The 143,544-nt window shown below is 50.5% G+C and overlaps 1 protein-coding gene across 1 annotated transcript; it reads right to left on the bottom strand.

Moving 5' to 3' along the window:
- Positions 1-21,171: 21,171 nt before the first annotated feature.
- RBM19 (RNA binding motif protein 19) lies at positions 21,172-90,634 on the bottom strand. The gene is made up of 25 exons (XM_030501671.2): positions 90,476-90,634; positions 89,005-89,187; positions 88,351-88,482; positions 88,070-88,108; positions 87,280-87,487; positions 85,915-86,189; positions 85,338-85,412; positions 84,985-85,063; positions 84,191-84,259; positions 83,130-83,330; positions 81,759-81,889; positions 81,253-81,374; positions 80,662-80,758; positions 80,098-80,208; positions 79,346-79,546; positions 78,753-78,870; positions 77,448-77,584; positions 76,149-76,209; positions 74,639-74,718; positions 73,537-73,592; positions 71,913-72,029; positions 44,874-44,979; positions 37,844-37,964; positions 30,526-30,639; positions 21,172-21,539 (listed from the first exon to the last, which is right to left on the bottom strand). The coding sequence occupies exons 1-24, from the start codon at positions 90,509-90,511 to the stop codon at positions 30,548-30,550; spliced, it is 2,847 nt and encodes a 948-aa protein (XP_030357531.1). The 5' UTR covers positions 90,512-90,634; the 3' UTR covers positions 21,172-21,539; positions 30,526-30,547.
- Positions 90,635-143,544: the final 52,910 nt, after the last annotated feature.

Raw genomic sequence — 143,544 nt, forward strand, 5'->3', positions numbered from 1 at the left:
TTGGACAGCAAACCCTCCTCATCCTCCTGCAGCAGGGATGGAGGGCTAGCGGGAATGACGGACCCCCAAAACGCTGGAATGGGAATATTTTGGGTAACAAAATCCTCCCTCCATGGCTGGTTCATCACCCTTGGGGAAGGCGGTGGCATGGGGACCCATTCCCCCCTGGCCCCCCGCCGCCCCCCGGCTGCTCTCCCTGCGGAGCATCCCTCGGCTGGGAACAGCTGTCGGAGAGCTGAGAGCTAATGGCTGCCTGGAGAGCAGTTAGTGGATAATTAATATTTGCAGCACAGAGCTGTGATTGCTCTACATCTTCCTGCTGACAGCAGTGCGGGGAGGGAGCCCAAGCCTGGGGCTCAGAGCCCAGAGAGCATTAGGGAGCTCAACTGGACCCATCACCCCGAATACTTGATCCTTAGCCACGCATAGGAGAGAGATTATGCACCCATGGGTGCATGAAAAGGGTGTCAAGGGTGTGTTGGTGAGGCAACCTGTCTTGGTCCTTCCATCCCATGGCAGCACCCAAGCAACTTGCCCCTTGGTGAGCTTCATGGCTGTGAAAATGCTCTTCTTCTTCATTCACTGATTTTTTTGTCTTTGCAGAAAGGACAAAATATAGAATCCCAGCCTGGTTTGGGTTAACAGGGACCTTAAAGCTCATCCAGTTCCAGCCCCCTGCCACGGGCAGGGACACCTTCCACTAGAGCAGGTTGCTCCAAGCCCCTGTGTCCAACCTGGCCTTGAACACTGCCAGGGCTGGGGCAGCCACAGCTTCTCTGGGCACCCTGTGCCAGCGCCTCAGCACCCTCACAGGGAAGAATATATATAAGTGCCTCTGAGCTCCTTTGCAAAACAAAATCAGCTCTTTCCTTTCCCTGCCCTGGAGGGGGTGGGCAGGATGGGGATGCTCTGTGCACCCAAAAGCCTCTGTCTCTGGGCAGCCCCATCCCACCCCCATAAGGGATGAGCAGCCTGACCACTGAGCCCTTAAACCTGGGAAAATAAGGCAGAAAGGCAACAGAAGGAATAAAAGCCTCCAAGCAGCAGGCAGGGGCTCTGTTATCCTGCTTTATTAGCCTTGTTTTCCTAAGGTTTTTTTGGCGAGGAGCAAATCCAGGCGTCTCTGGCTGCGAGCGGGTTTGCTGCAGCTCGCGGCATGCAGTTAATTCCCTGAACTGTTTAATTTAACAGCCTCCGAGCGTGCAGACATAACACTGGCACTTGGCTCTTCCGAGAGCAGCCTCGGGACCCAGGCAATGAAGGGAAAGTGCAAACACAGTACTTGGGAGAGGCTCCAATCCTGCTCCATTCCCGCTCCATCCGCCGGGAGTGGGTCCTGGGGCTGTAAAACCCCAGCCCGGGGTGGTGAAGCAAGACGAAGTGAGCCTTGGAGGGTGCTTGGTGAGGAGCATCCCCTTCGGGTGGGCCTTTCGCTGGCTCTTTTCAGGGGTTGGAGGGTAAAGGCAGCCAGTGCTCCATCCCCATCCCGTGCCTGCATCCCTTCTGAAATCATGGAATCATAGAATATCTGAAGTTGGACCCATAAAGACAATAGAATGGCATTGGATTTGATGCTCTGAGATCACCATCAACAGCTTTGCACGGATGTCTCCGTGCCTCAGTTTCCCCATTGCTGTGGCACAGTAGCGTTGCTTCTCAGATGGCTAAAAATTGCTAATATTCAGAGATGAGCACCAAGGAAAAGCTTGTCCCTGCAGGGTATGGGTCGCTTTTTCCATAGGGATAGTTGCTGCTCAGGGACTGCCCAAGGTGGGGGCACAGTGGTAATTAATGATGGCTAATTGCAGTCTCATGGCTCTCTACAGTGTCAGTGGTGGGAAGCAAACCCACTGAGGCAGAGGGTGTGATGTGCTGAGGAAAAGGAGCCTTATTCTTTCCTCTGCCACCGCCTGCACATGTGGCCTTGGCCATGTCCCTTCATCCAGTCCTTCCCGGCTTCCAGGACAGGCTGGATGTTACAGGCTCCATGTATTGCTGCTGCTAAATATGAAATTATCACCTCCCTCCCACTTTGTAACTGCTTCTTGGACACCCCATGTCAAGATATTTAACCTCCTCCCTGCCTCCATCACCACTTGTGGAAAAAAAGGACCATTTTCCAAATGAGTATTTCCCAGTAAATTTCCTAAAGTCTAGAAATTTCCTGCCAACATTCCCTATTGATAAAACAACCCCCCAAACCCAGGAATTTGGCAGGCAAGAAAAATCCCTGGTTTTAGTGCAAGCACTGAAATACCCCCCCGGAGCTGGCACAGCCACACAGGGGCTGTCTCCAAGAGCACGTGGGGCTGTGTCCTCAAGGACAAACGGCAGCAACCTCAGCAAATGCTCCACCACTGATTTATTGGTGGGGAGGATTGCCTGGGGGGGCCCAAGCAGAGGGATGCTGCTGTGTGTCCCTGTGCCCTTCCACTTGCTGGCTTTTGGGGCTGGGGATGGCAGAGCTGTCATGAGTTGGGCAGGTCTCAACATCGCCCAGAAGCTGCTGCACCATCAGGTAGGAGAACGAATTAGAACAAGCAGAGGATGAACCTGGAGGGGATGAAGGGCAGTGCAGCAGCTCCTCAGTAGAGCATTCCCCCTCCTTGCATGAGGATCTGGGGGTTGCGTCTCCTTGTTGGACACAGGCACAAAGAGCCGCAGTGGCTCCAGTGGCTGGAAAGATGAAGGGGAATGTGGGAAGCCTTTTAAACCCTGGTCTCAGCCCTGGAAGAGGGAAAGAAAACCCTTGCACTGGGATTTTGGGGTTAGGGCAGCACCCTCCATTATGCTAACACCCTGCTGATGTGTTAGGATGCATAGAGTCATAGAATGGTCTGGGTTGGAAGGGACCTTAAAGCTCATCCAGTTCCAACCCCTTGCCATGGGCAGGGACACCTTCCACTAGAGCAGGCTGCAGCAGGACAATGTGATGCTGCAGGACAGCATGATGCTTCAGGAGAACATCCGACATGGTCTCACCTCTGGACCCATCCCAAGCCTTTCCTTTCCACTTGCCCATGAGGCAGGATGTAAACGGGGGCTCTGGGTGCCCCCCAGCCCCCAGCTCCTTACCCAGGGACCCCTGAGCCTTCCCATGGCCCAAGCTGGGGCTGAACAAGTGGCACATCAGGCTGCTGGTGCCATCGCTCCCTGGATTAAAGAAGCCTATAAATAGCGGGGTGGCTGCGAGGGGCTGCTCTGCTCCCACTTGATCCCCCCGCCTCTGGTATTATCCGTCCAATTTCCAGCGCAAACCCCGGAGTGCCTGGGCTTGCACACGCGGGAGTTCACACCTAGAGAACAGAGCCTTATCTCAGCGCTGTGTGCAGGACAAGGCTGTTTTACTCCTCCCTCCATAACCCTCTTAGACTTAATCCTGTCTTTAATGCCGCTTGGAACGGGGCTTTGAACGGCTGTGCAGCCTAACTGGCTCTGACCTCTCCGGCTGCTCTCTCATGCCCATTTGGAGAACTCCGACTTTCAAAGAGATAACAGAAGCCCGGCAAATCCTCGCTGGGAAGCTAAAGCGATTGTCACACTTTAGGGGAAGTTTACTCAGAAAGCAAACTTAGAACAGCTTCCTGGCCCCGGCGGGGGGGTCCCTGTGCTGGGAGGGTATGGGGGGACACACCAAGCGGCTTTGGGTGGTGCTGGTCCCTGTTTTAGTCTTGTTCATGAGGCCTTGGAATGAAGCGGGTGAGGGATGTTATTGCCTTCACCAGGGTGGGATGCAGGATGGGTGCTCCTGGCTCTCTGGACCTGTCTGTGATGCTCTTCCTTCCCACAAAGCAGCACTCATCCCCAATATAACACAGCAGTGAGCTTCAAAACACGCCACTATCACCCCCATTGCTAAGAGCACCCTATCCTTCGCTGCTCTCTTCCAAACTGCAGGGCAGGAGCAGCATCCCCAGTGCCCATCCCAGGGTAAACCCCCTCCCTTCAGCCCCATGAGGTCCCTGGCAGCCCCGGGAATCGACACCTTTCTGTTCCGCTTTAAATTAATCAAATCCAGAGTCCCTCTATTAATACTGTGGTGGGAATTAAAATCATGCAACGCATTAAAGATGTAATTTAAAATTAATAACTCATAATTATTTATCATGGCGTATCAGCGGGGCTATGAATTTTCCCTTCTCACCCAGCATTCATTTCCTTCCCTTCCCTCCTTCTTGAGCCTCTAATAGCTGCCGGACCATTATGAATATCTGCAAGTGATTTTTTTGGGAGATGCTTAAGATATAACATGTTTAATTCTTTCTTTATTTCCCCCACAATGTATTTCCTCGGGTGGATGGGAGGAAAACGGCTTCACTGTGCTGAAGAGAAGGTGGATGCTGAGCCTGGGGTGCTGCTAAGGGTTGAAATGAGGGTGCAGGTTTTGCCATGTGCTGATGGCTTTGGAGGAGCCTTTGCATCCAGCCGTGCTCAGCCACGGTGGCTGTGGAAAGCCTGGGAAAGGCCTCAGGAATGAGGGTTTTCCATCTCCACCCTGCTTTGGACAAGTGTGGGATCTCCGGGAGCTTGCTGCTGCCCTTCCCCGCCAGTGCTCTGGGGGTAAGCATAATGAAGTGCAAGATGGATTCATCCCTGATGGCCATTCTCCACCATGCCAAAGGGGGAAACTCGGCCATTTTATAGGGAAAACATGGAGAAAGCAGCAGCGAAATCGAGGTGGGAGGAAGAGAGCGAAGCCCAGTGTCCCTCCCAACACCACACAGGTCCTGCACTCCCCTGCCTCCATCAGTGAGCAGGGAATCACATCCCAAATAGCGGCTGGGGAAAGCTCACAGGAGGGGAAAGGGAAAAAGAGGCAGGAGCAGCTCTGTCCCTTTAAAAATAAATAAATAGATAAAGAGTGAAAAAATGCAATAAGTATATGCAAATGTGTTGAGCTGAACATCGCTGTCTGTGAAACAGATGAGGGAGAAAGTGCTTGAAGCTAGAGAGGAATGAGGCAGCCAGTGCTGACCTCGGGGTTAATAATTTTTACTTCTCCATCTCATTCCCTCCATAAAAAAACATACAAGGAGAGGAGAGAGGGAAGAGGCGGCTCAGGAGGGAAGGGCTGGGATTGGGGAGCTGCATCCAGGGGAGCCGGTCAGCACCCATGGATGGAGCTGATGCGGCGCAGGGCTGAGCCCTGGTGCTGAGCGAGTGGTTTGCAGGAGGCATCACACCAGGAGGTGCAAAGCCCATCAGAGATGCAGGTTCCAGCTCTCCTCTGGGTGAGGGTGGCCATCGGGAGTGAAACATCCCATTAAATACTCCGAATGTTGTGACTGTAGCAAAGCCGCTGCGTCCCACGTGGCTCGGTTTGGCAGATGTGGGTGGCAATGGAGGGGAAATGTTGCAGCATCCCCTCAATGCCATGCCAAAAGCTCTGCTGGGAAAGGTTTCTTTCCCCTCAAACCAACAGTTCTTGATGGAAACCCCAAATTCCCACCAGCTTCAGCATCCTGCATCCCGCAGCGCCTGCTGGACTCATGTGCTGCACCCAAAGGTGACCTCAAATGTGGATGCACTAAAGAGGATAAAGCCCTGCTGTATTTATGCGTGTAAATATTCCTTAGCCCCCACCAGTATTCCCTAAACAACCAGTTCGGCTGTTGTCTAAATGAAGCCTTAAATTTTGCTATGGTGCATGGAAAGCCAAGGCTGTAGCACCCAAGAGGGTGCTGCCATGTTTGCTGACCTGCAACTGGCTTTGCCCATTAACCAAAACAACATCCCTTGTTTCTTTCCAACCCAGGCTTGTTTTTAGCTACAAAACTCCTAAAACTCCTCCCTGGGTGCAGGTGGATTCCCCATATGACTATTTCTAAGCTTGGCTGGTGTGCAGGGGTGTCCAGCAATCATTGCGTCTCCAAGTGTTCGGAAGTACACACTCATTATAATTCCTTTTCCCTTGTTACATAGGACCCTACTCCTCACATAATGAACTGAAGGAAATGCCCTTTCATACCCCGGATAACCCCAAAACCTCACCTGCTTTTTCAGATGGGGGTGGAAGTCCCAGCAAAGGAGACCCCAAACACATCTCCCCCTTTTGCATTCTGATGCAGACCCTGCGAGAGGGGAGGCTGTGGGGTGCTCTGGGTCTTGCTGCCTTTTGTGGGTCCTCCCAAAGCTCCAGTCATTGGGATGGTGAAGCCCACACATACCAGCAGCAGGGCCAGAGCCTTGAGATGATGCTTGGCTCTCACTTGGCTGTCCCTTGTCTCTGTGACCCCTCATCAGCCTTGTCACACCCAGCTCTCCTTGCCTGCCTGCTGAAGGCAGCAACCTTGCTGCAACCCAGCAGCTTGCACAAGCCTGCATCCCTGCTTGCATCCCTCCCATGCAAGCCTGCATCCCACCCTGCATCCCTCACATGGAAGCCTGCATCCTACCCCTTATCCCTCCTTGCATCCCTCCCATGCAAGCCTGCATCCCACCCTGCATCTCTCCCCTGCAAGCCTGCATCCCAACCTGCGTCCCACCCTGCATCCCTCCCATGGAAGCCTGCATCCTACACCTCATCCCTCCTTGCCTCCCTCCCATGCAAGCCTGCATCCCAACTTGCATCCCTCACATGGAAGCCTGCATCCTACCCTGCATCCCTCCCTGCATCCCTCCCATGCAAGCCTGCATCTCGCCCTGCATCCCCTCCCCAGGCACCCTCACCTCACCATTTTGCATCCTCCCCAACCTCAGCCTGACGCAGCCCACTCCCCCTATGCCCGACTCCCTTCCCACTTGGCTGATCCTGTGACCCCGCGACCATCACCGCGGTGTCGCGCCGGCGATGCTCGAGGCTGTGCCGAGGAAGTGCCTCCTTTCCCCCCCCATGCTCGGGCGCTAAATGGAAGCGGCAGATCGATCCCGAGTGTGCCAAACTGACACGGAGGCTCATTAGGGGTTAGTTTTCATCCTCCTGCTCCCTGGCAGCCTTCACATTATCCCATAAAATTTATTTACTATTTCATGAATACATAAGCAGCAGGCAAACGCCGGCTTTTTATATATTTACACTGTATATATTTCACGGGAGAGTTATGTATGTCTCTGAGGCAGAGTGGAGGGAGCGAGAGGGGAAGCAGGAGCAGAAGGAGAAAGCAGCTGTGAGGGAAGGAGGAAAGAAAACCATGGGGGAAGGATGGGGATGGAGCATGCTCCGCTGCTGGCGCATGGTGGCATGAAGCAGGAAGCAGCTCAGAGCATCCCTCACCCCAGCCCATGGACCTGCCTGGAAGCCCCCCTGGAGCTGGGGCGACCAGGATTTGGGGTGCAGGGAAGGTGAGCTGAGAGGTGAGGACTCTGCTGTGGTTGTGTGACGCTGCTGTACCCTTGGATACCCCCCAGCCCCAAAACCCCATTTACTCCAGCAGCGGAGTGGGACTGTGCTTATGTCTGTGTGCGATGGGGCTGGAGCATCACCCCGCAGTGACTCCCAAACTGACCTCAAGGCCACGGTGAGGGGCTCATGATGCCTGCACCAGGATCCATCACATGAAAGGAGAGGGTGGGATCCCCCAGCCTGTGGCACCAGGGATGGGCACACATCCATCCTGATCTGCAGTGAGGCAGCGCTGGATGGATGGGCTGGAGTTCACTTCAACATCTGGCTCCTGCTCTCTGCTAAACACATTCCATATCCAGGAATCACTTCATTCTGAGTGTATCAAAGTCTGGTGGCTGTGGAGTCGATCATGGTTTGGGTTTTGGGGCAAGGGGGAGAAGGGAGAAACAGGAGACAGAGGACTTTATCCATAAAGCTTTGCCTTGGCAATACTATATATTCCTTTAAAACCTAGCTGTGGTGCTGCTGTTAACCCCACAAATCACAAGAGGATCGATTTCAATCTCATATGTTTTTTCCCCTCATTTGCTCCCCGACCTAGTTGATTCTGTGATTCTATGTTCAGCCTGGCCAGAGGAGGAACATTTGACACCCTCCCCGTGTGGGTCAGGGCAGGTTGGCTCCATGAAACTCAGCTACTGGGATGCTCCCAATGCCAGTGCTGCCAAAAACCAGTTCAGAGAGGGGGAAATAACCTTTGTTTTTCCCTGAAGTTGGTCAATTTAACTTCTGAGGAATAAACTTGGAGGAGCCTGACTGCATTCATTGCTCTTCCTAAGCCAGCTATAATATGTGGGTTTGGGTTTATACGGCACAAGGAAAGCCCAGGGCCACAGCGGCGTCTGTGTGTCAGCACCCATCACACCCCAGGGATGGATTCAAGCTGCAAACTCCATCCCGTCTCCCTGAAGCACATACCATCACCCCTACAGCCCAGCCAGGAGCTGCATTTCAGGGCCACAAGGTGCTCCCACAATGAGTACAGATCTTGCCCCGGTTCCCATCCTGCCACCTTCATTCCAGCAGGATGGGATGTGGTGGACTTAAAGCCAAAGAGAGGAAAACACTGGGAGCACAACGCAATACGTGGGATCTGCACACACCCTTTCCTGGGGCTCAATCCCAGACTGGTTTGTGTTGGAAGGGACCTTAAAGCTCATCCAGCCACGGGCAGGGACACCTTCCACTAGAGCAGGTTGCTCCAAGCCCCTGTGTCCAACCTGGCCTTGAACACTGCCAGGGCTGGGGCAGCCACAGCTTCTCTGGGAAAAGTCTGTGCCAGCGCCTCAGCACTCTCACAGGGAAGAGCTTCTGCCTCAGAGCTCATCTCAATCTCCCCTCTGGCAGGTTAAAGCCATTCCCCCTTGGCCTGTCCCTACAGGCCCTTGTCCAAAGCCCCTCTCCAGGTTTCCTGTAGCCCCTTTAGGCACTGGAGCTGCTCAAAGGTCTCCCCTTCAGGAGCCTTCTCTTCTCCAGGCTGCCCCAGCCCAGCTCTCTCAGCCTGGCTCCAGAGCAGAGCTGCTCCAGCCCTCGCAGCATCTCCATGACCCTTCTCTGGACAACATTCAGTTTAATTCCCCTTTTTGATGAGCAGAAGAGCCAGCTCGTCCATCATCAGGAGTGGTGGCCACCCACCCCCAGCAGAAGTGGTCCTGTAGTATTGCTTACAGTTGTATCTGGTGAAGACATCAAAGGATCTTCTCCCTCCACACAACTACTTGCCACCCTCAAAGCTACAGGAGCACCTTCTAAGGCCTTCCCACATCCATCAAATTTGGTTGATGGTGGGCCAATGGGCTCAGAAGAGGATGTTGGGAAGGGGACAGACCCATCCCTTGGGAACCCAGCTAGAGAAGAGCAATGATCCTCATTTCCAGAGTGAATGTAAGGGGAATAAAAAAAAAGAAAAAACAGGTAAAAAGAAAGCAGCTTGATGGTGTTCATTTTAACTGTTCAGCCACTTGTAGCCTGATGCCATTAGAGAAAATAAATAGACAAGAGCCACTCGAATGGTATGTGCAAAGAGGAGATGGGAACAGAGACAAAACAAGTGCTGGAAGACAGAAGGAGGCACTATGGCTTTGAAGGAAAGCAAAGAGCCAGAGCGATGCTGCTGCTGCTGCTGCCTCAGCTCCTTGCCAGCCCCAAGCTCCCACAAAACTCCCTCTAAAAGGCTGGGTGGGATGAACCCCCTCACACGCTGCCTCTGCCCAACCTCCATCCACTGGGGCCCTGCATGGACATGTCACCCCTGTCACCTTCAGGCAGGGAGGGAGGGATCAGGGCTGGATCCTGCTGCTATCAGAGCATCCCTGAGCTCCTGGCACTTGATGCTGGTGCCAATGATGGACGAGGGGGTTTGACACAGCCGGCACCATCCCTGCAAACACCGCTCAATACCTCCCAGAGCACAGCTATTTATACACCGTGATAGATGCTGCTATCAAGGGGGAGGGCTGTGACTCCTGCACCCCCTCCCTGTGCTGGGAACCGGTGTAAATTTGGCCAAACAGCTTCACTAACCTCTGCTTTATGATCCCCAGGCTTCCGCGAGCCCTGTGCTGTGCCATGACCTCAGTCTCCGTGCATAGGGAAAAGCAGGGGGGAGATGCTAAGGGGTATTCCTCACCTGGGAATTTTAAAGCAGTAGCAAAGCGCAGCTATCACAACATACCTTACATGGATGGGGTGGGTTTTGGAGGTTTCCTATTCTCCTTGGCACAACCCAGCAGCCAAACGCCCCTGTGCCACCCATCAACGTCCCCATTTCCTGCAGCAGGATCAGTGCCTGGTGATCCTCCTGCAAGCACTGCTTATGAAATCACTGGTTCCAACTCCTTATGCCAATACCAGGTATGGGGCTTCCCGCACCCCCAGTCTTACACCTCCTCACACACACAGCAGGACCCGGGAGCTCTGCTGCAGAGGCAGCAGTAACACGGAGCCATCTCCTGGTTTCCCATGGAGAAATGAAGGTATTTCTTCCCTCAAGCTGCGAGACGACTGCACGAATGGGTTTTCTTTGTGAGACACCCACTTTCTCCCTCCTCCCCACCCTGTATCACCCTTCCACCTACCGACAGCAGCCCTGGGTCAATCACCATTACACTCTGATACTACGCAATGCTCTTCAACCACCAACTAGCCCAAACCTGGGCTCCCACACTGAATATTCATGAGTGAGGGGGAGATGGAGCAAAAGGCTGGGCCAGCAGCTGTGTGAGAAGGGGAGATAGAACAGGAGAAAAGGGAGGGATGGAGAGGAATTGCAGGGAGGATGCAGCACCAGAGGGTCAGAGCAAGCAGCACAAGGTGAGGGTGGAGAAAGCCCCATCTGAATGGAGAAGCACTGAGGCTGCTGCTGCTGGCAAGGGGTGATGGAAAAGGACTGGCCCCATCTGGTCCCCGTGTCACGCTGTCCCTCCTCCCGGTGCTCTCTGGCAGGCATGTGCTCCTGACAGGCTGCAGAGCTATTGATGCCATTTGCTTCTGCCCTGGAGGCTTTTTGGTGATGGAAGATGCCTCTGTTAATACAAGGGAAAGCAGCAAATGTCTGGAGATGTTAAAGAGAGGGTTCAGGAGATTGATTCGGCCACTGTCGCTTTGCGGCTGGGGGTGTGGAAAGGGTTAAGCACAGGTTTGCTTTGGGAAATGGGCATCCACATGGCAACAGAATTGGATCAGCTGGATGTGAAGCCACTCTGCTTGGTCCCCGACTGTCCCAGGCATCCCAGTGTCCGGCATTGCCTCCTCCTGCCATCACTCATCTCTGTGCCGCTGCTCACCGGAGCCATGGCTGTGAGGAAGGAACAAAGGGGGAAGATGGTTGTTCCTCCTCCTAGAGACGTCACGGGTGAGAAGGAGCAAAGCCGTGGCAGGAGGTCAACAGGGTTTGGGGATGCAAACCTGAGCAGAGATGCTCCAGGGAGAAGCAGCCTCTGCCAGCCACTGGCTCCAGCAGCAGCATCAGCTCCTGGCTCCCTGCACCTTGATCACAGCCCCCTTGGACCCCTCATCTCAAGCAAACCCTCTCCTGGAACATCCCCATCAGCCTCCAGTGGTGCTTCCTCTACCACCAGCAGCTCTTGGGTCCTATCCCAGTGCTTGTGCTGGATTTGGCCCTGCAGTGTCTAAGCAGAGGGGTTCAAGATACAAGCTTCCAAAACACCGTGATGCCAGGAAAAGTTACACCAGCATCACCTCTCAGCCCTCCGTGACAGTTGCCATGGATCAGCTTCTCCTAAGGCCAAACCATCACACCCAGCAGCTCCCTTCCCCAGAATCAAGAGGTTTGTATTAAGAACCAAGCTGCCAATGTCCTCGGTTCCACACAGGGTTATTTTCCCTTTGGGAATGCCCTCTCCACAGCCAGCCCAGCCTTAGCAAATACTCCAAACACCAGCTGAGCTGCAAAGGCAGCTTTCCCCCTCACCATGCCCATGTTGAAGGAGGAAGGGAGCAGAAGGAGGTGATGGAGCTGCCTCTCCCCATCCTCATCCCCAGCCTGAGGTGGCCTTTCCCATGGAGGGATGCACCAGACGTGGGTGGGCATTTTAAACATCAAACTGAAGACCTAAAAGGAAAGAAAAGCAACATTTCCAGGAATGCTGAAGTGGCTCCTATGACACCGCTGCTGGAACAGGAACATTTGCCAGAAATACTTGGTCTTTCATCAGACACAGCAATATATTTAGTTTTATGTCTCTTCTGTATCTATCTTTATTACCCAGAGCCACTTCAGCTCAGAAACCTGCTCTGCCAGGGGGATCCAGGGGGATCAGGGGCTGGTGCAGGGACAGGGTGAGCCCTGCAAGCAAAGTGCTGCAAGAGAACAACAGCAAAAAGCTGTATTTCAAGTTACTCAAAGCTTGGCGGTGGATCCATTGGAGGAGATGTTTAATTCTCTTCTGATTCAAACCAAATCCAGTTACTTTTTCCTCCTGGACCCATCTAAATGGTTAATCCATTTCCGTCAAGGGCATTCCCAGGGAGAGCTGGTGGCTTGCAAGGTGAGCATTAGGGACCAGGAAGACACCTTTCTGGGGGATTCTGTCATCAGTTCCTATAGGCACATCATAGCTGCATTTTGGGCAATACACAACCAAGGGCTTTACCCTTCAGCTACCAAAACCGCTTCTGACACTTGCCATGCCATTCCCTGGGACATGGGTTGAAGTCTTTTCTCCATTAGGGCATGGACCTGGGCTCCACCAGCATATGGGGGCACTGATGAACAGAGATCAGCCTTCATCTCCCCATTTAGGGGTATCACGTACCATGGGGAGGACAGGAAGGGTATCCCCAGGTCCATGAGCTCCTGCCCATCACATTCTCGCCATGAGGCAGGCTGAGGGACAGGAGAGCTCGGGCCATGCTGTTTGTGATGTGCCACTGCAGCTCCAATGGAACTGGAGGCTGGAAATCCTGCACTTCAAGTGTGTTCATGAAGGAGGCTGATGCTGCAGGAGGAACTGTCTAAAGCAGCCTGGAGGTGCTCCACGAGGGCATGAGACCATATGCAAGTCAGTGACTCTCCCTTGTCGATCCCCTTCTCTCCGACCCAGTGGGTTTCACAGCATAGGATGGGATGGAGAGCAGGAGATGTGCATGAAAACAGGGAGACACCATGTCCCTTGGCTGGGGGCACAGCCCTGCTCCAGCAACCCACAGCTGCAGGAGCCGGAGGGTGCAGAAGAGCATCTCTGTGTCACACGGCACCTATCCCTGGCCTGTGCTGGCCACCACATCCAGCACCAGGGCAGGGCAAAGCAAAATGCCTTCTGTGATATTTGGGACGGGCTGGGGCCAAAGCAACTGCATCAGCACTGACAGAAGGGGCAGGAGAAGTCACCATCATGAGGCACTCCTGATTGAAATCCCCTTATTAACTGAGTCCCATTCAGCTGCAGGGCAAACTGCCTGTGATTAACCCTTATCCACTGCGGCTTGATTTGGAGGGAGGGAAGAAGGGGGGAGATGTTTCCAAACACCATTGAGAGGAATCTCAAGATCTAAGTGTCATGTTGTTTCCCTGCAGGGATTGATGGGTGACTCTTGCCCTTGCATGGAGGAGGGAACAGCTTTCCATGCAGTGCATCACAAGCAGGTACAGTGCAGTTAGGATTGCCATGCCACCAAGGCAGCTGAGCACTAGCAGCTCAGGACACAAGTGAGGCAGCAGGGTAAGTTATCAGTGACAAAAGGCACTTGTCCCCAAAGTGGGGAGCTGACCTGGGCACTGCAGCTATAGGAGAGCATCAAGAGGGAACCTGTGATGGGAACCTGCAGTGGTTTGAGCTGTCCCTGCATCCTTCAAGCTGCAGAACTGCTGAGAAGTGTCATCTCCTCTCCTGGATCCCTTGTGCCTGGTCCTGCTCCTGGTGAGGGAATACCCAGGTTGCCCATCCAGCACTGGGCAGCACACAGCCAACTACAGAAGGGGAACAGGGATGCACAAAGCATTCCTGAGCCTGCAGAGCGCTGGGATGGTCCCCAACAGGAGAGGCAGGGCCTGAGCATCCCCCACCACCACCATCATGGACCCAAACCCTTGGACTGAGCACTCAGACCAGAGACAGAGGTTTCCCTGCCTGTCCCGATGCTCCTGCTCTGGATGGAGGCACTGACTGCCAAGTGAGCCTCTGGACCCCCATTTTGCAGCCAGCCCCTATTAAAACACACAGAGCACATCCCCAGGCCCCACAAGCCTCCCAGGGCTGGACATCAGCAAAGCCCATCCCAGAGCCCTGCACATCTCCACTGGGGCAATGCAATAGGATGACCAGCCTGCTGGGTGCCCACTGCCAGTCAGAGCTACCCCATCACTTTGGTTAATCCCCGTCTATCCCAGTGCTGGTTTCAAAAGCACCACATTGGTCTCCATCCTCAGCATCCTCAGGTCAGCCCATTGAAGCCAGCAAAGCCCCAGCAAATAAAAGGTGGGTACTGGGCTCCCCAAAACCACTTTGGTGCTGCCCAACCACTTCCAGGCTGGGTTTGGAGCCCTGCAGCAGCTCTAAGCCAGCGTGAAGAGGGTGACACCTTCCCACAGACCTGCCCCTGACAAGCCCATTCCTGTAACGTGTTTGCACTTCCAGCATGTGCCAATTAAAGGGGTGTCACTGCCAGCACCCAGCTGGGGTGCAGAGCTGGCTCCAACCCAGTGAGGAACAGCATCGCTCTGCCCTTGGGTACTCAGGAAAGCAAACAGGGATCTTGCTTCAGCTTCCAAACCCCATTTCATTCGCAGATGTAGAGCTATGGAAGGTGAGGGGGGACTCGAGCTGACCAGGGTTCCTGTGGTCCTGGTCCATCCAACTGAGCTACACAGGCTCTGTAGCCGTACACAAGCAAAGGACCAGTGATTTTGCTGCTGGCAAAGGAGCTGCTTGTTTAAGGAGCACCTCAACATCACTCTGACTACAATGGTCACCAAATAAACCAGGGAACCCAACAATGTGCAGTGCCACAGACACAGCAGATGTTCAGCAGTGATTTTACAGTCAGTGAGACCTACCAAAACCACCCGGAGATGTCAAGGAGCATCTTCCAGCCACAAAGCTGAGCCCTGAGCATCCCTCACCCCAGCTAACACCACTAAGAAGCCTGCAGATCTCAAACCCGATTCACTCTGCAACACTTTTCTTCCTACCCAGCTCATCCTGCAGGGTAGGAAGCATTCAGAACCCACCTGAGGTGAAAGCCCATGAGGAGATGGAAAACCTACACCAAAGCTTGGACCTTACATGAAATACCCATGACCTCTTTGGTTGAATTCTTCACCCAAACCAATGGGCAACTGTGGTTTGATTTACAAGGGTGATCACAACCATGAAATAAAACCTGGAGTTAGAATATTCATGACCAAGCCACACTCTAAGTGGTCAGGAAAGGTTTGTTGAATACATTCGAAGAATTAATACATAGGAGAACACTGCAATTCCCTCTTTGCTCGTCCACAAACACAGAGAAGATAAATTCATTAGATTAATATTTGTTGAGACTTATTAGTTTAGCTCTAATTTCAGGATCAGATGGTATGTTCTGGAAGCTGAGAAGCAAGCTCTAAAGATTCATTGAGCCTAAAACATGGCATTAAAGAGCAATTGAAATCCTTGCCAAGAACAAAGTCCATGCTAGTTGATGCTCTTAACACCATTCTCCCACCGACTGGGACATCAGCCTCTTTCCTTACTCACTCAGGGCTCAGACTTGGGGATATTAAAGCAAATAAGTGGCTTCTTCAGCTGACTCAATGGTGGGATGCTCAGTGCATCAGACAGTACTGGATCCCTCCCCAAGCGCATGGCAAAGCACCTCCATGCTCAGCTGATGGAGCCATTCCCCAGCTTCTGCCACTCTACAGCACTTGAACTAGCGGATGGAATTCAAGAAGTCCCCACCAGTGCAACCAAGCCATCTCCTGTGGGTAGACAGTGAGAACAAGGCAGCAAAATTGCCTTCTCCAAGGAGACAGCCTTCCTGAAACAGGGTCACCTCCCAGTTTTGATGGTGGCCTCTCTGAATGACACTCGTGAGACCTCAGAAGAAGGTCCAGATGATTTAACATCATCATCTGATTGAATTGAGCAAGACTGGGCTCATCTGAGTGGTGTTCTCAGCATCTGAGAACCAGAGTGAACCACAACCCCTTTGCACCAGAAGGCTGCAGCAAAGCAAAGACCTTGCACCCAAGTTGGGACTTCCCTGCATTTCATTACCACCACTCATCCAATGAGCCCAGGAACTGCAGTTTTGACATGATAGGAACATGAACCATGGCTGCTGATCCCATCTCAATCTCCGTTGCTCCATGCGTGAAGTCCTCCAAGCCCCTGGAGCCAGGAAAACATACTCCATCACAAGGAAGACTTTGTGCAGCAAAGATGACTTCACTGCGTGCATCAAGGAGCTGGGAAGAGCAAGAAATACCCACTGTAGAGTTGTCCAGTGAGATCCCTGCCCCAAACAGCTCCTCTAAACAGGGCTGGATGGTGGAGAGCTTAACTGGGCCATGGTCTGCAAGAGGTGGGGAGAACCTGGACCCATCCCTGAAGGCAACCTGGGAATGACACTCCACTTGGAGCTAATAACACGCTTCATTCCCTGCTCCATAAGAAAACTTTTTAGGGAGGCACAATTGATTCTCAAGTGCTATTATCTCAATTAGAGCACTGAAAAAGCCGAGGGCCATGTTCTCAGCTGGTAGAAGCCATGGGAAGACCTCAGTGGCTCCACACCAGCTCAGGGGGAAAGAAAACCCCTTCAGGTGATGCTGTTGAGATACCAGCTCCCTCCCCAGGGCTCGCATGAGGCATCTTCCTCCCACACCGTGTTTGCTTTGGCCTCAAGCTCCCCCTTCTCCTGGCTGGGCAGGTCAGAGCCCTCAGCAGTGGGGAGGGCAGGAGCATCACCCCGAGGGGTGAGCCCTCATCCCATCTCCGCGCTGCTCAGGGCTGATGTGCGCCCAGGCAGCTGGCGGGGGGTGACCCCCGCGGGTCCCCGCGCTGACAAAAGGCCTCTCTGCTCTCCGCCTAAATGATTTAAATTCTAATCAAACATCATTTATAGCACATCTCGGAGCCATCTCCCGGGAGCTGGTCCCACGTGAGCCGTTGCCAGGGCAACCGGGGGGTCTCATTTCAGAAATGTCAGATTGCATTATTGTCTTCACACTTCTCTGATAACCCGGTGTCTCTCCTGCTACCACCACCACCACCAACCCCCCCTTCCCAGTCATCCCCCTCCCCTCCTGGTTTACCATCCCGCTCCCAGGAGGAAATCGCTGGCTCCGGTTCATTCCCATCCTTCCCGTTGGGCTCTGCTGCCTGGTCTGTGTTGGGTTATTTGGGACAGAGAGGAAAAGGAGGGCTTGGTTTGTGTGGACTGTGGTGGTGTGGAAGGAGAGATGCTGCCATCATCTCCCCCTCTGCATCCTCTGGTGGTACCCGGCATGCCAGGTTGCCACTGGGATGTATAGTGTTGTCATCCAAAACATAAAGGGACAAGGGTGGACAGAGTTCAGAGCAAGCTTGTGTGTCTGCCCAGGTGAGCCCCACTCTCCTGCAGCCTTCACAGGGGATCTTCCCTCCCAAAGCACCTCCCAGCACATCTGAAGCAGATTGTCCTGCACCCACAGCTTCTACTGCCAGGGCTTCACAGCCAGCCCCATGGCAAAGGTGGGCACTGTGGCCCATAGACACCTTCTGGAGCATGGCTGTGCTCCACAGTGCTCCCCTTGGAGATCATCACCTTGATGGTGGCAACTCAAAGCCATCGTCCTGTGCTGTGAGAGCTGCCCTTGGGTCAGTTGGAAAACAAGCAGCATGTAAAAGAAGAGCACTTTAGCACATGGAAACTTCTGGTGATGATCCTGGGCAAGTTCTTCCAACCAACCTTGCTTCTAGCAGAGCTATGGAGCCCAGGTCAACACTTGCTTCATTACTGCCTTGTAAAATAACATACGACAACCACTTGGCCATGATCTACAAACTATCCAGGGCAGAACCCCCTGCCCCTTGCACAGCACCATGTGGGAGCAGGCTGAAGCAGCTGGACATCATCAAATCATCCAACAATTTTCACTAAGGTCACAACCACACTGAGCCAAGCTCCTGTATGACAGAGTCAGGTAAAGTAACCACCAACAGACAAGGAGAACAGTCACCAGAAAGAGAGCACTGACATCTAGCATGAGCTGGATCACACAAAGCTCTCTGCCCCATCCCTCCCCAACTCAGTACCTTCTCCTTGGTATGGTGGTCCCTCCACTTGCTCTTGTTGCTGCCATCACAACCAGGACATACTGCTTCTCCTTGGAACAACTGAACTCAACCCCAGGAGCCTATATAAGCTCCAGTTCCCCTCATTCCCTCATCTCCTGAAGGCATCTCCAACTCATCGCAGCCAGCTCTGCTGCTTTGACCTCCTACAAGCTGTGTCTACCCTCAAGGTCCACCTCCACCTGCCCTGAGGTCCTTCCCTCCAGCTCCCAAAGGATGGTGCATTGACACCATGGTTGGCTGATGAACCTTCAGCGGATCCCGCGCAGCTCCAGCACAGCTATAGTTGCCATATGCCAGCAAGGATTGTCCATGGAGCTGCTGGGAATAATGTCCTGGGGGAAACCAGTCCTGTTTCCAGGACTGGGAAACAGGAGCCAGTGATGGTCCATGACCCTGGGGCAAAATTGGGGTGCTTTATGATCACTCTGCTGCAATTTAGGGGTGCTGGGGGGATAAGCTGTGCCCAGGGTTGGATTTCAGGCTGTTTCCTGATATGAGGGCACACACTGTGCCTGCCTGTCTCACACCACCCCAACACTCCTAATTCCCTTCTAACCCCATTTCCCTACATCCCACCCAAAGGCGATGGAGGTGGCCCCAAGGAGCCGGTGCCATCCCAGGTGCTGGCATGAGCCCTCTGTGCTGTCCCACATCCCTCCCTCCATCCATCTGGAGGGCTCCTCGGCTGTCTGATAAACCCCTAATGAACCTCCCAACACCGCCTCTTCCCAAAGAACAAACCAGCCCTGGCCCAGGCGGTTAATATTGAACTGAATAAGGGCCATAAATATGGAAAATGGGACTTTTAATTAAATAAGCAGCTTTTAAAAGGGCCCTTGGGCCAAGGAGACTTTTGTTTAAATATGATTGATTTGACATGTCCTTTCCCTCCCGCTTTCCCTCGTGCTCTCCCTCTCCTGCTCAGTGCAGGGATGGGAAGCAGGTTGGTGCAGTGTGGTCCTGCTGTAGGACCCACTGCCCCAAACCCTGGCTGTAGCCTCCAGGACACAGGTTTGGGAGTGCTGGAGCGCTTGGGGGGACACCCAGGGCAGGGTCAGCCCTTCAGTTCATTGCAACTCATCTGATTTGAAGCTCTAAATCAGAGCAGGAGGTTTCCCCTAGCCGCCTTTACCCATCCCAGCAGGATGTGGCCTCTCCCATCCACACAACTATGTGTTTTCCACGATGTAGCATCCCTCACAGAAGTAATGGAGGGGAAACTGAGGCAGGGAGAAGGGAATGACCTGCCAGGTCAGCAGCACAGGCAGGGGAAGGGACTTCACCCAGTGCATCAGTGCTTCATCCCCCCACATTTCAGCACACACAGATGCTTTGGCTGCAAACGTGCACTAAAACCACATCTTAATGGCTTTGCTGTTCTTTGGCATTTGGGTGTTACTCGCTGTAGCAAGCGGCACTAATTGCTTCTTACTCACCCGGGCGTTGCAGTGCGATGGGAGCAAGGGGTTTATGGAATGCCATGGGCTGCTGGTGGCACCAGGACCTTTCCAGGCCTGTGAAGACCCTGAGGATGTGTTGGGATGCAGGTGGCCCTGCCTCAACACATCATGTCCCCCCCTGGAGCATCTCCAGGCTATCAGACTCTATAAGGAACAGGAGTGGGGTGAAGTAATGGGAGGCTGATGGTCAGAAATTATTGGGAAAAGGTGGAAGACTGGGAAAAGGACCAAAGAGGATCATCACTACATCACCATATACACCAGGACTGTGCCCACACCTGCAGGAGAGGATGCAGCATCCATTCCCTGCTTGAACAGGGTGCAGAGAAGCTGGAAAAGGAACTGAGAGCAAGAAGGGATGTCCCCAAAACTGAATGGCTTTGGGCTGAGGGACAGCTGCAGACCAGAAGAGGCAGCCCAGAAGGGCTGGAAGCTGGTCCCAACCTGGGGAACACTGCAGCAAGGGATGCTCTCAGCTGCCTCCTTCTCTGTATTTCCCACTCCTGGTTTCTCCCATCCATCCCGTTGATGCTACACGCCTTGGGAGCTCCCTTTGCTCAGTGCAGCCATGGCAGGTCTCAGCTCAGAGCACACAGGTCATTATCTCCACAACCAACTTGGGAGAAGCAAAGTATTCCCTAGACCTGGACCTGTTGCTTTGATGGGATTTCATGAGTGAAGATGTGGAGATGGCAGGATAAAAAAAGAGAACACTGACTTGGAAAAGAGCAGGTTAGACTTTGCATCATATCTCAGTGTCCTCAGGCATCAAAATGCCCAGCCACGAGGTGCCCAGAAGGATGGTGTCCTCAGTGTGGAGTCAGACTCTGCTGCTGGTGGGACCTTCCACTAGACCAGGTTGCTCCAAGCCCCAAAGGACATCGCTCCTCCGAGTCCCGCTGGTCCCTACGGATGCTGCGGATGCTGATGCTTAGGGGTCGCAAGAAATCCCACCCCAAGCCCCAGGCCGGACAAACCGAAGTGCTCAGCCCCAACAGCCTCAGCAGCATTTTTGTGTATTCAGGCTCAAATTAAGCTCCCATGAGCAAAACAAGTGACACAGAAGTGAGGGATGCATCACCTCAGGAGGTCTGATACCACAACGGGGCTGCTCTTGGGGCCAGGAGGCAAAAGGCAGTGCTGGCCACGGCAGTGCAGAGATTTCTTTTCTTTTAAAGGGATGTGGTTCTCCAAACGGGAAAAAAAAGGGGAAAAAAAAGGGCCAGTGTTTGCAGCCAACACGTGTAATCTGTTGCAGCCCTTGTCAGACAAAACAGTTTTGCCGTAAGACAGCGATTCCCAGAGGGGAAAGGGGCGAAGTGAAAATACTTTATCAGCTGCGTACATATGTAAAGCGGTACCCTGGTTGCAAAGCAAAGCCTCTTTCCCTTTGAAAAGCTGGGAAGGGAGAGCCGGGAGGCGATTTGCCTGAGAGTGGGGACAGGAATGACACAAGCACAAAGCGGAATGCGGCAAAGCCCAGGCCTCCCTCCTAAACCAGGCTTATCTCCCCATCAGAGCAAAGAAACTGCCTCGCTGTGGGGACTATGTGTTAAACAAACAAATCCAAACAAACCTGAGATGTGGCTCTGGTTGGGAAACTTAAAATACACCCGAGGTTTTTAATGTACAGAAATATCATTGAATTGAGCTGTTAAGAGCAGGTTGCACCAGAGTCCCTGGGGTCAGCAGGGAATGTGTCCATCGCCCCATGTTGGGTGGTTTCTGAGATGAGGGGAGTCACATCCCTGCTTTGATTTAAGCAGTGATCCTCAGGCAGGAGCCGCCAGCTCTGAATTCAAGGTCTGTTTAAAAGGCTGGGAATACCAAGACCTGGACACATGGCATAAATCATCCCGTGGGTTCATTGGAGTGGACGCTGCCGGCAACAAGTGTGCTGGCTGCTGGGTCTCCAGTGGAGGCTTCTCCATCCATCCATCAGCGAGAGACCTAGAAAATGGAAGTATAAAATGAATGTCATGTAGCAGCTCCCTGTCACCATCAGTGAGACACAGAGTGGGACAGCCTGCTGCTGCCAGCCTGGGGGGGACACAAAGTGCCTGGCTCCATCCCGGGCACAGCCAGTGGGATGGAGAGCACAGGGAAGGGATGAGATGCGGGGTGCTTCCCATGAATGCGGATGCACAGGGGCAGGAGGGAGGTAAGAAACAGGATGGGGGGAGGAAGGGGAGAAAGGAAAGGAGAAGAAAGGGAAGGAGCAGAGGCGGTGGGGGGGAGAAGGAAGGAGCAGGCGCGCGTGTGCCCATCTGGGCGATGCATCACATTGAAATTGTCCTGCATTAAAAATTCACCAGCCAGTGAATTTCCAAGGGATTTGTAGTAATTAGATGACAAAATGCTGGCAAATCTCAGGCTTGCCAAAGATGTTACTCAGGGGTCAAAGACTCGACACTTTTGGCTGGGTAATTTGTAAGTGTCAATCACACTCAGTCATCAGAGAGAAAGGAGAGATCTAAGGGCTGAATCCTAACGAAGTCCAAGGCTCCTGCCTGCTCCTGCCTGTGTTGCCTCTACCACCCCCACTGTGGCCACCCTCAGCTCCAGGCACACTGGCCAAAGCACAGAGTGGGGTGAGGGGTTCTTGGTTATTTTAATCTTAATAATAATAAACTCCCCCCATTTTCCATTTTTCAAGTCCAATTTCTGGAGGGAGAGGTGCCTGCTCTGGTTTGCAGCTGCCTGGGGATGATGTGCCTGTCCTGTTTATCACAGACTGGATTGGGATGGAAGAGACCTTAAAGCTCATCCAGTTCCAACCCCCTGCCACAGGCAGGGACACCTTCCACTAGAGCAGGTTGCTCCAAGCCCCTGTGTCCAACCTGGCCTTGAACACTGCCAGGGATGGGGCATATCCCAGGGACGGGGTCTATGTTCCTGCTGGGGGATGTAGGATAGAAAGTTGCAAGCCCTGAATCACTTCTGACTCCTGGTTAAAACTGCTCCTCGGACAGTCCATCCTTCTATTTCCCAGGGCTTGCTTAGCCCAGGCTGACACATGGAGCTGGGTTTGCCTGAAAATGAAACTAAACCAGCTCCTGCCTGCAATCTGCCTGTTTCTGCCTCTCTGTCAGGTCTTACAGAGCCTTTGCAGCCATCAGCATCACCACATGGGTTGTTTGTGCCTGTCACCAAGTCTCCAGCATGGGGCTTACTTTGCCAAGGTCTGGCTGGAGGGATAAGGCTGAGGTTAAGCCTGGGCTTTGCTGCCAAGGGACCCCCAGAGGCAGGGTATGGCTCCATGGAGATCTCGTGTATAGCTGGGACTGAGATCTCTCATGGTGCTTTGGGTGAAGCTTATTTTGCATTTTGTGGTCTGATTTCTAAGCTGATGAAGTAGAAAACCTTTGGGCTGATCAGAAGGCAGCACCCAAGCACTTCTCCAGCCCCATCAGCAGGACAACTGCTAACATGGGCTACACCTAACTCTGGAAAGATTTTAGGCCACCAACACTGGGAGAGGCAGGAGCATGATTTCCTCTCCATCTCTCACGTCTTACAAAGCTGTCCTCATTACACCTGCTAAATCCCACCCCCAGTTTTGGGCTGTGAGGAATGGTTTAAGCTGTAGGGAAGGGATGGAGTGATGTAGGGGTCCTCCAGCCACCAGCTCTACAGTGCTGCAGCCGCTGGGGCATCAAGAGCATCCCTCATACCCCAAGATAAAACACTGCATACCCCAAAACCACTTCCCAACACACTTAAATAAGCCAAGTCACAGAGGAGGGGAAAGAAGTCACATTTGTTTGCTCCATGCTACCCAGTGTGCTACATTTTGTGAGCATCCTCAATCCTCAATCCAGGGAGAGGTGAGCAAGGGGAGCAGAAGGGCAGGAGGAAAATTGCCTTTGGCCAGAGTTACTGTGGTTGCTTTCAAATCCACTGCAGTTCTTTGCTGTAGGACAGGTACCTCAGCCAAGCAGCAGCACGGTGCTCTCCAACCGTTGTGCTGCTCTATATAAAGGAGCTGAGGGGACTGCAGAAGTGGCTGTAGGTTTCTCCTCAATTTAAAAGTCATTTAGCAGCTGCAGAACACTGCCTGCCAACCTCGCAGGAGCATCCTTCCTTCGGCTGCTCATCACCTGCACTCTGAGCTTCTATTCTGTGTATTTAAATAGCCCGAGATCTGCAGGGGTGCTTTGCCGTCGTTTTCTTAATCTTAACTTTATCTAACATGATCTTAAAATGCTGTTAGAGGAACATTTGTCTGGTGTCTGGCACTTGGGAGCCGTTCCCTGTGAGCATGGGCAGCACCTCATCCCGGTCAGAGCCTGCTGCTGGTAGACGAAGACCAACAGCCCACCTCACACTCACAGGCTGGGCACGCTCATGCCCATCAGCATGGTCCCAGGGCTGGAAGAGAGCTTAGTGTTCAAGGCCGGGTTGGACAGAGCTTGGAGCAATCTGCTCTAGTGGAAGGTGTCCCTGCCCGTGCAGGGGGTTGGAACTGGATGAGCTTTAAGGTCCCTTCCAACCCAAACCAGGCTGGGATTCAGTGATTCTAATTACAGGCTGTGGAACATAGGATCCATGCTCCTGCAGGTCCAAGCCTGGCCACTGCTGCCCCACAGTGGGATGTTGTCCCTTCTCTGGGTCCCCCCCATTGCTGCTCTCTCCTGGCACCGCTTTCCATATCCCACTGATTCAGGTCACACCATGCACACACCCAGCGCCTGTTCATATTCTCTCTGCCTCTCTTCCCGGCTCCAGTTTGGGGTGAAAGCCTCCCTTATTAGCCAATTTGGATACCTATTTACTGTGAATTACTGAGCCTGATTATTATTCATGAATGGTTAAGTCTGAAATCTCAAGCCCTGCCATGCGATTTCTCTCCTTCTCCAATGCATATATTTAGGGAAAACAGGAGGCAGCATCTCAGTCACACCCAGCCACGCTCCAGAGAAAGGAAAGCTGCACGCTTCTTCCTCAGTCTCCTGGTGTATTTCCCAGGGAAGAAGGTGGTGGTGGAAGCTGGAATGTAGTGATGGTGCTGAACGCTGGTCATGGTGTGACTTGGGGTACCGGTATCAGACACATTACGATATTAAGGAGAAGCTCGTGCTTCCCAAATCTCCAGCCAGCATCCCAGCCAACCATCCCTGGGGGTGGCTGCAGCCTGGGATGATGGCAGTTTGTTGCTGTCCCCTTCCATGGTGGGATTATCCAGATCAGGAGTCATCTTGGCTGTGATGGAGCCTGGCTGATCCACGGCCATTGGATGGCAACTCATCCAACCCCTTAGACACAGTGAGACTATTTTAATGCTGGCTGCAGGGAAGGGAAAGGAGGTTTCTGTGTGAGACAGGGAAACGACGGGGCAGCAGCAGCAGCAGCATCCCTTGGCCAATCCTCCAGCAAAGGAGAAGCAAATGGGGTTTGCAATTGCAAAGGGCTGGTGGAAGGAGGCAGGGAGACAATTGGGAGCTGAAGAAAAGCCAAGCCCTGAGTGCCAGTTAAAACAGGAGTTTGCTCAGTAGGGAGCCTGGCTGCTCTGGAAGGGATGTGGGAATGGGCATGGAGCATGGCTGCTTCCCCTGTGCTGTGCTGATGGGGAAACTGAGGCAGCAAGGGAAGGTCTTTGTCTGCCTTTGCGCTGTTTCTTCCATCTCCAGGGAGCAGCCACCAAGGCCCTGGGGTATTTTTTCAAGCTGAAACCCTTCCTGTGTGTTTCCTGCTGCAGCTTGCTCAGGAAGACAACTTCCAGGATGCACAGAAACTGCAATTCCCACCTCTTGTGAGACAACGAGCAAAGCTGGTAGAGATGCTGAGCAGAAGGGAATGGCTACCAATGCCAAAGGCAGACAGAAAGGTTTCATATCCCAGAGCTCCCCTGCATGGAACCAGGCTGGAAAGCTGCAGGCATTATGCAGGGGGATGCGAGCAATTCCTGCAGCCCTTGCCAAGGGCTGGTGAGTGGCATCTACAGTGCTTGCTGTGAAGAGATAGGCTTGGCCCTTCAGTGCTTCCCAGAGCCTCGCTCCATGGGGCACACCTGGGAGGAAGACTACAATGGCACAATGGGAATAAAGGGATGAGAAGAGCTGAAAATCATGATCCAGTAGGCAGGATCAGTGCAATGGTGATGGAAAGAAACCACCCACAGCTGGGCAGAGGAATATTGTAAGAAGCAGCAGTTCAAGCCCATGGCTCACAAAGTGGGATGCGACCTTCCTGTCCACGGCTGCACCGAGTCCTGGGCTGAGTCCCATGGGACAGTGAGAAAAACCAGCACAGATCCTGGCCTAGTTTTCCAAAGGCCATGAGTCATTTTGAGCAACCAAAGAGGGCACCGTAGCACAGCCTGGCTCTGGGAGCAGTGGGAAGCATCACTCAGCAGAGACACCCAGAAGCAGGAGAACTCAAAGTGCCCAGCAAAACCAGAGCCCAAGGGATACCCATGGGATATCCTCTCCGCATGGAGTTGCTGGCTGTCCCCTTAAGTAGATAACAGCCCACACAGGCCTCTGGCAACAGGCAGCAATAAAGTAAAGCTAGTTTTACATTAAAACCCGTTAACCCTCTAATTCAGTAAAAAGGCTCCATTTGAACAATATCCTAATCCAATTCCAGAGCTGGCCCCGGGGAGGGGGATACAGCGGGTGCCTGGGGAACAGTCACAGCCGCTGCAGCTCCCACCACCACCCAGCTCAGCGGGGTCTCACCCTGGGTGAAGCCATCACAACCCTCTGGGGCAGGGGGCTTCACCCTGGGGCCTGCAGACCCCATGGGGACCCTGGAGCAGACGCCAGGGCTTGCAGGAGACAGGACTGAGTGTGAACCACTGGTTTCAGCTCTCTGATGGGGACAGCATGTGCTGAGCCGGAGCCCAGAGAGACTCCCCTGAGCCCCGGAGCCTGAAATAACCCATCCAGCCCCCAGGACAGCCAGAACTCCAGCTCTGGACCTGGGTAATGACCAGGGGCAGAAGCTTGGAGCGGGCTGCCCATCCCCTCTGCCGTCAACACAACCTGGATACAATGCACCCACCCCAAAAAGGACACCAGAGCAGATGAGCATTGCACCCTACAAGTGCCTAGGGCACACCGGGGTGCACGAGGGGTGACACCAGCCCTGTGGTGTGAGAGCCAGCACAAAGGGGACCAGGGCTGCAGCTCATCGTAGCCCAATTACAACCATTAGTGTGCAGTCATTTGTTACAGATACAACCTCTCTGATTTAAAAGAAACTATTATCACCCCTGAACACAACTCAGCGCATTGCAATGGTGTTCAGCTGGAGAAGCACTGCCAAGGTTAAGGACCAGTGGGAGGCTATTTCCCAGGTTTAACTACATGGACAGTTTAGAGTTTGCATTATTTTATCATTAGGATTGTTTCAGATGAGGGGGGAAAGAAAGAAAGAAAAGGCAGTGGGGAGTGATGGATTTCCTGCGGGCCTACTTAGGCCTCCATTTGAATGCAGGGTAATTAGCAGGTATTATGCTCATTTGCAGAAGATTCCCCTTAAACCCACTGTAATTTTAGGGGTGCATGTGTGGGATTCTCAATCCATAACAAAGAAGTCGAGTCTTTGCTTGTGGAGTAAGGAATTAACTCCAACTGTTCTCCAGAGCTGCAATCAGCACTTCCATAATTAATGTATGGGCATCTCTCTCTATATATCTGTATACACCCAGCTCACACACACACACACATCAAACAGATTTCCTTGATACCACATTGCCTGAAATATTCACCAATGTCAAACTGCTCCACAAGATAAGTATCATTAAGGGAAAAAGAAAATCTTCATTATGTTTGAAGGTACGGGGCGGGGGGAAAATACCCCCTCATGGATGTTTTCCAGCCTGTTTCCAGCCTGGGAAATAAACTGTTTTAAGACGTATCAAAGGGTTAAATTAATTTTCATTAAAATTTAGATTTGAGAAGGCTCCCTCTCTTCTTCGCTCCCTCCTCCCCCTTTGAACGTTTGACTGGCAACCATTTCATATTTCAATCTCGGCAGAACAAATTGAATTAGCTGTTGAAACCAAACTCTGCTCTGTTCTCTAAAGCCTACATGCTCTGCTTGCGCTAATCCTTTTCGGCGCCGCTGCAGACCTCAGAGACACTCAGCAAGAAACCTGCCCCGCCACAAAAGACAATGAAGGGAGAGAGGGGGGGAAAAAACCCCACAACAGGAAAAAACCCCCAGGAAAATCCAAGCCCAACCTGCAACGCTGCAAAGCTTTGCGTGAACCGGGTGATATAAAGGCCTGGAAGGGCCCTGCTTGGCTCCTCCATCCTCTGTGAGGGCTGTTGGCTGCATTGATCCTTGGTCCTTCACCCCTGGGATGCTCAAGCCCCGTTTCCCAGTGGTGATCCCCCAACAGGACCATCGATGGATCCTGGCACTGCTGCCCACTGCACTGGCACAGATGGCAAAGGGAGTGGGGGAGCTGCAGAGGGAGAGGGGATGGGAATGCCACTCACCAACATGGAGCGTAAAGAAGAGAAACCCAAACTTGTCACTTTTTCAGCTGGCACAGACACCCCCTTTGACAGCGATACCCCTGCCTCAGTTTACCCACCCGCTGCAGGGCAGGGCGATGCGCTGGAGCTGCCATAAGTGTTGTACACCACAGAGGGGGCACCCCTGAATCATGGGGGTCTGGCCCCTGAGCCAGCAGCAGGAAAATCTGGTGATGGGGACTGGGAATCTGCTCGGAGGCTGCAGCATGGTTTGGGGAACCAGCACGGGGTGTTAGAGCTCTGGGTGCTGCGCAGGAGCCCTCAGGCTCCTCCTGGGGACTGCACAAAGAGCTGGGGAGCCTTGAGCCCACCAGTGCTGAGCCCCAGGTCCTGTGGGAGGACTGGTTATGGGAGGCTTGCAGAAGAGCTCGGACAGGACACATTTGTAAGGACAGGGCTTGCCTGGTCTCTGAGCAACACTGCGTGCCCTGTCCCTGCTGCGCTGCTCCATCCCTCCCTAGCTCCATCTCTATCCCTCCCCAGCTCCATCTCTATTCCTTCCCCAGCTCCATCCTAGGGCTGCCTGTTGGAGGTGGTGTTAACAGCACGTCCACCTAGAGGCATCCTTAAATCAGAGCTGCTCCAAGGGAACAAATGTTATCTGGAAGCCCCGGCACTTACTGCAGACACACTGCATGAAGCAGGCAGTTATTTAATCCAACTTGGATTATTCCTGTGGTCACGTAAGCACCTTCCCTTTCATCAGGAGGGCCCTGGCGCTGTGCTCGTGCCCGGTGCTTGCGGCAGCCCAGGAAGGCAGATGTATTAGCAGGGTTATTGGTGGGCTCCGGGCACAGATGCGTTCGCTATTGAGGCAGCCAGCAGTGTTGTGGGTTGAACAAAAGTCTGGTAATAAGTAAGGTTATGAGCATCCCACTGGTAGGTGTATTGAGAACCGCCTCGCAGCAATAGGCAGATATTGCTGAGAGGAAAACAGCCTCGCCAGCAGTAATGTGCATCACACACACAAACACACGCCAGCGAGCGCGGGGCAGCTTCCCAGGGCTGGTAGAGAGAACACCCCCAACACCATGGGCTCATGTGCAGCACCCCAAAAACCAGGTGCTGGCACCTGGATGAGATTTAGGAACTGGTGTCATTTCTGTGGCTGTAAAAGCGGGAGCCAGAACATGGCAAATCATTCCCTTAGAATCACAGAACGGTTTGGGTTGGAAAGGACCTTACGATCATCCAGTTCCAACCCCCTGCCATGGGCAGGGACACCTCACACTAGACCGTGTCACCCAAGGCTCTGTCATTTACCACTTCTCTGGGCAATCTGTGCCAGTGTCTCACCACCCTCACAGTAAAGAACTTCTTCCTTATACCTAACCTGAACTTCCCCTGTTTCAGTTTAAACCCACCACCCCTTGTCCTATCGCTACAGTCCCTGATGAAGAGATTGTGTTTAGCAAACACACACTGCTGGAGGAAGCACCACAGGGTCTTTCTCCCCAGCACGGAGGAATTGTCACCCCAGCACCTTCAGACACCTCCCTGTGGCAGCACGCCAGCGTGATGCACTTGTCTCTCTCAGCTCTGCATGAGTTTCTCAGCACAGGATGGTGTTTCATCACTGTGGAGGTGGGTGGTGAGTCCTTCAGCGGATGGGAAAAGGGGGGTAGAATGGGGTTCAAAGGGATCTAGGAGCGTCCCTGGTGGTTTTATTGCACTCTTCCAGCTGCTGTGGCTGGTGAACAGGCTTCCTACCAGCAATCCGTGGCCACAAACACACAAAGGAGATCTGTGAGTCTCTCACCATTCCTGAACCACACAGGGGGTCTCAAAAGGAAGCTGGCTGAGCTGCACGGTGTTTGCCCATAGACAGTTATTTCACCCTGGCTCCCCTCCTGCTAACCTCTGCCATCCCGCACTCTCCAGCCCCAAAGATGCTACTCCATGAAGACACACGCCAAGGAGGAGCAATGCCAGCCAGCACTCGAGATGGCATGAACAGACCTTGGGGTGCATGGTGCTATGGATGGAGTGAAGCCATGGAGGCTGCTGGTGCGAGCAGGGGAAAGGCCTTTGCCAAACTACGTCCTTCATGGTGGCAGCTGCAGGTTGGTCTCCAAACAGGAGCTTTATATTTTTGGCTTCCCCAAGCACAGAGAGGGCCAGTTTGCGACTTCACAGCGATTTCTGCTGCAGCAGCAGTTCTGCTGGCTTCCCTTGCAGCAGAGCAAACCACTGGGGAGCACGCACACACAAGCAGTGCATGCACTCACTTCCACACAGAGCCTAAACTGAGCCCAGATCTCGGCTGTACCCCCTGAGACCATGACTATGAGCCTGCAGGGTGAGAGGGAGCAGAGGCAGGATGGGACTCTGGCTCACAGGCTGCTGAGCCTTTGTAATGCCACCTTCTCCTCCTGGCACTGCTGATGCTGCAGCAGCCCATTTTGACCTTTAGGGCCAGCTTTGCCCACCACTGCCCTGGTACCCACCTCACCAGGTGCCAGGCAGCTGCTACATGGCCTCGTCCTTGTTGCTCTCCTCCTCTTCCAGATGCTCCAGGATTTCATTCAAAACCTCCGACTGTTTTCTCTTCTTTGGGGAGTCTGTCCAGGCCCAGGTGGTAGCAAAGGGGATAGAGGAGAAGAAGAAAAGCAAAGATTAAAATCTGGGCTACCTCAAGTCCCCTTCATCCCACTCTCTGGTAAAGCCACTCCACTATCATTTACTTCTCACCAGGCAGGGCACCATGGCTGGAGGTGTGACTCCATACCTACCACCCATGCTTTGCTGGAAGCATCCAAACAGGCTCCTTGGTGATGCCAACCCTTCCCGTTGACCCCAATTCACCCATTTCCTGTCCAAAAGTGACTGTTGTTGGTGGTCAAGACCAAACCTAGACACCATCCTTAGTCCAACAATGCTCTTAGCACACAGACCTACCAACATCCTTGCTGAGACATCTGATTGCTGCCTGGCCCCGCAGACCACCTTGGCTGGCAATGCATGAAGGTGAGAGGCCAGCTCACGCCCGACAACTGGGACAGCGATGTCCCTTCTTTGCTTCTCCTGCCCCACACTAACAGCACTGTCCTGTGACCCTCCCAGCACCATCTGGGCCCCTCACTACAAGAAAGACATTGAGGTGCTGGAGCGGGGCCAGAGAAGGGCACCGGAGCTGGTGCAGGGCCTGGAGCACAAGTGTGACGGGGAACGGCTGAGGGACCTGGGGGGGTTTAGTCTGGAGAAGAGAAGGCTCAGGGGGGACCTTACCGCTCTCTCCAACTGCCTGACAGGAGGATGGAGCCTGGAGGGGGCTGGTCTCTGCTCCCAAGGAACAAGGGATGGGACAAGAGGAAACGGCCTCAAGCTGCACCAGGGGAGGTTTAGATGGAGATGAGGAACAATTCCTTCCCCAGAGGGTGCTCAGGCATTGGAACAGGCTGCCCAGGGCAGTGCTGGAGTCACTGTCCTGGAAGCGTTCACAAACCGTGTAGACCAGGCCCTCAGTGCCATGGGTTAGCAGTGGCCTTGGCAGTGCTGGTGTAAATAGTGGACTTGATGATCTTACAGGTCTTTTCCAACCTAAATGATTCCACGACTCTATGATCACACCCCTGGAACCACTGCGTGTACATCCCTCCCTATGGATGCTACAGCCAGTGGGAGGGCGACAAACCCCCCAGCACCCAAGCGAGCATCCCAACAGCACCAAGGGTGACACCACCATTTGGTCCCTGTGCTGAGGCTGAAGTCGGCTCTGCCTCTTCTTCCTCTCCATAGGGAAGCAGTGCTCTCCCCCTTCTTCCCCCCCAGCCAGCAGCTCTGGCTTGCAAGCAGCACATGGAGAACAGCTGTTTAAATCCTGCTTTCAGACATCAAAAGCCTCGCTGGGTTTCTCAAACAAACAAACATACCATAGGACTAAAGAAAAGGTGTAAAATAAATAAATGGAACAAGCTGTGCATTTTCTTTTAGTATTACAGCTGCTGCGGGAGATAAACAACAAGTAAATGTCACAAAACATCAATACAGAAGAAATTAACCTGACAAAAGCTCACATCCCCCCCCCCTCCACCTCCCCCCTCCAACAATTCCCAACAATTTTGCATTTCTGGAGTTCCCACCTCATGATTTTAGTTTTCAATTAATTCCTTGTCAGAGAGCCAGAACCTGCCTCCCTCCCCTGGGGGCTGCAGGGATGCGGGTGCTGAGCTCCGGGGAGATGAGGCAGACCACAAGGTGCTACCCCGAGAGCCTCTGGTGGCTCTTCCCAGTTCAATCATCCATAGGCACAAGGGACAACCCACTGCCAGTGCAGCAGTTCTCCCTCCCCTTCCCTCTGCCCTCCCAGCTCCATGTCAAGCCTCATGCTCAAGGCTTGGAAATAGCATCACACACGGTCCCAGCTCCCAAATCCACAGCAGGGAAGAGAGTGTCCCCCACTTGACAGCCCTTCAGACCCTGAGAGCCTCCATGGACATGATGATGGGGTTGCACAGTGGAAGGGGTGCTGAATGAGGGAGGATGGATGAGTGCTAAGGGAGCATCCCTCTGCAGTGCGGTGCACCCATGGGACTGGCCCTGCATGGAGATGATGATGGGGTTGTACGGCAGAGGGGGTGCTGGATGGGCGATGCTGGGCGCTAAGGGAGCATCCCTAAACAGTGCGGTGCACCCATGGGACTGGCCCTGCATGGAGATGATGATGGGGTTGTACGGCAGAGGGGGTGCTGGATGGGGGATGCTGGGTGCTAAGGGAGCATCCCTAAGCAGTGCGGTGCACCCATGGGACCGTGGCACAGACAAGAGGCTGGCAGGGCAAAGGGCCCCCACCACATGCTCGAAATTCACCAGCTCAGCCGCAGCACTGCCTGGGGAGCACTGGGAGAATCCCCCCATCTTCCTAATAAAGAGGAAAAGGGGGAAAAGCCCAACGCAGGAGGGTGGGGAAGCAAATTGCTTCGACTTCCGTTGTGCTGCTCCAAGCTGGTTAAGGTTTGCCCGCTAAGGATCCAATTTGCTTCCTTTAAACAAAAGGCAAAGCCGGCGGGGGTGGGCCGGGAGGGGGATTACCACGGGATTAGAACGTGGCAGGGTTGTGGATGCCATGCTAATCCTGCAGGGTTTGGCTCTCCGGCTACAGCATGTGTTTGCATTAGTTACAGATGCTCTCTGAGAGAAAAAGAAAGCTATAATAAAAGAAGAAAGGAGAAAAAAGGAAGCCCAAAATGCTGGGAGGTGAGGCTGTAATGCAGCCGAGAGGTAAAAGGAGCAGTTGGGGGTCTGTGGCTCAAAAGGAGGGACAACCTGGATAAGGGGATGGGGATGAGGAAGATTCTTCACACCCCACCAGGGAGTGCCCGATTGGAGCCTGCCCTCCCCTGCAAACCCTCTGCTTCCAGCAAACAACTAAATAACCAGGGGTGAGCTGCAGCGGGGCTCTCTGGAAACGCTCTCACCACTGAAATACAAGTGCCCCCTCCTCACACATCCTCTCATTCACCCGCTCCGCAGCCTCCACATCCCCTCTTTCCACCCCATCCTTCCTATTAAAACAACCAAACCAAACCCACAAGTCATTCCTTCCCCTTCCCGCGTCTCGCACCGAATTCCCCATCTGTCAATTTAATTCTTTGATCGATGAGAAAGAGCAGGAAAAAACGGCCCAGCACAGCTGGTTTCCCAAGTTAGGCCTGGCAGGATCCCGCCAGCCCCGCTGCTGACGCCTGAGTGCAATGTTTGTGAAGCGCAGAGAACACAAGTCAATAGTAATTTAGCTGGATTGGGAGCAAGTACCTTCCCCGCACGGACTGAGGGCTCCCGGGAGACAGGGAGCACGCACACACCGAGGGGATGGCTGCTCTGCTCATACATCTTAGAGAATCATAGAACCACAGCCTGGTTTGGGTTGGAAAGGACTTTAAAACTCATCCAGTTCCAACCCCCTGCCACGGGCAGGGACACCTTCCACTAGACCAGGTTGCTCCAAGCCCCGTCCAACCTGGCCTAAAGCAGGACAAAGGAGAGAGACCTTGCAGCAGCAGGTCCCATAAACTAACAACCTATGGTGGGATGCAATTAGAACTCCAAGAAAGAGTTGTTTGTTTGTTCTAATAACAAACCTGCCTCTGGATGAACAGAAGGTCCACTCAGAAAAGAGCAAAAAGCCTTAAATCTCTTACAGACTGTGCTTGGAGGCAGGAGGTGTAGGGCTGCAGCCCCAGCATCAGTGGTGGGCTGTGGCTCCCTCCTGACAGCATCACTGAAACCATCTCTGGCAGCCAGTGGCCAGTTCTGGGGTCCTCACCATCTCCTGGAACATTACAAAGACTCAGAACAAGCCATAAAGAATGACCTGAAAAACAACATGAAATGGGAAGGATGCCCATTCTGGTTTATTGCATCTATTAGATCTATTGAAAAGATATCTCAGAAGTGACTTGATTGCCATGATGAACACCTGCACAGAGAAAAGATTGAGGAGACCAGACCCCTCTTTAACCTAACAAATAAAGCAGGGTGAGACTTGGGAGCTGGAAGCCAAATCTCTAAAAATGGTGCTGAGAAATAAGGTGCATAATTGTAGCAGGAAGTAGTCAGTGGTAGGACACTTCTAAGCCAAAAATGATGGATGTGACACTGGAGCTGCTGGGTGAGGGGCTCTGGCTGCTGCTACTCAAGACACCAGCCTGGAAGACCAAGGTGGCTCTTTCAAAGCTGCTATGATGGCACTGAGATGGAGCAGGATGAGCTCATGGCTCAAGTCAACCTTGCCATCCAACCCAGGTCACTGCACTGTCCCACTGGACCCAAGTGATAACAACCCCCAAGCTTTACAGCAATCTTCTCACCTCTGGTGTCACTCTGCAGCCTCTCCTACACACAGAGCCACCACATGCTAACCACGGAAACATCTGTGCATCACTGTTGTGCCTGCAGCTAACCAAAAACTTCAGAGAAAAGAGGAAATGGAAGAAGAAAAAGAAGGAACTTTTCAACACAGTCCAATTCCAATTGCATAGAACTTGGGAGAAATGTGTCTGAAAGCCCTGCGAGATGGGCAGGCTCAGTCCTTTATCCTGCTGTAACCCTTTCGCCTCTTCTGCTATGTGCAAAGTCCTTGGTATGCTCTCCAGTTGCTTTTATTCCTGTGGAATAACAAGGAAAAGGGCCAGGAGCAGCAGAAGCCAAGTGTTAGTTACCCTGTACAGATGGCACAGCACTGCCAACACTGCTTGATACAGACAATGCCACCACAGCAAGACCAGCCTCTCCAAACAGGAGCTTGTAGTGTTGGTCTCCATGTCCAAAAGGATCACAGAAGACTTTGAGAGAAAGAAAAAATAGGAGAAGACTCTCCCATTGGATGGCAACGCTCAACCCTGTGAAGAAATTTGAGGCAGGAAATGAGGAATAAGCTGAGTTGGATGGTGGGATACGACCCAGCCCATCCACCACACTATACCTTTTGAAGGTATCTGCCTCTACATCCTGCTTCTCAGATGCTGCTGGCTGGGCTTGGCTTGGGGAGCAACAAGAGGACAGCAGCAACTGTTCTTTTGGTGGCAAAGAACAGCTGAAGACACCAGGGACCTTCGTCTTGACCCTGTTTCCTAAGCCTTGAACATCCCAAATTATCTTTTCTCTCCCATTCCCAGCTTGGTTCTTCCAACCTGAAATAAGGGACCTTTGCAGCCTGCAAAGCGGTGGGAAGACCCTTACAAGTCACTCACAAGTCTCCCACTGAGGTGGGAGAGGAAACTCATTGGTACATCCATGAACAGTATGGGAATGTCTGAGCTGCTCCTGTGTCTTATGGGCAGAGAAGGATAGTTGGGGCTGGAAATGGGTATATATATGGGTATGTATAAATGAAAAAGTGAGCTTGGTTTCTGGTTGACAGAAGACATTCACTGCATCACCAGTGAAACGAGATGTGAGGTCTCAGCCCGGCTCCTCAGTAGGCTGCAGGGGCAGGGAGGACTCAAGGCAGGGTGACAATGCTGTGTGCTCCATCCTCTCCATCCCAGCTCCATGTGGGAAAATCAGCCTCTGGCTACACTGGGGAGGAAACACAAAGGAGCATCCCTACGGGGGCAGAAGGCAGAGTGGTAGCTGCAGCTTTTCCCTCTTTATCACTCCCACAATTGCTTTTTGCACACCCACAGCAAAAGGGACAGGGTGCAGCTCCCTCCCCTCCTCAGGCTGCTGCCCATCCCTGCCAAAACCCCCTTGAAATCAGGAGAGAGCACTTCCCAAAGAAAGAAAATCCCACCATGGAACTCCAGCCTGCCAGTGCAGCGTGGCATGGCAAAGACCTCATCCCAGTGCCCACCAGTGTGCCCCAGACAGGCTTTGTTATGGAGATGTGCTCCTGGCAGATCTCATTCTGCTGCAGGATTAGCTACCAGCAGTTTTGCAGCAGAGGATGTGTGTGTGCACCAGGCAGGGCTGAAGTCATTGGACGTTATTTCTCTCCCCTTGAGACAGGCTGGAGCACAGTGATGACTGCTGCCTTCAAGCACATTTTTAGTCCCTAAAGATGGGGAGTGATAACCTTGCTCCTGGAGTTGCTGCAGCTCCAAGGCTGCATTCCTCCTGGGATGTGCAAATCCTCTCCCAGAGTCTCCACCTTGGTGAAGAAGACCCCAGACAAGGCGGCTGGAGCAAATGCAGACTGGAATCAGGAGCAAGCTGAGCCTGGGGAAGGTGGGAGGTGACAGAACTCACAGGCAGCATCTGCTGCGAGTCTGCAACTACCAGAAAGCCAAGACTGTTTGTTTTCCTCCTAGATTAAGCAGAGTAGAAAGGGGAAAAGGAAATCCTGAGTATAAAATGGGGTACACGAGACATCACATCTGCTACCTTCTGCACATCCATCCCCAAGCTGTGCCCATCCTCCTGCTGCCTCACACATGCCCTCAGCAGCACGGCTCTGCCCCCAGGCTATTACCCACGTCTGGACACTCTTTTTTGGCACCACATTGGAGATCAGCCCATGGATTCCGGCACATCCCACTTTGCTCCACACCTCTCCAGTTGTACCCACTCTCCACCCTTCCACCACCAAACTGCAGCTTCCCAGCCTGTAACAACCAGCGTTGAGCACACCAGTTCACAAACAGGAGGCTGGGTCCCTCTGGAGTCAGGCTCAGTAAATAAGCAGGACTTGCTGCTTGTCCATTCTCAGCCCCACGACTGCCTATGCCAACCCCCAGGACGATGGGCATGTGTGTGCTGGAGAAGGGAGGCTGGGAGGGGATGGAGGAGGAACAACATTGATCCCCAGCTTAGCCCTCCAGCCCAGGGGAGCCCTTCCTACATAAATATTTGCCAAGCAATGCATTTGTGCCTGTCGATGGCTGTCAATAGGAGCCTGCAGTGCTGTTATCTGCCGAGCTGTCATTCTCAGGAACCTGATCCAAACAGCCCTGTCCGTATCTCAACTGATGGCCAAGTTATTTGTCCCTTTTCACCTGCCAGAGCCTGGTCCCCAACTACAGAGCACCCCAGAGTGCAGGTGGATGGAGTGAAAGCATCGTGGCTGGCAGGAGGCATCGAGGTGCCTCTGCACTACCAGCACACAAAGAGTTAATGGGCTCACATCCACACAGAGAGCTGTCAGACAAAGCCATGGCTTGGATGCCTCCTGCTTCCCCCTGCATCCTTAGGCTCCAGCATCTCCCTGCCAGCTCTGGCAAGCTGCTAGTGGCAGGGAAAGGGCTTGCGTGGACCAGCAGCTTGTGCCAGATGGGATGGTGCCAGGCAGGGATGTAGTGACAGGCCAGAAGGATGCTGCTACCTTACCATGGAAATGGTCTGCTGTTTTCCGTCTCAGGGCCTCCACTGTCTCCTCTGTGTCTGCCCACTCCAAGACCAGCCTCCGGCCATACAAGTGTGTGCTGTGGCACAGGGCGTTGAATGCTTTCTGCAGAGTGAAGAGGGAAAAAGAAGATGAGAAGGGAGAAAATAAAAGTAAGCTTATATGAGACAAAGCAAAGATGTCCCTCCCCCTGCCCTGAATCTAAAAGGCCACCAGAGAACATTCTGCTTTGCTCTGATGGGGCAAGGCTTCATCTCCATCAGTGGCTTTGACTCAGTCATTTATCTTCTCCATACTTGTAGCAGAGCAAATACCCACCACCATTCCTGCAGGCTGCTGCTGCTCACCAGGGAGCAGGCTGAAATCCAGCCTAGCAAGCAGCTCAAGGTTGGCTGCAGCCCTGCATCACCCTGGGACCACACCTGAGCTGGGCTGAGGAGACGTGGGGCAGCATAGGTGGGTCAACAGCAAACCAGGGCTGGGATTAAGTCAGGTCATGAGCTCTGCAAACTCGCATCCCTGGAACAAATATGGCAGCTATAGGACCACAGAAACACATCCTGCTGTACATCAGGGATGTGTCCTCCCATTCGGAGCACCAAAGTTGTCCTGGAGAAGCTCACACCACAGAAACACATCCCACTGTCCATCAGGGATGTGTCCTCCCATCCAGAGCTCCAAAGCTGCCCTGGAGAAGCCCAGACCTCTTCTCTGAGCCATTTGTTAAACAGCAATTTTGAACCATTTCTGTGTCCCCAAATAACACACCTCTGGGCAGACGGGCCCTTCCTGCAGGAGGCTTTGGCTGCCCACCACCACTCCTCTGCAGGCAGGACCCTGGTTACAAACCTCAACAAAACCTCCCCCATTTCCAGTGCCAGCACTCAGTAACCTGCATTTTCCCCTCCTTCTGACTCCCTTTCACTCATAGAATTCCAATTGACCATAAAAAAGAGAAACATGGAGCACCAGCTCCTCACTGTGTCCACCATCACCAGCTCCTCTGTGTTGACCCCAGCAGGGTGCTGTGACTCCTTTTTGGGGGGCACATTCCTCTCCTAAGGGCTGCAAGCCTGGCTGGTGCTTTTGCAGCTACAGCTGGGTTCATTTGCCACTGCTGGTGTTTTAACGCCCAACTTCCAATTAGCAGAGCAATGTGTTGGCTTAAATAAGCACTGAAGGGGAGGTGGCAGTGGGGAGTTGTGCTGGCATCAAGAGCCATTGCCAAAGCCTGGCAAACAACTGCAGCTCGAATCACTGGGTCTCATTTGTTAATTTATACTTCTTAAGTTCTCATTTCCCGTAGCACAAAGGAAGAGGAAGGTTGGAAGACAAGCAGAAAGCCCCAGAGACCTCACTGCACTCCACAGCAGGTCATGGAGGAGGGCAATCCATGCTGAACGTGCCCATGCTGAGAGCCCACGTGTGGTGGGCTCTCATCCCCCAAGCCACTTGCTCTGCCATGTCCTCCTCGTTGCGGGATTGCAGTATCTGCTCAGCCCAGTTTGGGATAAGGCATCCTCTTTCGGCAGCAGTGGGAATGGTCATGGAGCAAGAGGGAAGCCAGATGTTGCCATTAAGTTGTACTGCATAAAAGAAACCTGCTGGGAGAGATGCATCTGCCAGCAGCCTGGTGACACGGGCACTTCCCAGCCAAACGCACTCCCAAAATGTGTGCACCCAGGAGAAAACAAAGCCCAGGATGCCAGGGTGAGATCACAGGAGACCCCTTCAGCCGGCTGCTGCTCCGGCCCATGCAGGAAAGGAGGAGAAGCCACATATTTCAGGTGAAAAGCCTGCAGTCCTGTGTCCAGCTCTGGGGCAACAGCACAAGAAGGACGTGGAGCTGTTGGAGCGAGGCCAGAGGAGGCCCCGGAGCTGCTGCGAGGGCTGGAGCAGCTCTGCTCTGGAGCCAGGCTGAGAGAGCTGGGCTGGGGCAGCCTGGAGAAGAGAAGGCTCCTGAAGGGGACACCTTAGAGCAGCTCCAGGGCCTAAAGGGGCTCCAGGAAACCTGGAGAGGGGCTTTGGACAAGGGCCTGTAGGGACAGGCCAAGGGGAATGGCTTTAACATGCCCGAGGGGAGATTGAGATGAGCTCTTAGGCAGAAGCTCTTCCCTGTGAGGGTGGTAAAAGGCTTTAAGATTGTTTTCAAGCCAAACCAGTCTGTGATTCTACAATTAAACATGTGAATGTCACTTCCTTTGGAAACAAGCTAAACCATAAAACTTAGCTCTGTGTCGCTCTGAGAGGAATAAAGACTTTTTCAGGAGTTAAAAGAGAAATCACCAACGATTTAAAAGACAAAAGGATGAAGGGGACAAATGCCATCCCCATGCATCCACACTGCTGGAAATCTTCCAGCAAGAGGAGGAAATTTGCCACTGCTGCTATTCCAAATGAAAAGACAGGTAGGGAAAAAGCACATTTTAATCACGTGAGCAATATGACATGAAGACAAGCAGATTGGCTTCCAAAGACAGCATTGAACGGCCAGAGGTTTGTTCAGCTGTACCTGAACTAGGGATGAAGAGAGGAGTACACCCACTGTCAGGTAACACCAAAAGCTGAAGAGCCCTGGCAAACCTCCTCACAGGTCTCTTCTGCTTTCCAAATGCTTCAGGGGTTGCACGAAAACCCTACAGCCTTCCACCCCTAAGAAACAGGATGCAAGTATGCTTAAAACACGTTGGTTTTGAACCCTCCTGAGTATGATTTGGCAGAGTTTGGTTTGAGCTTAATGTTGTTATCTCAGTGTAGTGGGGTTGTGTCGCTAGCTTGGAGTACAGCTTGGGCAGCGATAGAGCCCAACCAGGGAAAACAGCAGGGAAAAGAGGAGAGAGGCTGGAACAGCAGCTTAAAAATGCTTGTGGGATTCAGAAAGGGGCTTTTAAAATGATGAGGTGGCTGATAAACTCAAATGAAGGCACTGGGACACGACAGACACTGCTCTGGAGCAGAGCCTGCTGCGCCGGGGCGGTGGAGAGGCAGAGATCAAGAGATCGGACCATTGCGCCTGTCACCCCCGGGTGCTACAGCTCCATCCCTAAATGCCATGTTAATTTGGAGGACAGTGCTGCTCCGCCTAGAGATTCCCCCTTGCCCTATTAAATACTCAAGCTGAAGGGCCTCCGGGCTGGAGTCGTTAGAGGGACAAAGGGTCAACAACATTAGGAGCTTGATAAATTTCCCTTCCTCACAAAAGCCAGTCCCAACTGAGGATGCTCTCTGCGATGCCAGCTGCACACGAGGATTTTTCCTTCCATGTGCATGCATTTTTAAAGGTTTGACTGTCTTTCCCGAATGGGCAATTTCTGTTTGGAGACCAGATGCATTTTTATATCAACAGGGGAGAAAAGTGGAAACTTGGCTTCCAGTTAATAGTTCACAAATAAAAACAATCCCCCAGCAATTCTGTCGAGGGAATGTCAGGAAACATGTCAAACGGATAATGCTGCCTTAACGGGATTCATTTGTTATTGCCAGCAGATCAAAGTTCCTCTTCTCATCCCCGAACTTCCATGTACTCCCAGCTAGTGGTCAGCTGGCAGTGGGGATTTAAAACCAAAGGCCAGGTTGGACGGGGCTTGGAGCAACCTGCTCTAGTGGAAGGTGTCCCTGCCCGTGGCGATGGGGTGGAACTGGATGAGCTTTAAGGTCCCTTCCAATCCAACCGTTCTGTGATTCTATGATCAGCAGGCACACAAACCCTCTTTGTTCCTCCCACTGCTGTCTTTGACATGAGTTCTTCCCCATTGCCTGGCTTTGCAGTGTGTGTGTTGTGATCTGTTAAATGCTCAAAACACAGAAGACAGAGGGCTGCTAATTTCACCTGATGGTGGTGTAACGCTCCCAGTTGAGTCCATTCATCACCCTGGGAACCGTCAAATGACCCAAGAGACAGCCCTGGCTGCAGACATCACCAGGGGGAAGCCAGGCTTGAGAATGGGGCTCTGAAGGACGAGCAGTTGATGGGATGAGGAGAAGATGCTCCCACCAGCAGCATCCTGTGCCCTGCCTGAACATCATCTTCCCTAAAACCAAGGCGACTCACTGCTCTCCTTGCGCAGAGCACATGCGGAGGCTGAGGGAACCCGATAGGACAGTTCGGAGCAGGAGCCCCACATCTGTGTCCTGGCTTTGGAAAATCTCCATATACATTCCCACAGCAGCTGTGATTGCTCAGAGAAAAAGACAAACACGAGAGGTCACAAGCTTTAAATGCTCAACAAAGCCCCCCTAACTATTCCATTACAAACCCATCATGTTTTATAAGATGCTTAGAAGCGATTTCCACATTACCACTCTGAGCAACAACATCACTGACAGCCACAGCTATTCAGCTCCGAGGTCTCCAGGCCCACTCCCCTCCTCTCTCATTTCACTAAGCAATAAACTCGGAGCCAATTATGGCCCTGTTTACAATATTCAGGATCCTATTCATCAATACCCAGCGCATCCTCTTGCAGACGGCCAATGGAGTGTACTTGATGTGACACTTGTGAGACAATTAAATCCCTCAAAGAGATGAGGGAGATAAAAAGAAAAGGAGAAGGAAGAAGAGTCGGTTTGCTGGAGAAGAACAACATCCCCCACAGATGCTCTTCCACAGGGCAGCTTGCTCCCTGCATGCTCACCCCTCGTGTGGCTTCCAGGAGCTTTGGGAATGCTGCCTAAAAGCCAGTGCCCTCCCCGTGGTACCCATGATGGATGGACTTCCTACCACTGAGATCTCTATTTGTCCACCACTGCTGGAATCAGCCACTGGGTCACCCCAAGGGGCTGAAGAGGGATGGGAGGGAGACACTGAGCCTCTGCCCTGTTTCCTCCTGAATGCAAGCAGAAAAGCAGGTGCTGTCACATGCACCCCCAAACTGAGCAGCAATAAGGACACATAAGAGGGACGTGGAGCTGCTGGAGCGAGGCCAGAGGAGGCCCCGGAGCTGCTGCGAGGGCTGGAGCAGCTCTGCTCTGGAGCCAGGCTGAGAGAGCTGGGCTGGGGCAGCCTGGAGAAGAGAAGGCTCCTGAAGGGGACACCTTAGAGCAGCTCCAGTGCCTAAAGGGGCTCCAGGAAACCTGGAGAGGGGCTTTGGACAAGGGCCTGTAGGGACAGGCCAAGGGGAATGGCTTTAACCTGCCAGAGGGGAGACTGAGATGAGCTCTGAGGCAGAAGCTCTTCCCTGTGAGGGTGCGGAGGCGCTGGCACAGGGTGCCCAGAGAAGCTGTGGCTGCCCCATCCCTGGCAGTGTTCAAGGCCAGGTTGGACACAGGGGCTTGGAGCAACCTGCTCTAGTGGAAGGTGTCCCTGCCCATGGCAGGGGGTTGGAACTGGATGAGCTTTAAGGTCCCTTCAACCCAAACCAGGCTGGGATTCTATGGTTCGATGATAACCAGCCAGGTCCCTGTATGAATCTTTCCATTTCCTTTAGGAAAAGATTAATCCAAACGCCCAGAAGAAATCCTGAGGGACTCTGGAGTGAAGCAGAGGTTAAAGCAAAGCAGCCCCGAGCTGGAGTTTGAGCAGAGCCATGGGCACATGGAGAGGAACCAGTTCCCAGGGGACCCACTGCACCCCACGCTGCCCAGTGAGCAAGGAAAGGACAAATGCTGAGCAGAAAGAAGTTTGAATTAGGATCAATACAGGACTAACAAAGAAACTCTATGCACTGTGTTATATGGGAGGTCAGACTGGAAGGGATGATCTAATAGTCCCTTGTGATCCTGGATCAATGAATCCTGCCTAAAAACATAAACACAGGCTCTGCTTGCTCCCCCTCCTCTGTCTTTCAGCTCTGCTCATGGTCTGATAAATTCAGAGCCTCAGGGAGTCAGTGGAGCCATGTGGCCCCTTCCCTTCAGCAATAACATCCCTTGGCCTGTGCCCACAACCATTCCCCTTCAAGATACTGTGCAAACTGCCAGGAGCCAGCAGTGGGGATGAAACCTGCAGTGCTCTGGTGCTGGGAGTACCCACACAGCAGCTTCCAGTAGAGATGAGGACCCTTCTCCCATCCAGGGCATGAGAGACCATGCCTGGTCCTGCCTGCTCCTGAACCACTGGCAAAGAGAGAACATCACTATCAGGCTACAACCCTCTTGTTTCTTCTGGAAATATGGAATTTAACCATATAGGAAAGCTCCAAAATAATAACAGACAAGAGCATTTTGAACAGGAATCTATCCGAGCTTAAAATGCTATGGAATATTTAGCAGCAGAAAGTGCATATAGATTGTGAAGACACCAAGATATTGGAACAATTTGCGGGTTTTGCTTAAAGCAAAACGTGCTTTCAACCTTCAGGAGCTCAGTTCTTGGTGCTGAGAAAGGTTGCCTGCTGCTGCCATTTTCCATGTTGCTCTGAAATAACCAGTGCAGACCACTTTGAGAAAGCACCCTTGGCCAACCTGTGACAGCCAAGTCCCCTCTTCGCACCAAGACAAATGACTGTATTACAGAACTTGATCCTTGGTTTTGTGTTCTCTCTGCTTGCCCATCCTTTTGGCCAATTCACAGCCACTGCTTTACTGCACTACCTGAAAAGCACCAGAGGAAGGCTGCTCACAGAGGGCCTCATAACACACAGAGGAACTGATGAACACTGGCGTTGCACAGTCTGCAACAGTGAACAGCCACAACATCCAAAACTCCCCTAAACCCAAGGCAGTAGTGGAGGTGGGACATGTACTCAGGTTTCCTAATGTGTTAACGTTGGTCAAACCCATCCCTTCTCACCTGGCTTCTGACAAACCTCAAAAATAAGCCCCTGCCCTTCTACAGTACAAGAATTTTTAGCCATTTTATCAGTTGCACCAAACTTGTGCCCTTTATGGCTTAGGTTTGGTTTTTGTCATGTAACCCGGAGGTTTTAGCGTCAGGGCAGCTCTGCTGGTGAATGGTAACAGCCTGCCCCAACTCTGGGCTAAGCCTCAGTGGGACAGAGCCTCCAGGCTCCCTTCATCACCTTCTGCCCTGAGACCAGGCTGGGAGAGTGCCAGAAGAGGAAGATCACATCTCACCTTGGCATCCTGCTTGGTGAGGAAATCCACAAAGCCAAAGCCCCGGTGGGATCCTGTTCCTGCCATTTTCTTGGGCAGCCGGACAGTCTTCAGCTCTCCAAAGGTGCTGGGAATTAGAGAGGGAAAAGCAAAGACACTGTGAGATCAAGGGAAGAACCATCAGTTTATCACAAACCACAGTGTTACTGGTTGCAGGCCTTGTTCAGGGCAGCCAAAGAGCATCTCCAGGTTACTGCTGCTCCAATCCACCACCAAACCAGATGTTTTTGCACCTCTGAAGAGTGTACATGACACAGGCATGAGCCAGAGCATGGCCCCATGGGGACCTGTTCTCTTTCCAGAGTAGCTCCTCCATCCCCAGAGCCTGTTGTAGATGGATCCCGCTGCTCCACAGATGCTGGGTATCACTTTTAAGACTGCATTTCCTCACTTTAACACTTGGGTACCTGCATTTCCAGCCACCCAGCCTCTTTCATGGGCTGGAATAAACTGCTTTTACTTAAGCTTCCTGAATGTAGAAAGAGGTGAATTCAGCAGACCCAAGTCCTGCACGACAACCCTCAGATCCAGCAGCATTTCAGACAAGTTTTTGAGTGCCAACATGGTGACAAGTCAAGGAATGGGGAGATAAGGGGGTTTCTGTTTAGCTGGAGGGTATAGGATAGGGCTCAGCCATGACCCAAGTGGACACCTTGTCATGGCACGCCTGTCCCTAGAGGAGCAGCTTGTCACTTGAGCACCAAAGCACCCAACCATCCCACTAGCCTGGACCTTGTCCAAAAAGCCTGAAAAGAGACCCAAAAGAGCCCTCTCCAGTGCCATCCCCTGGAGAAATTCCAGGACAAAGCCGATGCATTCTCTGCATCCGAGCTCCCACTTCCCCTTCTCCTCCCCTCCCCTTCCAGCCATTTATCAAACACATATGCACAAACTGCAGGCAATAAATATTTAATGTGGACCAGGTCTGACTAGATCTGTTATTTTATTTGAAAATCTCCACACACACACACGTGCATACACAAAAGGAACCCAGGATGCAGCAGTGCCAAAGAGCACCTGGGAATAAACACAGTAAAGGCTATAAATGCTCTTGTGAAATGATATAAGCTAAATCCTAGGAGTTAACCTGGTGCACTGACAGCATGACCAGGCATTCATCTCCCCAATTTCCTTAGGCAACGTGGTGTGTAAATGTACCATTATGAAGCTGCAAAATGAATCTGCACGTCTCCTCCTCAGTGCTTTCCCTCCCTCCTGCCCCCTTCGTGCTGGTGTTACACAAACAAACAAACCCAAGTGGAGGGGAGGGAGCAGCCTCCACTGTGAGGATGCTCAGTCCTGGAAGCAGCAGAAGGGTCCTCTCGCATGGGGGTGTGGGCAATGGGGGACCCAGGAGCATTGCGGGTGGCTCCTATAGCTTGCAGCATCCCTGTAGCAGCTTAAATGCCATAGTTGGGTTAAGGGAGAGGTAATGAGAGAGCTCCTGGCCCAAGGAGGTGACCACCTAAAGAGACAGCCCGTGGTGGCATGGGCAGAGGGATGCTTGCTTCAGTCTATGGAAAACATCACAGGCATTGCCTATGGGGAGCAGAGTGTTTGCTAAAAGGGAGGAGGTCTCAGACAACACTTACTCTGTGCACTACAACACCATGTGTCTCCCTTTGACACTGAGAACCAACATGCAGATGGGTGAGGATGGGTAAGAAGGTGCTCATGGGGTCCCAGGGGCAGCCGTGGTGCCCCAGCTTAACCCTGGGCAGAGACAGGAGGAGATGCCTCTTCTTTCCTTCATTCCCAGCTCAGAGATACCCATGCTGGGAGACGTTTGGAGTCAGTGGGGACCTGATCCAGAGCAGGTCTGGCCACCAGCATCTCCCTGAGCAGGCGGCTGTGGGCAGGAAGGACAGCAGTACCCAGCAGCTGCTCCCAGAGGGATGGATCCATCAGGAAGCAGGCAAAGCAGGGGGGTGAGGGAAGCCGAGGGGCACGGCAGAAACAGGGCTGACCCCACCAGGGCTGCCAGTAAAACACCTACCCCCAACTGTGGTGCTAATTAGAAACCACAACACAGCAATTACCAGCCCAGGAGCTGCGAATGAAGTGGAGAGCTCAGGCCTTTAATGTTCCCCTCTCCAGTGCCAGGCAGAGGCTCACACCTCTCTTTTCCAATTATTTCCTCTGGATTTTGGCGGGGGGAGAAAGGCAGTGGAGGAGGGAACCCAATTACCCCCCGCAGCGCCAGGCTCCTGGTACCCAGGGAAGGCAGATGCTGCATGTCTGCTCCCACATCGATGCTGCAGCCTTCCAGCTCTGGGATGGCTGCGCATGGATCGTGCCACGGGCAAAGCCACAGGAGCAAGGATGGCAGAAGGAAAAGGGACACAGGCAAAACCCGAGCAAAATGACAGGGGAGGGAAGAAAGCAGCTTTAATACAGGCTGCTAAACTGCAGCTCGACTGTAAGATCCCACTGAGCTGCTTTAAACCACACACTTCCCAGGAGTGGGGATGGCTGCGGAGGCAGAGGGACTCAAAGCAACTTGGGTGTCACTGCCACCTCTTTCCCCTTCCACAACATGGTCTTAATGGGCATAATCAGCATGAAAATGCAGCAGTGATGGGGATTCTTGAAGCTGATCAGGGATGGGGGTTCTTGGACCCAGCGTCTCTCTCCTTGTCAAACTGGACAGAGATCAGAAAGCGCTGGCACCAAACCCCTCTGCCAGTGAGGAGCACAACACTGTGCCAGCCTTCTGGCCCCAAGCACGATGGTTTACAGGGAAGGCCCTGGATTTAGCATGAGTGTGAAACCCAAGTGGTTTCTGGATTTGTACCCACCAGCATCCAGGTCTTCCCCAAGTGCTCCTGAGCTCCTACACCAGCGCCAGGGCTCAACTCCAGCACAAGCACTGAAGGACCTGGAGGCTGCAGGAACAAAGCCCTTTCCTTTTTGAGACATTGACTTGTCTGCAGAAGACTCTAAGCTCCTTTCTGGTGAGTCCTGCACCCACCAGACCCACATCCTTGGCCTAGGGCTGGATTTCTGGCTGGGCACTCCTGCGGTTCTCAGTGGCACCACACCAGGCTGAGTGTGGTGTTATAAGTGCGGCAAAACCAAATGTCTTGTACAAACAACCTCCCCATGGAAGTGCTCACGATTATTGTAGAATCCCAGCCTGGTTTGTGTTGGAAGGGACCTTAAAGCTCATCCAGTTCCAACCCCCTGCCACGGGCAGGGACACCTTCCACCAGAGCAGGTTGCTCCAAGCTCCTGTGTCCAACCTGGCCTTGAACACTGCCAGGGATGGGGCAGCCACAGCTTCTCTGGGCACCCTGTGCCAGGGCCTCAGCACCCTCACAGGGAAGAGCTTCTGCCTCAGAGCTCATCTCAGTCTGCTTCTTGAAGGGATGTAAACCAGAGAAAGAGGTTTCCTTTACAGAACTTGGCAACCCAAGAGTGCTTCATCAGCTCATAGCTGAGGACACACCAAGATCAAGCACAATGAACATGTCTTTGAGTTTGGGACTTCAACATAACAAGCAGGGCTGGACAGGTCTTGGCTGGTCCCAAGGAGTTTGCAGCTTACCCTGGTCTGGAGGTACCTGTCTCATGAATGAGCACATGCAATCCACTGCCATGGCTGCCTGGGGCAGTGATGGGGTCAGACTGAGGCACTGAGTCAGGGTGGGGAGAGACTTGGAATCAGGGGGCAGAAATTCAAACAGAACCTGATGGGAGAAGAGAAGCACTGAAAAGAGGTGGTGGAGTCAGTAGCAGCAGATGGTGCTGGCACTCAGGTGTCTGGTGATACTGGGGTGAAAGCACAATGGGCTTGGTAGCAGGAGAGCAGTGATGGAAGGGGACGGAGCTGAAGGGTGAGAACTTGTGCGTGGTGCTGGCAGAGGAGGGAAGAAAGTTTCTGAAGACCACCTGTATCCCTGTCCTCATCCGGCTGCTTGGCCATGTTGATGAAGGATGGGCAAGCACCTTCCAAGTGAGCAGTATGTTGTCTACCAAGCTAGAGTGTGCTCTGGTTAAGAGCAATAGAATGTCCTATAATTAGCAGGCAAAGGACTTGCCTCCCAGTTGGCCTGTGCCAGAAGGATATAATTACAATCCCAAGGAGTGATGTTCCTCTGACCTGCAGCCAGCTTGCAGCGTGGAGGAGAAATCTACTTCTCTTCTCTCTGTTCAGCCAGGGAGGCAGAGGGATGGCTACAGCACCACTGGAAGAGCTGCCAAAGCAGCACGAGAGCACCTGATAGCTGGCAATGCCATGTAGAAGTGCTGGACCCCTTGTGGGTGGCAGGGAGGGGATGGCCCTTCTGGCATCTCTGGGAATATCGCATGTTTCTGCTGAGCCTGGGATGCGTGACTTGTTGAAGGAAAGGTCCTCCAAACCCATCCCACACCTCTCCAAGCCCTGATCCCACTTGGAATTTCAAAGGTCAATGATTCTTGCTACTATGTGGGGAAGAAAGGCAGGAAGTGATGCAGCAGCGTATGCATGGCGGGTTGCTGGGGGTATGCACGGCGGGTTGCAAACCTGCTGCCTCCTTGGCAAAGTTCTTGCTCTTTGCTTTTGCCCCCCACCAAAACTGCCTCTATTAATTGTGGTTATGGCAATTAGCACGATTAATGTAACTAATAAACAGTGACAAAGGGGAATGGCTTCAAGCTGAAAGAAGGCAGGTTTAGAATAGACACTATGGGACCACCCCATGCCATTCACTTTTGGATTGTGTGTGACCTTGTTCTCCTGCGCCCCAGGTGCCTCCTCACAGCCTGGCTTAGTGCAAGGGATTTACTAATCCTTGTGTGCTCCCATGCCCAGACTGCAGGTGCTCTGGAGCAATCTTAAGGGGGAATGGCTTCAAGATGAAAGAGGAGAGATTAGATATTAGTGAAAAGCTCCTCATGAAAACCTCTAGCAAGGTTGCCAGCCTTCCTGTGGGTTGCCATCTACTGCCACCACCTCCTCCTCTGCTCTCACTGCCTTCTCATGGAATCATAGAATGGTTTGGGTTGGAAAGGACCTTAAGATCATCTAGTTCCAACGCTCTGCCATGGGCAGAAATACCTCACACTGGACCATGTGCTGCTGACTCCATCCTCCCTGATGACTGCTGGCAGCCCTAGGACAGAGCTCAAGTGAATGAGCCATGCAGCATAACCACTCATCAGGCACGGCTCTGGGCAGGGAACACGAGTCCAAGAGACACAAGTCCTTCCCTTCCCTCGCTGCACCACCTCTTCCCCCGCAGCAGGCTGGAGCCACACAGCAGCCCAGCAGAATTCACTCAATCACTTTGCAATGGTCATCTTAACTGCATTATTTCCACCACCCCCCTTACCCCCAAATAGGACCTTCCTTCCCCCAGCAAATTACATCCCTACCAGCCTCTGCTTCTGCACTGATTTGCTGATTATAAGGGAATGGGGAGGGAAATAATGGTCCTTTTTCTTTCTCCTTCCTTTAGGAAAGACCCTGGCAAATGGTTTTGCCCCTGGGCTGAGCCATGGCCAGTTCCACCCCCTGCATGAGAGAGTTAATGAAATAGGCAGCGGAAGGGCCCTCCCGCCTCCCGCTCCAGGACTTCACTGACTCCAGTACAGCTAATCCCATTACAAGAAAATAACGTGGATAATTCAAGCTAATGAAATCGTTACAAGAATGTGGACAGCCAGGGGTGGACATTCAGAGCCAATTTAACACCCCTTGGTGGTGTTATCCCCAGCACAGGAAATACCTGAAAAGAGGAAGGGAAAGGAAAGAGGGAGGGAAAAAAAAAGAAAGCCCTCCTCTCTTGTTAGCTTAAATCCTGTTAGAGTTAGAGGAATTAATCTGCCACCTATCTCCCCTATTACTGTTATCATCATCATCATCATCATCATCATCATCAGTAACATCTTGGTAACCTCTGAAAATTAGCAAATGAACACACAGGAGGGCAAAGCAAAGGCTCCTGACACCCTCATCCAAGTGCAAACTGCTGCTGCCTCCATGTCTGGTGGAGTGGGGCAGAAGATGATGGGTGGAAGGACTTTACAATACATGAGGTGTCCTGGTGGACCCCCAGACCATGGCTGCATGGATGAAGTGATGCTGGGAAGCAGGTCCCCACCTCAAAGCTGATCCCTCATTCCCGCAGTGGCTCCTTACCTGCACCAGACAATTGTGCTGGATAATCAAATCCCCTTCAAAACCCCCATGAAAAGGCAGTGGTATACAGGAGGAGGACAGCCACGTCTGCATCTTGTTCTTTCCTACATGGATCATCAGTTTTTCCAGCTTCCCCTCTTTGCCTAGGAGCATCGTCTTTGTTTGGAGGCCTCTTGATCTGCTGCTGCAGCAAAACTGGGTTTCACTTGATGCGATTCCTCAGTGCCAGCCTTGTGCTGCCGGGAGAAGTGCTACTGTCCTCTCCCAGTCCTTGGCTGCTCCTTCCTGAGGCCAGTTTTGGGGAACAGACCTGGCCACCCTGCTCAGAGCTTCCCATCTAAAGCCAGGCTCCCCTCTTGGCCACCCTTACCGAGGAAAGCTGGGCAATTCCACCATGAATCATTCTTTTTGGCACTGAGCATTTCCAGGCAGGAGCTGCCAGTCGCACTGCACTTGTGGATGAGGTGGGGAACCTCCTCCACACCACCTAAAAGAAGTGCAGCCCTGTCTGCTTGGGGTCAAATTTGTGGGGAGCCTCAGCACAATAAGATCTCAGAGCTATTGAAGCCTGTGTCCTCAGCTCACGTGGGATCATGAGTGTCCAAAGGCCTCCTGCATATTCAGCTGGACACAGGTGATGCCCACTTGTACTTCTCCTGTGCTGCTGGGTGATGGCAGGACAGTGAAGTGGAGAGACTCCCAAGTCTAAAAGAACTTCCAGGTCTCCCCAGGAGAGAGGGATCTCTCAGAAATGAAGGCTTCTAGAACAGAAGTGCCATTTAACACAGTTCTACGTAAAGGGCCCACAAAAATTGGGAACAGCATTTACAAACCAGGAGGTCCTCCAGGACCAGTCATGACCATCAGATCCTGATGAGGCAGGAGAGAGCATTAAGAGATGTTGCAGTCCAAGAGCTGCTGCTAAAGAAATGGGGAATGAAACAGGGAGCCCAGGCTCCTCTTCAGCTCTGCTTCCGTGTACAGGTGACCTCAGGATTCCACACCTCTCCCATTATTCCAGCTCACTGCCCACAAAACCACGGCTGCTGCCTACCAACCTCACACAAACATACAACCCTTTGATCCATCCATGAAGGTAGAAGAGGGACTCGTGATTTAACCTGTGCAACGTGAATACGAGCATCTTTGGTACAAGAGAGAAAGGAAAAGCCCCACAGCAAAAGCAGCAGAAAAGCTGGAAGTCATAAAAAGACTGGAAAGAAAGCCTGGAAAGACAGAGAAATCACCCAGGTATTTCTCTTTGATAGGAGAACTGAGGCCAGAGAAAGGTGCACAAGCAGCACGTTGGCTGTGGTGATGGGACACGTGGTGTCCAGCCTGGGTGCTCATCCCACGTGGAGAGTCTCTGATGTGTCACGGAGAGGAATTTTCCACCTTTCTGCCACTGCGGCACAAATAACACCTCTCCCTATCCTCAGGCTTTATTTCTGCCAGACACATAGGAAACCTACAGCCTGATTCCCACTGCATCCCCCCAAATGAGGCTGGAAGCAACCAATGCTTTCCACAAGCAGCCCTGCCCATGGCAGGGGAGTGGGACAAGCCCCCTAGGATGTGCCCGGCATGAATGGCCCCATTCCCTGTCTCTGGAATGCTCTCTCACAAACACATCTAATTGCATCCAGACGGCGCTTTCGGCACACCTGCCACAGCAACTGCTTATCTTGCCGACGACTTCAAGAGCATCATCTGCAAAGTTTGCAAGGAAGGGAAGGCAATTAGCATTCCCTGGCTAGGCACAAAGATCCTCCTGCTTTATCTCCACCCTGGCTGCTTGGCAGAGGATCCTTTGGTGCTAATTCCCTCCCGCTGCTCCCTCCACGTCAGCTCCTCCAGTTGGAAATACACAATGGTGTTTGCTCCCAGAAAAGACCCAAAAGCAAAGCAGGGTGGTTGTGAAGGGAGGGAGCAGTGGTGGCCAAACCTGCCTGCACCAGGAGATGCACCAGTTCTCACTACAAGAGAGACACTGAGGTATTGGAGCGGGGCCAGAGAAGGGCACCGGAGCTGGTGCAGGGCCTGGAGCACAAGTGTGATAGGGAACGGCTGAGGGACCTGGGGGGGTTTAGTCTGGAGAAGAGAAGGCTCAGGGGGGACCTTATCGCTCTCTGCAACTGCCTGACAGGAGGATGGAGCCAGGAGGGGGCTGCTCTCTGCTCTCAAGGAACAAGGGATGGGACAAGAGGAAACGGCCTCAAGCTGCACCAGGGGAGGTTTAGATGGAGATGAGGAACAATTCCTTCCCCAAAGGGTGCTCAGGCATTGGAACAGGCTGCCCAGGGCAGTGCTGGAGTCACCGTCCCTGCAAGTGTTCACAAACTGTGTAGACAGGGCTCTCGGTGACATGGGTTAGTGGTGGCCTTGGCAGTGCTGGGGGATGCTGAACTTGATGAGTTTAAAGGTCTTTTCCAACTTGACTCTATGATTCTATGTCTAAAGGCAGCAGGACAGACCTGTGCTTGAAAGAGGAGAGCTTGAGGTCCAGGGCGAGGGGGACCACTGTGATACACATGGTGGAGGATCTTACAAAGTGCATGTTTTATCTCTTTAAGCCTGTCAATGTGGGGAAGAGGCACCGTGCCCGTGGCAGAATAAAGTGATGCTCCGCCACAAGTACACGCCAAGAAAAGAAAATGATCCTGGTAGACACAGTGGCCAGGGCAATGTGGTCTGGGAGCAGAGGGGAGCCTGCAAAGCTCCCATGTCCCCATCCCTATGCCACCTTTCCAGGGTCTTCTCCCCAGTGGCCACGCTGGCCTGGCACATCTGCCCCAGCCCAGCCTCATGGCTTCAGCCTCTTCCCACATCCCTGCTCAGCCTTGGCACCAGGCTGTTCTCACTGAGTTCTCCTCCTTCATCCCCTGGTTCAGGGTCCCTTTGTCCCAGCTAAAGGCTTCACTGGGACTCTTCTCTCTCCTACCTGCAAGTCTTCGCATCTCCTACCCCTATGTGTCAGCTCAGTGCCCAGCTCTCAGCAGGGACCACGAGCTGACTCATGTATCCATGCTGCAGGTTTACATCTCACTGTGGTATCTCCCTGATGTACCCCACATGCTCCCCAGAATAACAGTCTTGATCCAGCACATGGAATCACAGAATGGTTTGAGTTGGAAAAGACCTTAAGACCACCCAGTTCCAACCTCCTGACATGGGCAGGGACGCCTCACACTACACCATGTCACTCAAGGCTCTGCCCAGCCTGCCCTTGAACACTGCCAGGGATGGAGCATTTACCACTTCTTTGGGCAACCTGTGCCAGTTCCTCACCACCCTCACAGTAAAGAACTTCTTCCTTATATCTAACCTGAACTTCCCCTGTTGAAGTTTAAACCTATTACCCCTTATACATGGAGGAAGCCCACGAGATCCACCTAGAACCCAACCCTGGGGAAGCTGGTCCAGCTTTTTGGATTGTCCCTGCTCCCTCCGTCTTCTGCCTGCAGAAAACTAAACAAAGTTCAGCTCTTTTTGGATTTATTAAGTTTTGGCACAGATCTTCCTAAGCTAGTTAATGCTTAATGCATGCACAAACAGTGCCAGCGACTATGCAGACATCTATGTGCTTCTCCTAAGGAGCTGTGAATTCACCTACAAGGCTCCTGCTAACATCAAGCCTTATTCCTTGTGGATGTCTCAGCCAACAACAGCCTCTCTTGGAGCTCATGGTGAAGCAGGATCAGCAACATGACAGCTCTGGCCCTAGACCAACAGGCAGCCACAAGACCTTCCCTCTCCTCACGATCCAAGACCAGAAGCCAGTGGCTGCTTCCCATCGCTTAAACGTCTGCTTTAAAAACATAGCAAAACATTTTACCCCTTCTCCATTTCTTTTCCTTAAGAGTTGCTTCTGAGGGACCTTATCAAAAGCTTCCTGGAATTCCAAGTAAATTAGTCATTAGGCAGGTTTTTAGAACAGTAATTAGGCCACTCCATGCCCCTGATGTATTATTTACCTGAGCAGATATACATAATTAGGCCTCTTCTTTATAACTGGTATTACACACACTAAATTCTACTCCAGTCTATCGTCTAATTACACAATTAGGCTGCATGCTAAACAGAAAGAAAGCAATTCTGAGAACCAAGCAAAAAGAAGGGGAAAAAACACAACAGTCATTATTAGTTTTTAAATCCTCCATCACCAGCACAGCGGCAGGTCTTCAAATTTTAATATCCCTCCACTTCTCACTTCTAAACTGGTGCTGCAGCCAGGTTTGGTTTCTTTAGGTTGCTGCATTTAATGCTACTCTGCAAGGTTTTAATGTTGTGGGAGAGATTCAGTTCCTTAAAGAGATTTGGTTTTAATGAGTAATGTTAAAAGGGGCTTTTCTCTTCCCTGGTCAGCAGAGATTTGCCGTGCAGTGGAACCAGCATCGCATTGTCTTGCAGCCTCCCTTTGCTGCTCCTCCCGAATGATGACTATTGTTCAACAGCTTCCTGCTGGCAGAGGCAGACAGGAACAGTGTGACCAACACAGGAATTTAGCCTGACAGAGCTGGCTCCACACCAAACTGAATGGGGCAAAATGAAACTGGGAATGAGATGCCAACACACAGAAAACCACCCAGCAGCCTCCATGCGCCTTTCAGCCAAGCAGGATGGGCTTGGGTCATCCCCTGATTTATCATAGAATCATTTAGGTTGGAAAATACCTTTAAGATCATCGAGTCCAACTGTAAACCTAGCACTGGCAAGTCCACCACTGAACCATGTCCCTAAGTGTCATCATTGTGTACTTCGAAGAGGGAAATGGGGTAAGAACAAAATAGTCTCCAAAAAAATCAGTATATTAAGAACCTTTTGAGTAAAAAGCTACATTTTGACTAGAGAGGAAAAAAAGCTTTCACAGAAAGATCTTCCCCTAGTTGCTTAACCACTTTTTAAACAAAGAAGCTTCTATATCCACAAAGCTTTTTCATTTCTTATTTTCCCATCTTGCATTTTTAATTGAGCTGGAAAAATGATGTACATCATCATAGATTATAGAATTCCCAAGATCATAGAATGGTTTGGGTTGGAAAGGACCTTAAGATCAGCTAGTTCCAACCCCCTTGAATCTGAAAATCAATGCCAGGCACAAAGCCAACTTTCTCCTGCTCCAACTGCAAAGCAAGATCTCAGCTCTTCTGTAGGTCCCTTCCTACTGTGCCTGCCCACAGGGCATTGCACAAGCAGAGCCATGTCTGTCCTGCCCTTGTTTCCTGGTCCTTGCTGATGGAGCAGTGTGGTTTCGCCTAACCAATGGCTTTTCTTCTTGATGCTACTGTAATTACTGACCATTTTCTGGGCGAGACAAAAGACATTCAAGTATAGTGGAGAAAGGTCCAGCTCTGCCAGGACAACTGACATCTCTTGAGCCTTCCGCAGCCTCCCATCGCACCCACCTCCAAGGAGCACGCCAGGACCAAACCACCCTCCTATGGTGGCTCTTACTGAGATGTACAAACGACCACAGTCATGACCCTTATACCCCAAACCTCATGAAATCTCAATCCTTGCACTGACTTCAATGAGTGCTTCCAATGCTTCCAAAGCCTTTCACAGAGCTTGTGCTCGTAAGCCACAATTCTCCCTGTATGCAGCACCTTGCAGGACCAGGGCTTAGGAGCCACCAAGTCACTGCAGTAATCACCAGCAGGTCAGGATTTCAAAGGAACCCACAGCTCCAACAGAGCCGAGATTTAGGGATTTATCTCCTCTGGGCTCTTTTGAAAACCCTGATCAGAGAGCAGCTCTGGTCAAAAATAAGTTATGCTAAAAATAGTGCTCACAAGAGGGCCTGGTACCAATCTCTGCTCCTCTAGGATTCTTATGAGTCAGCTCGTTTCAAAGACAAGAGGAAATCTGTACAACTAGCAAAGCAGTAAACACACAAGGGAGATTTAGCCATATCTCACAAGCCCCCAGAGGCATCCTAGGACATCCTCTGGAGAAAGCAGCCTTGCAGTTAAGATATCGGCTGCATCAGTCTGTTGAATCTCAGATTCAACTGTAGAACCTCCTGCACTGAGCTGGAAGAGAGTAAATATAGCAGCAATGAGATATTTATAGGCAGCCAGCTATTTTAACACAGCTCTGCTTTAAAGAGAATCCTTATTTAAGTCTTGTCCCTGTAAGGCTGCAGGATGACTTAGAGAAATAACCAGCTTAATTATTTTCATCAGGAGAACAGAGAAACACGTAGGGAAGATCAAATGCATGCAAAAGCATGTGGGAGCTTGAGTGAAGTACTTCTGCTCTGGTGAGTCAAATGCAATGAGGATGGTGAGATCTCCTGAGTGCAGGTTTGTCTCCAAAGAGCCCAGCCTGACCGCAGCTGAAGTCTGCCAGGGAGCACAACAAGAGAAAGCATCAAGAACAGGAGCACATCAGCTCGCTGGGAGCCACCATGTCATCCTGCTGCCCTGATCAGCACAGTCCTCTCCAGAGGCACAACCAACACTAAAACATCAGACTGCCTCATTGTACTGTAAAAGCAATGTGAGCAGAACAGTAATTCTAGATGTACTTATTTGTCATAGAATCCCAGCCTGGTTTGGGTTAACAGGGACCTTAAAGCTCATCCAGTCCCAACCCCCTGCCATGGGCAGGGACACCTTCCACTAGAGCAGGTTGCTCCAAGCCCCTGTGTCCAACCTGGCCTTGAACACTGCCAGGGATGGGGCAGCCACAGCTTCTCTGGGCACCCTGTGCCAGCGCCTCAGCACCCTCACAGGGAAGAGCTTCTGCCTAAGATCCCATCTCAATCTCCCCTCTTTCATGTTAAAGCCATTAATTTACCTCAATATCATTCCAATTAGCCCACCCCATCCCCAGAATTGGAGGAGTGTGTGTTACCCAAGCTATGATGATGGGTAACATCTCTTCTTGCTCCTTGTGTACTCTGTCCTTGGGCCACCCTTTTCCAACTCACACCACCACCACTTGCTAAAGCTCAGTGGTTACTTTATGCAGTGGGACACATCTTCACGTGTCACTGCAAAGGGACAGGGAGCAAGTGCATGGTGCAATTATTATCAGAGCCATCATGGGATTGAGCAATGATGTTTCTCTTCACAGCAGAAAGCTTGTTGCTCTCCACAGCACAGGCTTCCCACCACTGCAGCCAAGACAGATCCTCCCCATGGGGATGGACCTTTTCAGGACACAGAATAAGCCACCACCAGGCACACACCGCCTCCTCCATGGAAAGTGATGTCCCAGAGGTGGGGACATGCCTCCCTGCACTGTCCTTGCCGAGCATCTCGCTGTATCAGTGTGTAGCCATGAACCCTGCTGATGCAGCCTTCCTAACTCAATAAACAGGCCAAGTGTCTGGTTCAGTGCCCCCCATGCCCTGTCCCAGCCCTCCCAACTTAAAGCCTCTCCAATAAACTAAATTAACCCCCCCAACATCACCACACAGCCTGAGCATTCCACAGCTCTGCTCGCCAGTGTGAGAATAATGCAATAGAGAGTTTGAAACAGGGCAGGACAGTTCTAAAGCAGCACCCAACATGCAGGAGAAACAGGGGGTACAGGAGAGGAAGAGAAACCACGTTCTGCTGCATCTACCAGCAGTGCCTGCACCAGCTGACGTGAACAAGCTGGAATGCATGCACAGATGCCAGCAGGAAAGAAGAAAGGCAATGACGCACCTGAAAAGCAACCTGCCAACACCAACTGAGGGCCGAAAGGAACAGAGTTTGCCCCTTTTGGGTAACTGGCTGCCCATCAGGGATACCCAGCTTGCAGCGAGCAGAAGGCAGAGCAGAGACCTCATTTCTCGTTGCTGCAAGGCCAGGGGCTTTCAACACATGCTCATTTTTAGAGGCAAAGCAGCTAGGTCCAGTTCTCCAAGCTGGTACACAAGCTGCCATGCTCATATTGAAGGATGAAATGAGATGGGAGCAGGTAGTGACTCCCCAAGAAGAGATGCTTTGCTTGAATAGAGGCATTTGCCAAGTTACAAGCTTTCCTCTGAGTCTTGCACCAATGTCAAGCAACAGGGCTCAGGAAACCACATCCCACCATCCCCTGTCTGCCTCTGAACAGCCACAACGTGCCACATACCCCCAGAAGCAACATCTCTGCTTCAAGTGGAAGAAGCTGATGTTAAGAAGCTGATGCTAAGAAGCATCACTGTGGGCTGGTCTCATACAGTGTGCCAGATGACAGTCAGCTTTAGTGCAGTACTCTAGCCCTGCAAAAGCAGGTTCAAAGACCTTTCCTACCAGCACTTGCTGCTTGTAAGGTCAGGGCAAAGGTGGGGGAACAGCACCAGGGAGATGCTAATGTCCCCAAGAGATGTGTCTATGCCAGTTCACACATCAGAGGATGGCCTTTTTGGGGAAGAACGGACCTCAGAAAGGAATCAGAGCCACAAAAGCATGAGCAAAGTTGGTTAAAGAGATGGAGTAATGCCTGGATTCAGAGACTCTCTAATGTTTCATAAGCATTAGAAAGCTCTGGGGGTACCAGAGGCTGGTGCTGCTGCTGGCACTGGATTTGAGTCCAGGGCTCTGTGAGCATGAGAGCAACAGGTCCCTTGGGACTCCCCTCCCAAGGTTGATTGCAAAGCTTTTTAGATTCAAATAGCACAGGCCACCAGCTCCCTGCTGTCGGGGGGGAGATCTGTGCCTCTTAATGTGCTCCTTCCTTCTCAGCTCTGCAAACACAGGGAGACCTGAGCTGCTGCTGCTGCATTTTACCAAGCGCTGCAAGAAGCGTGTCCGTAGGGCACACGGTGAGAGAAAAAGGGAGGAGAGGGCCCTTTCAGCCCCAACCCACACAAAACCACAAGAGCACACGTGGAACAAAAAGCTGGGACACCTTCTAGGGATAAGAATAATAAAACCTGCTGGGGACAGAGCAGAATCCGTGCTGCTGGAGAGCCTTAGAGCAGGAGCAAGCTGCAGCCAGGGTGGGCTCCGGAGTGCTGAGCCTGTGTGGGAGCTGTCAGAGCTCCAGCCCTACCTCGTGTGATGGCAAGAAGTCCCTGCAGAGGTGACAGCTCTGGCAGACGCAGTGAGGAAAGAGTTGAAAAGGGAGAGAAACGAGAGAGGAGGCAAAGGCAGAGATTTTTGCAGGCAGCGCTCCTCGCATTGGAACTGGAAAGGGAGGCGACTAGTTAAAGACCAACTTTTAAGCAGCATCCTCGCTGCCCACAGGTAGGGCAGGGCAGGTTGGCAGCTCCCCTCCCTCCCTTCCTTCCTCCCTGCTGCTGCAGACCTAATTTCATGGGGTTTTTGCAGAAGCAGCGGGGTGGAAAATGATCATCGGGAGGCAGTGCGTGGCGAAGGGCCCCCCATTCCCCAGGTCCCCCTGCAAGGTGAGCAGCCCCGGGTTGGGACCACAGCAAGGAACGAGGCTACCAATGAGCTTTCCAAATCACAGCTGTAGTGAAGAAGGGGGGACCCGCTTTCCCACCCCCCCATCCCCGTCACCCTCTTGGATGCTGACAAGAGAGACAGCGCAGTCCTGCGTGACAGCGTGAAATTAATATGATTTGGGGGGAAGTTGGCAGTGAGTAATGAGCATCTGAAATACCTCATCTCCACCTCCTCACCTCCCCCCAGCTCTTTTAACCCTTTGGCTTCTAGTAGGGATCAAAGGGTGGGAGGAGTGAGACACGGGTGAAAGAGAACCAAAGAAGGGTGATGCAGCCCACTGGACAACTGAATTTGCAGGGCACAAATCCATTGCCATCAGGCCCAGCCTGTCAAGATGCTGAGGTCCTGGGCTTGGAAAAGTCATCACTGCTGCCTCGACAAGTGAGGCTCCACAGCGAGATGCCTCCCTAAAGACTAATGGGAGGATGAAGGAGGACCAAGCCTCCTGTCCTGCAAACATCCTCGGGCAAGGATGACCCATGAGGGGCCAGCTTGATGCATACAGACCACTGATGGGCAGCCTCTCTGCTACCAAGCAGGTCTGTAAGCAGCAGAACAAAGGAGGTGGTTTTCCCAGGCTCAGCTTCCCTGGTATCTGCTGATCTAATCTAATGAGAACTTGGTCAGAAAATATATCCCATCTTCAAGGGTGGCTTCTGTGAACTCCTGGATGTCTCTTAAGGGTCAATCCCATATCACCACCTTCCTAAGACAAGCCTCAGGAGCTTCCTCATATACTTAACCGCACTAAGTTCTCAATTGAAGATCTCTTCTCCTTTGCCAGAGGCCTGGAAGCTCAGAATACTGCTGGGGGATAAGGAAAGGGAGGAGAGCAGACAGATGGTCAGACTGATCCTTCCCTTAGCTTGGTTTCTTCAGGAAAAGCGACACACAGGCAGAAGCACAGACAGAATTGCTCATGGTGTCACCAGCTGCAGAAGCCAACACGGTTCAAATGCCTTTGGCAGGAGGTCTGCCCCAGGGGAGGTAAGAGACTGTGCAATGAAAGGTCCTTAATTGCTTCTATATCCCAAGGCTTAAAATCCACTGGTTGAGAAGAGGTAGAAAGGCTTGAGGTTAAAACAAAATAAGAATGCAAACAGAGATGCAAATAAAGGACACAATGTCATCGTGAGGAGAAAACTGTGATTCATTAGAGGCTTGTTCAGGACCATGTCATCAAGCGAGGCTGAGAAATACCCACACGTATATGGTAGTGAAAGACAGCAGTGTCACTGTGCAAGAGCTCTAGTTAAGGAATGCAACAGAGAGAATTTTAAGATGAAGGAAATAATAATATTGACTCCTCCTTAACTTAAAGGCTAAGACACAAGCTCGAAAGTTAACCCACTGTCATTTCAGCCTTGTGAATTCTGCCACCCCCCGGCTGCCAGCCCCCAACATAGCCTCAGTGACCAAGGGACAATTCTGAAAAACAGCAAAAAGTGGCCACAACATCAGGCAATCCCCCCCCACCTTTTTCCTTCCTTTAGATATAAAGTCACAGAATGGTTTGGGTTGGAAAGGACCTTAAGATCATCCAGTTCCAACCCCCTGCCATGGGCAGGGACGCCTCATGCTAGACCATATCGCCCAAGGCTCTGTCCAACCTGGCCTTGAACACTGCCAGGGATAGAGCATTTACCACTTCTTTGGGCAACCTGTGCCAGCACCTCACCACCCTCACAGTAAAGAACTTCTTCCTTATATTTAACCTGAACTTTCCATGCTTCAGTTTGAACCCATCACCCCTTGTCCTATCACTACAGTCCCTGATGAAGAGTCCCTCTTCAGCATCCTTGTAGCCCCCTTCAGATACTGGAAGGCTGCTATAGATGCACACATTCTCTTAGCTATTCAGACAAAAGGAGACCTTGTAATACTAATAGCCACTAACTATTAGGGTTATTTACAGGAGACAGCAGCTCCTACAGGCTTTGGGTTTTGCTTCCTATGGAGAAGCAAAGGCCCACATGTATGCATACATGTGTCAGCACAGAAAAAGAGGCAAAAACCCCAAAGCAAAAGCCCAGAGTCACATCTGAATAAGACATTTCAAGAGCAGCCCGTTCCCCATCTCCTCCCATCTCCCCAAGCCCCTCTCTGCTGATGAGCATCACAGTCTGTGTGTAAAACTAATGAAGTTCTATCAGGAGGTTGGGGTTGGTGCCCTGGTGAGAGATGCTTCAGCAGAAGTTTCAGCCTAGAAACTCCCTTTGTGTGCACTGGACAACTGGACTAAGCAAAAGCAGGCAGCCAAAAACTCCTCAGCAGAGGTTTTGGGTAAGCAGAAAAGGGGACCTGTGGGTATGGAGTATGTGGAGTACAGAAAAGGGGGGGAAATAGAAAAAAAATCAAGTATTTCAATATTCAAGCCAGGGAAAGAGATGGACTGAAATATCTTCCTGCTGTTGGGAAGATGCACCTTTTAAAGCAATTCTGTCAAGATAACACAGAGTTAAACACTTCCTTATCTATGTTAAACACCTTTATGATTCAAACTGGAAAACCAGCACTGAAAACCTATTTCACTCTCCCCCACCCCATGGCTCATTTTGGGTAGGCAAATTAAAGTGGCCAGTTACATTTTTGGCCTCTGAATATCAACCCAACATTGCTGTGTTTGGGTTTCCAGTACAGAAGGAAAAGGACTAAAAACCCCAATAGTTTAATTTATGCTTTTTGAGAAATAAACCAGCAGATCCCTGTATTGTCATCTGCAGCTCCCAGCTCACGAGGCTGGTGCACATACCTGCTGCTCAGAAAAGCACCTGCATTACATAGAATCCCAGCCTGGTTTGGGCTGGAAGGGACCTTAAAGCTCATCCAGTTCCAACCCCCTGCCACGGGCAGGGACACCTTCCACTAGAGCAGGTTGCTCCAAGCCCCTGTGTCCAACCTGGCCTTGAACACTGCCAGGGATGGGGCAGCCACAGCTTCTCTGGGCACCCTGAGCCAGTGCCTCAGCACCCTCACAGGGAACAGTTTACTCCTATTATCTAATCTAAATCTCCCCTCTTTCATCTTGAAGCCATTCCCCCTTGTCATCGCTCCAGAGCACCTGCAGTCTGGGCACGGGAGCACACAAGGATTAGTAAATCCCTTGCACTAAGCTGGGCTGCAGCTGGGGCGCAAGAGAACAAGGTCACACACAATCCATAGGCATGGGATGGGGTGGTCCAGGGGTCCAGCTTAAGGGGAAAGACTTAAATCTTCCAACAGCCCCCAGCAAAGGAGGGAAATGGGGTGATAACAGAGAACAAGGGCAGGAGGAGAGCCAGGTTATACGATGGGGAGACCACAGCAGCCCAACACAACACACAGGACTTGCTGCAAAGACCAGCCCTGAGCATGCTGGAAGACTGCATGGGGGACACCTTGGGCGACATGGCGTGAGGCATCTCTGCCCATGGCAGGAGGTTGGTACTAGATGATCTTAAGGTCCTTTCCAACTCAAACCATTCTATGATTCTATGACACACTGCCAGGGGTGCTGGAGGGAAGGGAAAATGTGACAGTAAGGAATCTCCATCTTCAAATCATGTGGGCAGGCGGTGAGAGGGGCAGAGGTTTACTCCAGAGCAGCACCCTGCAGCCTCCCATGCCAGACATGCTCCTCCTCAGACACTCAGCAGCCCAAAGCACAGACCTGGCATTCCAGTTACAAAGCTGAAATCCAGCAGCAACACAAAGCTCCACATCATCTGCTGGCATCATTGGAAGCTGCCCGCCTTTACATCTCCTGAAGATGTGGCCTTGAACCAGCTCACTGATGCTTCTACCAGAGCATACAGCCTTGCAGGGCTCTGGGCATAGGTTTGCACCAGAAAGTCAGCTTTAAAATGGGAACCAGACATTGTTATCCCTAGGGATAAACCAAAACAGGGCAAAAGTGCTGTCAGCATAGGAATCCACCCCTACGCTGAAGACACCAGAGCCCATACATGCACGTATGTGCTCCAATGCAAACCAGCATCACCATCAAGTGCCTGTGAGCTCAGGGATCTCAGTAGCCTGGAGCAGGAGCTGGGAATGGCTTTGGAGATCTCAAAGGACTGATCACAAAAAAGGACAGGCCACTTTTTGAAACCATCCGTTTCCTGGAGAACACACTATGGGGGACTCCACTCAACACCAAACCAAACTCAAAGGCACCATTAGTGCTGTCCATGCTCAAATGTGTAATGAGATGTGTTCCAGTTCTTGATCCTAAAACTGTTTTTGACAGGTTTCCACCTGAAAGCATGCCTCAGCAAGGTACACACACATTCCACAGTCCTTCCATGTGTTGGCACCAACATCTCAATTCACAGGGAAGCCAGAAAGCTGGGATCCAACACTGACACAGTGCTGGGTGCAGAGCGCCCACCGATGCTAGCTGCTTCCCTGGGATCCTTCTGCTTGTACAACACTCATTTTTGGGCTCCCTCTTCAAGCACAGGCTTGCAAGCACGTTACTCTGGGAAGAGTGATCAAAACCTGCCTGGGTAACACAAGCAAAGAATCCATCAAGGTATCCAGACTGGACGAGCCTTTCTCCTCTCGTCTGCAGATTGCTTCGCTACAGGATTTGGTTCATCTGACTGACTCCACACCAACAAACAACTCAGTTTGCTGGACCACAGGCACCACGCTGTGAAAGACCAAAAGGCTCTTCCCTTGGGAGAAGCAGCCTCCTGGAGACAAGGGGTGATACATTGCTCTGGGGAACATCTCTGTATTCACTGATAAAGGAGCTGAAACTTATTAGCTTTAAACCAGTAACTACACATGGTTAGGACAACAAACATTTAGCTGGTGGGCTGTGCTCATCACTTAAACAGCCACCTCCTTCTCTGAGTCCTTCAGACAGGATCTAGCTGCAGACTCACAGTTGGACCATCATGATAAATTGACTCAAAAATGCAGTTTAATCTGTTCATGGAGCTAACCCAGATGAATAGGGCATGAACCCAACAGTGGTTTCTAACATGAGGAAGGGTTGGTGATCTGCTCCACGTCTTCCCATCAGTACTGCAGCCCAGTGTGCTATACAGCCTAGGTGTGCAATGCCTGCACATCTACAACCCTGCCCTGTCTTCCCCTGCCTCTCAAATAATATTCTCAATATCTTATGGATGTCAATTTAATTTTGGTTTGGTTGTAAAGGGCTGAGAGTATAACAAATAAGAAGTTTTATAGTCCTATGAATCAATATAGTCCTATGATCCTAGGAATCGTGTTTGCAATGCACATGCCCTTACCTAGACTCTGCAGGGTGCTGGGGGAGTTTCCAGTTGTTGAACAGAGGAGAAAGATCTGCACTTTGGCTTTTCACAGGAGGGTGCAGGACACCCCGGGGGACATCACTCCCAGCAAGGAGCTAAGCAAGTGATTCAACCAGGAGGAGACATCTGACCTAGGACAGAGCTGCCAATGCAGTAGGATGGCAGCAGGACCAGGCAAGAGAGAATCATTAAGCCTGTCCCACCATCTCCAGACCAGACCTCCAGCATGGGCTCAACAGCTCCTGAGGCTTCTCCCCAGCAACTCCATCTCCTCCAGCTGCAGTTGTGCAGCCCCAGCAGACCCTTACACCATGACGAGATGCTCACTGGGACTTCTGCAGCTCCCCAGCATTCACAGGCCATCTAACTGCAGGGGCACAGTATGGAGAGAAAAACTTTCAGGAGCTCAGAGGAAGCAGCAATGGATTCTGAAACATTTCTAGCATTAGATGTAAGGGTTTAGAAGGAAAAGCATCACTTGAATGACATCAGACTGCTCAGCAATCAATGCTTACAGCACTGTGCATCCTAGGGCTGTTTGCACTGGATATTCTAATTAATACTGCCTGGCACTTGCTTAACTCACATGTTTACGAAGGGACCAAGTTTTTTTCTCCCCCTCCTCTTGCCTTTCAGTAGCAAAGATTTCCACAGCTTCAACAAGGCAACGTTACTCTGGGAAGGAGAAATTGTCTTCAGTCATGTAGACTCCATTACTGGGAGAAAGGTGTGAACAGCAAGCAAGCCTGGCAGACGGATTCATTATACCACCGTGTCCTTTATAATGGGAAATGAAAAGCCCATTCTGATAACTCCACTTTATTATAATAGGTCAGAAGAAGTGAAAGGCATCATCTTATAAAATTAACTTCATAAAGACTGCCTTTAAAAAAAATATAGCTCTCTGCCAGTTTATCCACTGTCTGTCTCCTCAGAGATTTTTCTTCTCCTGGAAGAGACATGACTCCAAAGTCTTGTCCCACAGCCTGTCTTCACTTTTACCCTCTATCAGAGGGAATAGATCTGTTTTCTCCTAATCAGTGCCTGGCACTTGTTTTGCCAGATGTAATAAATGCCATGTCTTTGTCAAGAGGGAGAAAACAGTCAGCAAAGGAGTTAAAATTAAAAGAGACACCCACCCCTGAAGGTCTTTGCAAGAACTAGCATTACTTTCTTTATAGTAAAGTCAGAATATGGAGATAAATGTACCCAATAACCTGTTCTGTGCTTTGGCATAGCTTTCAGTTGCTTTTTCTGCCAGCTTCTGTAGTCAAACTGAAGTCCAGTCTCTCGAGCAATACTAATTTTTGTGATTTAACAGCTTAATGCAATGTGTTTGGTTGCAGTTCCTATAGGTGAGAGGCAAGGGATGGCCAGATGGACAATAAACCACCTTCCACACTCGTGGTGCTGGCTCCTGATGTCACTCTGAACTTCCACAGACTCACAGAACGGTTTGGGTTGGAAAGGACCTTAAGATCCTCCAGTTCCAACCTCCTGCCATGGGCAGGGACGCCTCACACTAGACCATGTTGCCCAAGGCTCTGTCCAACCTGGCCCTGAACACTGCCAGGGATGGAGCATTCACAACTTCCTTGGGCAACCCATTCCAGCGCCTCAGCACCCTCACAGTAAAGAACTTCTTCCTTATATCTAACCTGAACTTCCCCTGTTTCAGTTTGAACCCATCACCCCTTGTCCTGTCGCTATAGTCCCTGATGAAAGTCCCTCCCCAGCATCCTTGTAGCCCCCTTCAGATACTGGAAGCTGCTCTGAGGTCACCACACAGATGGGTTAGTGTCTACTGCAACGAGTCAGCAGGGGAGGGCTGGAAGCTCTGGTTATTGCAATATTAGGATAATTTATAGATACAGCCCCAACCATGAGTTTTCAAACACATTTTGCAAAGCAAAGAGGCAACAATGTCATCCCCAAAACATGCTACTTGAGATGCAACTCTAATAACCACATCCATTGGTGGAACAAGCATCAGTTATGTCAAACTCCAGGCAGGCTCTCACCAGTATCTATCCCTCAGGTTGCATTTGATTGGGTAAGAATCTTTTATGAAGTCTTTTTCTACACCTAATCGTTCCCCCTTTGGGGACAAGAAAACATACATCTCCTGGCAACATTATATGCCAACTGGAAAACAACCTTATTTTTAATATTCATGGTGCAGATAGGGGGAAGGAGGATGGAAGAGGATGCTCTGAAACAAACAGTTAATTGGAACTTCCTGCATGGATCTAATGGGATAGATTTTAAAGGAGCCTAATTTTCAGCAATTGCCAGAGCTCCAATCTGTGAAAATGTGGCCTTTCAGAAAGCTCCAATTCAGCTTGCCACATCTGGAGTTCCTTTTGAGAGAAAGTCCTGCCATAAAAGCCCCCCAATTTGGGCGCAAGAATTAGCAGCCTTCATGGGATATCAGTCCCTTTGTCTCTCTTTCCCTACCTATGGCTCTTTGGGAAAGAACTAAGGACCATTTATCTTTTGTAATATTTCCAGGTGGTAAAAAAGAGGAGAATGTAATAAAGAACAAAAATTGGGGGGTGAAAAATAAGAGAACACACCCACAAAAGCTAAATCTTCACACCTATATATTATAGGCAGCCCCTATAATTGAAAAGCATTTCTCCCTTTAAAGAAAATAACACTTGCTGGGTCTCAAAAGAATGAAATTAAAAATGCCTTGATGGTGCCAGAGAGGCCAAAACCTCCAGCAGATGACAGGACATGTTCAGAATCAGTGCCACACACCCCAGCAAAGCCATTGGGTCTGCTGCGGAAGGTGGGCAGCACCTAAGGCTCATGGAGCCCTGCAACAAGACGTTTGCTTTGCAGGAAGAAGACTTCAGCTGTTAACCAGAGCACCCGTGTCTCCCAGAGACAGGGAAGCACCATCTTTGTCCAGCCCAAGAACTAAACTAGATACGGCCCAACTCCAAAATTAAAAGGATCATGGAATGGTTGGGGTTAAAGAGACCTTAAAGCTCATCCAGTTGCTCCAAGCCCTGTCCAACCTGACCTTGAACACTGCCTCACCACCCTCACAGGGAAGAGAAATGTGAAGAAATACATTTGCTTTGAATCTCCTGCTAACTATGAGCTTGGGGGAAAATCAGTTTGAGTTTTACACCTACTCATAGATCTTTCCCAAGGGATTGCCTGGCCTTCTTTCTCCCAGGAATCTACCTCACTGCTGGGGATGGGCAGGAGGAAGCTGCTGGGGAACGCAGCTCCCCGAACCTCCTGGTGCTCATGATGCAGAGTGATCATGCGATGGGGAAGCACATGTGCCACCAACCACTTCCAAACCACAGCGAGGTCCAGCCTGGAGGATGGTGCAGAGCCTTTCCCATGGTTTGCATGGGTCACCCAAAGCAGCTGGGGAAGGGGAAGAGCAAGGAAGGACACACACAAGGCAGCCATGGTCTACCTTCAGCTGTGCTAAGAACACAAATGATGGTGCAGGGCAAGTCTGAGTACTGAGTGATGGATCCATACACAATGATACTAAATAATATAATAATGATACTAAAAAGCATAAAGCCAGGGCAGGATTTCCTGAGCTGCCAGTGCTGATTTTAAAGGCTGAACAACCTTTAAAATCCACTGTTCCAAACACCCAACTCCCTTGTTTTGCTGTTCCAGTGTCATTAACACCTACAGTGGGTCCATTTAAAAAAGGAAGACACAGCTCCTTGACAAAGCTCAAAACATGGAAATATTTGTTTGGGGAAACATATACATATATATATATATATATATATATATAAAAGGGGGATTAGAACTAGATGATCTTAAGGTCCTTTCCAACCCAAACCATTCTATGATTCTATAACATATATATATATGGAAACATATGTTTGCATAAGAGATGTATTTGGGTAATATATACACACATAGAGAGAGAGTGTGTGTACATATATTTATGTATTAATCTTTCTCTTGCCCAGGCAACTGAGAAAAGCAAAAGCAAGCATAGAAGGAAGCAGGTTGGGAGACAACATCAGCTGCAGGGCTGGAAGTGGCTTTTGAGCATGTGAAACAATAGAGATGCTCACCCTGCAAAGCCTCTCACCTCCATGGGCCAGGGCTGTTGCTCTACATGGTGATGCCCAGCAGTGTGGCCTGGTGGTCCCCAGGCTGGCTGTCCCTTGCTGTCCCCAGTGCTGTGGTCCCCAGCCTTTCTTGGCCAGCCTTTCCTGGGCAGGCTAAGAGTGCCCCCTGCAGCCCTGCTGGCAATTGTGAACCTGTTCACAATTCCAACTAACTAACCAAATAGAAATACGACAGGTTCCTAAATGCAGGAAGAGCTCCACACGCTCCAGAGCAAAGGCATCTGATTTAAAACCACCCCAAAAAAGCAATCCAGGAGGACGAAGTGTTTTGTAGTGCTCCGTCATGCCTGGTTTTAGCTGCTCTGAAGGGAAAGAGGGATGGCAGGGGTGGAGAGGGAGGATTGTGTGTGTGTGTCCCTACCAAGCTGATGGCTTTTGTTTTGAGGATAAAACCTCCCATCTCTGAATACACCAGGTAAGTGAAACGGATGCTCACGTGTCACTCTGGGAGCGCTGTCAACAGCAGCCGCGGCTTGAAGCTGCATGTTCCTTGCAATATTCATCAGACTGCTCCTCTCCCCCTCCTCTCCACTGCACTGAGGTGCTAGACAAGCCAGGAGGGAAAAAAACATACCAGACCCCCCCAGTCTGCTGGGCTTGTCTGTCCTTATGCTATACACAAGCCTCCCAGCTCCTTGAACTTAACGCAGGGCCCCAGAAGGCAAATAGATCCCCCTGGGTTTGCTTGCTCCAGCTTCATTAAGATCATGTCTGTAGCCACACAGTGCTGGGTTTTGAATTAGCAGTGCCCCACTGCTAAGAAACTCAGCAGAGTGACTTAGAAGTCCAGAGGTTTTGCCCTGTTTCAGTAGGGCCTCACAGGGTTGAAGCAAAAGCATCCACGTTGCACAGCACAAGCAATATCTTCTGTGTGCACAAACACATCTTCTATAGGGATCTTTACATTGTGCCTACCATCACCCTTCCAGCAACACAGGTCCAAGAGCCAAGTCACAGTCAGCATTTAGTTAAATCCCCAGAGCTTACCCCGTAACAGCATCACAACATACAGCATTCCTTGACACATTATACCTTGGAAACAGCCTACCAGCCACATAGGAACCACTGTCCTTACCTGTGGTCAAGCCAGGAGAACATCACAGGTTCATAAAGTAGGTAGAACTGATTGTAGGTAGGGAAGTGCATAGTTTCCCTCACAATGAACAAATCATTGCCCTGCAGGTCCTCACAGGGCAGTTTCCACTGCATGGTCTGAGGAGGCTTCAAAGGGATAAGCAATTCCACAATGCATTCCCTTTGGAAAGAAATGCCACAGCCTGACCAAACCAAAGCCCCTGCCTTCTGCTTAGACAGACCCACACAGAAAGCCTAACCCAGTACTTCACTGTGCCCTGCAGATGTGAGCTATCACCCTTGTTTTCCAGATGGGAAAACTGACAGGCAGAGTTGGACACCAATTCCCCTCAATTCCTTGCACAAGCCAACAGTGGAGCAGGGACCATGGCCTGGGTCAATGAGCAGAAGATTCTCATCCCGGGAGCAGAAAAGACGCTGTATGCTGTATATTACACAGTTTCACCTCTTTTCCAGGATGCATTACAAGGCTTAATGAATCACTGCACAAAAGGCTGAGGATACAAAGAGAACAGCCATCAGCCAGCACACAGAAGGAGGCAGGCTGGGATCCCAAAATCCCTATTCGACACTCAGCACTATCCCAGGCAGGTCTCACAGCTGACAAGGTATTTCTTGCTGGTGAGGGTATTAGAGGCAGCACAATCCCACCCCCTTAACAGACACAGGGCTGCCAACCACAGGGCAACACCCCACCAACTAGGTGTTTCACTGAGGCACAGGCAGTGAAACCCCCATGGAAAGGAAAGTGAGTGACAGCTCACAGTGGCTCCAGCCAAAATCCTGGCTTACGTGAGCTCTGTCTCATCAGCAGAGTTTCTATACTGGTATAACCTGCCAGGCCATTTGCATTTACATTCAGTAAAAGGCTGCTTTACTTCCACAAAGAAAACAAACCTCATAGCCTTTACAAACCAACAGCAAGATCCTGTATGAAAATCACACGAGCTCCAGCCCGGAGCACTCCACAGACCCAACAGAAAGCACTTCCCTACCTGAAGAGTTCCCTGATTTCCCTGACGGTGGCCTGGAATGGGATGTTTCGGACCAAGATCTTGGAAGTCTTCTGCTTCTTGACAGTTTGTTTCTTTCGGGAGGATTTCACTGCAGGCCTGGGAAGGCACCAGAAAGAGCAAGTGAGGACGACTGCACAGCATTGCATGCTGGCTCCTTCAACAGCAGGAATGCAGAAAATGAGCCAGTACACATCAACATCCTCACTGGCATCTTACTGGTGACAACAGAAATGCCATACAGTACACCGAGAAGGAATGAATTGATTTAAATCCTACATCTGAAAATCAAAGCTTCCAGCTTGCTGATTGCGACCTCGGTTGAGATTAGACAGCACTGTTGAGGTTAGCCTGGACTCCCAATTTGCCACCCACTTTGACATCAAATCTTGCCCATTCAGTTCTCAGGAGGATGTACTATTTGATATACATTTTTTAAATAGCTCAGTGTAAGCTCATTTTGTTTCTTTTTCTTTCTGGCTTAGAAAATAGCAAATGAAATATTTAATAATTATTAGTTTCTAATTTCAGAATTGTATTGCATATGGACAAGAATTTACCTACTGCAAAACATAGCAGCTTGTTTCATTAAGCAAAGCATTCCACATTGTAGGCTGGATACCCACAGAAGGGATTGTAGAAATCAAAGTGGATGAAAATGTTTATTAAAGACTTGAATACAAAGTGCAGACAGGGAGCTGCCAGACTGCTTCTGGTCCTCAGGGACCAGGTTTTCAAACACATTTTGACATTTAAGAGATACCTCCTCTAGTGCAGTTTCCAAAGTGCCTATAGGACAGGTTTTAGGTGTCTACATTCACCTTCAAACATCTGGATTAATTTTCAACTTTGCACTTTGAAAATTCCATCCTGAATAAAAACTAAGAAGGAAACCCTTCTCGTGTTGGAACCCTTCTCATGTTGGAACCTTCCTAGTGTAGGAACCGCTCCGGTTTGGAAGCAGGACTCAATCTCCTACTTGGAGAGGTACATCCACAAGTAACCATCTCCTTTGCACCCAACTACCCCAACAAAAGAAGTTGAATCCAGGTTTCTTTTCAAGCAAGAAACCAACCTTATTTGTCTTGATTTGATCAGTCAGCAGCAGAACATTGTTCTTAAGCTCCTGTTCTCCCTGATGAACTAGGGTAAAAGATTTCATTACCCAGAGAATATTTGTCTTCAAGAACTCTTTAAACCGACTGCAACTCAGGCTATCACTTGATTTTGCAATGCTGACTGAACTGTCAAAGCAGAGGCTTTAGAGGAGCCTTTTCCTTGAGCATGGAAGAAAACTCCAGCGCCTGGTTCTCATTTTGGGCTCATTTTTGGGGTCCCTGCATGCTGCTTCACAATTTTAACTAGAAATATGTTATTTAGTGAGTGAACACCTTTGCACTAGTTACTCATCATTTTTTTTGCTTTTCAAGCAAGACTGACTAAAGTGAGTGAGCAAATCACAACAAAGGCTGATGTGTTCAGCAGTCAGAGCACTGCTGCTCCCATCCCTCGTGATGCAGAGATTCTAGGTAAGAAGGGAAGAACCTGCCAAGCATTACTGCAGCTTAAGTGTAACCATGTTACAGAGGTGAGACATAAGCTTTACCTGACAGCTCTCTCTGAGATTTTCACTTCCAGTTTATGGCCATCTACAGAGCAGCCCTAGAAATTAAAACAAAGAACAGAAACATGAATAGATGAATTCAAGAAAATAAATTCAATAAATAAATTAAAATCAAAGTCACAACAGCTTCCAAGCTTCCAGCATTTCACATCCTGCTCTTCCCCATATATCTCTCCCCTTCTCCCTGCCAAATAGTTCTCTGTTGAACACCACCCATGTGAGGCAAGGCTTTGATAGGAGGTTGGAGACAGCTTGACTGACTGAAGCAGCAGCCAACATTCCTGATCTAGCTGTCCATCAACCTCAGCTCTGCCACTAAACTGACAAAGGTGGGTCACTTCAGTGCTTTGGGCTGTGGTTTCCTCTACCTCTAGACTGTGAACTCTTCAAGGCAAGGACTGTCTTATTATTTGTTCAGGAAAGAGCCAAGGATGTCTTGTTGGCCACCAGTAGCCAATACAGCAAAGAAGTCTTCTGTCTCTTGCTTCCTGCACTGAGAACAAGCAGCCTCTTGCCTAATCATCCCCTGACAGAGCCCTGCTGCCCACCCCATCCACAAAACACCCATTTTCCTTGCTTTCTCTCTTCCCCAGGATTCTGCTTTTCAAAAGGATGGAGAACACACATCTACCCAAAGTCTACTTAGGCTGTAGAATGTGACATGCTCACCTGCTGCAGGTGGGACTCATGGGTTGTGCTCAGTGAACATACATAGATTACACAGAGTAATTCCTTCACATCTACCTAGAAAGGCACCACTAGAGCTGTCCCACCTGCACCACCCAGGTAGTGTGGACCGACTCCTGGATGTTTCTCTAGCAGCAGAGAGAATGATTTACTCCTCCAGAGTGCAGCCAAGCCCCGTGATGTGTGTGACGGAGAAGGCAGGAAGCTAGTAGACCCTAAACTGTCCTTTACATACCCTCTTCCCTCACAAACCTGGCCCATGTTAGAGACTTCACCATCTGCATAACGTAACCCATAGCACAGACATCCTCAGCTGCATTTTGAACTTCCCAGTTCATCGAAGCCTTTGCCTACCATTTCTGGAAAGAAATCCAGACTTGACAATGCTTAAGCTTACCTGGAGCCGGCGCAGGGCTTTCTGGGCGCTCTCTGGCTTTTTGTACTCCACAAATCCAAAGCCCATTGAAAGCAAAGTGCCTGTCAGAAGAGAAAGGGGACTCATGAAGGTAGCAGGAAACGGTGATATTAAGCAGAAGATTTAAAAGCAAATCAGGAGCAAGCATTGATTGCCAAAACTGGAGGGGGGTAGAAGTTAATACCCAATGCAAAGGGCCAGCCTGCTCATGCCCTGACTCTGATGCTTCTCATGAGCACCCCTTCCTTACTGACTTGTCCTGAGACTTGTTCCTCATGACTGAAATGAGACCTTTGCTTGGAAACCTTGCCAACTACCCAGAACCAGGTGTGACTTCTGGTGCAGGACAGTGATGTGCAGGTTGCGGTTTGGTTCTCCCAGAGGAGACACTTCTAACCTGTTACCCCTTCAGAAATCCATTTTGGCCAACTCTTGACGAGCAGTCAGTTACTGACCACTGCTGGGGAGCCAAGCATCTGAGATCCATTTCAGCTGGGACCACCACGTGCTGTATTTCCCATCATCACAAGGTGCAAGCTCTGTATTTCACTTAAGGGACAAAGTGCCTTTGAGGTCCAAGGCGCAAAGGACCAAGCACTTCTAGAAACTGGGTGGGCAGCTGCTAGTTCCATGCCAAAGGAGGAGATCTTGATTCCACCTCCCTGCACAGCAAAGGTTTGCAGCACCTATGGTCACACCATGCTTCTGAGGAACACGTTGGCTAGTACAAGAGCCGTAAGTAAGGCTGAGGGTGAGGAAAGGAAAGATCCCCATGCAAATACATAACACCCAGTTTCTAACTTCAAAACCTCAGTTGTAGGAGGCTGTAGAGATGGCCCCACAGTAAGAGGGGGATTGCTCTGTATCCCATGTACGGTATCCCATGCAAGCAGAGCCCTGTTAGGGCAAAAATCCTATAAAGCTGTGCAATTTCCCAGCCTAAAAAGAAGGAAGACAGTCCATCTAGCCAGTACTGGCCTGAAGGAAACTCTATCCTGTCCAACAGCCCAGAAAGCAAGCACAGTCAATGCAACAGGCATAACCAGTCGTCACCACAGCCTGCTGGCAGGCAGAAGGCAAAGGAAGCCCACTCAGCACAGTACTCAGCCAGGCATCCTTGAAGATCCCACTGCTATTTCAGGATAAAGCATCCTGTGCACATGTTTAATCGTTGTGGGGCACTGGTTCCTTTCAACTTGCATCCCGCTTTCTTGTGTGATTCTGAAGGAGTCAGCTTCTCCTTGAGATCTCGAGATCTCAAGAGAAGGCCACGTCTCCACAAATCCCACAATTCATCTTAACCTCCTAGGCCAAACCCCAGGGTATTTGTGGTTGCTGCTTTCAGCCATTTCGACAACCACACTTCTAGAAACATTAAGGATTTCACCAACGAGAACACAAACGCTCAGCCAGCTGAATGCTAAAGCAATGCCACACCTGAGCCCTCGGCAACCAGCTGAGGGAAGGAACTGAACAGCAACGTTGAGAGTACCTGCTTTGTCTTTCTTCTTGGATATCGTGCAGCTCTTCACAGCTCCCACTTTGGAGAATGTCTGCAAGGAATTTGGACACGTGATTCAGTTCCCTTTGTCAGAGGCTTGCAACTCAAGCGACAATGTGGCCCTCTTCCAGAGCCAGGCCCACCTCCCCCCTATGCACACACCTGATAAGCAGTCAGTGCAGCTGGGTCCTTTCTTATACCACTATTTCTGTACAAATACACTCCCTCACACAGACTTGTAAAGAAATCAATAGGCACGTTCCACCACTCCTCTGAAACAGTGCAGAGATCTGGGATGGCTCTGGAGGGATGTTAGAGGTTATAAGAAGCCCTCAGCCAGGTTGGGACCTTAGGGGTGGATGACTCCTGTGATGTCCCTAGAATAGCTCTTTCCAAAGACACACAGGAGGGGCTGGAGGGTAGCAGGGCCTGCAAACCGTCTGGTTGACTCCCTTGCAAAACCTCAGCCAGAGGCAGAAAAAGAAGAGGGACAAGTCCCAGTCCTTCTCTGAACATTCACATTTGGTCCCAGGTCCAACTGAACCAGACTCTCTACATGGTACCACGGCTCCAAGGTAAAGGAGCACGGGTCCAGGCTGACATTGCACCAGCATTCTTAGGCCATGAAATGTGGCATTTTAGATAGCTACAAAAAGTGGCAGAGACAAGAATTCCCAGTTGCTTTTCCCTATTTTCCTATTACCATCCCACATGGCTTTCGAAACATTCCCTCTCCCAACTGTGGTAAAGCAGCACAGACAGCTCAGTGATGGTAGAAGCTTAGATGAAAAGCACATCTCACTGAAAACATCATCTATTTATTTATTGCCTCCACACACAAAGCAGTATCACAGCTGCTGAAGTGCTTGTCCCAAGGAGAAGCATTACAGAAAGCCTAAGGAGGCTTAGAAGATTTCCTACTGCCTCCCCCTGTCCCAAGGTGGAATTAAACCCCAGCCAAAGGGGTTCAGATACATTAGTCTTAACTGGCACCTGAAATCCCAAAGCAGAGGGTCTCAGTCCCAGTATAATCCAGTGCCCCCTCAACTCCCATTAGGTCATACTGGCTGCAATTTAACTCCTCCAAACATTTTGTCCTCAGCACACCAGGTGGAGAACAGCTGCCTTCTGCAGCAGAGTAGAGCCTTTTCTTCTGGCCCATGTTGGGGGTAAAGGCTTTACTCTATTAGGCATCTCAGCCTGGCCCCCAACACACACTCAACCCCTTCCACTCAATCAAGTGGACTATGCCAAGCAAAACTCAGCCCCTTCTCCTTGCTTATGGCTCACCTCCTTCAGTGTGTCTTCTGTGGTGGCAAAGTTCAGGTTTTTGATGAACAAGGTACACCCAGGAATGCTTTCTTCTTCTTCCTCCTCCTCCTCTTCTTCCTGTGCTGCTGTTTCCTCTGAGCCCTTTACAGCTTCATCTGAAACACAAAGAATAAACCCAACTTTGTAAGATGTAACAAAGCTTGCCCACTGCCCCAGCTAACAGTTACTACTCCAGCAGGAACAGGCCATTTCTCTGTTGGCTCTTTGCAGGTGGACATAGACTGAAGCAAGCTCAACACACAGAGGGCTGGAGCAGCTCTGCTCTGGAGCCAGGCTGAGAGAGCTGGGCTGGGGCAGCCTGGAGAAGAGAAGGCTCCTGAAGGGGACACCTTAGAGCAGCTCCAGTGCCTAAAGGGGCTCCAGGAAACCTGGAGAGGGGCTTTGGTCAAGGGCCTGTAGGGACAGGACAAGGGGAATGGCTTTAACCTGCCAGAGGGGAGATTGAGATGAGCTCTTAGGCAGAAGTTCTTCCCTAGGACGTGGTGAGACCCTGGGAGGGTGGGGAGAGATCTGTTGGACCCCATGCTCGACCAGAGGCTGCAGAGGGACTAAGCCCTTATTAGACATCAGAGCATACACACAAGCATGCTCTCTCTCATCCACTGACTTGCCAGCTCCTTTCCTTGCTACGCCACTTGTCTTTTAGAGCAGCTTCATCCCCTGCAGCACAGCTGATGGATGCTGTCTGCGCTCAGAAGGGCCAAATATGGGCACAGGAGACCCTGCACTGGGCCAGGGGTACACAGAAATCCCCCAGCTCCATCCCAATGCATCCCCAGATGACTTTCCCTTACTGCTGCATCTGGTTGCCCAGCACCACACAGCCCAAGCCTTTTTAGTGGGTGGTCCAACCCTCCATGCCCCAGCTGGTGGGATATTTGCCAACAAGGCAGAGGAAAAAATCCATTGCCTCTGAAGGAGGCTGGTTTGAGGGAAGAAAAGGGAATAGATTCAGTGAGACGGGTGTGGGACAAAGATGTGCCTCCATCTGTGGCTGGCACAATCCCCTCCCAGATCCAGAGGCTGGCAGCAAAGACCATGATCAGCCCCAAGAAGCCTTCCAGGAGCTCCTGCACTTCAAACCTTTCATCTCCAGGTGAAGGTCTCAGTTACAGGGAGATAAACTGACCCCCCACCTCTCCCTGGCTCCAGCCGGAAGGAGCTGTGCAGCTGGTTCCACCCCCAAGGGTCAGGAATATCAGCACTGCTGCTTTACACTAAAAACAACCAGAGATACCTCTGTTCCAAAGCCAACGTTCTTACCAGGCAGCAGCCTTGCTTTGCTCTCCTTTTCTGGAGCCTCAAGGGGTTTTTTTGGAGGGGCTGGGCTGAAGAAGACACCCATTGGAGCCCATTCCAGGTACAATGGTACAGAATGAAACTGTGAAGAGAACACAAAAGAGAAACGAAGAGTGGAGGGCAAGACCTGAAGAAAAAGCTCTGCTCTTAACTTTATTTCCCTCTCACTCTGTAAGGAAATATGGCAGTGGAAAAGCTCAACTCTTTTACCAAAGGAGAATCTGCATCCAGCCTCACACAGGACCCCAGCCTACCATGTACCACACTCTTGTATTGTGAAAGGTAAACCAAACCCTTGTCAGGCCACCAAGCCTTTTCTAGGTGTCACAGCCCCCTCCTCCAGCCATCTTTTGAAGACTGAGAGCCCTACTCAGCCACTGCTGCATAAGGATGCACTGAGCATCTCCCTAAATGCAAGGGATAGATGGTAACAGTAGTGGCACTGGGATAACTCCTCTCAAAAGTCCTCTGTCCCTCATATTTCCAGGAAGCACTCCATTGTGCAGCTTCACAACCAGCCAAGACCCCTGCTGTCCCCTGCTCCTCGCCACACTCACCTTGGAGTAGGCCAGCCTGGTGAATGCTTGCTTGGCCTCAGTTGGCTCAAGGAACTCCACAATGGCTGTGATTCCTCCTTCTGGCAGCAGCACCCGGCCCAGGCTGCCGTGTTTGCCGAAGACATCCTCCAGCTCCACCACACTCGTGCCGGCTGGGAGGTTCTTCACCAGGATCACCCTCTTACTGCGCTCACCAGCAGCCTGCCACATTCATGGGGCAAGAAAGGGGAGATGGGATTTAAAGCAGCAAACCCCAATATCTTACTTACTGAAGATTTCAGATCCAACACATCATTCTCACTCCACATCATCCCTTTCCAGGGCCCAAGAGGGCCAACAGCCATTTAGAATATGTCCTATAAGATCCGCACCCTAGTACGACCACCCTGTTCCACAAATGCTCATGTTTGGAGGGTTCAGCTCCAGATGAACCCTGGTATGGACACAGGTTCCTTCTCTGCCTAAACAGGCTGACCATCATATTATAAGCCATCATACTATGTATTTCAACCATCCTGAGGGCAGTCGGACTTTCAAATGGGCAAAGAATTAAGGTTGGACCAGATGATCCTTGAGGTCACTTCCAACCTGATGTGCTATGATTCAACGAACATTTCCCAACCTATGCAAGAGTTCAATCCTCTGAGATACTGAGGATTTAATGCCTAATTTCAAAGAGAGCTGAGGACACGAGGACTAGACCACCATATAAGAGGTAGGTCCACATCACTGCCTCCAGCTGAGCAACTCACCTGGCTGAAGGAATCCAGGCTGACTCCGTTTTCAATGAGGAACCGGCGAATCTCCTGGACCAGTTCAGTTTCTCCCAGAGCAACCCTCACTGCCACGCTGTCTTTACTCTCCTGCAGGAAAGAACGTCATATCATCTGTTGCTCCTGCCACTCTCAGAAGCAAAGGGAATTTTGCAGAGAGCTTGAAGGTAAAGTGCTCCAGCTCCTCTGAAGCTACTGAGTTTTGCTGTTGGGAGTCAGAACGCTTCCCAGGGTAAAATCAAGATTCCAAGAAGGATCTGAGCTTTAGGGTGTAAATTCCCATCAGCTTCTGAGTATGTAGAAATGTAAAACTCAGCCACAGAAAAGCAGGGTGAGAAGGAGTGCTGGAAATGTCACGTTGTCTTCCAGTGACAAAAGGATTTTTAGCCTCAGATGCCACAGAGATGCTGCAGCATCACTGATCTCTCAGCATGCATGGTGCTTGTTGATGCCCACAGGCTTTTGCTGCACAAAAAGACCAGGAAGGCCCTGGGCCTGAGGAAACAGATAGGAAAGTGATCTCCCATCAATAACCCAACTCACATGATCCAGCACTTGGCTTTTGGAAGCATTGTACTTCTGAGCAATGGCATCAGCCACGGCATTTGTTCCCACAAACAACGTGTTCCAGTTGTGAGAGCTGGAAAGAGAAAGAAGAGTCAGGTTCAGCCCCTTCTTCCACTCTGTTCAATGCTTTGAATGCCACCATTAGTAGCCAGGGTGAAGAGTTAGAGGGAAAGAAGGTAGTTAGAAAGTATCAGCCACTTCTTTCAGTCTCATTTGTCACATCGAAAGACAAAGCTCCTGTGAGTTTTAGAAATATAGGTGATCCAATATATGGGAAAGGCCCAACTGATCTGAAACCACTACCCTAAAGAATTACAGCATCAGACCAATTCCTACGAGACACCAGAGAAATAACCTCATACACAAAGCCATTCAAAACCACATTTCTCTCCATTTCTGAACTACTAGAGCTACTTGGACAGAGGAATCAAGTAGGTAGGAGATAAAGCAAAATGCTTTTTTGACTTTGGTAATCTATATAGCCCCTGCAAAGACCCCAGATGCATTCCTGCCACTTGGGAATCTGGCAGGCTGTGTTGTCTTGCCCACGACAAGACATCTCTGTACCTGGCACTGTTGGCTTTGTCCTTTGCCTCTTTCTGCTTTTTGTAGGAGGAAGACTCTTCTGCATCTACATCTTCGAGTTTTTCCTTTCTGATGGTGGATGGTAAAAGATGCATCATTCTACCCTAGAAGAAAGGAAGAAGAGGTCCAGCAGCTCTGAAGTAACCCACAGAAGTTCATGAACTAAGCAGAGTGGAGGAAATTTTCTAGCACTTTTCCTAGTCAAGCAGCCTAGGTGAAAGGAGGGAACCTTCCTTCCCAAATGAGACATTACTGCAAGTCAGAGTAGCCACACAATGTGAGAGATTGAGACTTAGATCTCCTTCTCCACCTGTAGTTCACATTCTGGCACCTTTAAGGCTGTTCAGACCCAGTTACACCACCAAAAGTAACCATGTTCCCATGCAGCAAGGCAGAAGAGACTCAGCCTGTTCAGCACAGCACAGAAGCAAACACTTGGCCACGTTACTGGCACACATTCCCACCATCAAAACCATCAGTCACTGTACCTGGAACACTTGCCCATCCATTTCTGCATATGCCTTCACTGCATGCTCAGGAATCATGTAGGTGACAAAAGCAAAGCCTTTGGGTTTCTTGGTCAGTCTGTCTATAGGGAAATGGATTTCTGAGAGGGGTCCTGCAAAAGTAAAGGCATTACTGTGACACATGTCCTTGCACAGCCACTACATGCTCTGAACTGGCACCTCCTGGCTGAACCTGGGGAGGAGAGGAGCAGGGAGGGCAGAGCAGCTTTGGAAGGTGTGCAGCAAGCCACCAGCTTGGATAAGGAGCTACTGGCTGCAGACTAACAAGGCAAGTCCAGCAAAAGCAGCCCAAAATCCAGCTGTGCACCATGTGAAGACAGGCTGAGAAAGTTGGGGCTGTTCAGCCTAGAGAAGAGAAGCTGCGTGGAGACCTCAGAGCAGCTTCCAGTGTCTGAAGCGGGCTACAAGGATGCTGGAGAGGGACTCTTCATCAGGGACTGTCGTGGTAGGACAAGGGGTCATGGGTTCAAACTTAAACAGGGGAAGTTCAGGTTAGATATAAGGAAGAAGTTCTTTACTGTGAGGGTGCTGAGGCACTGGCACAGCTTGTTCAAGGAAGTGGTAAATGCTCCATCCCTGGCAGTGTTCAAGGCCAGGCTGAATGCAGCTTGGAGCAACCCTGTCTAGTGTGAGGTGTCCCTGCCCATGGCAGGGGGGTTGGAACTGGATGATCCTAAGGTCCTTTCCAACCCAAACCATTCTATGATTCTATGTGACAGCTCACAGGCCTCTGACATGCCACACAAACCAGGCAAGCTCCAAGCAGCTGCTTTTACCTCCAGTCAGCAACAAAGATTTCCACAACCTAATCCTCTCTCCACTGCCCCATGCCAAGATAAACTTAAATTTCTTTAACTTTAAGCTAGAAAAGAGAAGTTTTAATCTTCCAGCTGACATGAGATACACACAAATTCATGTTTGACAAGAGATTCACCTGTTGCCTGCATGATCTAGAAATCTCCTGTGTGATGAGTACTTCATGTAGCAGGTGCTTTGGGTTATTTTCTCCTTTCTTCTCCTTCTCCCCACCCCACTAGGCCTCAGAGCCTACCCTGACTGGCAAGAGCTTTTACTGTTGTACCAGTGATGAGATGAGAGGGGTGAGGGCAGACACAGCAGTATGTGCTTTGAGGAAGGAACCATGGAGCCAGCATCAGTTTCCAAGCCAAGCAGCCACACGCTACCACCCCAGGCAATAAAGATGATGGGATTGGTCCATATTCAAGAGGTGTTGGACACAGAGCTTTGTCCATCACACCCAGCAAGAAAACCTCCATGGACATGAAGGAAAGATGTAGCCCTGCAAGTCCCAGTCCTGCACCGAATACTTACCATACTTGGAAAAGATCTTCTCCAAATCCTCCTCAGTGCAAGTAAAGGGAAGATTCCTGACAAAGAGTCTCCCTGATTCAGACAAGTCCTCTTCTTCCTCATCGTCTCTCTTCCTTCTTTGCCATGTCTGGTTATCAGGTTTTGCTGTAACAGTTTCTTTTGGGGTATTCCTGCATCGGAGCACCTCAATGCATCGTCCACCTGATCCACAAACACACAGAGAAGCACATTAGCTGTTTCCCAAGGCCATGGGCAATCAGTATCAATGTGCAAAGAGCCTCTGCTTACAGCAGTGACACAATCAATTCCAATTCCACAAGCTTTGGGCAGAATGCTGCCTGATTTAGGGTGGTGAGGCACTGGAACAGGTTACCCAAGGAAGTGGTAAATGCTCCATCCCTGGCAGTGTTCAAGACCACGCTGGATGCAGCTTGGAGTAACCCTCTCTAGTGTGAGGGGCCCCTGCCCATGGCAGGGGCTTGGAACTGGATGATCTTAAGGTCCTTTCCAACCCAAACCATTCTATGGTTTAAAAACAGGAGTGCAGGGGCTGCAAGAAAGCAGTTTTCATAAAACCCAGGATCACATTTGCTCGACAACTCCACAGTCTCCCTTCCTTCCAGAGAGCTCCAGCCTTTCCCTGCACCAGCCTAGTCCACAGGCTTCCAAGGAGATATCCCCATTCTGCATAGAATTTTTGCAACTATTGTTTAAGTCGTTCCACTAAGAGCTAAGCCAAGAGCAGGTTTCAAACACAGGCTTGCAGAATTGCTTGTACAAATCCCCTGCACTATCCCGACCAGATTTAAACAGCATCGTTATTATACCAAGATACAGTTCAAGCACATGACAAAAACCAAGGGCCAAAGAGCAACATGCTCAGTTGCTTGCCTGCTCCTGACACAGCACTTGGTTTATCCCATGTCAGCTGAGCAGAGGAAACCACCCCCACCATCTGCCTGGAATAAAACAAGAGGAGATGCTTCCGCAGTGAACACTTCAGCAGCTGAGCACCCTGCCATCAACATCAGCCACAAGAAGAAGGAACAAACAGCCCTTACCTATGTATTCTTTTCGCTTCAAGGCCCTTCGCACTTCTGCTTCGCTCTTCAAGTCAACAAAGATGTAACCTTGGAGGAAGGAAAGGTTCAACTGAGCATCATGTGGGGAACACACAACCACTAATTGGCTAATTAAGGGTGAATTGGGCTTTCTTTAATATAGATTCCTACAGATAAGGCAGTCAGCTCCCATTCAAGTTTCAAGCCAGCCTGAAAATGGCCATGTTAGACTGGAAGGCTGCCTTTTCAAAGCTTATTCTCTACACGCAAACCAAAGAAGCCTGATTTAACAGCTGAAGTAGGCTTTTACAGTTATCTCCAAGAACAGGTAAAAGGCACAGCCACTGTTAGGCTGTGAAAGGAAAGCAGCATATAGCAAAGTCCCCTGTAGCTCTGAGGACTGGCTCCACACTCTTTCTGGTGGGCACCTCCAGTAGCCACAACCTGCATGGAGACCCCCCTTAGCTAAAGACTGCTCTTGCAACTGATACAGGAGCTATCCCAGAGGAAGAGGCCTTTCCTTGGCATGGTTTGGGGTGTTTAGGAAAGTTCCAGAGGCAAATCAAAGGAAAAGGCTCCTGCTGCTACTCCTAAGGGAGCACAGCCAACATTACTCTGCCCACGGCATCCTATGGACAGCAACTAGGGCAGGAGAGCTGCAAAGTCATAGAAAGGTCTGTAAGAATCAGGATAGGAGTCAGTGATTTGGAATTGCACATGGGAAGAGCAGAGGTGTGATTGAGAGGTCCTCTAACTCACAGATCCATTCCCCCCCTTCCACATACAGACACTACCTTTATTCTTCCCCTGTGTGGTTTTTCCCATCCGGATTGCCACGGGCTTCAGAGGCAAGAAGAAGTCACGAATCTTTTGCTGCAAGAAGAATTGTAATTGTTTAAGTAAGTTCTCAGATACAGGAAGCAGCAGGTTTCAGACTTTGTTTTTATATATGTACCATAAAAAACACCACATGCAACATACAATTCCCTGCACGAAGCTTCCCCAACCACACTTCCAACCCTCAAAACAGCTCCATAAATGAAGACCATGGAGCTGTTTTGCAGAGAAGCCTCAGCAAAGATCATGCTGAGGAACACCCTGAGAACACCCTTGAGCCTCTATCCCCAGCTTCAGTAAGAAAGCTTGCCTCAGTGATGTTCAAGGGAGCACCACGCAGTTTCACTGTGTATGGTGTGCTGGCTTCTGTTGAGCTGCCTTGGTTCTGCACAGAAGGATGGGGTGGAGAAGAAGAAAGGCTGAGTGAATACCAACAAAAATCATAGCACAACAAGCTGGGTTTCCCCAACAAACAGGAAAGAGAAGGAGAGAACATGGAGAGATTCTTGTCACTGCATCAGCCTGGGCAAGAAGGGCCAGGTAAGGGTGCAAAGTCTGGCTGAAATAGTTAAAGCCAGCCACTAAAAACTGAGCTCTGCAGAACAGTGTTTCCTGCAGAGAGAGAGAACACTGGAAAAACGAAAAAGCCTCTGGAAAGGGCACTAGAAGCACATGTTTGGAACCTCTGTCTTAAGGAATTCAAACAGCACTAAAAAGGAGATCCAGCAAACTCTTTTACTGGCTCCCACCCAATGAGGCAAAAAATCCAGTACCTATGGTGGTCTCACAGCCTTCAAGCTTTCAGTTCATCCCTGGAATGACTACCAGACACATACTACCCCAAAAAGCTCCTGCTTTAGACAAACAAAAGTCTAATCCAGCTGTACCTCTAGTGTGGATCCTTTTCTCTTCTTCTCCACTGGTGTCTCTTGCTGTGTCTGTTGGGCTTTTGGCTTCCCCTTTTTATCTGTGTGGGTGCTGATGGTTTCCGCAATGCCCGAATCCCCCTCGTTCTCACTTTCCTCTTCCACCTCATCCTCCTCACTATCTGTTTCTTCCTCTGTACTGGATGAGGAGGAAGAATCCTTCACCACCTTAGATTTCAGGTAATCCATATCTGAGAGGTCCTTGCTGGCAGCTGCCTTCTTGCCTCCTTTCTTTGCTGTCAGAGGAGAGACCAGAGAAGTTTTGCATACAGATGCTGCTGCTGCTATCTCTCCCTAGTCAGGTAAAAGCCAAGAACCACCACAACCATGAGAACCACCTTCCTCTGCTCTACCTGTGCCATGGGAAGGAATGGCTTGAGAACAGCAGAGTAATTTTATGTCAGCACTTCCCAACTGACAGCCTGCATCACTTGTCTTTTCAAAGCAACAGAAAGGAGCTGGAGGAACTCCACGGCAAAGTATTTTGTCTCAATTTTAACTGAACACTTCAAACAGACCCCAAAGAAGCTTTTCAATTGTTCAGTTTAGTTTTGCAGGGAAAAGGATGGAGGAAGCTGTTTCTCCAAAACACCCCTCCAGCAAAGATCAACTCATCACACTTACGTTTGAGCTACCCGAAGAGAGATGAGGAGCAGGAGGGAAAATGCCATTCACTCCAATAGAGCAGCGTAAGGAAATACCATGTAGGGAGGGAGAAAGGCTCCAAAACCACATTCATCACTGGTGCAGGGACACTGAATTCTAAGCAGACATACACCAGACAGCAGCCTAGATTTCTCAGTCTTTTAAGTTAACTGACTACTCCACTAAATACAGTTTTCCTTTCAGGATCCAAGATATTGAACTCTGTCCCTTCCAATCAACTCCAATAGGGCCCATTTCCAGAAATACATACCAAAAGCAGACCAGACAAGTTCACAGACATCAGCTATAGGTTACTAAATAAACAGAAACCACATCCAGCTCTGGAAATCCTGGAGATGAAAGTGGCTGCAGGCTAGAAGAGCAGTTAAGGGAAAGATGCAGATGTTTGCCCTGTTATTCATACCTAGTCATTGCCTTAAGGCCCCAGGGAAAGCACAAATGCCATCCCCATAGTACCAGAAACTGCATTTCCCACATTTCACTGAATTTGGGAAAACAAGCATACAACCACAGCACGCAGAATGAGTCTCATGCTTGGGAAACGACCAGCCTGATTACACTGTCTCCATTAGGAGGGTAAGACTCTGAGCCAGGTCCTGTCAGCATCCTGCTCATTCACCACGGTATAGGCAAGCAAAGGGTGATAGTTCCTTTCAGTACCTTTTGTTTCCTCCTCATCTTCAGAGAGTTCACTCCCATCCTCACTCAGCTCCTCAGATTCATCCGAATCAAAGTTGAGATAATCAGCTGCTGACTTTGCTTTTCCCTTCTTGGGCTCCTCTGCCAAAGTGTCATTAGCCCAAGTGGCCACCTGAGACCGCTTCTGGTGAACCACCAAGAACTCTTGGAATGTTTTATCTTCTTCCAGCTGTGGAAAAAGAAACCAAGCAGACAAGCTGTGAAGACAGACATGGGAGAGCTTGTAGTGAGCGAGAATTCAAAGATATCATCTCATTTCCAGCAGTGTAACAAAAAAAATCCCTTAATGGAAGTTCACTTTACACTGACAAGGTGAGCACTTAGAGTGACTAAAGTCTCCTCAACATCATAGAATCAAAGAATCTCTCAGCCCTACTCTTTCTTTTCAGTATTTGATGTTCAGAAAGCACTTTAAAAAAGACCAAAACATTAAAAAGAGGAAAAAAATGTACAAGTCAAACGTGACAAAACTTATATATGGCTAAAACCCAGCATTTTTGAAACAGGATTGTCCTGGACATGGTGCATGGATGCACAGGAGGAGCTAACAGTTAAAAAACTGGTCCCCAGCATCAGGATTGTTACAATAATGGTTTGTTACAGTAAAGTTGGACTGTCATGGAGTTGGTTAAATCATACACTTTGCCTGAATTAACAGCATGGGAAGCAGGGTACAGAAAGGAGCTGCTCAACTCTTGCTGTTAATACAAGCTAGCAAGAAGGTAGGGATTGGAGTTCAACCTCAACTCACCTCCTTTAAGTTTTCTGTTGGATCTTTCTTCTTTTTATCCTAGGAAAAACCAAACAAATAAAATCAAAAACATTTTTAGAAAGGCTTATTAGAAACACAAGATAATTTCAGGTAACCTAATGGTGCAGAGAACATAGATCCTAAGGAAAGAAAATACCAGAACCAGGACTCCAACACCACTGTTCCAGCTACTCCATCCCCCTCTCCACACACCAGGTTACCCTTCTCTTTACCAAGTCACTGACACACAGCAGAGCCTCGAGGAAACAAACAAGACTCACTTTCTTTGTGCCTGCAGGAGCTGCATTTGCCACAGGTTTCTCAGTCTGTTTTTCAGAGGCAGGGACCTTCTGAGAGTGCTTACTCCATGCTTTGGGTTTTGAAGGGTCACCAAAAGACTTGCATAACTCAACCTGAAAAGAATAAGATCTTTAGTTAAACATCTGTTCAACACACTGTCTCTGTAACTGCTGGTTAAGCCTCACTCAGAAACCCTCCTTATAACCCTGACAGGATGGAGGGTGTGTGTGTGCAGGAGAACAGGCAACAGAGCTACATGTCCACTCAACATGGGGAACAGTTTGTTGTGCTCCTTTAGGCACAGTCAAATAAGTTGTCCTGTTTATTGTGAATCATTCTCTGTCCGGAACAGCCAGATGAAAGACCTGAGAAAAAAGGGGTTAGATTCAAAAGCTCAGATTATGCCAGCTCAATATCTGACACTGCTGTTCCAACCAGCACTGAAATCACTGTTAGTGCTTGAACACAGCCCATCTGAATCAAGTATCTGCTCCAGACTCCAGCCATGAGGTCTGGCATCAGGCTGTGCTGTCTTGCTACAGAGGACTTAATCTTTCAGCTTTCTTGGCCACCAAAATCTCCAATAACAAACTTCCTTAAGAATTAAAGGAAGATATTTTTAAAGATCAACTCACTGTGATTCTGGACGTGTCTATGAAACTTCTGTTGAAGTGGTTCAGTGCTGTCTGAGCTTCCTCTTCAGACTTGTAGCCAATGAAGCCAAATTTCCTGAACTTGCCCTCCTTGGTGAACTTCAAGCAACAATCAGTCAGTGTGCCAAAGGCACCAAACAGCTTCCGAAAGCGATCTTCTTTCATCTGGGAAATGCAGAAGGACAATAGAAAGGAAAATCAACAATGCAAGACAACCAACTCGTACTGGGCACTGGCGAGGCCGCACCTCGAATCCTGTGTTCAATTCTGGGCCCCTCACTGCAAGAGAGACATTGAGGTGCTGGAGCGGGGCCAGAGAAGGGCAATGGAGCTGGTGCAGGGCCTGGAGCACAAGTGTGATAGGGAACGGCTGAGGGACCTGGGGGGGTTTAGTCTGGAGAAGAGAAGGCTCAGGGGGTCCTTATCGCTCTCTCCAACTGCCTGACAGGAGGATGGAGCCAGGAGGGGGCTGGTCTCTGCTCCCAAGGAACAAGGGACAGACAAGAGGAAACGGCCTCAAGCTGCACCGGAGGAGGTTTAGATGGAGATAAGGAACAATTCCTCCCCCAAAGGGTGCTCAGGCATTGGAACAGGCTGCCCAGGGCAGGGCTGGAGTCACCGTCCCTGCAAGTGTTCACACACCGTGTAGCTAAGGCCCTCAGTGCCATGGGTTAGTGGTGGGATAATGGTTGGACTTAATGATCTTAAAAGTCTTTTCTAACCTGGTTGAGTCTATGTTTCTAACCAGAGAAACACTTTGCAGACAAGTCCAAAACAAAACATTTCTTATCAAAGGGCTTCCCAAGCGCTGTAGGAATCCCACTGTATTGTAGCATACTGATTAAACCCACACACATCAACCACCAAACCCCTTCATCTCCCCCCTAAACCCACTCCATGTACAGATCTCTGCCTGCAATACTGCTGCAGCTAAAGAGTGCACTCAGGTCTCAGGGAGCCCAGGGCCCCGCAGCGCTGCCCTGCCACAGTTAAACCCCCAGTTCAACCACAGGCACGGTGGGACCCCATGGGGGACCTGGATGGCAGCAGAGCAGCACAGCGTGCCCTCAACTCTGAGTCAAAGAAGGGAGGACAGTGGCCACAAGCTCTGCTCGCCCACCCTGAGGGGCTGCCAGCTCGTGTCAGGGTTATAAGCCTGCAGTAAGCACTCTCAGAGGCACATCCCCAGCTGCCCAGGGATGCACCCCCCTGCACAGCCTCCTCCTCCTCCACCCCAAGGCATCTCCCTGACCACTGCTGGTCCATTCCCTGCAAGGTCCCCACCATCCTACCCCCACGGGTGCCTCCCCGCTCTCCCACCACGGACCAGCACATCCCCACAACCCCTCACAGCCCCTTGTCCCAGGACCTCTCCATCCCCGTTCCTCCCGGCGTGCCCCCTCAGACCCATCTCTACACCCGGGAGGCCCCCTCCACCCCGCAGCAGGCTCACCCCATTGGGGAGGTTCTTCACGATAAGTCGCGACATGGCAGCGACAGAAATCGGTCGCCGCAAGGGAAGGTCCCGCCGCGCTCAGCGCCGCACACGCCTGCCTGCGGGCGCCGCCATCTTCCCGCTGAGTCACGTGGGAGAAGGGATGCAGCGCGCAGGAGCCAGAGGAGGGACCCGGATGTTGGCAACGGGTCCTTCGCAACGGGGCCCTAGTAACGGAGGACCCGCGGGGACAACGGGGAGCATCAAGGAGCACAAAGGGGACAGGGACCGGCCGGGCATGGGGGAACGGGGAAGGGGAGGCAGAGGGGACGCAGCTAAATGTCAGCACAGCCAGGGTGTGTTGTGTTGCAGAAGCTCCCATGGAGAAGAGAGGCTGAAATCATGGAAGAAACACCCCCTGCGGGTTGTTAAACACTGAGAGTCCTCTCCTACCTGAGCATCCAGTGCTGGAGGGGGAGAGTATTTTGGGGAAGTGGGACCACACTCCTTCAAGCATCTCATCTGACTCACAGCCCTTCAGTCCAGCTCTGCCTGTCTTAAACAAGGGGCAGTGAGCTGAGCCCAAAATCTGACTACACCGTCATTCCCATGGGAAGAGACTCATGACAGCGCTCAGCCTCAGCACAACACTCTACTAGTTTTTGGCGCACCAGTTTGGCTCCATACCTGATGTACCACAAGGATGGAGGCTGCCTCTGTCCAGAGCAAGCCACCCTGGCACAGGGGTCTCCCACCCCACAAACACCATCTCCTAATTCCCCTTTTGAGGCAAGTCCAGCTGGCTGTGCCCTTCCTAAAGGATCAAAGCAGCAGCGAGCATACCCCAGACTGGTTTGTGTTGGAAGGGACCTTAAAGCTCACCCAGTTCCAACCCCTGCCATGGGCAGGGACACCTTCCACTAGAGCAGGTTGCTCCAAGCCCCTGTGTCCAGCCTGGCCTTGAACACTGCCAGGGATGGGGCAGCCACAGCTTCTCTGGGCACCCTGTGCCAGCGCCTCAGCACCCTCCCAGGGAAGAGCTTCTGCCTGAGAGCTCATCTCAGTCTCCCCTCTGGCAGGTTAAAGCCATTCCCCTTGTCCTGTCCCTACAGGCCCTTGTCCAAAGCCCCTCTCCAGGTTCCTTGCAGCCTTGTCAATCCCTCTTGTGCTGTTGCCCCAGAGCTGGATCAGGACTGCGGGAGGGAGTGTGTGTCTCCCCAGAGCACAGCAGAGGGGGAGAATCCCCTCCCTCGACTTTCTGGGGATGCAGCTCAGAACACAGTTGGTTTCTGGGTTTCAAGCCAATATGGCAAAGTCGTTGGAGGAGGCAGCCCTCCACCCAGCCACACCACTGCTACATCCCAGTGTACTCGCGGGACTGGGATGCAGGCTTCTTAACTAGAGAGCCCAGCCTAAGCCCATGCTGCTGCCCCCACCTTAGGTGAGCAGCAAGGGAAACACTTGAATTTCCCAGGGAAGGATGGCTGAGTCAATGGCCAGGCTCAGTGCACAGGAAACAGGAGAGGAGGGGATGCTGCTGGGACTGCTCAAAGGGAAAACACCCAGCACAAAACCCTCACCCCAAAGCCTCGAATGGGATACCCAGGAGGAGATGCTCCTGCTGCCCTTCAAAGAGGTCTCCATGAGGTGTCACAGTACCAGGGATGCATCTCCCTTGCCTCCTTGCCCTCTCCTCCTGCCTTGTCCTTGTCCAGGCTGTCAGGATGTCACTTGGGATGAAGGCTGGCACTGACAGGGCTATGTTTGCACCATCACTAACACATCCAGACCTTGCCCTTGTCACTCCCATCCTCTCTCCTTCCCCATCTCCTCCTCACCTTGTGCTCACAGCCAGCAGCAGTTCCCTCTCCTGCCTACATTGGCTGGACAGCACCGTCCTTGCCTGCTCCTGCCTCCTAAGCCAGCACTGCTGGGACAGACATGCCCTGGACTTAGCCAGACATCCTGCTCTCAACAGGTCCTCACTCCAGCCGCACCTGGGACTGCAATTCCCTCCCTACCAACCTCTCGCAATTGGGGTTGATCTTCCCCACTGAAGATGTGTCCTCTGAGGGTGCCCGGGACCAGAAAGAGCCACTTCTCCAATGAAGCTTAGGAGAGAGGTGTTTAACTGAGCCAGCTGCCCAAGCTGACTCTTGATCCAAACAAAGAAGCCCCAGTGTCCATGTGGGGACTTGGGTTTTGCAATGGCCATAGAGATGCTCAGCTTTGCTAATCCCACTTCTTTGAAAACAACATATTTCAGCCGTCCCCTGATGCAAAAATTTAATACAGAAGCACAAGCTTTACAAATACTGACTTTAGATTTGATTTCCTTTGTGGTTTCTGCTCCCCAGGGTGGGTCAAGATTGTAAGTTTACACATATAAGAGCTGGATCGACATCCTTTTTCCGGAAAACTGGAGATTTTGGGGTATCATAGGGAAAAGAGAGTTGCTCCTTCAGTAGGTGGTTCTGCCACACTGTGGAAGGTCCTTCCTGAAGGCAGAGTCGTTTCTGATCAGAGATCCCAGCCCTTGGCAGACAAGAGGGAAACTGAGGCCCTGTCTCGACAAGACTCAAAGGAGGTTTTGGAAAGCAGCTCCTGGTGCTTGAATATCTGTCCTGATCATCATCCCTAACCCTTCTGCTGCTGGCACATAGCATGGGTAGGGGATGGACTGGGAATTGTGCAGCCAGCTTGGATGGTTCACTGGGTGCAGGTTGGACAGCCCATGCCTCAGAGCAGAGACTGGCAAAGAGGCTGGATAAATTAGGGTTCATTGGGTTTTCCCCCTCTTCCCATGGAAACTATTGTCTATAACAATGCCAGTGTGAGACACTCCTGTCCCTGTGCCACCGACTGTCCCTGCAGCAGTGCCAGACCTGCTCCTGGTGAGGTGTCTCAGTAGAGGATGGGATGGATGCAACAGCAATGCCAGGAGCTGGGGTGAGGAAGAGAAAGGAAAAGCAACTGTTCCCATGTTTTGCTTCTTAAACTGGTTAAGAGCAGCGAGAGGCAGAAGGTAACTGGAAGGTGATGTGCCCAGCAAAGGTGACACAACACCAGTCCACAGCCACTACAGAGAGCACCAGATCTGCCCTTCTGTCCCCCCAGTTAGCTCCACATTGGTGTGTCCGATGGGCTGTGGCAGGGTCAGGATGAGGAGTTCAGGGTCAGGGTGATGACCCTTCACTTTCACTCCTCCAACTCCCCCCATTGCTCGGCAGAACGAGGACCCAACTCTCTGTCATCCCCTCCACAGAGAGGAAGGGGAAGACATGGTCCCTCCGCAAGCTCCATCCAGTCAACCTGTCACAACACATTAGGTGGCCGGCTCAGCAGCCAGCTGGACAGGGGCTTGCACAGCATCAAAGAGCAGGGGTCACCTTGCTGTAAAATGGTATTACGGGCTGCCTGCAGCCAAGCAGCTGAACTTTGCAAAGCAGGGCTAGGGCAAGGGACCGCGGTGTCGGGGGGCATCGCTCTGTGGGGAGAGGCAGGTGGAGGTGAGGGGCAAAAGGTCCCCGACATTGTGCTCCAGGAGGTGAATGCACCAGGGGTGAAGGGCTGTGGAGAAGGAGAGAAAGAAAGAAGCTGCCACAGATCCTATCTATCCCTAGGTACGACAAGGGAGAGGTCAGATGCAAAGTCTACTGCTGTCTTTGGAGAGATGCTTCTTGGCCTGTAGCCCCTACAGTGTCCAAAGGGGCACCAGAGGTTTCTCCCTGATTTTCCCAGGTGCCACAGCACAGCCTGTCATTCCTGCCATCCCAAGAAGAGCTGTGACTCCAAGCTAGGATGGTTGCCGTGACTGCGCTGGGCTGGAGGCAGACACTGCCAGCTCTGCCTGAGAAGGGCAAGTGCAGCCCCAAGGAGCCCTTCATGCCTGTCTGATCAGGAGTGCCTTGGTCACCACTGGACACTGAAGGTGAACAGGGACGGTAAGATCCATCTGAACCAAGGTCACACTTGCCGGCATCCCCCACGCCAGGCAGCCATGCAGGTGCTCACAGGATGCTGCTGAGCAGGTTTGGAGGTTACGGAGGGGTCCTGAGCACACCCACACTGTTCCATGACAGTAAACATAAAGGTGCTTAGTCTCCTTGACACTCAGAATTTGAGTCATAGAATAGTTTGTGTTGGAAGGGACCTTAAAGCTCACCCTGCTGCAGGTAGGGATACCTTCCACTAGAGCAGGTTGCTCCAAGCCCCTGTGTCCAACCTGGCCTTGAACACTGCCAGGGATGGGGCAGCCACGGCTTCTCTGGGCACCCTGTGCCAGCGCCTCAGCACCCTCACAGGGAAGAGCTTCTGCCTCAGAGCTCATCTCAGTCTCCCCTCTGGCAGGTTAAAGCCATTCCCCTTGTCCTGTCCCTACAGGCCCGTGTCCAAAGCCCCTCTCCAGGTTTCCTGGAGCCCCTTTAGGCACTGGAGCTGCTCTAAGGTGTCCCCTTCAGGAGCCTTCTCTTCTCCAGGCTGCCCCAGCCCGCCCCAGCCCAGCTCTCTCAGCCTGGCTCCAGAGCAGAGCTGCTCCAGCCCTCGCAGCAGCTCCGGGGCCTCCTCTGGCCTTGCTCCAACAGCTCCATGTTCCTGTTGTGCTGTTGCCCCAGAGCTGGATGCAGGACTCAGGGCAGGGGTCTCGGAGCAGAGGGGGAGAATCCCCTCCCTTGACCAGATCATCTTTTAGATGTGGATAATGAACAACATCAGCCTCAGGGATTACCACAGAGGCTGTAACCTGGCTGAGGACCTTCTTCAGCTGATTAAATAAACCCACAGATACCAACAGGGACAGGGACGAATGTGACCCAGCACCACTCACTGCCAGGTTTTGGTGTGCTGGCGTCCTACCAAGGCACTCTGCTTATGTGGGTAATGTTATATTAATAGCACCATTGGAAATGTTGCCTGAACCTCCTGGGTTTTGCTGCTGGAGATGTCAGTTTTGGGAGCAGAGACGGCTGGATCCATCTTGCATAAGCAAGTTGTCCTGCCCAGTCCAGAGAAAAGAAATAAAAGGCTGTCGTTAATGATACAGTCGATGTTTGGAAATGCAGTGCCTGATTCACCTGCCCTGCCATGTGCTGCACAAGATTGGACTAAGGGAGGAGCAGGACAAACCATCCTTCTGAAGGGCTCCATCCCTGGGCAGCTGGGATCTGCTTTCATCCTTGCCTGGGGGATGCGATTGCTGCAAGGGTCCCTATGGGCAGCAGAATATGGCTTTCAACCAGCTAAACTCTCCCCTGAATCTGCTGCCTCAGCCAAGGAACTGGTCTGCAAGCGTGTCTACAGCTCTGCTCTCTGCCCTCTGTGCATCTGCAGTTTTGGGGTGGAGATCATGTCTTTTCAAAGCCTTAAAGCTAAACTGTAATGCTGAGTAACAAGCAGGTAGGTCCAAGGATGAAAAAGGGGAGATTTCCCCCATCATATCCTCAAACACAAACAAGTTACTGACACCAGGTAGGCTTGCAATGGAGAAGGATTCAGAAAGGACTTGGGAACCCAGATAGTCCAAGTCCCTTGCATCACAGAAGGGGGAGAGCAGAGGTAAATCATGTGCACAAACAATAGATCATCCTCCAAAACACAGTTAATGGGTCCACACTCACCCTGGAGAGGAGCCACCACCAGAGCAGGTCTCAGACCTCTTTTCTTTCCCTTTGAAGCAGCTGATGCTGGTGGCTGGCAGAGCTGGAAGAGATGGTCCTGAGTGATCCCCTCTGCCCATGGGCTGATGAGGAACATCACCACTAACCCATGTCTCCAGCAGCATCTCTCTCTAGTAGGGACATCCGTGGTGCTCCAGAGGGGACTGAATGGACCTTGGTCCTGAGCACACATGAAGTGCTGACATGGTAGTGGGTTTTAAAGGAAAGGTTCCTCCCATCTCCCTCCTGACCTCACCTAAAGCCATGGGAGATACTGGCTGTGCTGTGCTGCTTCTCCATCTGACCCAGGCAGTTGCTGTCACCCACCAATGACACTGTTTCCCCAGGTGACAACTAAGGCCCAACTCCTCCCCAGGACACCCTTCAGCATCCCTCGTTAGACCGAGGACAGAATCCCCACCAGCATTCCAGGTGACTGTGGATGAGACCCGCTGTGAGGACACCAGGAAAGGGATTTTGCTGCTGCTGCCTCTTGCCTGGTCTCTCCTCCATCCGTCCATCCATCCATCCATCCGTCCATCCGTCCATCCCCCCTTCCACCGCTTCAGTTTCCTCAGCATTTCTGTACTTTTGGGTGTGTGTAAATGGACTCAGGGGAGGGTCCAGGCAACAGCTGCCTTTGATCAGTACAACATGTGGGAGATGGAGCACTTCAGGAATGCCGACTCCTGATCAAAGGTGGGAACACAGTGACAGCCAGGACTTGGCAAAAGCCCGTGCCTGCTAATCCCTGCTGGGGAGCTGGGGGGCCGGAGCAGAGACCCACCACACAGGCAAGCTGGCCCTTGGCACATTGATGGGATCAATCCATGCCCTGACACAGAGCAAGGGGCAGGAGGGTTGCTCCCATCTGCCCCACAGGGCTCTGTCCCAATCCAGGCGTTATCCTCTCTGCAACAAGGCAAGCAATAGGATTCCCACCTCTGCTTTTGCCCTTCATGCCTGCTCCTGCATGCCAAGAAACCCTGCTTGGCCCTGCCAGCATCTCCAACAGCTCAGCACACACCAAACCCTGCAGCTCCCTTGGAGAGGGTGCCAGAAAGGGAGCAGATCAGTGATGCCTTAACGCTTTTACCCCCTCCATAAAGATGAGGTGAGGTTTGAAAGGTCCCTTGCTCTAAAAACAGCTGGGAGGAAAAGGGACGACGCATTATCCCCCTCCTGATACACACCCAGGCTTTGGGGACAGCAAGGACACAGTTTGCAGCCTCCCCTCCATCCCCAGTGCATGGGTGGCAGCATGGACAGCCCCAATTGTGGAATGGGTCCCAACACTGAGCCTGTCCGATGTCACACTCCCCTTCATGGATACTCTTATCTCCCAGTGGGCTTTCTCCTGATACCCCTGGTGGGAAGCTGGGAAGCCCATCTGTATGGAGCAGGTGGACTCAGGCAAGGCATTGGGTGAGCCAAACTCAGCCCCCTTGATGTGCAGCCAGCTCTGCCCCACCACGATGCTCAGCTCTTCCACTGGGAACCACGCTGATGTTTCACCCCAGCAGAGGCTCTTCCCAACTTCAATGAACACCCTCATGCTCTGCCAGCAAAAATAATCCCACCCCATGTGCTCAATGCTTTCTGCACCCCCTTGTCCTCGCCCCACACACACACCTTCCTCCACCTCATCACTATTTAGGTATTGCTTGGCCAAGGCCCCTCTATCATGTTAAAAAGGGAAGCTTTTAAGAAGGGCCGATAAGGGCTCCTCCTGCAGGGTCACCCCAGCTCTCCAGGCAGGTCACAGGTCGCTTCCTCACCACACATTGCCTGATAGTGAGTCAATCAAGGTCGGGCTTATGGAGACAGGATTTATCAGGAAACCCTGGGAAAAATCAAGACGTGGAAACGTCTGCTCACACACCAGGATCTGGCAGGGATGAGCCTTGTTTGTGTGTGGATGGAGAGCTTAAAAGCTGATGGGGCTGGCACAGAGGAAGGCAGGGGGGGACCTGGGAAGCAAATAGAGGTGGGAGCAGATCAGCAGCTCAAGGATTGGGCTCCCAGCTTACTCCAGTGGTAATGCTCTGTGCTCCACAGCAAGCCAAAAATACATGGAGGGGCTGCCACACTAAGTGGGAATGGCTGAGATGTCCCATTCTAGACCAGCCTGGGAAAGGGGAGCCCCAGTTCTGCACCGGTGGGACAAGGTGATGCCATCCTCATGCCATACCCTGTGCCTATGTGTTTATTCTCGCCTTTGGTGCAGGCACAACATGGGGCGGGGGAGTGCCAGGTCTCCCTGGGGAGTGAGTGAAGCTTCAGACCCCTGGGAAAGACTTGGAAGAAGAATGAGCTCCCAGTGAAGGGGAAGGAAGGCAGGATGAATGGCCTGATCAACACTGCCACATCCCCATAGACATGTCATTCAAATCCCAACCCAAGGATTTACCTATCCCACAGACCACAAAGTGCTTTTTCCCCCCACTTGGTAACAAACCAAAGACCTACAGCCTCCATCTACAGCTATGCCTACACAGAGTCCTACACCTCAGCATTCAGAAGCTGAGCATGAAACCAAAGAGCAGAAAGGGAAACTGAGGCACAGGGAGGGGAGAGCCTGGTGACACAGCCAGGGATGCAACCACAGCCTCCCCTTGCTATAACCAGCCTATTTTCACTCCAGCACCAGGAGCAACCCAATGGCCACACGAAGATGCTCACTTTTAGTGGGTTATAGAGGTGGCTGGAGGCATCCCTAGCTGCAGAAACAGCCCTTGGCACAGAGACGCAGCTGCCCCATCCTATCCCGGTTGGGCAAACCAAAGCCAGTGCCTGGGCATGAATGGAGGGAAGATTTAGGAGAGCGGAGAGGCAACAGCAAGAGAAGGGAAAGCATCAGGCACCACTCATGCTGCTCTGATGCACTCTGGGATGACACCTGAGGAGAGCCACACACAGCAAACACATGGACAGGCAGCATGGGAAGGACAAGATGCAACAAGGGACAGCAGTGACAAGATGCCATGGGGCATCCCTAACCAACAACCTGCTACCTACCCAGGCTGACCTCCCTCCCCAGCCTCTCCCACCACTACATGCAGCTTGCAACCACTTTTCCTTATCAGAGAGGCTTAGCAGGGTGAGTATTGGAAGCACCTGCCTCCCTTGGCCAGGAATCAAAGGCCCCAGTGCTAGGATCCTGCACAATCATTCCCGACCAAATGCTGCCTGCAAGGATATAGGGCACCCTCTTCTCCTCAGCAACCTCCACCAGAGCACAGTGCAATTAGAATAAGCAATGCCAAATGGTTTATCAGCCTCAGAGCCGGGAGCCAACACTTGGTTTCTTGTTCCAGTGTGAAGGCATCAGAATTGGGTCTATCACAGACGTGTTTTCTCTGCCAGCACACTGCAACAGGGCAGGAGAGGCTGGATTTATTTGGGAACGTGGCACAATGATACGGCAGAGATGAGTTCAGCGTGTGGAGAGATGGCATTAAGATTAGGTTGTGGCAGATAAGGGAGAAATTAAAGCTGTCAGCTGGGTTAATAGCTGTTTGTAGCATCAAAGGCCAAACAAGGTGCAGTGCCAGGGGCTCAGCCCCACCACTCACCCTCCTCACCCAGCAGAGCATCAGATCGTGATGCAAAGACCATAAGTGATGCCAGCTCCGCTGCATCCCAGGGTTGCTCCTTCCTCCCATCCCTCCTGAAGGGCACCTTCTCTCTCTAGGTAGTCAGCTTCACTCCAGCATCCCAGCATGATACACCAAACCTCTGGCTTCTCAATGGGTTCATGGCAGAGCCAAATGCCCTCATGAAGCCCAAAGTGCATTCAGGGCCCTCACACTCTTTTCTAAGCCAAATCTGACATTTCAGCAGTGAGTGGGCTCTGCCTTCTTTGACCAGGCCAGTGTGGTCAGGCACCACACTGCATCTCATTTAGGGTGGGTTTAGGTGGACATCAACAGCAGGAGCCCACAGCTGAAACCATGCCAATCTGAAGTATTAAAGAGAAACATGGGAATCCTATGAGAAGATTTTCACACTGAATATAAAACCATTTAGGGGCTTTTGCACACTTAAAGCCATTAGCTTGTCTCCCCATCCCTACACCACCTCCTCTGCTGCAGCATCAGCAGATGCAAGATGCTTTTTGCCAGGGATTTCGCTCCTGTGTGTAGCTTTTGTATAGCTCCAAATGCTCACACCGTGGGCATCCATCCCCTCATTCCTTACAAACAGGAGAGTTTGTGTCAAGCCTTGGATGCCAAGAACACCAGAAACCCCAGCTTTCATATCACCTACAGGCTGATGGTGAACCAGCTCCTCAGAGGGCTTCATCTGGAAGCAGATTTGAATTCTCTGCATTTATTCTCCTGTTTCTCTCACATCATTAGGGACAGTGCCCCCAGCACTGGGAGGTGACCTTGGACTTGACTAGAATGCTGTAATTCCAGACAGAGCCACCCTCAGCTCCACAAGGGAGAGTGCAACAAGGCCCTGCCTGCAGAGGACTCACAATCTTCAGCTCATCTCCCATCAACACACAGCTGAGGCCATAACTCTTCTTAGAAGAGCATGTTGCATCTCCTGGGTGCAGCAATGTGCAGGAGCAGCCATCTGACACTTCCACATGCAGACTCCCTTTCTCTGCTTTAGTGAGCACACCTACAGGGATATTTTGGTTGTAAGGAGTAGCTTCATCCTGCCTGGGGGATGTAAATACCCTCTGGGCAGAGCAAGACACCACTCAGCTCCCTCCTTTCCCTGCAGCTTGGTCTTCAGCATCACCACCCCTGTGCCAGAGCATCCATCTGAGCTGCTGCAGCCCCAGGGCACTTCATCCTCCCCGGTGTTTAGACCCTCTAAGCCACCACATGAACCCCTCACCAGACACCTCCAGCAGTTTATATACCATGCTGGGCTTCCCCACTCCTGGGAGGGGGGATTTCAGTGCCCTTTTAAGTGGGGTGAAGTGTTGTAGCAGAGCAAGCTGGAGAGGGGATGGGAACAAGCTGTTCCAATGGGGGAGAGCACTGGAGCCCCCCTCCTCCTCCAGCATCCAGCTGCTGACAAGTGGTACCCAGCTTCACACCAAGCACCCAGAGGGCTGCAGGGGAAAGCATAGGCTCCCCACACCTCACACCACACTGGGCACAACCAGGATATCTGTTTGGTGGGGTTTGGTGCAAGTGGTTTGATCTGAGCTGGAAAGGATGCTCCACACAAGTGCCTCAGCACTGTGTGCAGGGAGAGACTCCTGTGCTCCCCAGCATCCTGCCTGGAAGGGATTGGGGTCCCCCAAAGCAAATCTGTTGAATCACAGTGCATTCATCAGTGCCCTCATGCTTTTTCCTTAAGCAAATTCAGTCATTTCAAAAGCCAGTGTAGTCAGGCACCACGTGGCATCTCACTTAGCATCAGCTTGGCGAGAGCAAGCAGGACTTCTTCTGCACCAGTGGAGGAGGAGCTTTGGTTAGAGCAGCTTGGGAACACGCAGAGATGCTAAACCTCACTTTGTTTTTGCAGGGTGATGATGCAACTGCAGCTTTGTCTGCTGCAAACACAGCTTGTGCAGTTTATTTTCCTGCTGGCAAGGCTGGATGTTGGAAGCTGCCAGGCAAAGGGCTCTTTGAGAGAGGAACTACAAAGCGGGCTGACACCTTTAATGAATTACAGTAATACCAGCTTGGGGTGAACTCTAAAGTGCCTGTTTACACAATCACTGACCTCCCTTCACCCGCTGTCTGGTGTGAGTCCCCCCCTGCCTTGATGGATCACAGCTGAATGGAGGCAGACCCCAGTGTTTATCATCTCCCAGCATTGGAAAGGAAGGGAATAACAGAGTTTCCTGGCACGCTGGCCACCACCAGTGATAACATGCCCAAACAACACTTGCTGTGGGAAATACCCTCTGCATCTTCTTAGGTACAACTCTCTCTTTGGGGGAAGGTTGCATGCAGGGGAGGCAGCTTTCAACAGCATCAGACAGTGGTATCCACAGTGAGACCCTCGCAGGGGCACGGATGGGTGCTGGGGCCAGGGGTGGGTGCAAGGACAGCCCCTGTGCTTACAAGGGCCTGTAGGGACAGGACAAGGGGAACGGCTTTAACCTGCCAGAGGGGAGACTGAGATGAGCTCTGAGGCAGAAGCTCTTCCCTGTGAGGGTGCTGAGGCGCTGGCACAGGGTGCCCAGAGAAGCTGTGGCTGCCCCATCCCTGGCAGTGTTCAAGGCCAGGTTGGACACAGGGGCTTGGAGCAAACCGCTCTAGTGGAAGGTGTCCCTGCCCATGGCAGGGGGTTGGAACTGGAGGAGCTTTGAGGTCCCTTCCAACCCAACCCAGGCTGGGATTCTCTGACTCTATGCTCACCTTGCCCTGGGCAGTGAGGCCCTGCAGGGATGCTGCAGGATGGCTTGATCTTAACAAGAGACATGCTTTGGGGTTTAATTCTACAGGATTTCCCTGCGTCCTGGTGCTCAAAGGCTGTGCCAGCTCCTGGGTTTCATGACGTGGGGATTGCTGGCAGAGCTGCTCTCTCTGGCAGGCTCAGCATCAGGCTGGAGGGAACAGCTTCTTCATGAAGCCCTGAGCTTGGTACAAGGGTGGGAAACTGGTGTTTAGATCAAGTTAGGCAGAAAAAGAAAAGCCATCAGGGCAGCAAGTTCCTCCTTCCATCACATTTCCAGCCAGAGCTCCCCCAAGGCCAGCAGAGATGTGGGCCCAGCACCTCACACTGTCTGAATCAAGACAGTAGAGAGGACCTGCATATCCCCAGCTAAGGGGATGTCGGGTGTCCTCACACCTCTGCTTGGGTTCATGCCCAGCAGACCCCAGTCCTTCCTCTCAGCTGATCTCCTCTCTGGTGCAGGCAGAGCCTGGTGAAACACCTCCATTTCCACCCTCTGGGCAATCCCATCCTGTCCCACCTTCATCCCCACGAAGGACATCCCGGTGCCTGGGCTCAGACCAGACTGCTGGTATGGGACCAGCAGTGCCCCTAGGTCCCCTCTCCTGCCCCATGCCACTGTCACAGGAGTCCTGGGATTGGGAAGAATCTACAGCATCACCCTGCAAACACCAGAGACCCAGGCAATGAGAGCTCCTACTAGCAGAGATGTTACACCACAACACCCCTACTGTCCTGTCTGGCCATGCCCCACCATGTCCCAGCTCTGAGTACACTGAGGAAAGAAACTGGGTTAGAGAAAAGGCTGGGGGATGCTCAACTGCTAAGAGGGAGGAAGGGCAGGAAGATGCTCTGTGCCACAGACACCCGGCTGATCTACACGTGCCAGCGCTCTCTGTGCCATGGCTTGTTTTAGCTCTGGCAGTGGGGGACGGTCTCTAACACAGCCAAGCTTTCCTTCCCCCTGTACTCAGAGGATGCAAACATCAGTGCTGGCCCCTGGGGAAGATACTTCTCTGTTTCCCTGCTCACCCCCCGACCCCTTCGTTTTGTTCCAGAGTTATTTTTGGAAGTAAAAGCTTTTTCCCCTCACCCTTCCCCTGGCCCCTATCTTTCTACCAGCCAAAGTGGCATTTTAAGCCTCCTGCCCACCCACCCAGAAAAATGGTGGCTGAGGCAGGGTAGAGTTAAGCTTTTCCATCCACCCAGCAAGCAGGAGGCCTTTGGGAGGCCTTTTCAACTCATTAACCCTCTATCAATTCAGCTGCCCAAAGAGGTGCTCTCAAATGTCGCTATGGGAAGTACCTGCCCTCCACATGGGTCTATGGGGTGGAGGAGGGCTGCAACCCCCAAAATAGGAGCTTATCCCGTATCTCCTTCCTTACAGCACTGCAAAACCTACTTGATTCATTACAGCATTGAAGTACCTACAGCCACCCCATCATACACAAAATCCCAACTGCACTCCAAGTTCTGCTTCCACTCAGAGCTGTATGAACCAGGAAGGTCCCATCCCAAGAAGCTATGGGGGCTCATAACAGGGACCTTATGCCACCAAAAATACACAGAGCAGGAGATGGACCCTGTGTCATGCTGCTAATGGTCAGAGGGGGGATGTCCAAGCCAAAGAGCAGGTACCAAAACCCCCATGATCACTTCATTCATCCCCTCCTTGCTGCTAGAGCTGCTCTGCAGTGCTGGGTGCCTGGAGGCACGGACACTGGGTGTTGCTGCAAAGGATGTGGAGGAGGCAGGTCTCTGTCACTCATGGGGATGTGGATGGTGACGGGAGGGTGCTGGGAACCAGGGGACAAACCACACTCAAGGGTAATGAGAAACCCCTGAGCTGCTCAGCAGTGACACGGTCCCAACCATCACCCCTGCCCACAGGTGAACTTTTGTCTCCACAGAATAAGCAGCAAGAGAAAAGCCCTAAAGAGCCAGACACTTGAAAACCCTCCCCATCATCCAAGGTAAGAGTGTACTTGTCCCTCCTCTGCACACAGAGCACAAAGACAGGCACAGGCTGCAGTTTGGGATGTGATGAACTTTCAGAGCTCTGCCCTGATGTTCTATCTCAACATCTGGGACCAAACCATATTCCCAAAAGACACAGAGTCCATAAAAAGCAGAAATAAGGCAGCAGTCCAGACACCCGGATGGGGTCAGCATCCTCCTCCTCACATTAGCCAGCATTGGGCACTCAGGCAAGGAAACAACATACACACGGAGTTACTCCTGCCTCAGCCGTCAGTGGTCTGGAGACATCCCAAGGCATCTCCAAACCAGTGTTTAACATCACGGGTAGATACCCTCTGCTTCCAGCAGGTTTCCAGCCCCTTTTGAACCTACTAGTATTTCTGGCTTTCGCAGCAGCGAGTTCCCATTGATTACAGACCCTTCACTGGGTAGGACAATGTCTTGCTGCAGGGCATCAGGACGGACTAAACCAAGCACCCCGTGCCCCCCATCAATCCCGATCCCGGCAAAACCCGGCTCGGAGGATCGTTCCCTATTCCAGATTCCGGGATCCGAGCCGGGCAGGCGCTGCTGCTGCAGCCCATCACAGCACAGCCCCGGCGAGGAGCCGTCGCCACAAGATGTCACCCGCGCCCTTCGCCCGGAGCCCCCCGAAAGCCCCCGCGGGGCTGGGGGGTCCTGCCTGGGGGTCCCCCGGCTCCTCGGGGTGCTCCGCCCGGTCCCCTCTGCGACATCGGGGGGGACCAAACCGCATCTCGGACTCAGCATCTTCCCGTTTCCATGGAAATGCCCTGGCTGCAGCATCGGCGCTGGACCACGGGATGCTCAGCACAGCACCCTCAGTCCTGAACCCCTTCGTGGGCCGGAATTATTTGTCCTTCAGGTTTGCATCCACTCAACGACCTACAACCCAGACTTTTTAGATCAAAATTGAGTAGAGTAGGTTGCTTTCAAGCTCAGAATCATAAGCTTTAAGTTCAGAAGTGTAATAGGAGGTATCTGCACAAGAAAACAACAAGCAACTAGTGCCAACTTCAGTGTTAACCTACAGACGTGCAGCAAACCTTGGATGCTCTTTAGTGACTCCTCTTTCTCCCCAAACCCTGGCTGGGAGTAGAAGACCTGCCACCAGGTAAAAGCCTCAAGCTCAAAGTGAAATACCAAAAGCACCCAGGGAAGGATGAGCAGGCACAGGTCTTTCCTCACTGCCCACAGCCTCCATGGCTAGCACAAAGGTCTACCCAAAACACAGCGAGTGATAACAGTGGAGGACCAAGGGCATCCGTTGCAGAGAAATGACACCTCAGGGGTTCAGTCAGGCCATATTTAATGTCAGAATTACTGGTTTGCTTCTTATTTCCATTCCCCACTTAAAGTCCACTGCAAGGTTTGGGTGATCTCTGAGCCCTGCACGCAGCAGACTGAGCACTGCAGGATTTCCATCCTGCTTTCTACAAGGGGAAGGGCTGGACGTGAGGGAAGAATTTAAGTGCTCTGGATAGCTTTTTCCTTGAGAAAACACCAGCAGGCTCAAAGGGAATAAGACAGTGAGTGCTTGTGCCCTCTGCACGCAGGCAGGGCAACTGGGGGCTGTGCTCCCAGCAGCAGCTTCTCCTAGCTGTTGTGAAAAGCAAGTGCTTAATCCCATTTTCTCCCCTTTGCCCGCAGGAGAACCAGGTGGACAAGGGAAAACAGATGGGGCAGGGATGCTGGGTGGGCATTTCCCACCTCATAGCCCACCGAGCCAGGTTTGGAGCTCAGCATTCAAAAGGTAACCCAACCCCTTCTTGGGTCTCCAGGCTTCACAGTGTTGCTCTTTCACCCTGAGCAGCTTCTGCTGTTCACCCAGTGATGGTGTGGGCAGTCAGAGCAGTGAGAGCAGGCAGGGCTCATCCTTCCTCACAGCACAAGAAAAGGACCTGGAGGTGCTGATCAGGTGGCAGGTTTTAAACAGGACAGATTCTTCCCTTTAAACCTGTAACCCAGTTGGAGAACACCCTGCCACAAGCCATGGAGACCAACTGAGAGCTCAGGAAAGCTGGGAAGTTAAAAGAAGGACTGGCTGCCCTCTCCAGTCTCCATGCCTAGGAGACATCCCTTGGCCAATGTCCCCAAGCATGTGCCACCAGGACTGCAGAGACTGGCCACAGAGGTCTCTTATACTGCTAGCTACAGTCCCTGCCCAGACAGTAACTCCATCCCCTTTCTGTGACCCCCACCCCAAGGAAAGTGGTTTCCCTTCCTCATCCCTCAGCCCCTCCAAAACCCACCTTCCCCTGTGCCCCACGGAGCTGCAGCTTTCCCACAGCAGCCACTGCTCTTCCAAAGGGAAGAGCTGGGAAACCAGGGAACAGGACCCACACAATGCCTGGAAGGGCTGCACTCAGGACCATCACTGCCCACTGCATCAGGGGCTGAGCTCAGTAGTGCCAATCACAAATAACACATGAAACACCCTCCCTGCCCCTTTCCCTCTTCTGCTCAGGAGCCACTGACCGCTACAACACCCTGACAGAAGCAAGCTTTGGGGTTTCTCAGTCTCCTTGGTCCAAACAAGACCATGGAGACTTTTGGTTTGGATATTTGAGAACTGAATTTTTCATCCAACACATATGGCCTCACTGTCCTAATGCCTGCTCTCACCCATGCTGCTAGAATGAGCAGCCAGAAACCTCCCCTGTGCCAGCAGAGATGCTGATGGTCACTGCCCCTAACCCCACCTTGCTGCCAGAGCTCCTGTACCACCACTGCATGCAACTAGTGCAGAGAGGTGCGAGTCCTGCGCTCGGTGCTGGAAGGCAATAGGCTCTTCTTCTCTCACAGCCGAAGAGATAATAACTGATCATCATGCTGGCTCTGAGGCTGCCCCCAGGAACTGCTCCCATCTCTATATGGCAGCTGGATAAGTTGTAATGCAGCTCCCTTGAGTGCCCAGAGCCACCACAGCCACATCATGCCCTGTGAGATGGGAACATGAAGCTACAATGAGTGGTGTGCAGCCGCTCGTAGGTTGGGGACCATTGCCCAGCATTACGTGGATATAGCTGCAGACCAATGCGATATCCACAAGATCGCACCAACTCTTGGTGTGAGAAACCTCAACAAGGCTCCAAAGCCCCAAACCCAGAGCTCAAAGCACCACCAGCAATAAAGCCACATGAACCAGCAGCATTTTGCCCAACTGACCTTACAGCAACAACCAAAACAACCAAGCAACAACCTATGGAAAAACCCTACATCTTTTCACACTTGACCTTCTCTGCAGCAATACATTAGCCTCTCTGTCCAGGCTCTTTGCTGCTCGAGCCATAAGTGGGATGCTGCTGTGTTTATTACAGAAGCAGAGGGCTCAGCTTGGTCCCTGGAGGCTCCGTCCCCCACTGCTCTTTAGCTCAGGTTGTGGTGTTTAATGGACTGCTTTACAAAACTCAGTTTGTTGTAAGCCCCTGCAGTGTCTTATAAAAGTCAGCCCCAACAATAAGCCACAAGCTCGGCTCTGGGGCTTCGCTGCTCTGCTTCACAAACAGGTTATTACTTGTAAAAGCCCCTTGCTGGAAGGAGCAGCGCTCTATGAGGGCCAGTCAATGATGTCTTTTGATATGTACAATAAAAAGACCCCCACACTTGAGTTCTTTCCCAAGGAATAGTTGATATTTATTGCTCTGGGGTGTCTAGAAAGGAAGAAAATTACTGGTCCATTAACAACTGCCCCTTGGCCTGGTTCTTTTTCCAGCTTAAAAACAATGTGCTCAGAATTGGCAGCCAAGTCAAGCTTAAACATTTGTTTTGCCTCAGATTATTTGCAACACCCTGTAAACTCGGTGGCTTTTCACTCCCTTGCTAAGGGGATTTCTCCTCCGCATTGTTCCATGTGGCTCCAACATATGGAGCAATAAAGCAATCTAGCTTGTAGCTGGTGTCATGGAATATCTTGGGGGTAAGGGGAGAGCCTTGGGGAGGAGGTGTGGGACTCGGCTCAGTGTGACCTGGCAGAGACCTGGGCCTGAAGGAAGCTCATGTTTTTATGAGCCAGGAAATTGCAGGCTCAGCTTAGGCCGTGCCAGTTGTCCCTATGTGTTCAGGTTTCACATCATAATTTGGGTCTCGGTGGAGTTGTGGAGGGAGACATATGTGGGGACAGATGGCAGCTGCATGGGAGGGTCACCCCCATCGAGAGGTGGGCACCAAGAGATGGCTCAGAGGGATGGCCAGGAGATAAGCTAGTGGTTGGGGAGAACATCTAAGAGCCAGTCTAGGGAGAACAGGAATTCATCCCATTTCCACTGCCCACCCCACAATTGTTAGGAAGCTGATGAGTTTGGAACAAGCTGCTGAGAATCCCAAGGGGCATGAATGAGCCTGGAGTACTTGCCAGGGCCATTGAGGAGCAGAGACAACCATCCTTCTGCAAGGTACCAGCTCTCCATGAAGCCAGTCTATCCAGGACTTAAGGGTAGGGAGAAGGGATGTTCTGTAGGGGAAGTGGTGCAAAAGCAGACAGAGAGGTGGGACCAAAGGGTGGAGAGCTGCATAGTCAAGCAAGAGAAGAAAACCAACACTCATTAATCTATAGAGCAATGCGAGCGGCCAAGAAGATACCTGAAGAGCACTTAGAGCATTTTCCTCTATACATCAGCAGAAGATTCCAGCTATGCCAGAGTTTTCCAAATACACTTTCTCTGCCCGAAAATTTGACCAAGCTCAGGGATTTCTTGCTGCCCCAAGGTCTCTAATGCCAAGACGGGCACAGCGTGTGAACCACAGCATTGCTGGCAGCAGTGACTCAAGCACACTGATGCAAGACACATTAAGCTGAACCACGCTGGGCATGGGCAGCAAAGCTGGTGTTTCCCAGAGCACAGCATTCACAGTGGACTCGCTGTGCTGCCCACATCCACATGCTGCTCTCTAGGAAGTCAGCCTGAGCCATATGGGAAGCTTTGGTGGGAAACAGCATCTCAACTGCAAAGCCCACCACCTCACACTGTTGCTGCAAGTAGCCCATGCACAGTAAGTGCAACACAAACATCACTCAAGCACCACTGATCATCTCTCAAACCTGCAGTAGGACACCCCATTCCTAAGGAATGGGAATGCATTTAGCCTCCTAGTTAAATAAAATGCAGAAAATTAATCAAATCACCCAAATTATGGTGTTTCCCAGCTGTATTTGTCACTTCAGTAATGTTATTTCAATGCAGTTTAGGGGTGACTTGTACAGCCCAGTGATGCTCTGGAGCAACTCTGCTCTGGCTTAATGCAGGAGGTGGATTCTCTTCTACCTCCTCTGCTCAGCTGCATGGTCACCAGGAGCCTCAGCCCTGCCTCCTCCTCTTGCCCAGGCTGCCCCACCTCTTCAGCACAGCGCCTAGAGCAATCCCATCAAGTCAGACAAGCCCCTTTGGGCACCAGTGCAAGGTCTCTCCAGAGCAAAACACACATCTAGGCACAGCTTTTAAGCCAAGCACTGGCACAGTCAGAGTCCAGGAGGCTCAGCCAGAAGTTTCCAGCCAAAACCTTCCTGCACAGTGAGAAAATGACTGGTTCCTCTGCCTGGCTTCACTTCCTGCACTGGGGTCTGCCAGTAGGTGACAAAACCTCACTGTCCTTTTGGGCCAATCCTTATTTACCTGCTCGTTGCCTTCAGCTGCCCTGTTTGGCAATGCTCCATTCACAGTGCTGCTGTTGGGTCCTGGGGAGGAACACCCCACGTCCAAGGTCCAAACAGACCTTGCCCCGTGGCTGTGGGCTCAGAGAGGGCACTATATACAAACAACACAAGGCAAAGGGGAGGTCAGCTCTCCTCCTTTGCCTCTCCTCAAGCGGGCAAGCAGAAGGCTGGAGTTTGTAAAGCAGCATCCCGCTGTCATCACTGGCATTTGTCAAATGAAGTGACCACTCTCGGGACAGGTACTATTTCAAAAGTGGACATCACTTGCAGAAACTGCTAATGTACAGGGCTGTCAGGTCCCGGCCCCCAGAGCAAGATGAGTTCTCTGATGTTTGGGGGAGAGATAAGGCAACAGCGGGGATGGCAGCCTGGGCTATTTCTGCCAGTCACTCAAAGCACACACAGACCTGGTCCTCCAGAAATGTTTGATCAATGGCCTCCTCCTCATGTTGCTGCTGCTACATGCAAGCCACCCTGTGCTGGGAGGTGAGCTCCAGCCTGCTCAGCTGGTCCCCAGCATCTCCCAAAGCTTTCACCCTCCATCTGCACCCCACACACAGAGCTGGGCAGCACAGGATGGAGGCTGAGCAGAGAAGATTGGAGGAAACAAGCCCTTGGCTAAAAACGGAGTTGAAGCACAGAGCAAAAACTTTACAGAGTTAAAACTTCATGTGTTTTGAGTCACTCCCCAAGAAATCTGCAGTCAAGGACTTATAGAGCTACTACTTATAGTAGCTTCCATTCCTGCTCCTCACTCCAAATGCTCTGCTCCATCTGAAGCATGCGAAAGACTTCCCCCAAACTAATATCACTCCGGAGGCCAGGAGGGAAGGTACAAGCCTTTACCCTGGTGTCCTTCACCTCCTGTTCCCAGCCAGGGAGCAAAGCATCCAGTAACCAGAGCATGACCCATACCAGGTTCATTTGAGCCTCACCTCTCCTTATTTAACACCACTCCAGCAGAGAAGGTGCCTCACCTCTCAGTCCTACAGTAAGGCCACCTAAAAGCTGTCTATCCATCTCATTTTATGAGAAAAAGGAAACACAAAGAAAACAAATCCAGAACTCATACAACCAAACAAGCCCAGACTGGAGGCTCTTCATATATATAAAGATTATCCACCTGATTTACTGTGTTAGCTCCAAAACCGCTCCAGCTGGAACAGGAGCTCTTCCCTTTGAAACGCATAGAACAGCTTTTCTCTGATAAAGATACTCAGTACGATCACCTCTAGAAGGCAGGGAGTGACTTAATCCTGCCCCTTGGTCACAGAGGGCTCCCCATCAGACCATTCACCTGCAGCCATTTCATCTGCACAGTGGGACATCCCCTCCAAACACTGCTCCCTGAACCTCAGCAGCACCCAGGACAGAACATTTCTAACCCCAGAATAACACAAACAAGCAAGAAAACAACACCTTCCCACTGTACATACCCTTCTCCCCAGCTCAAAATCTGCACATACCTTGCTGAAAACACACCTTGCCATCCCCCAAACACCACCAGCATCACAGCAGCTACTGCAGTGCTAGGGCTTATATAGGATTTACCATCCCACAGAGGGAAAGTCCTGCCCTTTCTGTAACTAGCAGCAGGTTGTTCAGCTGATTAACCTTATTTCCTTCACTCCTTTACCAGCTGTGCTGGTAAGAGCTCATTTCATTCTCTGTTCACATCAGAGTGGAGGTCATCTTAGCTGTGTCTTCATTGTGTGGAGCCACTGGTCTGTGGTGCATGGCTGGAAACAAAATGACACTTACAATGTATTTTCCTTAAATGATATAGTATTTAACATCTATAGTATAGCATTTTATACTTAAACAGCATGTTACACTTAAGTAGTATATTACATTTAAATAGCATAAGCAAATGAAACACAAAGAACCAAAAAAGATGCAATAGGAACACAGAAGGCGCCTTACTTATTGTGCAGCCTTTTGGTTGTTTTTTGCTGCAAGTGATACTTTTAGGGAAATATAATGGGGAAAAAATCCATCTTCAGTCAGAATGGGGGGGGGTTATGTAAAAAATCCTATCTGTGGATAAGGAAAAGTATCTATTTATTTATAATGGGACAAACCCATTTATTCCTTATTAATATAAGGAGATCATGATGGGAGGACAGAGCTTGGTATTGAGCTATAGAAATAAAGTGAATTAATAAAGCATCCCAGAGAAACTGTCTGAGTCCTTCACCAGGGTGCTGAGCCATGCACTGGCCATGGAAGGGTCTGAGCCTCTGCAAGGCAAAGCAAAAGCCAACTCAAAAGCTGAAGCCCTGCAAATTCCAGTGGGAAGCGAGGCACGCATATTTAAGTGAGGGTGATTAACCGCTGGCACAGCCCAGCATGGGAAGTGATGGATTCACCATCTCTGGATGTCTTCGAACAGCAGCTGGATGCTCCCCGGGAGCCCTGTCCCGAAACCCAGCCCAGGGGCTGGATATGGTGTTCCCTGCACTGGGATTGCTACCGTTCACCTTTGAACCCCTCAAAAAACCCCACTTCTTGGATGTGTATAAGCTTCTGATTGTTCAATGTACAACTATCAGAGGCAGGTTTTCATCCTTCCTGTGAGTCTTTAGGGCAGGAATGCCTTCCATGAAGGGCTGTATCACGCTCAGTGTGATAGGTGGGTTTGATTTTAGGGCTTTAAGACACCATTTGTATATGAATTTTCCAGGGTTACATACCTTTGGGTGAGGATAAGAGGTCTGGAGGTATTTCACTGCCAGCAGGCTCCATGAACATATTGACTGTCCAAAACCTCTTAAAATTCTTCCATGCAAAAGCTTATTTTCATCTGGAATAAACATAGGAAATTACAATAGAGGACTTTGAAAAAGGAACTCAATCCATAAACAGGCTACGGGAAAAACCAGACCTCCATATCGCTGCACAAACAGCTTCAAACACATATCACCAAGGGTAGGGCACGAATTTTAAAGCTAACCTCTGGAGAAGGATGCGTTCAGTCAGGGACAAGAAGCCCAAAGGGAAAAGTTGCCATTACTGAGGCATCTCCAGAAGATGGAAAATCAGGAATGACCAACCAGAATAGGCACAAAGAAACAGAGAGGGGAGAAAAGTATCTGACCAGGGAGCTGGGTTGGATCTGTGGACATGAATCCAACAGGAATGTCACGTATTTCATAGTGATTTTTATGGAAATCATTAATATTAAACATCATAGAGAAGCAGGAACGGGGCAGTGGAGGACAGCTGGAGCTGGAAAGGATGTGTCTGGGAAGGGTGCTACACAGCATCTTGCTGGTGTCTTCTTCTAGCTTGAGCTACAAAACTTCGTAGACCTCACAGTGATCTACAACAGGCCTGTGGAATGATTTGAATGGATTTTCACGGTGTTACCAAGCATGGAGAGGCAAAAAAGAAGAGTTTTTTTTAAAGACATTATCATCTGGGCACTGAAACAGAACTGCCCCAAAGTGCTGCCCTTTGCCATGACTTGTGGCCCTTTCTAGGACCCACATTTCAGAGCTGACCTGAGCATAAGCTGCAGGGAAGCAACATTCTGGTGTTCCTCCTCCCTCCTGTCCTTGCAAGGGTCAGCCCAGTGGCTCTGCAAGCCCCAAGGAGGAGGAACCCCATCACCTTCCATCACAGCATCCTATTCATCCCCCCCAGCAAGCTGATCCCCCTCCTGTGCCACCGTCCCACCTTGGACCACTTCCACTCTGCTCTGCTCTCTTTCCAAACCCCCATCTTTTTCATGTTCTGTTGGCAATGCTGCAGGGAAATATCAGAGGCACCCATGTGGCTTCCCCTGGCTCAGAAAGGAGGTACTGGCTGGGGAAGAAACACCCAATTATTTAGCAGCTGTCAAGGTTAAGCTAAATAACCCCATGATGGGGAAGGTTGAGCTTTGTGTGTATGAGCAGGAGAGGCCAAAAAGCATCTTCCCTGAGGCAGCTGAGGAAAGCACAACCCGTGAAGCAAATATATTGCACTAGGCTGCCCGGCGGGACGCCGGGTTTCCAGGAATGAAAAGAAGCTGGGGATGTCCTGGCAGACGCCGGGGCAGGGCTATGGGCAGACGAGCTCTGCCCATTCATCAGCACCCGTCAGGCTTCCCGAGCCGGCCGTGGGATAAATCAAACCGCAAGAGGGGAAGGGAGGGGAGGGGGGGAAGAAAAGTGTCCAATGGGGAAGGTTTGAGGGGGAAGCTGTGAGAGGGGGGAGAAGAGGGACCGAAAAGGCAGCACGAGGGAGAGGAAAAACTAGATCAAAGGCAGAAATTCATCAGAGATAACGGAATTATTTATTTTTCCTGCTGCTAGCGGGGATTTTTTTCTCTCTTTTCCCCCCTTTGAGGCCCCCCAGGCCTTCTGGGCTCCTACGTCTCCAGCCAGTCTGTTATTCTCAGGCGTCCCATCACCCCCACCCCAGCCACAAAGCAACATGTTCACTTCATCACACGGCTCTGCTCTGCACAGCGAGACCTTTTGATCTCCGTCTCTCCAGTGTTTATATGTGACAGTGCAAGAAATGTATTTACAGTATACGGGGCTCTGTTAGACACTGCCTGCCTTCATTTGAACATTAATATTGGGAGCAGGGGAAGGGGAGGGGGGGGAGCAGCTCTCCTTTAATTCACCCATCATTTATTAAAATGTTTATTTGGAAATCTGCAGGCCCATTTATCTGGTTATTACTCAGAGCAGGATCAAATAATAACTCAGGTTCTCTGTGTCACACAAGACAAACCAAATATACTCTGGATGAGGTCTTTCAATGGCCCGCATATCCATCCTCACGCCTGGCACTTGGCCGGCTGTAGGGCCCTGGGTGGGCTCCCCGGACCTGTAATGCAGCTTTTCATCTCTCAGTTCACAGGCTCAGATCCAGCCTGAGCCTGTTGCTACCGCTGGTGGTGCCCCTCAAAAGCACCCCTGATAGTGGCGGGTGCCTGTATGGTCAAGGGGGACCCGCTGCAGCTTTTCCCCAGCTCTGCCTGACTCATACTCTGCTTTTAAAACTGTCTCCTTCCATCTCCATCACCTCTCCCGGGAGCAGATGGGTGTCTGCGGGAGGACCAAGCCATGGAGGACCACGTCAGCGCAGCCAGTTCGCTATCACATGCCGGTAGCAGCTGGAGAGCTTGGAGTCACCACAAAGCTCCTGTTCTCAGACCCTCACGCCATGGGAACAACTCTCAATCTGGGGTGTTCTAGGATGAATGTTATATTTCTAAAGATGAAGATGGTCCATGGCCACCCAGCGCCAGTGGTCTCCTCCTTCTCCATCCACCCCACCACCTCCTTCTGCCATTCACTTCCCTGCCTCATACTTTCTACTTTGTTTTGGGTTGCCCAACACAACCACATGGTGAAAGATGAGATTTTGAGACATGCTAATTTTAAGCTCTCAGCTGCTCTAAGCTGACCTGTAAGGCCTCATCCAGATGGTGTAAGAGCCCCTGGCACACATGTCCTGATGGCCAGCTGTTGGTCTTCAGGGGCTAAGAAAACATTGAAGCCACTTTCAAGTGGAACTTGGTGCTAAATAAGTTTTGACCAAACAGCCTTTGGCAATGAAACAGCAAAGGGAAGGTGAATGTGGCCCATTTCACATGGGAATAGTGAGCTGCAGACCCAGCACAGCTGGTCAGGTAGCACTTCCTATACAGGTCCAGAAGAGAGGCTGGAGGTGCCAATATGTGAAATGCTTTGGAGAACATCAGTGTTTGAGGAAAGGAATGATTACAGGCACTGTCTGGTGCAAGAAAAAGTAAACTCAGTAGATGAGACTGGACACATGTGAGTACTGTGCTTCATGCACCTAGCTCCGTGCACTTCACATCTCTCCTATGCTGCTGCATTATTCTTGACTACAAAGGCTGAAAAAACCATTAAATCCCAGCTTCCTCTTCAGTGCTTGACATGGTGACATGCTTCCCATCAGCAGCTGCTTACAAATTTAGTTTGAAAACTGTGTTGCGCTCCAGGCGATGTAACAGGTATTACCCCAGACCCAGCTTTCCTGGGATCACCAAGTAAGTGCTGAGATTAACACCTGCATTCCAACATCACAGCTCCAACATGGTCCCGCTGCCACACACAGCATTTCTGGGATCCCCAGTGGTGTTCTACAATGGTATTTAACTACAAAATTATTCTGCCATGTGCACCCAGCACAGGCCAGTCCCAACAGGAGTCTCAGCACATGCTGGATGACCAGACATCCATGGGACACACAGCACACACCAGCAACATCACCCCATCTCTAAAGCTAACAGGGCAAAGCCTGCAGAGAGCGTTGGGCTTGCCCCATCCTAGAGTGTGATGTGTTAAAATGAGTGAAGCTGGCACCATCACATACAGCATGACAATGAGCTGGGATTGCCCTTGGGAAACATCCTGTCCACTGGTAGCATCCTGCTGCTGACCCAGAGACAGCACTGGTCCTCATCAACTGGTTACAAACGTTCATTTTTAATGCCTGCTTTCTCTACACGTGGATTTAAGATGCATACGATAAGGTGTCATAAAAATATCTGACAACAGAGGAAACACTGAGCTGCTATACGCATATTCTTTTGACACTATTTGTAGAGTTGTCTTGATTAAAGCCTGGGGTTCTGTAACAGAAGCCACCAGCATCAGGAGCCCCGTCATCCCCCAGGGGACATGGTACTCCATAGCCCTGGTCCACCCTGACCTAGAAAATACAGACTGGTTCCCAGTTGGGTGGAATGTTGGGCTTAAATCACACACCAATAAAAATGGCATTTGGAAGAAAAGAGCATTTAGATAAAATCATATAAACTGGGGGGAAATCTTCCTTAAAACAAAAAGCATATTCACGTTTTCGGAGGAAAGGGAATTTCTGGTTTTCAGCTCAACAGATCTTTTCCTTCTGAAACTGGATTTGTTTTAGCTATTTATACCGATATGCATGGAGAGAAAAAGCCGTTTCAATTTCAAGCATTTGCTACATAGTCATATATACATTACATGAAAATGCAGTGTTTTGACTAGATATCAAATGATTCCAGTGCCTTCCCCCTTTCCTGCCTTACACTTTGTATTAGAAAAGTTTGCATTTTGGCCTCACAGCTTCATTTACAATCCCTTTATTTCTTCCAACCTACTCTTTTCCAAGGAGCAACCATTCATTTTGTACTCCTCACTACTGAAATCCTGGAGCACTTTGAATCCTTCCTGCGCACACAGATGTAAAACTCCCCGATAGCCCCAATAGAGAGACCTCACAAAACACAAACCTAGTGATTAGCTGCTTGAAAAAGGTTTGGTTTATTTTTAATATATTTTAATTATTATTTTAGCTTCCCTTTTAGTCTTAACTCTGCAGGAACGGGTGAGTCACAGCTTTGAAATCCGCACTGGATGCCAGCTGAAAACAGGGGCTTTACACGATCAAATTGACAGATGATTCAAAGGCAGCCCTGCTACGCACAGACCCATCCATATTCCAAGTTAAAAGAAATATTGCATTTTTAAGGGTAAAGAAACATATTTAACAGATAAAGGAAAAGAAAAGTTTGCTGGTCATCAATTATCGTAATTAAAGGGGGGGGGGGAGAAATTCACTTTAAAGACATGTTAAAGCCCCCTAATCTTCAAAGAGATAAAGGAGAGCGGCTGCCCTTGAGTGAACCATGTCGCCAGGAGGCAGCCGTGGTCCTGGCGCTCCAGAGAGGTTGGTCCAGCCACAAAATCAGCCCAGGATAAACTTGAACTGAGTGTGGTTGGGCTCAGTGGGTGATGGGGAAGGAGGGAAAAGGGGATCCAGTGGTGGGTGATGGCTTGCAGCCTGCTGGGATGGCACAAGTGACATGAAGGAAGCATCATTGTGTTCTTCTCCTTCCAAGCCCTTCTTCCCCTGCCGGGCAAGCATATGCAGTTTGAGCTCAAAACATCTTAGAAGAAGACAAAAGGTCAACTGGCCAACTGGCTGTGGTTGGACCTACAAGGAACAGACCTCATCCACAGCCTTCTGAAGTCAATGGTCTCCAGCTGAATACAGATTAAGCTCTTGGGGCATTTCATTGTCTGGGAACAGCAAAGGATGGATGAGAGGTGAACTGAGATCGTACATGCCTTATGCTTCTGAGCACAAAATGGGCTTACAAAGACCATTTTGGTCAGGAGAGAACTACCACATCTTTAGATCTTGTGGTTGCTGTTGTGAAAGCCCAAGCCTGGACTCCGCACAGGGTTACTTATAGAAGATGCAGCACAATGGAAAACTGTACATAGATTTCCTCCCTTTACAAATTCTGTAGCTTGAATTCAGACAGGATATGCTTCAAAATCCCTGCTCTAAGCAGCCCTCCACAAAGCCTTCAGCCTGCCTGTCCAAGCAACGTGGGATGCTCCATCTACAAATGTAATTTCATATCCTGCCTTTTGTTCAACTCTAATTTCCCCATGACAAAACCATACACCTTCATTTCAGACAATCTGAGAAAGCAAAGTTCAAAACTCCAGGAAAACAAGATGACGAGGCCAAGTGGGCTGGGTTCCTCTGCTGGAAAGGTGATGTGCAATACAGCCCTTGGAAAGAAGTCCATCCACTGTTGAACCAAAAATGAGACCATGAGCACTGCCAAGTTTTGACTACTGGTAAAACTGTGGAAGCAGAGAGATGTGAGTCTGTCTGCTTAGTGTTTGCTGGCTGGAGTAGAAGGATTGCAACAGAAGGGTCCTAAACCTTGGTGGAAGGAGTGTACCACTCTAAGCCAAGCAGCAAGAGTCACCAGAGGGGGAAAAAGGACCACCAGGGGATGAAAACCTGGGTTCAGCAAAGGGAAGTGATGCCAGCTATTTGGAGAGACCTGCTGAGCGGTGGTGTGGAAGGAGCTCAGCACATCAAAGTGCTTCTTCCTGCCAGTGCCCTCAAAGAGGCTGCCTGGACACAGTGCTCAAGAAAATGGGAATTTGCTGCAGCATGCCTGGATTATGGATAATGCACTGTAACTGCATTACTGGATTATTAATACTAATACAAAAGTGCTCCCCATCCATCCATCAAGCTGGACTGTGTCCACCTCATCAGGTTTTCCAGAGTATCTTTCCTCAGTCAGAGCAAAACTGGACCAACTCTGCCACAAACCATCCAGGTCCCCATTAAGGCTTAGAGAAAACCACAAAGTTCACTCCAATTCCTGCAGCTCTGGCAGATTCAGGGCATGCAGCCCATATTATAAAGATGAGCTCAACTAAGGATATTGGAGCAAAGCTGGAAAGAAGCCTGCCAAGGACAGATGATGGGCGACCCACCCCAAGGTGTGGAGGAATCCCAAAGCATCCAAAAGAGGTATAAGCAAGTTAAAGCATGGAAATAGCTGGATACTTGCAGGCTTGGCTGACTTACTTTGCCCCTCGAGTACATGGAAAGGAGACCAACCCCAAGGAGCAGAAGACTGCAGGTGTCCAAGCTTTGGAGAGCCACTCCAGCAACGAGGTCTCATCCTGCCCCATGTACCAAAACATGCTTCTTATCTGAGCCCTAGTGTTCATTCAGCTTGTGATGTGCCAGTCTCTCACCCTCGTGGGCCCTTGAGGCTTTCCAAAGTTGTTTCCAATCTCAGAGCCCACTGGTGGTGGGGAGAGTTTATCATGAAGTTCAACACCAGGATTTTTTTTCAGCTTGCAAGCCAAAACTAACATAAACAGCTGGCTCCTCATTCGTTATTCTAATTCCACCATAAACCATGCCAAAGCCAGTCCTGACTGAGGTTTGAGGTGATTTACTGCCTTTTCAACAGGCAGTGTCTAATGAATTGGGTAAGCTCATGGCTCAGATTTATGCTGGAGGAGCAGCTGGGAGGAGCTTACCATCAGCACAGCCTCTGCCGGCCGGCATCACTGTGCCCAGAGCAGCAGAAACATGGCTCTGCTGCCGAAAAGGGACATGTCCAAGAATTCCCTATTTCCCACCACATGGAAGGGGCTGCCTCCAAAACATTTGTGTTAGCACTGAAAAGAGAAAGGGGAAGGACCGTGCCCTGGCTCAAGCTGAAGACTTGGCTTCGATTCCTTCGATTGGAAGGAGCGCTGCCCACTGACAGCTCATCCAAGAGACGCAGGGCAAGAGGGTCTGGCATCACACTGCTAAGAACACACCATCAAGCAGTACGTGATGAGTCCCAGCACCATGTCAGGGGTCTTGCAAGGGTGGATGGGCAAAGAGGTCTAACGCACTTGGTGTCAACAGCAGCCATGACTTGTATTTCATCCCTGCCCACAGTAGAGGGGTTGGAACTGGATGATCTTAAGGTCCTTTCCAACCCAAACCATTCTATGATTCTATGATTTGACCGCTGCCGAGAGCTGAAGCCAGCACTCAGCCTGGAAGCGCTTGCACAAAGCCATTGCCTCTCCTGGATCCACTTTCCTTCTCCCCTACTGATGGATGAAACCATCCCGAGCTTCAGCTTTGGCAGGCACCATGTGTAGCTAATGAAAAGTTTCATCTGACCAGGAAACTCCAACACATGTTTTATCAAAACAATTCCCAGCCAGGTTTGCTTCCAGTTGCTCCAAAATCCCTTTGCAAGACCTGCTCCAGCAAGCAGGATAGGCATGCCATCTGTAGTACATATCACAGCCTGGTTTGCCTCCAGCTCTCCCCACCAGAATCCCTCTGAGAAACAGTGTGGGCTTTGGATGCTCCCAGCTAATCCCACTCAATATAAAATGCATGCCAATTTAAATGTTTCTATATCAGGTTAAAAACCTGTTTCCCAGGGAGGCTGGTGCATGGAATGCTCAAACATTAACCCTTTGGCATCCCATTGCAGGTATTGCGTAGTTCCTCAAGGAATCCTGTTTTTACTCAAGATGTTTCTATTTTAACCACAGCCAAGATCACATGTAAAGACTCCAGAGAAGCATTTTCCAAGTAACGTATCATCATTAATGAATCCAGCAGCTTTCCAAGGGTACCAAGCAGCTATTCTGCTTCCTAGGCTGCAAGAGGGCAGGATGAAATAGCCAAAAAACCCCAACTGCTGTTACAAACATCATTTTCTCCCTAGACAGAGCAGAGCAAATGAGAGCAGCCATTAACCTCACCAGGGAGAGCTTCCAAGTTAGCAATAACATGCATTGTGCAGAGACACCCAAATGGCTCCAGGTGATGTGAGATCTTCTACTCAGGCTCTTGGCCATGCTCTTCAATGCCAGGGCTTCACTAACGCCAGGAATGAAGACAGAGACATCCATCCATCTGTGCATTCGTCCTCTGAGAGCCCTGGGAGAGAGGGGAATGCTGCTCCTCACCGTTAGGCTGATGCACACTCCTCATCCTGGGTTGCAGGGAGCTCTTCGTCTGATACCTTGCTCTGTACAACACTCCTGTCTCTGAAGGGTGGCCAGCTGGGCATCTTCAAACCCCCCATAGGCAAGATGCAAAGGGGAAGGAGCCAGGCCAGGAGAGGGTGGTCCATGGCTTCTCATCACTCCCATCACCAGATCCTGAAGGACTCCCTTTGATCCCCTCTCCTCGACCAACAGCAGTGGCTTGGGGATTTCTTGGCAGCACAGTCTAAGGTCTATGAGGTCCCAGATTCAGCAGAGCATGTTCAAAGCACAGTACCGTGATTCCTCATTGCTCTATCAGCCCCTGACACCAGCCAGATGCTTTTCCTTCCTTGAGCTGAGTAATCCATGGCCCTGGGAAATTTGGGAGCCTGATAAGCCTCTGCTCAAGCTATTCAAGCAGGACAAGGTGACTCTCATCCACAGCATCCCCCAGAGGCTTTCAAGCCATGGTGTGCACCACATCCTGCCTTTCTCACCTGAGGAGCACTTGAAGCCTTTGCACCACACTGTGCTGGAGACCATCTGGTTTGTTCCTGCCTTGTTTTCTCCCGAAGGCCCCAGAAGGACTGCAGTGCTGCAGATGTGTGCAGGGAGCAACCTGGATTTCACATCAGGGTTATGAGATGAGGGATTTTGGTCCTTCAGCTTGCTTTGGCCCAAGTGAAAATGTATTTTGCCTTGCTCTATGGGCTGGAGTCTGTAACAGCACAAACACTTTCATGTTTCAGTTGGCCTTTTCTTACTCCTTCTGTCCAGAAGGCTACGTAACATTAAGACCTATAATTTGGGTCCTTTTCACCTCCCCAGAGTACTAGAAGGTGCTGCTGCCTCCAAGTGTCTCCAGGCTGCTTGGCAGGAGATGCAAGGAGAAGAAGGAACACACAGCCTTATCTAGACGCCAGTGTTGTTCTGGCTTGGCTAAAATCAGATATAAACCAGTCCAAGGCCTGAAGCGAGGAGCTCCTGTGGATTTAACTGTCTAAGTCAAAGAGGTGGCCACCTTCTGTCCCCTTCCTGCAGGTACCACATGTCTGCATGATGGATTTCAAGGGCTCTCCAGCTGTCCTTTTGCACATCAGTCAACAGCAGGAGGGATAAGGCCTGTGAATCCCCTTCCTTCACCCTCTAGTGCCAATTATCCATTCCTGCAGACATTCATCTGGCTGTTGTGCACCCCAAATCACACCCAGCTCTTCCCCTATCCTCAAACAGCTTTAGGGTCCCTTGCCTTGCTGATCTGCCCAGATTAACATTCTTTTCACTAATAAAGATGTCTGGGGATGATTCCTTGCATGTCTGTGGCAGTAATGGTGCATATGAGACCACCATTTGCATTACCTACACTTAGGTAGGAGGGCACATCTCTCTGCCAGGAGGGGACTGTTCTTCTGCATCACTTGCACCGCACAAAGCCAGTCACTTGCCCTCAGCCCCTCCAGGACGGGGATGTGCCCTGGGTTTTCTCTGCCTTCTTCCTTATCAGAGATGAGCATTGCCAGCAGCTCAGCACCATGCTCCCCCAGGATCTTGAGGAATGCTGCAAGCCCTGTCTGCTAACCTCATCCCAGAACACCGGCTCTGCCTTATACCAACCACAACAGCTTTGCCAGAGGAATCAGTTTCTTCAGCCAGCAAAGCTGATCAAAACCCCCTCCATCCCCTGCCTTGTGCTGCAGATAGAGGGGGGAAAGGTATCGCAGCACGTTCATTAACCAGGTGACATTCAAATCCAGCAACCTCCCCCACCTTCCTCTAGGCACAACTGCTGCGATTTCAATTACATGGAGGGGTAGGATTTAGTGGGCTGCTGGGAGTGGACTTGGCACACAGATTCCCATATCTGGAAGAGGCCTGTCCTTTGTGTATTGTGCTATGAGACAAAAGCGGAAGAAAACACCTGGAACATTGAGGCCAGGGTGGGGGGAAGAGATGCTGCCATGGCTGCTTACAGGATTTGGGCCAGATTTGTAAAGCTCCTTGGAGATCATCCACCTCTGCCAGTGGGACCTGTGCACCATGACTTGGAGCAGTAATGTGATGCCCACAGAGCTGGATCAGGGCTTGCTCTGGACTCCCAGAAACACTGGACCAACCTCCCCTGAACACACGCGGAGCAGCTCTGAGTTATGTTTGCCGTGGGGCTGCTGCGTCCCAGAGGCTCCGATCTGCTCCGTATGTCAAGCAGAGTCAATCTCTGCCTGGGATGTGTTGGATTTGCTGCATACACGCAGATAGGACCACCTCCTTTCTCATGTGTTGACAGGACCGTACTCAAGCACCTGAAGATATATAAAAATGAGCCTGGTGGGATGGAGCACGGGGCCGAGCTGCTGACTCCCACTGAACTCACAGACTTGCACCTTGCAGACCTGCTTCCTCCACATCTCAGCCAGTACTTCATCCTCCCAAAATCATGGCACCCTTTTTGGCCAGGATAAGAAACTCTAGCAGTGAGCTCTAACAAGCCTTCAGCTCTGCTCTACCCATGGGACACAGCGCAAATATCTTTTGCAGCCAAGAAGATGAATGTAACAGTCGAGGGAAGAGAGGAAATGCAGATAAACACTCTCCCCTAGCTCTTCATGAGAAATGCCCCATTGCAGGCGTGAAGAGAGGGGCGAGAGGTTTGTCAGACACCAATAATGATCTCCCCACCCTCCCGAGTGCTGCATTGCAAATCTGAAAGCAGAAACTTGGAACAGTGGTCGGAGTTACAATGCAAAGACACTGAGCACCAGAGCAGGGTCCCTCCTAGTCCTTTCTGCAGCCGTTGCCCCCTTGCCCCATGCAGCATCACTGCTGGGTACCCTGGGGTTGATGGTGATTTGGGGGCTCCAAACAACGAGCTGCAGAGCACATGCTTCACTGTGTGAGGCACAGCACCTCCCTTCCTACCGGGAGGAAGGGAAAGCCCCATAAATAAATGGCAATAAGAAAGATATTACAGGTCCTCCCAGAAAGCGCCTGGAAGCCGCATCAGAGGTGAGGCAGGGGGGAGGAAGGGAGGCTGACTGACAGCCTGATTTAAGACCTGCCTGAAAAGCAAACAAAAGCAATTGAAAACTGCATCATCTAGGAAAACTTAGTAGGTTGTATTTTCACAAGTGAAGACTGATGGTAAGACCAGCTTAATCCCCCAGTGGACTTTCCACACCTCCACAGGCCGGCTGACGGGGCCAGCTGGTTTGTCTTGCAGCTGATTGCTGCAATAACACTGTCGGGCTGGCACGATTGAAACAGGATGGGCTGGGAGGGAGCTTGGTTTCCAAGCCCCCAACTTCTCTAGCCAGCCCTCGGTCCCCTGCACCTCTTGGCCTTTGCAGTGATGCTCCAAGTGTTCAAGCCTGGGCAGAGTCTCTGCTCACAGGCAACTGGAGAAGAGTCATAGGACGGTTTGGGTTGGGAGAGACCTTAAAGCTCATCCAGTTCCAACCCCCTGACATGGGCAGGAACACCTTCCACTAGAACAGGTTGCTCCAAGCCCCATCTCAGTCTTCTCTGGTGTTTTCAGTTAATTTGGGGTGAACAGGAAACCCAGCCAAGAGGTAGAAACATAACTCATGGCTTTATCTTTCCTACCTGGGGACTGACCTGGGAACCTGCCGAGCGGAACATGAGTTACAACACAGCGGTCTGCCCATACGGTGCTTTACACAAACAAGTTTTACGAGATTACATCATGTACATGCAGACAAAAAAAAAGGAACCCAAGACATTCTGGATCTTTCTAATGATAATATTTCCATTTGCTTTAGGTTGAAACAAAACCACAGAGTTCCCTCCTGCTAATTGCAGAATCCCAATGAATTCCAGAAAAGGAGAGTGAAAAATACCACGTTGCCTAAACCAAGTGATGTTCAGTGCCCCCAACTCCCTCTTATACCCTTCCCAAAGCCTTCACTGAAATTAGGAACCAGAATGATATTTCCTTTCCCAGCATCAAACTTGTTAACAGAGGAAAAACAACCCCCACTTTTTAACCAGCTCAAGATATCTCCTGTACAGATCAGGCATGAACACTTGTTACTGAACCCTAAAACTTTCTGTCTGCATGTGGCTTAAAATCTATGTCTAATGGTTGAACAATGAAAGGCAAAGTAAACATGCTCTTCCATTCATTCCTTTCAAAGTCACTATTTTAACCTACAAGCTGCAAGATATATGCAAGATATAAAAGTATGTATGAGTACAGATATATAATTAAATGAGTATGGGAGGTGGTTCACCTGGGATAGTTGAACATTTAGGGCTGACAGCCTAACAAGTTCCTGCAGGGTAATAAGCCTAAGTCTGGCATCTGGGAGCTCAGGGGATGTCCCTATGATTAAAAGCAGCTGAGGCATCCTTTGAGAGCCGAGCCTCAAGGACCAGACTGTGAAGTTAAAGTTAACTCCATCAGCCTAAGTCATTTGGTCACAGAAAGCATTTAACTAATACTTTATATTTGCAATAGGTAAGGAACACATTTGCAGCTGGTGATGTCTGATAATCCCAGGACTGATAGGATAGGGCTGATCCCTTCCATGCTACAGCCCACGATGCTCCAGAGGGAACATACAGCTGCTTGTGCACATCTATGTGCTGCTGCTGGCTCCTGCTAGCAGGAGCACTCAGCACTCTCCAGTGCTGAGGATTCTGATCAGACAACACCATCTCTGCATCCCAAGTACTGCCACGACATCTGGAATCCAGACCAGAGAGAATTTGCTCCTTTCCTTCTCCAAGAGAGAAGATGAATGAACCTGCCTGGCCAACCCTGTTCAAAGGGACAGATGATACTTATATATCAAGGTCTCTTCCTGCATCTAGGTAGTGCATGCAGGACTTGGTCTCAAGGCAACCTGTCCTCTGCTCAGTCCCCAGCAAGTGGCAGCACCCTCAGGAGAGCATCCTCTGCTTCTGCTCTCCAGGAAAACCCCCTTTGCTTTCCACTGGAGCAGGAGGAGGCTGCTGCTCCTGTGCTGACACCCATGACCAGCAGAAAAAGCAGATTTGCACAAGTCACAATAGTTTGCCAAAATGCCAGTGATATTTTCACCAGGAGAAATTTGCTTCCTTCAAATAACAGCAAAATGTTTTCTTTTCGGCAGACAAGCTGCCTTCCGCTTCGCTCCTGCTCTTTCTTTTCCCTTCGTTATGACATCTTAGGCTGAATTACTGCTTTTGCTGACAATGAGGTTAACGAAGTACCTATTTAGGAGCTAACATTTTGACTTAGATGTTTTTTACTTTATGAAAACATGACATTAAAGCCCAGACCACCAAATATTCTGATGTTTTCAAAACAGAGGGCTTTTGGAAATACAATTCCATGGTGAAGTTTGATCTCTTAAATTCATCTCCATTTTTACATAGAACACAGATCTCAGTTTGGCCCTCCTTGGCTAAGCCAATGCATTCTCTTCCTCATGTGCTCAGGTCTCTGTGTAACCAACAGGAGAAAGGGTTGAGCAGTTTTGAGCTCCTAGGGTTAAGTGAGGAGCAAGGCAAACAAGGTCATAAACCACCAAGGAGGACAAGTGACAAAGAGGATGCTACAACCACAACAATCAAAGGCTTGGTCTCAAAGCCAGTGCCTTAAAGCTGAGTCACCCTTCTTCAACCTGAACTTCTAATTCCAAAAGCCAGGTCTGTTCCCAAAAACATTCAGCCCTCCTCAATCCATCAAGCCTGACCCATCAAACACCTTGTTTTTCCTATTCGGTCAAGGAACTAAAAATAGTATGGAAATATTTAAGCCACCTCCATAGACTGGATTTTATTTCTATCACTGAAGGCCTCACACTGGAACACACAGCACCTCCAACTCCTCCTTAACCCAGTTAAATAACTTAACCCATCACTATTGCAACAAGTTACAATTCCTCACAACTTTTGTAAAATCAGGAAAGTATAAGGAACAGGTCAGGAAAGCATAAGGAGCAAAGCAGGACTTCAAATATCTGTTTTCCATCATTATGGATTCCTTCAGGACACAAGCAGATGCTCTCCAGGGCATGATGAACTCAGGGCTTTGGGTTTCTGTAGCTGCCTGCAAAAGAAAGGTGAGTTATTTCAGACACATCATGCTAATTGTAAAATCTTCATTCATATACTTATGAGCAAAATCTGATTGGAAATTTTAGGAATGTGGGAGAATCCCAGTTTCCCCCAGCACACATCCCATGGGTATGGGTGGCTCTTGCTGCACCAGACAGGGCACCACAAGTAGTTTGAGTGGATGCGGTAAATGCATGAAGGAGACCGCAGTGGTGGCTGGGAGGGCAAAAACACTTGTAAACATGAGGTGAGGAGGGGAGAAGGGCTGGGGAAGGAGCATGGAGGGTGGTTATAGCATCCCTGCTAAAATGCAGATGCATCACCTTTGCCTGCGAGCTGAGGTCCTGAAGCCCTGGCAGACCATGCGTTCAAACAACTGGAGGTAGGTGGTGAGGAAAAGCCCTGGAGAAGCTGTGTAGTGCCCCGGGCTGGGCTTTGGTTGGGCAGGGGGAAACCTGCATCTCCCCAGTCACTGGCACATTTGACCTGAACCACTCGCTCTGTCTCTTATTGCCAAAGACCTCGCTCTGCCCATTCAACTCCAGCATATCCCTAGGACCTGCAGGTAACCCTGCTGCTTCACCCTGCCCAGAGATGGATTTAACCCCCTTCTCAGCCCCTCCTCATCTCTGAGCAAGCTCAAAAGCCAAATGCAAAGCAAATGCATAGCAGCGCACACTCCCAAACCCTCTTCTCCTTCATCCTGATCCAAAAATCCCTAACACCTCACTCTGGGTCTTGCTGGCTGGGCCTGGCTCCAAGCCTGATGCATCTCCTCCAGGCTACAAGCATCGCAAATGCATGACCCCAGCAACCTCCCCAGCTCCAGCTTCTCTCCCCACAACTTCCCAGTGGATGTGGGGGGGACGATGAAGAAGCACGAGGCCCCAGAGCGATGGGCTTCGCTGCACTTTAGCTGTGAATGGAGGGAACAGAAGAGCAACTCCATCGAGAAGCAATTGCTTCCACAAGCCTCACCTTAGACATCTGCCTGAAAAATGGAAAAGAGGAGGGGAAGAGAGGAAGAAAAAAAGGGGAGTGGGGGGAGAAATACAACTCAGAGGCATCTAATTGATTTCCTGATGGAAACGGCTGTTTTATCGCTTGCTATTTATTGAGCAGGTTTCTGCTCCCCAGGGGTTGCTCCCCTGCTACCCCCTCCCAGCCTTCAGCGAGGATGAAGGCTCCATCCGCTTCCACTCGTGCTGTCGGCAGCCCCCAGCACTGATGGAGATGGACGAGCACATTCAGGTTGTTAATAGTGCTCACGCATGGTCCTGCCCCCGCTCCAGAGCCAAGCACCAAATAGGCTGATTTCTTCCTTAAAGTATCAGCTTTCCCTAAGCTATGCCACATACCCATTGAAAACCTAGAAATGCATTCATTCTTTTTCAGTAAGAGGAAAAAAGTGCAGACATTTTCCTCTGTGGTGGAAATGGAGGGAAAGGGTTTTCCCTTCCCCCCCCCCAGCATCTTTAGCTAGGACACGTTGGTTCTTGTTTTCCTGATGCTATAAATGCCCTGAAGCTGTTATTTACTGTCCCTCAGCTCCCAGTGCCACCAAGGGGACAGCAATAACCATCGGGTCCCCAGCCACTGGCAACAGCACCTCTGATCCAGCTCTTCGAGTAAGGAAATATCCACACAGTCCTTGACTGCTCTTTCCTATTCGCTTCCAGCAAACATCCTGCCTCCCCAAAAGGATTTGTGCTAGTAAACCCAAAGCATGACTTGTAAGCTGGGATGCTCCCCAAGGAGGGCACCATTCCATGTAATAGGGTGGGATTTAGGGTGAATTCATCCTGTATCTGAAGTCAGACACATCCGAGACTCATGAGCCACAGCAGAGGTGTGCAAAAAGCATCCTCTATATGATCTGTGCATTGGGAATTATTTTCCCTCCCCATCCCTTTCACAGGGCAGCTACAAGCTGTTCCAGCACGCAAAAATAATGCCAAGGAAATTCATTGTAATCACTGCTATCAGCCTGTTCAATCCATCTTCACACCCTGAGGTCAGTATCATGTGGTTCAGTGTCTGCTCCCCACCATCCCTCTCCTCCTCCAGAGTACCAACATTTCCCTGGCATTCCTGTAAATGGATTTGCTGCTCATGTCCCAGCACCCAGCTCGGCACAAGGAGCATCCTGCCACAATTGACGATCAATGCCATCTGCTTTAAGGGTTCAGCAAGAATCCTTAGGGCTCGCAGACCATCTCACCCTTCAAGGGGGTATTTCTCCCAGCAGACAGGGGAAGAGCTGACTGCAGCACTTCAGCTGAGAATTTCACACATGGATAAAGGTCCTTTAAAACGGGATTAAAAATTCACGTTTTTCTCTCAGATTTTGTTCATGTTTTTAATCAAACTTGTCATGAGACTGATGTAAGAATGGGTTTTGCTTGCTGCTTTTTAGTGATGAGACCGTCAGTTGTGGGAAGCTTTTGGTGGTTATTTCTAATAAGTGTTTTCTTTAAATTCCTAAAAAACCCAAAAACCTGATCAGAAACACTTATCTAAAGCCAAAAGATTTCCTTAAATACATATATATATATAAATTCTCTCCATAACATTTCAGTTATGCATTTCCAACCAGCTTTCACTGAATGTCAACATTTCTCCCCTCCCCCAAAGCCTTAACCCAAAACCTGGACATATGTAGCACTCAAAAAAACCCACTTTAGCAGATCCAGGTCTGATGTTCAGAAGCTCAATGGGGTCATCTTTGCCTTCTTGCCTCATCTTCCCCAGGGAATCAAAGCCCCGTCTTATGTGGCCCTTTAAAGCATGGATAGGACCGCTGGAGGGGGGTGTCCCAAGGGATTTTGTGCTCAGCAGCAAGTAGGTGGCCTTTGATCCTCCACACTGCCTAGGACAGAAGGGCTGGTGGATAAGACTCAGTGGAGACAGGCTCCGCAACCATCACTCCTTTCCTAATTCCCTTCTGAAGTGCTGGAGCCACTGTCACCTCGCATTAAAAGCAGCGAATGCCTTTGGTTTCATTTTCAACCAGAGCAAACTGGATAATAATATTTATCCCGGTGGGGGGTGGCAAGAGAAGGCATCTCCTCACTTCAAATGTTTGGACAAAAGATTTGCTCTCATTAGGGCAGAAGTCCAGGAGATGGTGCCTTTGTCAGGCTGGCAACAGGGCTTTGCTGTGTCTGAAGTGCTGCTCGTCTCCCCTGAGAGCATCCAGGCTGTAATTGGGGCTGGGCAATGGTTGGGGGAAGAGAGGGAGAGACAAAAAGAGAAAGGAAACCTTCAGATCTCCCATCGTTGCACAGAGAGATCTCTAAATCCGTATTCTGCTGCAGAATATACTACAGGACATCTGGCCCCGTGTACTCCCAAGTATCAGGAGCAACATGGTGAGCATCAGGCCATGGATATCCTTAGTGGTAAAAGCAGGGTCAAATCCTGCCTAGTGCTCAGGCTGAGGGGTGGTACCCACTGCTCCAGGAGAAGTGCTTGAGGTCACACCAGGAAAGCCCAGTATTGAGGGCAAAGAGACTAATTCAGCTAAAAAGATCCAAGCTGGAAGGGGAGACCCAGAGGTGTCCATGGGTCCTTTTTGCCAATAAATGGGAAGAAGAAGGGAAAGGAGGGGAGCTGACGACACTATGTTCCTATTTCTCCTTGGAATCATATTAATTTTTCCTATAATTTTCAGAACTTTTCCCAGAATTGGTTATATCTGCTTGTTTTCTCCCTGCTATACAGGTGACAAAGATGCTGCAAAGCCAGCCAGGAACATGGCTCTGCTGCCGGGAGATTCCCACTCTCAGGGGCACTAAGAGGTAAGAAAAACCTGATTTTTCCACAGCAGCAGATATTGTTCTGTAGCTGACCCCATTTCCTGGGAAAAGGAGCTTAACTTGCAAGTTACCTGCTACCAAGTTCAAGGATCACAATATCTCTCTGAAGTCACACCAAGGTGCACACCAGGAGCTAAAAGAAGGGATGTGATGGAAGACATGAGAAAGCCAGCCCATCTAAATCAGGGCTTCTACTGCCCAGAGTCTCCAGGTATTGTATAGGGTGCAGACAACTGACAGCAAGACAATAGCACTGATTGAACATTGCTTCTACCCAGAACTGATACCATGAATGGACCACTAACTGTGGGATCCAAAACTTCCTCCTAGCTCTATCATACATACAAAAGGAGCACCAAGAAGCAAGAGCTGGTGTGAAAGGAGCAAAGAACTGACAAAGAACCACCCAAATGAAGCAGGAAGTGATGGAAACACCAACCCACAGAGAAAAATAATCACTGCAAGCCTTTCCTCCACCAGGAAGAACATCGTCAGCTAAAAAGATGCAAGTTTGGTTCAGCCTCAGGTAAGGAGGGGAAATTAAAAGAAAGTTCAATTAATTCCTCATTTATGGCCAAGAACCCAATATATTGCTTCCCTCGTTCCCCAACTCACCCACTGTCAGTATGTTTAGAAACAGGTTGGAAATTAATGTTCTTCCTGTGAGTGACTGTCAGAAAAGATAAGGGATTTCTTTGGAGGGTCACGTTTTCATTACTGTGTTATCATTACTGCTATGTGAAATCACAAAGCTACCCTGGATCCACACATTCCTAGAAGCTGTTGAGTCAGATGTATCTATGCATGTCATTGGGCTAATGAAGATTTGGGAACGGACAGGTTCCCACCCACTGCTGCAATGATAACACAGCTCGAAACTGCAAAACTAGCAGTGGGACTGGTGCTTAGAGCATTGGAAAAGGACAAAAACCAGAAAAGATACACAAATTCAGCTCACCTTATGGAGACCTCCACTTGTTAGCTCCTCCAAGGAGGGAAACAGGCACTTCCAGAAGGTGAGACACCTTATCCTGCTCCAGGTACCTAAACCCAGGCCCTTGGAGAGTTCATTTCACCAACATTTTAGGTGAAAGGACCTTGTGCACCAAGGCTAAAGCTGCTGTGATTGACTGTAAACAGTGTAGACTGGGAGAGGTGACTGCAGTCACACACTTTGGTGAAGATGCCATCCAGAGGGACCTTGACACGCTTGTGAGGTGGGCCGATGCCAACCTTATGAAGTTTAACCAAGGCAAGTGCAAGGTCCTACACCTGGGTCGGGGCAACCCCAGGCACTGCTACAGGCTGGGCAGAGAAGAGATTCAGAGCAGCCCTGCAGAAAAGGACTTGGGGGTGTTGGTTGACGAGAAGCTTAACATGAGCCAGCAGTGTGCGCTGGCAGCCCAGAAAGCCAACCGTATCCTGGGCTGCATCAAAAGAAGCGTGACCAGCAGGTCGAAGGAGGTAATCCTGCCTCTCTACTCTGCTCTTGTGAGACCCCACTTGGAGTACTGCGTACAGTTCTGGTGTCCTCAACATAAAAAGGACATGGAGCTGTTGGAGCGAGTCCAGAGGAGGGCCACGAAGATGATAAGAGGGCTGGAGCACCTCCCATATGAAGACAGGCTGAGAAAGTTGGGGCTGTTCAGCCTGGAGAAGAGAAGGCTGCGTGGTGACCTCATAGCAGCCTTCCAGTATCTGAAGGGGGTCTACAAGGATGCTGGGGAGGGACTCTTCCTTAGGGACTGTAGTGGTAGGACAAGGGGTAATGGGTTCAAACTTAAACAGAGGAAGTTTAGATTAGATATAAGGAAGAAGTTCTTTACAGTAAGGGTGGTGAAGCACTGGAATGGGTTGCCCAGGGAGGTTGTAGATGCTCCATCCCTGGTGGTGTTCAAGGCCAGGCTGGACAGAGCCTTGAGCCACATGGTTTAGGGCAAGGTGTCCCTGCCCATGGCAGGGGGGTTGGAACTAGATGATCTTAAGGTCCTTTCCAACCCTTACGATTCTATGATTCTATGATTCTATAAGATCATGGTTGTTACCAATTTCAAGCTAAAGCTGGCTCAGCAGAGGCACACCTTTGCAAAAGCCATGTGCTAAAGATAGGACTAATACATCAATATTTTGGTTATTAAAAGCTTGTTTTCCAAGTAAAGAAATATTGCATTGCCATTCTGTAAGGATATTTGTTTTCAACAGGAATTTAACGGAGGAAAAAGAAAGAAACAATCATGTTCCCAATGTTCACTTTCAGCTTAAACCTCTTTTTACCACTTCTGTGTACAAAAAGAGAGATTATTCAGTCACTCTTTAGCCTTCCCAAGTGCTACAGAGATTCCCCCCCAGGTAAAACCAGGCACTTTAAAAAAGAAACACATGCTTCAGCTCTCAGAAATCTGGTTAACAACCAACCCGCTGCACATCTCTTGAGGGTAACTTGATGGGACAAAGCTTGACTATGACGGGACAAATGACAATTGTCATGTTATTTCAGAAAGCTTCTTCTAACATCAAGATCAAGCAGAGCCTCAGGAAACAGGACACACAGGACACAACCTTCATTCAACCCTGAGTTCTCTCCAAGTGTGTACCCTCGCCCATCCCTGCTTACGGTTTTACATCCCAAAACCAGGAAATTGAGCATTGACAAACACCGAGCACAACCTCGGTGGTGCAGCATCTTGCAGGGTATTTAGACTGGGCAATCACAACACGTTGAAGTAAGAAGCCAAGATACAAACAGGTACAGCTGCAGCACATAAAGACCCCAGTTTATTTGGGATACAGCACAGCACCATACACCAGAGCAGTTCTAACATGGAAAGGTTGACTTCCCGCAGTCCCTCCCACCATCCATCCCAGCCAGAGCAGACCACGTTCCTGTTTGGTCCTGGAGGAGCTGGGTATGATCCTCACTAGGGGAAGCACTGAGTTGGCCCCTAAGTCTTGGCTTCCCCTTCATCTCTCCCTCCTTCCTGGCCAAGCTCTCACCCTACAACTTGGCTTCCTTGTCAGTAAAATGGAGATCAATGAAGGATTTTGCCTTTCCTTCTGATGGGCAAAGATAATTTGATTTAAGAAGACGACAGAAAAAGAACATTTTGGAGTACCAAGTGGAACTAGAAAGGCAAAGATCAAAAGCACTTGGTCAAAAAGTTATTGATGGAGGCCCTCCTTCCAAAACCGAAATTTGGATCAAAATCAGACCATTTTGCAAGAACTTGTCCATTTCTATGAAGTTCTTAAAGAGGGTCTGAGCATTTGCCTCAACTTTCCACAGGCAGTGCTGGAATGTTTCATTTCATTTTGGATGTTATTTTGTTGAAGCATTTTGTTTAAAACATATTAAACTATTTCATGACAGATTATTACATATTAAATGTCATAAGGTATTTCGTGCTGGTAAATGTAAAATATGAAGACAAAAGTCCAAACCAAATATTTTCACAAATTAAAAAGTCAGATTTTTATTGAAACAAATGGAGATTTAAAAAAAACAACCACGGTCAAGAAGCATTTGAGACTTCCAAGAAGTTTGTTTGGTTTTGTCTAATTTTACTGCATGAAAAATGCTGGTTTCTAATTGCTTTACAGAAGAAAAACAACAAAATGAAGTTTTCACAAACTAAAAAGGACAATTCTCAATCAGCTTGCAAAGTACTGGAAATTCTATGACTCAGACAGGAGAGGAGGAAGAAAAGATGCTCATTACCATCAACATATTGAGGTTATCAGTTAAGCAAAAACTTGGGGCTGTTGATAGAAAAGACTTGGCTTGTGGCAAGCCAAGAAAATGGAATTGGTGACTAAAACTTCCCTTAAAAAGCCAAAAATTTGCAAATGCACCCGAATTCTATAGAACATCAAAGACATTTTACCTTTCTGGAGTGGTAGACAGAACATCTTGGTCCTCAATCGGCAACGCTTTATTTGGCAACTCCAAGTCATTATATGTGGGAAGGGAAAAGGATAAATCCTCTTTGCTGCTTGTTTTTCTTGAGCTTGGGAAAAAGAGAAAGAAGATAAAGAAATGCCCTTGTGCTACAGCTTCTCAGCATCTTCTCCTGTTGAAGACTCTTTCTGTGGGAGCTAAAGGGCAGAAGGCAGGTGACAGTCCTCAGTTCGTAACAGATAGTTGTGAACTATCTGCACAAAGCTTGGTGGCTTGGCAAGTGTGAGGTTACAGCTTGCACATGGGGAAAAATGTGTATTGATACACATGGGGGTGGTGGAAGCCCTCCCACGAACCTCTGGCTGCAAGATCACGGTGCTGGTTTCATTCCCTTATCTCAAGCAAACGAAGCTGAGAGATTAAAAAGGAAAAGAAAGAGTAACAACTATTCCTTTGTACTAGCATGAGTAGCCTGCTAGTGGATAAGGTTTCATGGAAATGAAAGGCAAACTTTGCTCCTCAACATCCCCAAAATGTACCTTATTCTATTTAGAATAATATTTCAATATTTAGAATCACAGAACATCTACGTTCAGAAGGAATCTTGGTCTCTACTCCAACCTCCTGCTCAAACCAAGGTCCATGCTGAATTCTGACTGAGTCACTCTGGGATTTGTCCAGTCAGCCCTTGAACGTCTCCAAGGATGGAGATCTCATGACCTCCCCGGGCCCTCTGTCCAGCAAAAAGCTACAATGTCTTTCCCAACATGGTCATATTAGTGCAAGGTTTTCCTTCATGACTAATATCTTCTTTTTCTGGTGTGTTCTTTGGTCTGGTTGGGACTGTCATAACCTGAGACCACCATGTACTACATGACGCCATGCTCTGCATCTCTTTGTTGGGATGGAGAACTGATCTGACCACAGCACTATACTTTCACTCAGTCTAGAGAGCTTCAGTTTTTCCCAGCTGCTGATTCAGGCACCAAACAAAACAAAGGACATAATGTGATGGTGTGGTCACCCCTCACCTTCTGCCAACATCGCTATGAAGTCAGTTCATATGATGCGTCTCATCCAGAGCACATAGTGAAGTTTTTATTGGCATGAACCTGGTCTGCCTGCATTACTCACCCACAAGCAGAGCTATGAGACATTCCCTGGTGGATTCACAGCATGCGAGTGAACTTTTTACTCTGTTATTGACTGTTGGGTTTATGGCACCACCATAAACATTATGGTGACTTTATAGCAGTTAGGGCCATGCTGGGATGACCAACGCTGAGAAAAAGCAATTCCCACCCTCCCTTCTCTCAGCCCCTCAGCTGGAGTCCTGACCTTGCTTCCTGTTTCCACAACCAGACTTCTGATGCTGTTTGAGGACTCCAAGCCTTGGCTGAGGGAAGCCCAGCCGTCTCTCACTGAGCAGCTGACTAATGTTGGCATCACCACTCTGCTTCTGTTCCTCATCATAGACCTCTTGTTCTCTGGGACAGACCTATTGCTGTGTGTTCATACAGCACTGAGAACCTCTAGGAATCATTATATCCTAACATTATTGTTGTTTATGTACATATATATATATATAGTCATATCTCTGTGCTTTCAGGCGACTCCTTTAGGCAACTCCTGAAGGAGGCAACTCCTCCAAAATTGTTGTTCCCAATCTTGGTCTAGTGTGAGGTATCCCTGCTCAAGGCAGGGGGTTGGAACTGGATGATCTTAAGGTCCTTTCCAACCCAAACCATTCTATGATTTTATGAAAACCCAAGTGACATCTTCCCAGTGACTCCATCCTCAGATATTGGTTGTCTTAGACTCCACCAAAAGCTGCTGCCTTGAGCCTAATTAAAACAGGAGAAAGATTATTAACCCAACTAGAAGTGGTAAATGCTCCTTCCCTGGCAGTATTCAAGGCCAGTGTCCCGAGTTCAGCAGCTTAAACCACGACAGCCAGGTTGGACAGAGCCTTGGATGATATGGTCTAGTGTGAGGTGTCCCTGCCCATGGCCGGGGCTTGGAACTAGGTGATCTTAAGGTCCTTTCCAACCCAAACCATTCTATGATTCTGAGTTCTCCATCTTAAATGCAAGGGAAAAAAGAACCATGAAGCTTTCTATTGAATGAGTTTGGAGTGCAGACATCTTTAGTGTTTCCAAGGCTTGGAAATGAGGACAGTAGCCCCAGGTGGTGAGCTCTTAGTGAGCAAAGTGCAGGTGAACCCCTCAAGCTACCAAGGAAAACTGCTTCTGTCAGGGTGCTGGTTGCAGGAATAGCAGCATCCAGGGCCAGGCTGTCAGGAACACATGTGGGGTGGATGTTTAGACTGGATATAAATGACCCTCACAGCTCAGGCTGGAGATTTGATTGCCCTGACAGTTCTACCATACCTATGGCTCAAAGTGCAACAAGTTCTTCAATGTTTTCATTATTTTTTCATTTGGAATTTTATTTCCTAATAGTAACAAGACACCCCGGGGCAATGTGTTTCCAGGGGATTATTGCCTCCAGCTTTCTGCTTTATGACACATGCCATAATCGCCAAGAAATGTACAACCTGTCATATCTCATTAAATGTGGGTCATACCTCCATGTATTAGGCACGATGGATAGAGCAGAGCCATAAAATTATATGGCCATTTCGTGGCAAAAGTTTGTGCAAGCAGTTCCCTTACAGCTGGGCTAGCTCAGCTTGGACCCATCCTCAACCTCAAAGCTCATACAAGTTGGTTTTGCTCTTACTCTGCCCATAGAGCCATTGCAGAAGGTGCATGAACTAACTCTGTGGCCTCATGTTCCTCTGCTTTCCCCCTTAGCTTAGTAAGGTTCACCCCACCACTAAGAAACACTCTCCAGGCAAGCTCAGCCCTGGGGTAACTCAAAAGTCCCCTGAGGACTTGCAGAGAAGCAAGTCCCAAGTCAGGCTCCTTCTACATTTTACTACCCACAGCCTATAAATAACTATTCACAAGACTTCCTGGAGCCTGTAGCATGGATGAGGAAAAAGGAGAGAACACAGAACTTAGGGTGTGAGCTGCTTTCTTCCAAGGAATGGTGTCATTATGGATTAGTTTTATAGTTTCAGCTAGTCTGGGCACATGGCACAGGAAGCCAAATGTCTGAAAACAGGGGTCAAACGTCAACACCATGGCTTTTGGTCAGCTACCAAGGGACAGGAGACTGGTAGTCAGTAGGTGACTTGCAGGTAATGTTCTCCTTGGCCAACAAGGTTGGGCAAGATGGGCAGGACCTACATTCAGAGTGGCCTCACAAAAAGCCCTCAGCACTTCAGGATGCTTTAACCAGAGCTGTTGCACTATGGCCAGGAAAGGCTGGTAGTTATGGGCTCTTCTCTGGTGCTTGCAGGGACTCAAACAGGAGGCCATTCATGGGGATCCAGTCATTCCCAGCAGCTCTGGCTCCCAGAACTGTGCTGCCCTCAGGGCAGGGGAATGTCACTCCTGAGGGCTGAGCCAATGGACAGACTCTGATGCCTTTTCTCAGCAGCACACAAGGCTGAGGTTAGTTCTGCCTGCAGTAAGCAGTTGGGAGACCATCAGCACCCAGCTGAGCACAGGATGAAGCTCAAGATGAAGAGTACTTTTAGAGTCATATAATCAACTAGGTTGGAAAAGACCTTTAAGATCATCAAGTCCAACCTTTTGTGCAACTCCAACACAGAAATGCTCTTCAGATCAGAGGTTCCTGACCTACCACCTTGCCAAAGATCAACATCAAGATGAAGACTAACTATGCAGAGACAGCAGGGTATAGGAGACCTCCCTGGAAGGCTGTGGGGCAGATATAGCTCTTCATTATGAGGGGCCCAAATCCTTTTGTGGTTGGACTTGATGATCTTAAGGGTCTTTTCCAACCTAAATGATTCTATGATTCTTGAGATGCTGGTGGCTCTAAGGGATAACATGAGCAAGGAGGAGAAACCCTCGTATGAATCTGACTGTAAAAGCTGGTTGTGAGGAGCTGTAGAAGACACTCTTGAGCCTTTACCACACAGCTGCAAGTGCCTTTCTCAGGCTGGGAACACTCACAACAAGGCTCTGAGAGCTGGACCACCAGGAAGAGCAATACCTAGAGCTAAACCAAGATTCATAGCCTGCCTGGCAGGCTCTGTTGCAGTACAATCCTTGCCCTCAGCTCTGAATGGCAGCTCTGTGCTATAAGTGGTACACACCACTGCAGGCAACTCTTCCAGCCCAGTCCAGGACCACAGCAAGGCTCAGCCCTGCCCTGTCAATATAGGATGGAGATTTTCCTGCTTGTTTGGCTGGAGAGAGCCTGCACTGAAGCACAAAGCCTAGAAGAACCCATGACCTCGCTCTTGAGAAACACAAGCAGGGAATAAATTTGCAGCAAGGCTTTTCATCTCCGGGGAATTTCATCTTACCTGAGTCCTGGAACAGCGTCATAGGGGCAGAGCCTTCTTTTCCCTGGGAAGCACTGGCGATGGGGAGCACAGCAGGTTTTCCATGTGCTGTGCCTTTAAGCTCTGCCTCCTTTTCCAAACAGCAGCCTTTTTGTTCTCCAGGCTGCTGCAACTTGCAGATACGTGCACCATGCCCTCTCATGCACAGAGTTTGGAGGCTTTTTTAATCTCCCTCACTGTTCTCCATAATCTAAAGACATTCAGGTTAAAAATACATGGCTGAAGTGGGTTTTTTCCGGACAACCTCCTCCTCCCCTCTCAGAAACCAAAGGTACTTTTCTCAGCTGAGCAGATCCAGCCTCCCCCAGAAAACAAAGTCAACTTATTAAGACATAAGCTACAATTATGCACAATCAAACTCTCCATTTGATGTACAGAGATAAATCCTCTTTGCTGTTATCCTCAGATAGCAAATGAAGTGCCCACATCACTTCTACCTTACCTGCTCACACTCAAGTTTCCCTTTATTCTCTTCTCAAGAGCAGCTAAACGTAAGTAATGGTCTTCCCAGTAGCTTCTAAAGGCTTTTCCTCCTTGCCAAGTTTCCTCCCAGCTCCCAGAGGGCAAACAGCAGCCACACAGCCCCTTTTGTGCTGCAGGGCTCAGCTAACAGGCCCCACCTGGCCCTGTAGGCAGGAGGGATGCCCTCGGCCATGCTCCAAGAGCTGGCACACCATCAAAGTGGGCTTTGAGAGGGAGCTGCTGCTGGGTCTCTGATGGCAAAGGCTCCCCACCGAGCCCCAGTGCTGGGAAGGAGGAGGGGGGTCTGCAGGGCAGAGGCTTGGGCAGCCCAGGGGTACCAGGGCTTGGGATGCTGGGAAGGATGCAGCTTGCAGGTGGGAGTAGGGCATAAAAGATGAGCCTCAGAGGGGAAAAGTGGGTTCTCCGTATTTCTCTCTGAAAAGCACAAAATACAGACCTGAGTCTCACCAAGTTCATTTTCTGAGGGGTGAAAACCAGACTCCACAACTTTAGAGATGGGACTTCCTCAGCCCTTTACTCTCTGAGATGTAAGAGTTGAGATGCAGGCACAGGGTGTGGACGGGACTCAGCCCCTCATCACATCACCAAAACCTCCCCATTCCCTCTGCTCTGCCTTTGGAAAGGGATTGCTGCTGGATTGCAAAATCCACTGGATCCTCCAGGGCACTGCTAACAGCAGTTAAAATCAGCTTTAAGGGATGTTCCTGTGCCCTGTTCTGCTCTTTAGGGGCAGCACCTGCCAGGGAAGGAATGGAAACACCATCCAGGCCCCTGTGGTGCGGTCTGCAACATCTGAAGCCACAACAGCTCTTGCTCTGCAGCCTGGAGGGCTCAGAAAGGGCTCAGCGGGGTGGAAACAGGTGCCCTGTGCTGGCTGCTGGGCCAGTGGCTCTGTATGGTGACGGCCACCATGGTCTGTCCTGGGCCATGAAACTTTTCTGGGGGTCACACAACCAGATAGTGAAACTCTTATAGTCACCTGGCCACAGGTTTAGGTAATGGAGAAAGAAAAAGCCAAATCAAAACAGCTGAGAACACTAAATCAGTTGCAATGGCTTCTCTTCATCTTCCTTTCTCACAGCTTCCCCCATTATTGTGCTGGTTTTTTGGGGTTTTTTCTGTTAGTCTTTGACTTTGCTGTATCACTTCCTTTTCCTGGTCTCTCCTTTTCTAGTCTATTTTCCTCCTTTTTCTGCACTTGTGTTTTTTTTGTGCAAACCATGGCCCACATTTCATTTCGATCTTACCTGGCTTGCATGTCTGCTGCCTGTGCATGGTGTCATGGTCTAGGCTGTGGTTTGTGTGCATTGATGTGCTCCCATTTCTTCTCTCCTGTTCTATTTTTCTAAGGAATAAAGAAAAAATACAGTTTTCCTCAGTGCTGCTTTCATATTTAAAAATCCCCCACACTTTAAAGTCTTACCTGATGCCCTTTTTCTCTCCAACATCAGGCACTACAAAGGGGCAGGGACCACACTCCCAGTGCACGGCAGGTCGGCACTGCTGCCCATTCCTGTCCTAAGTAGACCAGTGCTGGAGGAAGAGCCTAAGATCTCAAATATGTCCAGATAGGTCTGCAGAGGATGGGATGACAGCAGGGATGGAACTAGGTGATCTTAAGGACCTTTCCAACCCAAACCATTCTGTCATTCTATGTTTCATCCTCTTGCAGCACCTTCTCCTCCTGCCTGGAGCTTTGGGACCACTGCAACAAGCAGATCACACCAAGGACGTGGTGTCTCAGGCTGTCAGCAGACTCAGGAAGCCTTCGCTTATGCTTCCATCATGTTTCCAGCCCTGGCAGGAATATATTTATCCATAACTGAGAAATGAGACTGTGACCTCATGTCTGCGATGAAGCAGGTCCTGACAAGTCACACAAACAGTTCCTGTTACTGCAGGGACCAGAATAGCAACATCCAGACCAGGGCTCTGCTACTGGATGGATTCACTTCAGAAAGACACTTTGGGAGCACACCCTGGGAAGAGCAGGATATTTTTGGTTTCCAAGAGGTCCTTATGTATGAAGATGAAGGGGGAGAGTAGAGGAAGGTGGGTAAAGGTGCTGTGCACAGGTCTTCCAGCACCCTTAAAAATACATGGTGATTCAGGTCAGGTTGGATGGTGTTTGGAGCAACCTAGTCTAGTGGAAGATGTCCCCGCCTGTGGCAGGGATTTAGGACTGGATAAGCTTTAAGGTCCTTTCCAACACAAATCAGGCTGGGATTCTATGATTCTCTAACCCTTCTCTTTCTTTTGCATTTCACAAGGTCCTCCATGGAGTGAGGACTCTCAATCCATCCCAGGAGCTACACAAAGTCCATTCCCATTACAAATATCACTCCATTCCCTGAACTCGCCTCTCAGTTTCCTCTATTCCATGTGTTGGGGGAACACTCACGCAGCGATGCCACAGCTCCCATGCAGCCTCATTACATCCCTCTTGGACACACTGTCACAAGCAGCACCAGGTTTCTTGGATATGGGATGTGCACCTTCAAAACACAACACTTCTCATCTTGAATGGGTTAAAATGTCGGTCCCTTCTCCAAAGTAACAAGCGATAGGACAAGAGGAAACGGCCTTGAGTTGCAGCAGGGGAGGTTTAGAACTGGATATTAGGAAACATTTCTTCACCAAAAGGGTTGCCAAGCATTGGAACAGGCTGCCCAGGGCAGTGATGAAGTCACCATCCCTGAAGGTATCTATATAACAGACGTGTAGCTGTGGTGCTCAGGAGCATGGGTTACTGGTGGCCTTGGCAGTGCAGCGTTAATGGTTGGACTCAATGATCTTAAAGGTCTTTTCCAACCCAAACTATTCTGTGAACATGCATTTACAGCAAAGCTAGGGAATATTCCAAAACAAACTCCCTATTCCAATTATTCTCCAAAATCTCAAATCTGAGATTCTCTGCTTGGGGAAAAACATCTCCCAGGCTGGAAAACAACCCACACGAGGTGTCAGCACACATCAGCCATGCCCAGGGGCTGCGAGCCAGGGTTATTTCACCCCAAAACATGAGAAAACCACCCCAAAACACCCCAAACGCCGCTGTTCACGGCGTGCTCCGACCCACCCGACAATATAGGGTACCACGGACATAGGGCTGCCGAGACGGTGAGCTGCTCCCGGGGGCGGGAAAACGGACCGAAGGGGAGAGGGACCCGACATACAAGGATGCTGGAAGGGGGGAGCAGCCCCTTCCCCGGCCGGGGGCCGCTAGAGGGCAATGGAGGAGTGTCCCACGCCGGGAGCAGCGGCCGCGGGATGCTGCCGGGAAGGAGGGATGCTGCTCAAGGAGGGGGGGAACCACAGGGACATTTCAGGGCAGCTTTTTTTCCTGAATATATATATATAGAGAGAGAGTCTCTTTGAACTTTTCTGCTCTAAGCACTCCAAGTGGGGAAAGGGAGGGGATG

The sequence above is a fragment of the Strigops habroptila genome, chromosome 11, assembly GCF_004027225.2.
Source record: "Strigops habroptila isolate Jane chromosome 11, bStrHab1.2.pri, whole genome shotgun sequence".
Lineage (NCBI taxonomy): Eukaryota > Metazoa > Chordata > Aves > Psittaciformes > Psittacidae > Strigops > Strigops habroptila.

Bases quoted from the DNA above. Each gene is read 5' to 3' on its own strand.
- RBM19 (XM_030501671.2), bottom strand. From the start codon at position 90,511: ATGTCGCGACTTATCGTGAAGAACCTCCCCAATGGG. The intron at 88,483-89,004 runs GTGAGTTGATCT...TATTCTTTTCAG, and splicing joins TAGACACGTCCAGAATCACA to GTTGAGTTATGCAAGTCTTT. The intron at 87,488-88,069 runs GTGAGTTGAGGT...CTTTTTCCACAG, and splicing joins CAACAGAAAACTTAAAGGAG to CTGGAAGAAGATAAAACATT.